General features: G+C 36.6%; 2 protein-coding genes across 5 annotated transcripts; one reads left to right on the top strand and one right to left on the bottom strand.

Moving 5' to 3' along the window:
- Positions 1–371: 371 nt before the first annotated feature.
- On the bottom strand, positions 372–58,979 carry NDC80 (NDC80 kinetochore complex component). 2 transcript variants are annotated; one of them, XM_057525980.1, is made up of 17 exons: positions 58,832–58,979; positions 57,400–57,509; positions 55,923–56,000; positions 52,555–52,678; positions 52,278–52,450; positions 51,484–51,586; positions 35,253–35,342; positions 32,987–33,080; positions 31,402–31,508; positions 30,501–30,645; positions 27,886–28,091; positions 24,842–24,994; positions 21,869–21,958; positions 14,512–14,604; positions 13,858–13,988; positions 12,946–13,048; positions 372–810 (listed from the first exon to the last, which is right to left on the bottom strand). In XM_057525980.1, exons 2-17 carry the CDS (start codon positions 57,498–57,500, stop codon positions 673–675), a joined length of 1,929 nt encoding a protein of 642 aa, XP_057381963.1. In that variant the 5' UTR covers positions 57,501–57,509; positions 58,832–58,979; the 3' UTR covers positions 372–672. The 2 variants fall into 2 exon arrangements, with proteins under 2 accessions (XP_057381963.1, XP_057381964.1); XM_057525981.1 differs by lacking the exon at positions 58,832–58,979 and adding an exon at positions 58,662–58,821.
- A 54-nt stretch (positions 58,980–59,033) lies between these two features.
- On the top strand, positions 59,034–91,781 carry METTL4 (methyltransferase 4, N6-adenosine). 3 transcript variants are annotated; one of them, XM_007191597.2, is made up of 9 exons: positions 59,034–59,099; positions 59,833–60,226; positions 61,713–61,775; positions 70,862–71,231; positions 73,377–73,446; positions 77,359–77,533; positions 79,921–80,027; positions 80,414–80,505; positions 86,274–91,781. In XM_007191597.2, the coding sequence occupies exons 2-9, from the start codon at positions 59,840–59,842 to the stop codon at positions 86,417–86,419; spliced, it is 1,410 nt and encodes a 469-aa protein (XP_007191659.1). In that variant the 5' UTR covers positions 59,034–59,099; positions 59,833–59,839; the 3' UTR covers positions 86,420–91,781. The 3 variants fall into 3 exon arrangements, with proteins under 3 accessions (XP_007191659.1, XP_007191658.1, XP_057382469.1); XM_007191596.2 differs by lacking the exon at positions 59,034–59,099 and adding an exon at positions 59,117–59,380; XM_057526486.1 differs by lacking the exon at positions 59,034–59,099 and adding an exon at positions 59,416–59,568.
- Positions 91,782–121,896: the final 30,115 nt, after the last annotated feature.

Below are 121,896 nucleotides of genomic sequence, written 5' to 3'. Positions count from 1 at the left end.
TTCTTCTACGTACTTCAGAGTAAAGATGGCATGAAGCCAGAAAGAACTTTAGCTTCTTAGCTCCGGATAAGGAGTGGGTCTCTGTGTCCAAAGTGATTAGGAAAGCTTTTTAGTCAGTCAGTGCCAACCTCTGTATGGTTTATCCCAGGGATTGGCAAACTTTCTGTAAAGGGCCAGATAGTACACATTTTTGGCTTTTCAGGCCACATGATCTGTCACACATACTTAACCCTGCTCTTGTAATGGGAAAGCAGTCATAGATGATATGTAAGTGAATGGGTGTGATTAGATTTGGCCCACAGTTAGTTTGCTGACTCCTGGTTTAATTCAAAATACCTATTTTTCTAACCATCTCAAGTTAGGCAGAGAGATCATGGGAAAAACACACTTTATTGATGTAAGTTTATTAACTCCAAGTACATAATATAATTGGTCTTTCATATCTAAAGATAACAATCCAACCAGTTATCATAATTTCAGGTTATACATACCTTAAGTTAATGAACTAGATTTATAAAAGATATAAAAATATTTCACGGGCTTGGGAAGATGTGGTCATGAGACTTCATTGTAAGGAGGGATAAAGGATATGCTAGAGATTTTTCAAACCTACAAAGGACATTTCAAAATTTACACTGTTAATAAAGTTCTCGCTTAATCAACATTTTATCTTCATTCATCAGAAGCCTTAAGTAGAGACGCTTTCTTCTTATACTTGTCTCCAATCTCTCTAATATTGTCCAAGAGATCTTCAGACGTGTATTCTTCATACTCTCTATCAGCTTTAGCAATCTGCTCCTCAAGATGTTTCTAGTGGAAACAATTAACAATTGTTAATGTAAAAACATTAATTTCTTTTAAAGTGTTTAATTGTGAAATCTACAAATAAGAGCATAACATTTGTAAGAACAGGAATAAAAAGAATACTCTTGCATCCACCTGGCAGGCTCCTTTTGTGCCCCTTCCTAATCTTATACCCTCTTTTCTCCCAGACACAACCATTCTCCTGCAAGGTACTTTTCTTTATACTTTTACTACACACACACAGATTAAATATATAAACGATATACTAGTTTAGTGGTACCTGGTTTTAACCTTCATGTTTATTGAATGATATTAAATGGAATGTGTTATGACTTGGTTTTTTTTCCACAGAATTTTGAGATTCATTCATGTTAATGCATATAGCTATAGTTTATTCATATACTGCTATATAATATTCTGTTGAATGAATATACCAACATTTACTTATCCATTTTACTGTTAATGAATTTTTGTTTGTTCCCAGGTGTGGTAGGCTGACTCCTCAAAGGTGCCCATGTCCTGATCACCAGAACCTGTGAATATGCTATCTTACATGGTAAATGGAACTTTGAAGATGTGACTGAGTAAAGGATTTTGAAAAAGGAGATTATTCTGCATTATCCTGGTGGGTCCAATGTACAACGGTCTTTGTAAGAGGGAGTCGGCAGTGTGGGAGTCAGAGAGAGAAGACATAAGGATAAAAGAGAGCTCAGAAAGGACAGACGATGCTGTGTTGCTGGCTTTGAAGACGGAGGAAGAGGCTGTAACCCAAGGACTGCAGGTGACCTCTGGAAGGTGGAAAAGGCAAGGAACTGGATTCCTCCCTCTAGAAGGAGTGCAGCCCGGAGGGACCATTTTAGACTTCTGACCTCCAGAAATGTAATCACTCAAATCATTTTCTGGTCTGTGGTTCAGATGAACAATACTTGTTAAAAAAGGATCCATGAAAGGTTATAGAGCCACTAAGTGATTGAACTAGGAAGAAGTGGGTAGAACCTAGGTTTTCTGATGTAGTATTTATTCCAGGATGCTTTTCTTAGTTCTTACCACTAAGCAGAGAAAAGTACTGGCAAGCAAGCAGCAGTTCATGTCATTCAGGAGAGATGAGGGGATATAAGATCACATGTTCTGTTTTCAAATAAATGAAAGCCTATTAATGTGATATTATGAACTTTTTTTCCCCTTAAACAATTCACGCCTGGGACTACATTATCTCCTAATAAATTACCAAGGAATTTTAGATTTAGCAATTTATTTTAGTTTTTGGGCTCTGTACAGCAGGTTGGAGGAATAGTTTAATTGTTAAACTTTCAAGCTATGTGAAAGGTGGAGCTAAGGTAAACTTCATGTTTCTGAAATACTTTTTTCTGTGTTTATATAAAATTAACAGAAAGGAATGTTAAAAAGAAACAACCGGGACTTCCCTGGTGGTGCAGTGGTTAAGAATCCGCCTGCCAATGCAGGGGACACAGGTTCATTCCCTGGTCTGGGAAGATCCCACGTGCTGCGGAGCAACTAAGCCTGTGCACCATGAATACTGAGCCTGTGCTCTGCAACAAGAGAAGCCACCGCAACGAGAAGCCTGCGCCCCACAATGAAGAGTAGCCCCCGCTCGCCACAACTAGAGAAAGCCCACACAGCAATGAAGACCCAACACAGCCAAAAATAAATAAATCAATAAATAAAAAGTCCATAAATATATTAAAAAAAACATAAAAAAAACAAACAAACAACAGGCTCTAAATGGAGTCACTTGAGCTAAGCCTATGTCATTAAAAGGGACTTAATACCTAACCTAATTACAGTTCCAACCTTCCCCAGGAACATAATCTTTACTGGTCCTTTTGGAATTTCCTGGTCAGCATCAGTGAGGTAATCTGCCTAATAAAAACCTTGTATCCCATAAAGGGAGGTGACCTTGCCACCTTGCCTGAAATAATCCTTTTTAAATTTATGACTTCTTTGTCCCCCGTCACCCCCTACCCTGCCTTTAAAAACCTTTTCTTTTCTGTAGCTCCTTGGAGCTCCTTTCTATTTGCTAGATAGGATGCTGCCCGAAACATGAATCACTGAATAGAGTCTATTTGATCTTCAGATTTACTCAGTTGAATTTTTCTAACAGTTTTTGTTGCAGCAACGGGATCCAAAGTGAACTTCTGATAGGGTCTCAGGGACAATGAGAAATGCAGGTGTGGTACCCATGAAGCCTTTGGTTCACTGTCTTTCTCACTGTTTCTGAGGGCCATGGGTAAGTTCCTCTCAGTTCTGAACTCTGCTCTCTTTGTGTCAAGGCTCCAGATATAATTGGCTTTCCACACGTTTCCTATTTGACTGGAAACTCCAGCCCTTGATTCTACCCCAAGAATCTGTTCACGTGGGAACTGTTAGTGGCAGTTCCAAGTTCCCGTTTATGTGGAGCCCCTGTCTGCAATCCCATTTGTTGAGGTTTGCTGGCTCAATCCTTTTCCCACCCCCCAGGTGACACACTGGAAACTGTCAGTGTTACCAGCTGGAGTAGGACACGGTCCAACTTAAGAACCAACTGGGTCTGGAATTGGACTGGGTCTGATTTAGGTGGACTGGGTCCAGTGTGAGGCCTCAGATGAATTAAATTTTGTTTTAAGTAAAGGCTATTACTTATAATGGTGATCTTGGAAGAACTGCCCCCCCAAAAAACCCCTACAAAAACAAATAAAAAACCCAAACAAAATACCCCTCAAAACTTAAACTAACAAACAAAGAAAAAACCAAATAAATAGAAATAAAAATAAGATCCTTAAAATCAAGAGTTAAGTACACTACCTTCAGGCATACCTGCTTATGGTCTCAGAAGCTATAAATATCTACAAAGATGGCCAAAATTTTACTAAAGACAACCTGGAATTTTGTGTCTTGAGGACTTGGCTTGGTAACCATCAGATTGCGAGCCCCAAAATATGGCCTGCCTGACAGAAATGTGGGCTGAACTGCATTTGTGGCCAGGGCCCTACCAAACTGCCACCAGCCCTCAGGGAAAGTACAGTGGCCATCATGAGGAAAGTTCCAATTAGATAGATAATTTAAGAAGGGCACTTAAAAAGTATGCAAAAGCCTCCAAAAAGCTTCAAAATTGCAAAATAGTTCATTGAAAGATTTGTTACAAAAGGCTAATGAAAAAGACACAAGAGGCACCTAAAACAAAAGACTAGAAGACTGACATAACTCCTGCTGCTGCCCTTTATCCTCCTTTATTTGAGTATTCATTTAGTAATCCTCTCTCCTTCTACTCTGAAGAGACTTACAAAACCATACACAAGTCTGCCAAGTGAATGGCCCTACAGATGCAACCACGTCTGCCTTCAAGAGAGGGCCCCCATATGGGGTCCTCCCAGAGCTGACAGAAGTCAGGGATTTTTCTGGTAAACTGCTACATTATTTCCTTGAACAGCCAAGGGAAATGAAAATACTTTAAAACCCCACTCGGAGTCTGCAGATGAGATCCTGGGAAAATCGTCAGAAGCTTCCTAAGGGTAAGAATTCTTACTATAGTCAGATCTCCTGGACCTCTGTCTGTAGTACCCAGCAGAGAGAGGAATATAAAATATCTTTTGCACCATTTTTGGGAATGCCTCTTAATTACAAAATTAATATACAGAAATCTACTGCATTTCTATACACTAATAATGAACTATCAGAAAAAGAAATTTGGGAAACAATCCCATTTACCATTGCATCAAAAAGAATAAAATAGCTAGGGATAAACCTACCTAAGGAGGTAAGAGACCTATACTCAGAAAACTATTAGACACTGATGAAAGAAACTGAAGATGACACAAATAGTTGGAAAGATATACCATTTTCTTGGATTAGAAGAATATTGTTAAAATGACCATATTACCCAAGGCAATCTACAGATTCAACGCAATCCCTATTAGAATACCAATGGCATTTTTCATAGAACTAGAATAATTTAAAAATTTGTATAGAAACACAAAAGACCTCAAATAGCCAAAAAAAATCTTGAGAAAGAACAGAGCTGTAAGTATCATGTTCCCTGATATCAGATTACACTACAAAGATACAGTAATCAAAACAGTATGGTACTAGCACGAGAACAGACACATAGATCAATGGAACAGATAGAGAGCCCAGAAATAAACCCATGTACTTATGGTCAATTAATCTATGACAAAGGAAGTAAGAATATAGACTGGAGAAAAGATGGTCTCTTCATTAAGTGGTGCTGGGAAAACTGGGCAGCTACATGTAAAAGAATGATATTAGAACATTTTAACACCATATATTCAATACAAAAATAAACTCAAAATGGGATTAAAGACCTAAATGGATGACTGGAAACCATAAAACTCTTAGAAGAAAACATAACCAGTACACTCTTTGACATTGGTCTTAGTAATATTTTTTTGGATCTGTCTTCTCAGGCAAGGAAAACAAAAGTAAAAATAAACAAATGGGGCCCAATTAAACTTAAAAGATTTTGCACAGCAAAGGAAACCATTAACAAAACAAAAAGACAACCTACTGAATGGGAGAAAATATTTCCAAATGATGTGGCCAATAAGGGGTTAATACCCAACACAGATAAACAGCTCATACAACTCAACATTCAAAAAAAAAAAACAAACCTGATTTAAAATGGGCAGAAGACTGGGATAGACATATTTCCAAAGAAGACATGCAGATGGCCAACAGGCACATGAAAAGATCCTCAATGTCATTAATTATCAGATAAATGCAAATCAAAACCAGAATGAGATATCATCTCACACCTGTCAGAATGGCTATCATCAAAAGGACCACAAATAACAAATGTTGGTGAGGATGTGGAGAAAAGAGAACCCTTGAACACTGTTGGTGAGAATGAAAATTGGTACAGCTACTGTGGAAACAGTATGGAGGTTCCTCAAAAAACTAAAACTAAAACTACCCTGCAATGCAGCAATTCCATTACTGGGTATATATGTGAAGAAAACAAAAACACTGATTTGAAAAGATACATGCAACCCAATTTTTGTAGCAGCATTATCTAAAATAGCCAAGATATGCACACAACCTAAGTGTCCATCAACAGATGAATGGATAAAAAAGACATCTACACACACACACACACACACACAACAGAATACTACTCACTCATAAAAAGAAATGAAATTTTGCCATTTGCAACAACATGGATGGACTTGGATGGTATTATGCTTAGTGAAATGTCAGACAGAAAAAGACAAATACTGTATGATACCACTTATATGTGGAACCTGAAAAATAAAACAAACTGGTGAATCTAACAAAAAAAGAAACAGACTCACAGATATAGAGAACAAACTACTGGTTACCAGTGGGGAGAGGGGCAAGATGGGGTAGGGGATTTAGAGGTACATACTACTATATATAAATTAAATACGCTGCAAGGATATATTATACAGTACAGGGAATACAGCCAATATTTTATAATAACTATAAGTGGAGTACAACCTTTAAAAATTGTGAATCACTATGTTGTACACCTGAAACATATTCAACTATACGTCAATTAAAAAAAGAAAAAGAAAAACCTTGTTAAAGAATTTATCAGTGGATCCTTTGATGTCATTTAAGTTGCAACCCAATTCCTTGAGGAATTGAGAGCAACTGTCCTAATCATACAAATCTTTGCAAAAGTAGAAATGCAGCTCTAGGGGCAGTTCAAAGTTCACCTGTTCGTTTTTACCAATTCCCTAACCTCCCCTATTTATCTTAAAAGGCTTGTTAGTTGCATTCTTTCCTTGTGCCTTTGAGACGTAAATGTTAAAATACAAAGTTCAGGGAGGTAATTCTTTTTTAATTAAAAAATAAAAAAAAATTTTTTTTGGCCACGCTGCGCAGCATGAGGGATTTTAGTTCCTGGACCAGGGATGGAACCCGTGCCCCCTGCACTGGAAGCAAGGGGTACTAACCATTGGACTGCCAGGGAATTCCCAGAGAGGTAATTCTTGTCATTAAACAAACAAACAAACAAACAAGGGGGAAAGGTCATTTCAAACATGGGCAAATGAGAAATCTTAACGTATGGAAGTTATGAGGTCTCTGTGTCTGTATGTTCATGTGTGTCTATATATGTGCAATAGATGCGTGGTGTTTCCTACCTTCAGATGGTATTACCAAAAATAATTTGTAAAAGAGCTGTATTTAATTGGCCTAAAGAAAATTAAGCCCTTATATGAGTTATATATTCATAAAATTCCTAAAAATTATAAAAACTAACCCAAATGCTTTTCATAATCTTTATGATCTAAATAGTCTTTAGTAAATAAAAGCTAGTTTAAATTTGTTGGTTTAATTAAAAGAGGCATGTCTTTGGAGTTATCAGCATTAAGTATAAAACTTTTTTCCTACCTGGGTTTACCAATCAAATAAGTTCATGTTATCTCTGTTACAAAATTTGTTAGCCAGAGAAACAATTTAGGATGATGACTGACATTGTCTAATGACGCTTTTACTTTTTTATTTTTTATTTATTATTCTGGCTGTGCCGCGTGGCATGCGGGATCTTAGTTCCCTGACCAGGGATCCAACCCATGCCCCTGCAGTGGAAGCTCGGAGTCTTAATCACTGGACCGCCAGGGAAGTCCCCTCTAATGACGTTTTTGGATGAAATTTTTAAATAGTTTCCCCAAATCTTTTTGGTAACCTGAAATTTTAAAATTTTGCTTAGTTAAGTTAAATGATGAATTAAGTTAAGCTTATTGAATATTCAGATCATTTCCAAATAGGATGAAATACTGGAACATTAATTACTGAACATAGTTTTATCTACTGTTGGCTTCATCTTGTAAGCAGATAAAGTAGGGGGTCCACAGAGAAAGAAAATCAGGCATAGCTTTCTTGACATAAGAGAAATCATTTTTGGCCTAAATCATTTTGTGATCTAAGCCTGGCCACAATGCTTACCCTTGAACAGGTCTCAGTAATTAATGATCTTAAGGGAACAAAAGAATGCAGGAACAAATTGTTATCAGACAAGAGAAATAACAATAGCAAAGGTATTTTATCTGTTGTAAAGACTTCCAGTTCTGTTTCAATGTGGAACATTAGCCTGAAGTGCTCAACCTCCAGATCAACTGGAACCTAAGGGACGATGATGTTGACCTTTTCTGACACTTGTGGCTTGAAGCCAGTAAAGCCTGGACTCTGTGGACTGCCCAAGCCCCTTCATGAATATGTATGTACCCTTACCTTAAAACTTCCCTGATTTTGCTGTTTGGGGAGACACTGCTTTGGGAAAGATCCCTGGTGTTCTCCTTACTTGTTGCAAGTAATCATAAATCCTTCCTTCCCCCAGTCTTGGGCTTGGCTGTGTCTTTTGGCTCAACACCCACCAAGAGGCAAACCCAATTTTGAGGTAACACTTTTACAGAAAAACTAAAGATATTTGGGTCTACTGGTAAACATGTCCAGTGCCACACACAGACAAATTTACTATGAGAAAATATGCATTTTTATAAATTATAAAAAGCATTTATAAATTTTCCAAGCCACAGAATACCAGTTTAAGAGTCCACAATTGCTTACTTCTTAGTTTCCAGCAGCAATTAAGGTTTTTAAGGATTAAAAATTCTAATACGTATGTAATTAAAGTTACTAGAAATAAAAAGATAGCCGTAGAAGGTTTATAGAAAAGGAATCTTGTGAAAGGAATTTATGCATGATCAAACTGGGAAAGACTGAACGAATTTATTATAAGGATTTAAAAAATAAGCTTTAAAATCAGTAGTGTACTTATGTAAAATTAAAACTTAAATTTCTGCGGCTTCCCTGGTGGTGCAGTGGTTAAGAGTCCACCTGCCAATGCAGGGGACATGGGTTCAAGCCTTGGTCCAGGAAGATCCCATATGCCGTGGAGCAACTAAGCCCATGTACCACAACTACTGAGCCTGCATGCCACAACTACTGAAGCCCATGCGCCTAGAGCCTGTGCTCTGCAACAAGAGAAGCCACCGCGATGAGAAGCCCACGCGCCACAACGAAGAGTAGCCCCTGCTCACTGCAACCAGAGAAAGCCCGTGCACAGCAGCGAAGACCCAACACAGCCAAAAATAAAATAAATAAATTAAAAAAAACAACAACAAAAAACCCCTTAAATTTCTTTCATCTGTTAAAAGAACAAAAATTTCTTGGACTATAGGTCTGCTTCTAGTAAGTGATTCAAAGGTTTTTCTTGATCTTTTAAGCAATCTGCCAAGAAAAGAAAGATTTTGTGTCTTGTCAAAATAATTTCCTGTGTTTCATGTTTTTTAAATCAGTTCTTTGATTACTTAAGAAAACTGAGTCTTCCTTATTAAAACAGCTATGGTTTTGTTTGTTTGTTTGTTTTGGCAACTATTTAACTTTCTGCATTTGCCTTCTAAGACTCTGTCACTATGGTTAGATAAATAACTTAAGTATTGTTTCACAGTGACCTATCTGCCCAAGTATTTAAAAACCTTTTGATAAGGAAATTTCCTTGTCAATTCCATTATAATAAACTCTTATTAAATCTTTAACAATGGGCATTTAAAAAAAAGTCTCTGTCATTTCAGACAGTTATTGTTTTCCTCAGATGCTTTTGTAAAAGTGTTCCTACAAAAGTGCTTCATCTTCAAGAAGATTCATGGAAAGGACTTTTGAGAAGTATAGGTTTATGATAACTTTAAGATCATAAAAATGAACTGTGTAAGAATTTCCAGAATTAATGGAAATACAGGATTTAAGCAGAACAAGAATTAATGACATGGGACTGATTGAACCGAGGAGGATGATTAAAATTTTTATGACTTTTTGTTTTAAAACATTGCTGGTTTCTTAATTTTTTTGTTTTTCCAGATTTAAAGAAACCTTTTCTCTTAAGCCATTTATGACTTACAGCAGTTGGTAAAGTATACCTTTGTAAACTAAGATGAAACATTTACTTTTTCTCCCTACCTGAACACTCCAGAATTCAGAAACTCTTAAATATTCTTTTCATGGCAATATAATTAAGTTATTTGCATAAGTTCAATATGAATCTGTTCTTCTTGTAACAGGATACGACTGGAAACATTGGCTATATTACCAAGGCTTTAACTGGATTGTCATATTTGACAGAGATGCACATAGACTCAGATGGGACGAGACAGTTTTAAGGAATTAAGTTTGACTTTATGGAGCCAATAAACGCCCTTGAAAACTTGACCTGGTACCTTGCTTACAAGGTTCCAGCAAAGCAGTCTTGAAAAGAACTTACATGGTCAATCACTATTCTTGCTGCACTTCTGTAAATAACCAAGCCAAATTTAATGCAGACAAATTAGTTTTACTGTGATTACCCATGGAAAAAATAAACAGGGATAATTGTAGAGAGAAAAGTTATACCTGCACCTTTGTGGATATTAGATTCCAGTCCTGTTAATTGTCTTTGAGGTTTTGTCACATATCTGTAAATTGGACTGGATCCTAAATTCTTCTAGCTCCTCAAATATCTGGCTACAACCCTCCAAACTAACATTTCCAAATTTCTCCTACATTTCTAATTTAGAATCAGTAATAACAAAGACTGCCTTGAATTTCCTTGGACGAGAATTATAACAGATCCTCTTCACTACCCAGATGGCAGCCAAATTTCAGGGACGTGAATCTCAGATATACATCTCACAGCTGAAGAAGGCTCCACCTGACATCTGGTCCTATATAAACGCTGGAGACCTCCAAATCAAATTGATAGGAAGAGAAGCAGCTGACACTGAGGTAGAATGCTTCCTCCCAAGATGCTGGATCAAGATTCATGCTTTAACTAAACATGAAACCCTTTCTTCTCTTTCTTTCCTTTATTCTGGCATTGGCCTGAAAAGATAACGCCATTATCCGTATCTCCCAGGTCACTGCTCAGGGGGGTAACATTTCAAACTGCTGGATTGGGCATTAAAAAAAACACTCTGATAGGTTCATGATGCAAGAGATCCTTGGTCTGTTTCTTCATTTCTGGTTAACAGCCCCAAACTTGGGGAATTTGGCGCCCAGGCTCTATACAAAGTGACACAAGGCGAGGGTAACCAGAATAAAGCTGCCTGTGTGTTCTACAGATCCTTAAAATTTTACTGGTCTCAATGGTTGTCACATTTCCAGTACTGAGCCACAGATTGAAATGGGAATTACCAGGAGGGATTCATGACTCTGGATCTGATTCCTTTGAGAGAACCCTACCTTCCCTGGGTAGGAGTAACTGCAATTGAGGCTATGATCAGGAATCTCTCGCTAACTCTTGAAAGCATTATGGAATTTGCCGCTAAAGCAACAGCTGCCCAACAAAAATCCTTAGACTCTTTGGCTGAAGTTGTTCTTGATAACAGGATAGTCCTTGATTATATTTTAGCTGAGCCAGGAACTGTTTGTGCTGTGGCCAACGCCACCTGCTACATCTGGATTACCACTTCCGCGGAAGTTGAAACTCAGTTAACATAAGATCACTGAGCAAGCCACTTGGCTTGAAAGGGCGACTCCTTCAGTGGGGTCTTTCTTTGACTTATTTGGTTTCGATTGGTTTGGGTTTTGGGGACTATGGCTCCAAAGTGCACTTCAAACACTGGTGGTTATCTTGCTTATTATAATCACAATGGTCTCCCCAGTGCGTTGCATTCTCTTAAAAGCTTTAAATGCATGTTTGCAGCTGCTAACCAACAAGCAGATGATTTCCCTAAGACTGGAAAATCAGTAAAGAAGCAAAGAGAATGACCAAATCAAGAATTGTGAACTTGGAGCTGGGATCTGTGAATATTACATGGATTAAGCAAGAACATCATGACCTATGAATACCACACAAAGCATCAACAAAAACTGCAAGCAATAGTTGAGAGTGGTGCTAACGCCTTATATTTTGATCACGTCTCTCAGACAAGCTGAGAGTGTGATCAAAAGGGGGACACTGTTAAAAAGAAACAACAGGCCCAAAATGGAGTCACTCATGCTAAGTCCATGTCACCAAACTAGGACTCGATACCTAACCTAATTGTAGTTTCAACCTACCCCAGGACTGTAATCTTAACTGGTCCTTCTGGAATTTCCTGGCCAGCACCAGTGAGGTAATCTGTCTAATAGAATCTTTGTCCCACAAAGGGAGGTGACCTTGCCACCTTGCCTGAAATAATCCTTTTTAAATTTATGTCTTCTTTGTCCCACTCCCCCTCTGCCTTTAAAAATCTTTTCCTTTCTGTACTCCTTGGAGCTCCTTTCTATTTGCTAGATGGGTTGCTGCCCGACACATGAATCACTGAATAAAGTCAATTTGATCTTCAAATTTATTCACTTGAATTTTGCTTTGTAACAGGAAAAATATTTGTTATTAACACATGCTCTTTCATCTTAACCATAATTAAATCTTAAACGTACTAATATGTTTTCAGTAATGTAGAATATGGCTTGGCACAACATCATTATATACTGTTGATGTAATAAGTACCATTGTATGTTGTTTATGCAAATAAAACAGATTATTTTTTATTAAGGGCTGGGCTTGTACCTTAAGCAACAAGAAGAGTAACTTAATAAAGTGACAGAGTTGCACAACCCTCACCACAATCTTTGTGCCCATCTGCCCTTATTCCCACCCCAGCTCCTGGCAACCACAAATCTACTTTCCACCTCTGTGGGTTTGCCTTTTCGGAACATTTTATATTAGTTAGTCATAAATATGTAGAGACTTTCACATCTTTCACTGAGCATAATGTTTTTGACGTTTGTTCATGTTGTAGCATGCGTAAGTGCTTCTTTCCTTTTATTGCTGAATCATATTCCAATATATGGGTATATCATTCACCAGTTAATAAATATTTGGGTTGTTTCCACTTTTTGGCTATTATGAATAATGTTGCTATGAACATTTGTCTACAAGTCTTTGTATGGACATATATTTTCATTCCTTTTGGTGGGTAGATACCTAGGAGTGGAACTGCTGGGTTGTAGAGTAAACCTATGTAAAACAGATCACTTTACAGAATGCACACTACTATACAAAATTCTTCTGATAAATTTTTACTAGATCATATTTTCCATAGAAATAAAATTTATCATTTAATTTCTGTAGAAACAAAACAGAAATACATAAAAGTTTTAAAAAGCTTTCTTAGAATGTAGGAAAGACCTTCACACACTTACCTCTACAGACCCTACGTGTGTAGCAACCATCTCTAAAAGACGCTGCAAGTTATTTCCCACTTTTCGTCTTTCTTCAGTTGTGGTCTGCACAACTAGTTGGCATCTGTAGGATAAAAACTCTTGTTTGAATTGTCTAGGACAAAAGCTAATATATCAGTTCTAGCTAGCTCACTTCTTTTTATATTCAATAAAACCAGGCTGTGACTGGTATAGGTGCTGCTTGCCCTGTGTATCATTCACAAAGGTCCAGTTCACAATCATTAAAACAGAAATAAAAACATTTTCAAAGATCTCATGCAGGCAACAGCACAAAACAGCACCAAAACCTCATGCTTTAATATACAAAGCTTGGGAGCAAATTGTTTCCCTCAGTCTCTAAAAGGATTGTAAACTTAATCAGGGGCAAGACCTTAAATACATATGAATGAGGAAATAGGAGTCTTAGGCATTCAGATTTAAATTAAAAACAAAGACTATATGCCAAAGATACCTTCAACAGAGTTTTCTGTCCCTAGGCTACAAATAAGGTAACAAAGAGGTGTGATTTTAAGGATTATACTTCCAACCTCAAAGAAAGATTATTTTGTAGTTTTTTTGAGGGCCCCTTAACACTTAAAAAAAAAGTGTATTTTAATATAAATTAATATAGAGCCTATGGGTTAACTATTCAGTCCTCTTCTGACTGAAAAGATAATAGGGGGGCAATAGCTATAACGGTAGCAGAATGTATTTATCTAGGGAAAGTATCTCAAGGGTCTCAAGCTGTTCTGCTTAAGTTCTACTCATCACTCCCTCTCCCCCAAATAGCTCTATAATATAAATTAAAGCAAATAAACTTAGGCCTAGTTTTATATAAATGTTAAGTAATTAAACTGAAAATAAACATTACAAATCTTGGCAAGATGAACTTACTCCCGCTGAATAGCATCTAACTCATTCATAGCTTCACTGAGGCCCTCGTTAACTGCACTCTCCAGCAGGTGCTTGTGTTTCTCCAAGGACTCCAGCTCATTGGCACATTTTTTGTCCTCTTCCTCAGCTTCCTTTCAGGATAAAGTCATGGTTAAGTTTTTTCAGTATTCACATTCTATACACTCCGGGAGGATTTAAAAAAATTTATGTAAAGCATTTAAAAAAATCAGGTTGCACCATCATTTGTATTCGCAGGATGCTTACTGCTTTACATGTAAGAGACTTTTAAAATGGTCTTTTGGAAATTTTATACTATAAACATAAATGTGACCTTTTCAATAGGCCTATACAGAATTCATTTAGCAGTAATTTCAAGTCTGTACTACAGGAAATATACTGAGTCACAAATGCAAGTATAAAATATTAATGGAATACTGAACATGTTCTATGGTAAAATAGCTGAATTCCAGAAAAAAGTCCTTTAGAAAACCAAAATAAAATAACTCCTTAAAACAAACTTTGGATGAGAAGATTAAACTAAAGACAAGTTACAGGATATAGCTTAAAAATTTCAGTTTGATGTCAGAATAGATGCCTAGTCCGTCAACCATGACATGGCTTTGGATAATGTAAACCAACTGGCAAAGTTCTTACCTTAACTTTTTGTTGGTGAAGATCATCCAGCTTTTGAACTTCTTCTTTCAGAGTTCGTACACTTCTCCTGCTTTCGGTGATCATTGTATTTAACTTGAGGAATAAAACTTTGGTTGAGAAATCATAACTACACATCAAAAAAATTTTAATAAGTTATAAAACTTTTATGTTATCAATCAACTAACTGATCCACGTTATTTCTTCTAGTTCTCATGGACTCTTACCTTTTATTTGTCCTATAAATTTATTATTTCCCAAAGAGAAGTTAATTTCAAGAAGACATGTTTTTTAATACATAATATTTAAATGCAGAGTGGTATAGTAGGGCATTAGTTAGGAATAAAAATTCTGGCCTAATTCTCACTAAAATAAAGATACCAATATCTGTTTTTCCACTAGTAGCTGTGGGAGTACTTTTTAAGATCTCATATATATTATACAAGTATTACATATAATTAATATTTTTATATTAACTTAATAAATATAAATTGTTTTGCTCTCTAGTTTTGAAGTCTCTATTTATATTTTATCTACTTGAGTTAGTTATCTAGCTTTCACTTGTGTGTTCACTTTCTGGGATGTTAAAGAGAACTATTTATATTGATTTTGTTTGATAATATTTGCTAATTGGTTATAGTCAATGCATTCTTCCAAAGAGTAATAAAGTAACTACATTTAATCTTGTTCAAGCTTGAGCTTTAAGATCTGCTGAAACCAAAACTGGGAAAAAAAAAAGTGCTTCTAAAAAAAAAAAGAAAAAAGTGTTTCTGAAGTTCATTTCCTGTTGACAAGTGCTGATACCAGTTGATATTGGTAATTAATAGAGAATGTTTTTCAGCTAGATCAAGATGATAATATTTCCAACAGGAAACAGAAAAAGGTGACATCTTTCTTTAAAAGGATGATTGTACACATACATAAATTAAAAAATAATATACGTTTTGGGAAAAATTTAGTGAAACTACTGTTATTTGGCAAAAGATAGGATGGTAAAATGACCAAACTTATTAAAGAAACCTGCACATAGTACTTTTTTTTTCCCTTTTCTTTTCTTGCATATAGTACTTCTCATTCAGTCATCCAAAGTCCTTTGTAAGGGACATTCCTTTCTTATTTACAAGAAGAGAAGAGTGGGCTGGAAAGAATGCTGTTTACTCAGGATCACACAATTAGCATATGCCCAGAACTCAAAACTAACTCCAAGGTCTTTTTCTATACCACTTGTCCTTCACATTTTAAAGACCAGAGCTACTGAAGCTATAAACTTTGCTTCCAGTCTAAAGATATGCTACTTCTGAAGTGAACAAACTTTCATTATACTCATCTGCAATAAGACCAATCAACACCCAAATAATCAGAACTTCCACTAGGCCCTCCTGGTTGATCAAATGTGTTTACTTTTATCTAAGCAGCTCTACTTTCCATGTCAGCTTTACTAAAGTTACATCAATTAACTGAATATTTTTTTTCCCCGACTACAAAAGTACACATTTCCACTGTGGTAAACAGGGGAAGCATTAAAGAAAATAACAATCACCAATAATTCTGCAATCCCTAAGACCTATTAAGATTTGGCTTCCTCCCTCCCTCCCTTCCTTCTTCCCTTCCTCTCCTTCCAAATTTCCTTCCCTCTTTCCCTCCCTCCCTTCTTTCTTAGCTCTCAAGTTGCTTATAAGCAAAGAAGATACCATTAATTAATTAGATGATTTTTTTCTTCTATAATTGAGATGACAGAAGCCACTAGACTGCCTCCAATCAACCAACCAACCAGCATAAGACCATTCCTTCTTCCTTCCAGTCAGTTTCAGGATGCAGGGCACACATTTTCTTCATGAAGAGAAGTAACCCCTCCAGCTCTTCTCTGGATCTCATGCCTTTTTATTTCTTCACAACCAGACTCAAATCCATCAATGCCTTTCGTTCCTAATTTTTTAAACTTTACCCTCTTTCCATGAACTCTCTCCCTCCTCGTTAAAACCAAACAAACCCCTCCCATAAACAAACAAACAAACAAACAAACTACACACAAAAAACCAAAAATCTTTCCCACACACCACTTTCCAGCTACTGTTCCATCTCCCTTCCTTAGATTCTAACATTTGCAATAGATGTGTAGTAGTCCCTGAAGAATTACCTTTTCGGATTATAGTATCTTCCTCTTTTACCATTCAAACTCCACCAGTAATATGCTTTCTGGCTCTTCTGGTTCACGAAGTTGCTCTTGCAAATGTCATGAGGAACATCTTTATGGCTAAAGCCAGCACGCACCTTTCAGACTTAATCTGAGTAACATTTTTAGTTACTGATCACTCCCTACTGAAACCTTCTTCCTTGGTTTCTAAGACCATGGAAACTCCTGGTTTCCTCTTTAAGTCTTGGGAGGCCCTTCTAATTATTTCTTACAGATTTCTCTTTCTCTGCTTGTACTCTGGATGTGGATGTTCTCCTAGTATTCTCACCTTGGCTGTATTCTCATTTGCTCACTTAGGAGTGCTCTCTCTCATTCTCACACCTGGGGAATCTCCTGGCTGTAATTACATGCATGCTAAAAATATCTGTCTTTATCTATATTATTTCCAAACCCCACTGCTTACTGGACATTCTCTACTTTGATGTCCCAGAGACCTGAAACAGCATATCCCAGCCTGAAATTCTCTGTTCTACAACCTTCTTTGTATTCTTTATCAAGGTTTTAGGACATCACCACTGACAAAGAATCTCTCTTTGACCAAACTACTCAGGATCTTCTGAACTCTCTTCTCAGTTAGGTTGACTTTCGGGCTTTCATGTTTGTCTCTGTATTATCCAATTTTAAGCAAGAATCCTGCTGAGTCACTTTAACCAGAATCTCCCATCCCGAATAACTGATCAGGTTCCTCATCCTCTACCACGCCCCAGGTGATGGCTGATCACCTTGGCCCGCCTTCAGCAAGAAACCTGTTAGGTTGGTTTAGCCAGAATCCCCCCTTACCCTGATATTTCCTCTCAGTAATTTTCCATCCACCGATCCCCACTCTGCTCCTTGGCTGTAAATTCCGACTTTTCTTTGCTGTATTTGGAATGAGCCTAGACTACTACAAAACCCCACTGTAATAGCCCCCCTTGAATAAAGGCTGCCTTACCACCACCACCAACTGTCATAAATAATTTTTCTTTAATACCATATACCAAAGCTGGACACCTGGACATTCTTAATTTCTCACTCTTCCTTAATCTTCACATCCAGTGGACCACTAAATTACGCTGTTTCTATTTTTTTTTTTGGCTGCGCTGTGCAGCTTGTGGGATTTTTAGTTCCCCAACCAGGGATCGAATCCCGGGCCCTCAGCAGTGAGAGTGAGTAGTCCTAACCACTGGACCACCAGGGAATTCGCTGTTGTTTCAATCTTTAAATCTCTTTTCTCCATCCTCACTGCAATAGCGTTGGTTTGAATCCTTATGGCTCAGGATACTGTTAGATCTCTTAATTGTGTGTCTCTAGTCTCATGTACCCCTAACCTGTTCTTCAAAATGTCAACACTGTGAGCTTACTAAGATACACAGCTTTTATTCTCTTGCTTAAAAACCTTCAATGGTCCCTGCTACCTATAGAATAAAAATTCAACCAGTAAGCAAGAACAAGTAAGTCTCTTCAGAATTAGGTTTTTGTTTCTCCAGGCTTCTCCTCTATCCTATTGATACTTAAACTCATGGTAATTCTTTTTTTTTTTTCATGGTAATTCTTTAACATGCCATACTCTTTGGTCTCTGGGCCTTCAGCAGCAGGGATGTGTGTGTATCCTTTCACGTATCCACTGGCCAACTCCTTCTGGTTATTCATCTCTCAGCTCACCTACCACTTCCTTCAGAAAGAACCTTGTGCTTATCTTTGGTGTATTATAAGAATCCACAGCATGCTGTATTTACACTCCAAAAGTATTATGATGAAAGTGATTGTTTTCATGTCCACCTTTCCACACAAAATAAGAATTCACAAAGGCAGATATTATATCACCAACACTGATTACAGTACAGGCATGTATAGCAGACTCTTAAAAAAGTTTGCTAAACAAATTTCAATTGCTAATATTTAATTTAAACTTTACACTTTATTCATAAGTATGATTGGTTTAATTTTCTTCTTTTGTGATAATCTTTGTTAGGTTGCGGTATGAGGGTTACACTAGCCTTGTAAATTACCTCCGTATTTATAGTGTATCCATTTCTCATTTTCTTTTTTCCTGCTTTTTCATGAATGGTTTTGGCAATTATTTTAAAGTACTTATCAGATTGATTAGTTTTGTTATTTTAATCTATTAATTTCTGTTTAACCTTTACTATTTCAAATGCTATTTTACCTTATGCCATCTTAACTTGGTTAAACTACTTGTCAAATTAAAAAAATAGTTTTAGTTTTTAGTCTCAAGCATATGACGTCACTGATCACTCCCTTTTTTTCCAGTTTTATTGAGATATAATTGATGTATAACATTGCATAGGTTTAAGATGTACAGCAAGATGATTTGATATATGTATATACTGGGAAATATTTACCACAAAGAGATTAGTTAGGATCACTCCTTTCTTGAAAAGTCTTCCCTACTTTGCCTTTTATAGCATATCCTCTTCTGATTATTCTTCAACTATTCTGTCTACTTCTTCTAAGTGCTTTTCCTACAATTTCCTTCTTTGGCCAATCCTTTGCCATTTTCTTCTACAATTCTCCCTAAGAAATATCACCCACATCCCTGGCTTCAACAATCACATATATACTAGAGACCCTAAAATCTGTACTTTCAGACCCAATATCTCTTTTATGTTCTGAATCCATTACTTCAACTTCCTTTTGGTTTTCTGCGGCCAATGGACAGCAAGCTCATCTCCCAAGCTGTCCCGGCTACTCCCAGCACTAGGTTTTCCTCCTCTAGGTTGCCCACCCCAGAAAAATGGAAGTCACTGTTGATCCTTCTTTCTCTCCTAGCTTTCATTTTTTTTTTTAAAAAACTTTTTGGCCTGGCTGCACGGCATATGGGATGTTAGTTCCCTAACCAGGGATTGAACTTGCGCCCCTTGCAGTGGAAGCGCAGAGTCTTAACCGCTGGACCGCCAGGGAAGTCCCCTCTCCTAGCTTTCATTCGGCTACGAAATGCTTGGGTCCTATCTCCTTAACATTTCTTAAACCTGTCCCCTTCTTCATTTTCTACTCTAATACTATGGTTTAACCTCTTAATTTCAGTTCCCCTCTACGAAGTCATTTTTTTTCTATGCCCAAAGGAGTTTTACAAAAAAAAATGCAACTCTGATTAGCATAATTGCATATATTGGTCTTCGTCTCCAAATGGGCTTTATATTTCATATAAACTTTAGTTATATTTATCTTTGGAACATTAATATGGAGCCTAGCCTATTGTAGGCATTTCATAATCGCCTTCCCACCCTGCCCAAATTTTCCTGCCTATAGCCTTTAAAAAGTTTCAAGTCAGGGACTTCCCTGGTGGCGCAGTGTTTAAGAATCCACCTGTTGGAGCTTCCCTGGTGGCGCAGTGGTTAAGAATCCACCTGCCAATGCAAGGGCCACGGTTTTGAGCCCCGGTCCAGGAAGATCCCACATGCCGCGGAGCAACTAAGCCCATGTGCCACAACTACTGAGCCCATGTGCCACAACTACCGAAGCCCATTCACCTAGAGCCTGTGCTCCGCAACAAGAGAAGCCACCGCAATGAGAAGCCCGCACACTGCAACTAAGAGTAGCCCCCACTCGCCACAACTAGAGAAAGCCCGCATGCAGCAACGAAGACCCAACGCAGCCAAAAATAATTTAAAAATACATTAAAAAAAAAAAAAAAAGAAAAGAGGAAGCCATACAAGGCTAAATTACTTTAAAAAAAGAATCCACCTGCCAATGCAGGGGACACGGGTTCGATCCCTGGATCCCTGGTCTGGGAAGATACCATATGCCGTGGAGCAACTAAGCCTGTGTGCCACAACTACTGAGCCCGTGCTCTAGAGCCCATGAGTCACAACTACTGAGCCCACGTGCCACAACTACTGAAGCCCATGCACCTAGAGCCCATGTGCCACAACTACTGAGCCCACGCGCCTAGAGCCTGTGCTCCTCAACAAGAGAAGCCACCTCAATGAGAAGCCCGCGCTCCACAACGAAGAGTAGCCCCTGCTCGCCACAACTAGAGAAAGCCCGCGCGTAGCAACGAAGACCCAATGCAGCCAAAAAATAAAAAAATCAATAAAAAATAAAAAAGTTTCAAGTCAGTTGAAAATATGTTTCAGTCAAGAGGTTCCTATTGCTTGAAATTCATGCCTTTTTCAGAGTCTTCAGGTTTATTGCCCATTCTAACCAGAGAGAAATTGAACTGAAGCAGGCTAAAGGAAGACTTTACCTCAAATAACCATCACCCCTGGGGAACACCTGTTAAAGCAGTCCGAATTCCTATCTTCTTTCCATACTGTGATGTTACAAAATGCACTGATTTGTAGAAACCCCAAATTATAGTAACAGTAGTATCATGAAACTCTTCACTTATCTAACAACATTTTCTTTTTGTGGGAGGTGTGAAAAAATTCTTTCTAATACAAAATTATTTTAAAAGTTATCTGTGAAACGCATAGATTTTATTTCCAGATGAGAGAAAATAAACGTTTCTATTCTCAAAAAAGACAGGATTTCTTTTATATCTTGAAATCTGTTAGCCAGAACACAATAGTTCTCGAAAAGTTGAATTAGCTAGGGGTTTCCTTTAACTGTTTGGTGTTATACAAATAATACCTTTTGTTTGCATTTGAGAAGATTTTTTTAACTTTTCTTAATCAACTATAACAATGTTTATCTAAAGGTTATTGAATATAATAGTATTCTTTCTCAGGTATATTGGTGATATTATGTTGCAAGAATCTCGGAAGCAGGAATTTTCTGAAACTACTTTTGGAAATAGACTTTTATAGGCATTTAAAGTTGAATCTCCCTGAATTCTATGGTCCTGAAAAATATGATAAATGGAAGTCTCTTAATGTATCATAGTTAGTTAGCTTCTAAGCGCAAATGATAACATACTTACTTTTAAGGTAGCCTCCTCAATTCCCTTTTACTATAAAAAGGAATATTACTAAATTATCTTAAGTTAAAGGAGGCAATTCTCTGTTAGAAAAAAAGCGAGCTTTACTCAGTTTCATATCACTTCATCATCAATGATATGTGAAGCTTAGAATGTTTAAGTAACTTAAAAAGTTACTTCAAGTGTTTCTAGGTCAAGGGTATACCTGACTCTCATTTTTCATTATATTTTATTAAAAATTCATTCCTCAGCAATCAGAAAACACAAAATGTTATGTTTGTTTATAATGACTCTGTTTCATTACTTACTTGTTCTAAAGTATCCTCTAACCCCATCTTCTTATTTAGAGCTTTATTAATTTCTTCTTCAGTTTGGTTCAAGAGTTCTTTGAGCGGTACCTATAAAATACATAGGAATGTGGGTTACATATGACATATGTAATTACAAAATTTCTCTCATGAGGCATCTTTTGGAGAAAAAAAGTGAAGCCATGGTATCTTTAATCTAATACACCATCAGTAAGAAAATAAAACAAAAAAATTTTTAATGCAATTTCTATAACTATAGAATGTAACTTGCTTTTGGTTTTGAATAATTGCAAAATTCTAGATTTGCTTCTCTACTCTGGAAATTCACTGCCATTATTTAAACACTCTATAAGTACACAGTTTAATTCAAGTACACTTGAAAACAACTTATATGTAGGTTTTATTTTTATGCTATGCTCTCTAGATGCATCATTTTTCTTTTAATCCTTTTCAATTATTTAGTCTTACAATTATCTGCTTATATTTCTTCTTTATTTTTACGTATTTATTCTTTTGGCCGCGCCACATGGCATGCGGGATCTTAGTTCCCTGGATTGAACCTGTGCCCCCTGCAGTGGAAGTATGGAGTCTTAACCACTGGACTGCCAGGTAAGTCCCTCTTCTTTATTTTTTTGCTCCTCATTCTAACTCTGTTGTAATAGCAGAAGACTTGAAACATGGCAAATGTCCATCAGCAAGGACCGGTTGAATAAGCCACACAATGTAGGACTGAGGCTACAAAAGGAACGAGGAAGATCTCGACACTGTCAGGGAGAGGGAAATTCCCCCTCTACCCTTCTTGAGTTCTTGTGGCAGGACTTATAACAAAACTGAGAGAAAAGGGACTCTTACCACTTTCCCTTCCACCAGATCCTGCAGTCAGAGACCCTGGAGGCTGACATGGCAAGAAATCTTACTTTCTGCCTGCTTTGGCAGATGTCCCAGGATCTCTCAGTGGCAGCAGTTTTCCAGCTGGTGATTTCTCCAGGCTCGCTTGCCAAAACTGCCTGGGAGAGGGAAACTTCCCCCTCCCCAACAACATACTACTATGAGAGATCTGGGGTGGGTTGATCCGTGAATAATGCAAGGTGGGTGTCCAGATATAACTCAGGGACAGCCAGATGGAAGAGATGCATAGGGCAAGGTATGTAGGAAGAGGTGCAGCGCTTCTATGCTCTCTGGGCATGCCACTCTCCCTGCATCTCCACATGTACACCAACAAGCTCTTATCTGCCTGCATTTCTTATATTTATCCTCTATTCTACTGATTTTGTTTGAACACAGTACTTCATTCCTTCCCCTTTTTTTTTATTGAGATGAAACTCACATTTTATAATGGTTAAACTGAAATAATTAAGTTAAAATATTAATTTAACATAAAATTAACTCTTTTAAAGTGCACAACTCAGTGGCATTTAGTACATTCACAATGTACTCCCATTCTAGAACAATTTCATCACTCCAAAAGAAAACCCTGTACATTACTATGTTTTCAGTAGGTCTTTTGAAGTCACTGCTGAGTTTTAATTTTGGCTGTTCTTTTTTGAAAGATGCAATTGCCTCTTCAATCTCTTTAAGAACTTTTCTCCAAATACTACTTATAACAGTTGAGACTGCATCTTCTTGATCCTATTTCTATTTTTATTGTCCTATTATTATGTAAAACTATTTCCAGGGAGCAAAAAAAAACACATTTCCCTCTTTTCTGAGCATATGCATTCTTTTTGAACCAGGTAATCTTTTTTACAGCAATTTAATTCAGGAAATTGTTTTCTTGAACTAGCATGAAAAACTACTCAAAATAGAGGTGAGTAAACTCTATCTGCCTGCCTGCCTATCTATCTACCTACCTAGCTATTGCTTGAGAAACAATACAGTAAAAGATTAAATGTTTACTGGATGCATTTTTTCTATTAAAAATGAGTTTAGCTTTATTTAATCAAAGTCTGTCCACCAACGAACTGTAATCTGGGAAAGTAGGAACTGTATCTTTCTAGGTATTTTTTTTTTTGGCCACGCTGCACAGCTTGTGGGATCTTAGTTCCCTGACCAGGGACTGAACCTGGGCCCAGCAATAAAAGTGCCAAGTCCTAACCACTAGACTGCCAGCAAATTCCTCTTTCTGGGTATTTTATCTCCAGCATCTAGCGGGTATGGAATGTAGTATGTAATCAATAAATAATTTATGGGATAAATGAGTGATTCTAAGGGGAAAAAAATGTATGGCTTTAGACTTTGATTGGCATGCTTCTATTAAAAACTATTTTGAAAACTGACATATTTTGGGGGGCCACTAAAATACTAAAATCTGTGAATAACTGAGAAGTTGAAATTAAAATTTTTCTTCCCCAAATTACACCTTTGACCATATTTGAAAATTATGTGCAGTTTTCTCATTATTGACTCTCGGTGTTACTTAGTGCTCTATTATATCTCATGCCTTCATGTGTGTCCCTGTGCCTGAAACTTTTCCACAGACCACCCTCATAAACATCTCATCTTTGAAGATTTCATTCCAGGTTCACCAACTCTGTGGGGACTTTTCTCTCAATTCTGAGAACTGATCTTGTTACCATACCTTGTAAAGGCTTCTAATAAAGCACGTATATAGCATTTATTTTTATGTCTTTCTCCCCTGAGGGGACTAGAAGCAACTTGACAGCAAGTATCAGGTCATTTTTGTCTTTATAATCCTGGCATCTACTTTATATGTAATCATATCTTTTATTGGATAGTTGAATAGGTAAAGTATGTAGAGAGGAAGACAAGGCTTTATAATTTGGAGAGTAAGGTACAATAGAGAGCAGATGTCTACTACCAAGAGGAAAGAAGATAAAAAGTTTCAGTGCTGTATTTCTATGTTCAGTCCTGAGTTATGGACATGCTAAAGTTTAAACTCTTACTTATAAATATTATGAGCCAGACATCAACCATATCATTTAAAAACCTTGAGAAGTACTCACGATTACGTACATAAACTTGAGCTCTGTATTTGACAAGGCAGTTGGCACCAGCTTCAGGATTAAACTTAATTTCAAAGTCATAACCTTTGGAATTTTCAGCACCCTTAGGGATAAGTTTTAATTTTCTGGCCAACTTATGATACTCTGCTAATTGCGTTTCAATCTGTAAGAAGAGAACACAAAAACAAACATTAAAAAAACCCAGAGCCCCATTCCACATGGTTTACAATTGGCATTTTTTGGCAGTTTTACACAAAATTATGTGTTTTTTAGTAGTTTATAATTTAGTATTTTTATAGTAGTTTATAATTTATTTTTTTAGTAGTTTATAATTTAGTATTTTTAGTAGTAAGAATGGCAGTTTTAAAATATAAAGAATGAAAGATTTTTTTCACATTAAATTGTAGGATAGTTTTAACACCATAATTAATTAGTAAGTAATATACTACTGTTCCTCCATTTATCTGACAAAGAGTTTGGAATAAAAGTTCATGTTCAGGTATTAATTAAAATTTACTTTTTAAAGTACCAGAGAAATTATGAAACGAAAACAAACTTAGTTTTGTCAATGTACAAAATATTTCATTTATCCAAAATTAGAGAAATGTAGTCACTTAAGTCTCAAAATATTATTTCAACTGTTTTAATAAAAATATTTTACTAATATGTTCCACGTTTCCTGGTCTCCTTCCCTTTGTTCAGGGCTCTGTTCAAATTACATCATCAGAAAGGCTTTCCCTCTAATATAACACCCCCAATTTCTCTACCCTCTTACTTTACTCCTCTTCATAGCACTTATTACTACCTGACATATATTATTTATTTATTCATCTCCATTACTTGAAAGTATGCTCCATGAAAGCAGTTGCATCCCCAACACCTAGAACAGTATTTGGCATACAGTACCTAGTTTTTGATTAAATAAATGAATTTGCAGAGTCTAGGCAATTTATTTTCATACTGCTTCCTCCATTTAATACATACTTAGTTTCTCATTGCTGTTATCCACCCATAAAATTGAATACTTTGAAAGAATGAAGTGGCAAAAGTACCTATTGGAATCCGATTAAATAATTTGCAATTTCCAAAAATTTATCAGCTCTCAAAAGCAATAGTACTTATATGTTAAATTTAAGATTCCTTACTAATAAATCAGGAAATCATTTCAACTACTATAGTAGCTCTCTAGGGACAACTAAAGTATGTAGGTCTATTTGTCTTTACAGTAAATGATCCCAGGGATAGTTTCTTCTCTTTTTCACTAGGATTTTATTTCTGTAATAAAACATCTTTCTCAAGCCCATGCACTTTATCACGCCTAACTGCAGGGAGAGCAAACATGTGGCACATTTCTCCTTCCCACAGCTAATCAGACAGAGAAAACTCATCACACTCTTTCCTGATGAGTCTAGATGCAGCCTCAATGTCTATCTCAACAAAGAGCTCCTGAAGGACACTACCAGTCAGAGGTGGCATGTGGAATAAAAATCAGTCTAGAAATAAAGGTAATGGGTGGAATGTTTATGTTGGCCTTTTGCATTCTGCTACCATTCTTTAATATCTCTCCTACTCAGTACCCTAAGGCTTTCTTCTCACTGTCCATGGCCCTACTCTTGCCCCTCATAGGCCACTGCTTACCCAGATAACTTTCTCCTTTCAGCCTGATCCTCCAAATCAAACATAGCATTCATACAGCTAGATTTAGCTAGTTAAACAGAGTTTGCTTAAGTCCAGAGACTCATAACTTCCCCTTTCCCACACAGTGCTTGAGAGAGAAGATATATTAATAACTGTTGAAGTGACATTTCAGGTTCCCAACCTAGTCTAACCACACTTTATTTTATAAATAAGGAAACTGAGGCTATGAGAAGTCAGAGGACACGCTGAGGTCACAGAAACATGTGGAGGCAAATCCAGGGCTAACACAGGTTTACCAAATTCTAGGTTCAAAGACTTGGGAACACCACCACAGCCTATTTCTTATAAATGTATATTTTTCTCCTTAATACATGGGGACAGAGATTACCAGGTCAGGAGTATGAGGGAGCACAGATGAAACTCCAATAGCATTACCTACAATTCAGCTTCTTATTTCTACCACCTTACTGCCACAGATCCTTATCTGACTGGTTTGCTCCCTTCTACCCATTTTTCACATTACCAAAAATGAGATCTTTCTGAAATGTGATCTTATCTGTTTAAAAATTTTAAAGGCTTCCTGGAGCTTTCAGGATAAAGTTCAAACTTCTAAACGTGAAAAGGATCTTCACCACTTGGTCTCTGCTTATCCTTGAGTCTCATCTTTTGCACATGCTCCCATCCCTTGCTATTAAGCTCCAGCCATACGAAAACCTTAGGGTACCAGAGTGCACCATGCTATTTTCTCCCTGAGCTTTCCCATAGACTTCTTTGTTTGCTGGCTCCCCTAGCCTTGCCATGTTAACTCTCCCTTAAACGTCCCAATTCAGTTCAGGTGTACATCTTCAAGGAAGCCTTTCTAAAATCTACCTCCATCCATCTCCCCACACCATGCACACCAAAATCTTGGTTAGGTGTACTATATGCTCCCTCAGTACACTGTGCAAACATCTATTGGAGGTCTGATCTCATGGTAGAAAAATATTTACTAGAATGGAAGTTTCTTAAGCTTCTATGTCTTTTTATCTCCCCTCTACACCCAGCATGGTAAGTGGCACACAGCAGATATTAAATAAATGTTTAAGTAGTGAGGAGGTAAATGAAGAAGTGACTCATATCCACTTCTGGAATAAAAGGCTTGGGATTTATGAGAATTATTTTCATGGCCTTAGAGACATTTTTGCTCACTTCTTGGTTCATTATTGGAAAATACAGGCTACCTTAAAAACGACAGAGAAATTGGGCTGTTACTGAATTGACATAAAGGGATGAGCGTGTTTTTAGTAAAATGTCAATGCTGAAAAATTTTACCTTTTTAGCCAATTTATTCTACCCACTCAGTTGTTCTTAACTGGGATAGACTTTTACAAACGTTAAGTTTGAATGAGGTGCCACTCTGGGAATGGTATGACATACCGCCTCTTTGCCTCGGGCATATTTCAGTTCCTCATTCCACAACTGCTGTTGTTCAGCCTCCAGGTCCTTGGTTAATTTATTAATAGTCTGCTGCAATTCATTTCTTTCATGATTTATTCTCTCAATGTCTGCAACTGAGTACTTCTGGTTATCAACAATATTCTGTAGTCGAGAATTCTCCTGTTTCATTGTTTCACATTCTAGTTCTGCATTGAAAAAGAAAAAATTTGTTAAGTTCCTTCAATTCCTACAAATAAAGTGATGCCGATATTTAATAGAGTTGACCCCCACACATAATGATTACAATTAAGAATTGTTAGACTTAACAGATAGTCTGCTGTTGTTCAGTTAAAATGCTTTTAATACTCTGACATGATTCTCTGCAAAAAGTCAGAAAACCCACAAGTTCTTCACAAACAAAAAATATTTAAATAAACATATATCAGTTTATTCTTATTTCACTGATATTTTCAGTGGTTTCATAAGATATTAAGCAACCATAGTGGTTAGGTTCTTGCTTTACCAAAATTTGTAATCATGAACGATGATATTGTACCAAGAGAAGATGGTGCATACAAACAGCAAATGATCATGAAAGGGGAAGAAAAGTTATCAAATTTAAAATATTTGGTGTTCTATAGAACAGTGATGCCAACATTTTATGACTCATAGCTTATAAAAAATATGACAGTATTTTTAAGCAGGCTGGGATAAATGGATGAGGATGCTCATGACCAAAGGGGTCATGGAAATCATCCTGAGGGCTGAGAGGATCAAATCTTGGCTTTGTTATAACTCAGTCGTATTGTAGTACTGTAGTTGGGAAGCTCCACACCTGAGCTCAAAATGAATTAAATGGTTGGTTTAAGTAAAACTTCATTTATTACAGGAATTGGCACAAAAAATCCACAATATGCAATATCTATAGAGTTATATATGTCTCATTCACACTCTTGGCCATGAATGACTTTAAATCATCAAGAAAGTTAAAAAAATTCAGAATAAAATATTTTAGGTTAACAGTTATCAAATTGCTGTCTCAAACTAAATCACTGTGCAATGGCAAATGACTGCTGAAGTATTTCTCTCTCTCCTACCCAGTTTGCAATTACTGGGAAAAAAGTCTCACAAGAAAAGTGGGAAGGATAAAAATTCTCTAGATTAAATACCAATAAGGAAGATAAATTATTAATATTATAAAGTATTGATTTAATTGCATTACAAACATTGCTATAATAAAAAATTAGTTTATGGCTCCTTGTCATCATGGAGAACAAACATTAGTGGTCAAGTTTAAACTAATTAAAGAGTTGGTTTACAGCAAAGCTAATATATGTAATCAGACTTATTTGGAAAAAAATAGAACAATTTAGCAAATACTCCAGATAATTATTGTTCTTGATTTTAGACAGATGATCAATATTCCATAGACTAAGAACTAAATCAAATATCCTAAGGACTATCTATATAAATCCTACATGACACAAACACAGCCTATAAAACCCTAAATGAATAAAAATGCAGTAGGCAGAGGCCTGGGAAAATAGTATAGTAGGTCCATATAGTTATTTATTAATTTTGTAAACTGCCAGCCAATGGCTCTGTGATGTGTAGATATCTTTCTTCGATCTCCTTCTGGCACCATAGAAGCATCCATCAATTCATGTGTCACGGTATTTTCAAGGTTTTATGATTAAGATCCATATGTGTTTATGAAAACAAGGTTAGAAGCATACCAGATATAAACATGCTTTTTTTAGTTGGGCTTTTATAGTACTAGCATCTTTCCATCTTATTTTCAATCAACTTAAGCTGTTGAGTAGCTTAGGAGCTGGTGATAGAGGATAAGGAAAATATAGCAGACTGAGGCCAGCAGAGATTTAAAAATCTGGCTTATTAATTACAAGGTGGAATAGAAGATATATTTATATTCAGGCAGCTTGTGTTCTTAGATAAGGTCCCTCTTGGCTTTAAAAAGCCAGGTGTCTGAAAACATGTTAGAAGGTGTAGTAGGTTGAATAATGACCACCCAAAGATAGGAAGTCCTAATCCCTGGAATTTGTAAACATTACCATATTTAGTAAAGGGGTCTTCACAGATATGATTAAGTATTTTGAGATGAGGAGATTACCCTGGATTATCGAGGTGGGCCCTAAATGCCATCATAAATGTCCTTAAAAGATAAAGGCAGAGAGAAATTAACATAGGCAGAAGAGAGAGAGACACACACACACAGAAGGCAATGTGAGGATGGAGGCAGAGACTGGAGTGACAGGGCCACAATCTCAGGAATGTCATCAGATACCAGAAGCTGGAAGAAGCAAGGAATGGATTCTCCCACAGAGTCCTGGGAGGAAGTGTGGCCCTGCCGTATTTCCAACCTCTAGCCTTCTGTGAGTGAATAAATTTCCATTGTTTTAAGCCACCAAGTTTGTGGTATTTCGTTACAGCAGCCTCAGAAAACTAATACATAAGTCACTAAAAACTTGGTTGCCTGATACATTACTATTAGAGGCAAAAAGATACAGATGACAAAGCTGTCTCTACATGTGATAAGTCCCACACAGGTCCCCATCCCAGTCTGAATGACCTCTTTCAGCATTAGCTGTGCTTACCTACTGTAGAAATTTCCTCATCGAGGCCATTCAATTTCTGGTCAAGAATGGCTGAATGGGACTCCAAATTGCTCATGTATGCCTGATATTTTTGAACATCTGCTTGTAAGGAAGCTTTCAGTTTTCTCAATGACTCTAGGCGATTCTTTAAAAGAAGAGAAAGTGCGATTAGTTATTCTCGTCAATAATGATGCCATACGTTACTTAAAAGTTAAAGCAGTATTATTTAAATTCATCTTAAGGAAAGGTAAATTAGTTTCCTTTTCACTTTTAGAGGGAGTCAAAAGAACTAAAACGGTAGCTTACTGTTATTACCTAATCAAGAAGATGTACGTACTTTTCGGAAGCCAGTTTGGGACAGAAAAAGTCCAGGGCCAGAATGAAAAAGAACAAACATTTAAAATCTGTTATTTTACAGAACAGTCTAGGGGCTTCCGTAATATAAAACACAAAATAAAATTAGATATCTGGATATTATCATTTAGCTTTTAGAAAGCCCTCTGGATACAATATATTATATAAACCCATTTATTACCATTCTCTTTCCACTAACTACAAAACTCAGGGCCTCTTGTAAGTAGTGCTCCCTAGAGGTATATAACATGCGGACCTTGTTCTAAAGATCTTTTTGGTCTTATGTAAATAGGTAAGACTCTTTCATCATATTCTGAACACTATTAGTCCAAGACTGATAGATCACAAGGGAAAACAAAACTCTAGGGATACCAAACACGTTTTCATTAGGAGTTCTGTTCTATGTAAAAAAAATTAATTTTTAACAAGCTTATTTTGTTAATGTATTTTTTAAAAAAATAGATAAAGAAACAGCTGGTGTTGTCCAAGGAGACCCAAGAGTATAAGTAAGTGTATAAGCCTGTTGAAGATAAGCATGTTTACTAACCGGTTCTTTTTCTCTTTCTTGTTCCAATCTTGCAATCTGTTCATTCAATGCTCTGTTTTTTGCTGCTAATGATTCCAGCTTGGAGGCATCTACATTAAATAAATCCTCTGGAGAAAAAAACCCAGAAACTTCATAAGGTCTCAAATCTGCCTAAAAAATTCTCCCCCAGGTTTTTACCATTGCTCTCTTCCTCACTTCCTCTAGTCTCTACTCAAAACATCCCACTGAAGGACATCCTACCGTCTGTAAAACTGCAACCCTTCCCTTCGGTCCACCGCACTCTCTACCTCCCTATCCTACTTCATTTTCCTCTGGAGCACTTATCACCATTGACTTATAGTTATTCATTTGATTATTGTCTCTAATAGCAGGTAAGCTCATAAAGGCAGAGATTTTTACCTCTTATCCATTACTGTATCCTCGGTGCCTACATGGTGGCTGGCATACAGTATGTATATAATAAATATTGTTTGAATAAATGAATATAATTTATATACTTAATTAATTATAACACAATATCAAAGCAAAAATGCTTTCAGTGTTGGATCACTATGAATTTTCCTCTTTAAAAAAAAGACAACATCATTTTCTTTGCTCCCTTTCTCATGTGGACAAGCTGAAATTGTCCCGCTTCTTCTTCTTTTTTAAAAAAAATATTTATTTACTTATTTATTTGGTTGCGCTGGGTCTTAGTTGCGGCTCATGGGCTCCTTAGTTGTGGCATGTGAACTCTTAGTTGCGGCATGCATGTGGGATCTAGTTCCCTGGCCAGGGATCGAACCCGGGCCCCCTGCATTGGGAGCACAGAGTCTTAACCACTGTGCCACCAGGGAAGTCCCTGTCCCGCTTATTCTTCAGGAAAGTATATCCCATGGAAACAAAAGAGAATGCTTTCACTTTTTGTGCTAATAGTGGCAGGGTGATCTCCTATTTTGATTGATTCCATAGTCTTTGGAGGATTGCTTTACACATCTTAAACTTATCTGTTTTACCTACCACTCTGGCATTTTATATACAAGACTATTACAAAAAAGGAACAACAATGTAAAATAATACTCTGGAATATTTTAAAGTAAGCCAGTAAATACCGAATGTCACTAGATTAGCTAAGTGGAAAAATAATTTCTTTCTTAGGAAATATCATGGCCCATTAACTATGTGACATAAATTTTGAAAGAGACCATAGATCTTTTGACTAACTGGTACTTTAATTTCTAAAATAATAAAGCAAGGATATCACAGGGATATCATCCCCCAAGAGGAATAACATTTGCTGATTATATTGTGTGCTCCGGGTAGCACATTTGACATTTATAAACATGGCCATCTAATCCTGCAAAACTTTGTTAGACAGGTTAAGTAGTTTGTTAATGTCACACAGCCAGTAAGGGGTCATGCCTCAGGTCTGACTCCAACACCAGTATTCTTTCTGCTTAACCTTTACTCCTCTCCACCAAAGAAACAGTTATGATAAAAATCAGGAGGCATCTAAACGCATTTACATTAGGCATAGTAAGATAGGCTATAACTCCTTGAGCGGAGTTAAATGACCCAAAGCAAGCACTCTAGGAATAAGAACACTTACTCAGCTTGGACTGCAACTCTGCATTCATCTCTTCAAAGCTGTCGGCACCAGTCATGAAACTCTCATAGCATTTTATGGTGTAGTCCAAAAACAACTGATTGGGTTAAGCAGATTTAAAAACAAAGCCATGATTCTCTATTTAGTTTATTTCACTTTTCTAAGTAGAAATTTAAATTTGAATTAAAAAAATAAAATTCAGGAACACTAAGTGGTTACATGAACTCCTGTACATGAGATACAAACCTAGGGAATATCATTAATTATGCTGCACAGATTTACTCAGTCTGCTACTTCTATAGTGAATAATAAGGATGAAAAGAATACTTCAATTTGGATAAAGGTGATACTTAGTAAATGGTAAAAAAAAACCCCATATCTTCAGAATTTTGAGAAGGTTAGACAAGGAAGCTTATTAATAAATATAATTTAACATAAAATGCAAACTTGAGCATCTTTAGGGATAATCTAATTAAAAATTTAAATGAATTGCTGATCATTTAAGTCTAATTAAACTGACAAGATCTAGTTGTGAAAACCAGAACATAATTAATAAAGGCTATAATTTACATTGTAACTTCACACTAAAACATGGTATGGTTAGTAGAGATCTAAACAGTAGACTATTAGTACTCTTAATATTTATCCAAGAGAAAATAATACTCTATTTTGCAATTCTGAGGTGTTTTGCTTACTGAAGATGGGTACTTTGTTAGGAGGCAAGGATGGCTGATCAGAATTTTCCACAGCCAGATGAAGTACACATCCCTCAAGATAAACCAATTCCCTTTGTGCTGATTCTCTGCTTACTAAACAATCTTCTTATTACTTGGTTGATACTGAAGGGGTGCCCTGAATAGGGAGTATGAGTATTTCTGTAACTGGAAAGATGTGTCACTGGTGGTAAATTAATACATTTTTATTCTTCTTCAGATGTGAATTTGGTAAGAGTGAACGTTTCCTTAAGTTTGGTCAATTTTGATTTTGCAGGTTAAAAAAAAAAATGAATTTCTAGATCTACAAAGCTGAGGCTCAGAATCTGATGAAGTTGGATACTTCGGTAACTCTTTTTAATTAAATTTAAAATTAATTTTTACTTTAAAATTAAAATTAAAAAATAAAAATAGCACTTTATAATTTCCCAAGTGCTTCTTTATATGTCGTCATCTGAAATAACAGCTAAAATAGCAAGAATAACTTTTACTGTTTTAACATTTAGGATGAATATCAATAAATTTAATATTTAGTCATTTAGTAGGTATTATAATTTTATTTGCGTGAGAACTGAGGCACAAATAAATCTAGTCTAGTACACATATTGCAACATGGAAAGAGAATTCTCTCAAGAGGATCAAAGGCTTTCTAGCTGCTTCTCCAGCAAGGATCACTAATGAAGTAGTAACAGGGTATGATATTCTTTGTTTGAAAAAAAAAAGGAACGCTACCATGCCAGTCAGTTGATACATCTTTCTATTTGAACTATTTCCCAGGTAGTAATAAAAGATGAAGCTGAGGTTATTTCCACTTTCTTTTTATGACAAATGCTCCAAAGAGTGAAGAACAGAGAATTTGTTTTTTTTTTAATCTTTAGGGACCTGCATAGTACCTGGTCTTGTATATATGCTAGGGGACATTAATGTTTAATCTCAATACTATAAATTTATTCCTTGGAGTTGGTGTTTGCTCCCTTTGGATATATAAATTTATGTATTTTAGGAAATAGGGTAGGGTTAGTTACATAGTTAAGGCTCCAATACAGGATGGTTTGGGAACCAATTTAGACCATCTATTTACTTTTATCTCAATCACTTTTGGAAGTGGCAACTCTTAAGTGCAATATGCCTAACTAAAAAGCCAAAACAAACAAAAAACCCACATGCCATCTAATTAAAGACCCAGTCTTTCAGGCTTTGTGTTGACAAAATACTATATTACAGTAATGATGCCAGTATTGATGCCTTCATTATAAAAGATAGGGGAGAAAGACAAATATTACATCTGTACATATAACAATAATGTTATGACGTAATTCTAATTGCATTGCTTTTTTAATTTACTTAAAATTTACAAATTTCTGTTCCTAGTTACTTTTAGGAAACTACAATGTGATTTCAAGAGTAATTCCATTGACTAATATTTCCAAAAATCAGTTTTAGCAGATCTTTCAGGAAGCAAAAAGACAAGTTCTACAAAAGAATATATCAATTTCAATAATAACACATTTAGTTAATATTAAGATAACTCTAATGTTTACAGTCATGTAAGGTACCTTATTATGCATAATTCCATCTTCAGTTTCTTCTCCCCAAGGCTGTCCATCATCAAATAAAGGTGAGCTTTCTTTCATGGCATTATGTAACTATTTAGTACACAAGCAAAATATTAAGTTGATTAAGTTTCTGAGGAAAACACATAGCTTTCATGTTTTGTCAAATTTTTTTCAGTCATTTTTAGGAGCACTCACATTACTGCCTGACAAAGTCTCATGAGAGGTTATTCTTTTAAACCTTAAAATATAATCCTTTTGATATTTTAGTAACTAAATCCCTTAGGATTAAAAAAGGATGGGCTCCATGTTTAGTTCTATTCTATAGCGAAAAATATGCTGATCTTTTTTATACAATTATTGAGAACATATATGCACATTTAAAACAATTTATTTTATTTATTTATTTATTTTTGGCTGTGTTGGGTCTTCGTTGCTGCGCACGGGCTTTCTCTAGTTGTGGCGAGCAGGGGCTACTCTTCGTTGAGGTGCACAGGTTTCTCATGGTGGTGGCTTCTCTTGTTGCGGAGCACGGGCTCTAGGCACGCGGGCTTCAGTAGTTGTGGCACGTGGGCTCAGTAGCTGTGGCTCGTGGGCTCTAGAGCACAGGCTCAGTAGCTGTGGTGCACGGGCTTAGCTGCTCTGTGGCATGTGGGATCTTCCCGGATCAGGGCTCAAACCTGTGTCCCCTGTGTTGGCAGGCGGATTCTTAACCACTGCACCACCAGAGAAGCCCTACACACGTTTTAATACAGTTCTGAGAATCCAGAACAGAACTGCCACAAAAGGTAAGCCAAAAGTAATTATTTCTCTTTTATATAAACTCAATTTTGGTGCGCAAATGTTATCCACTGACTCCTTCAGACTGTATAAGCATGCACTTTAGATTGAATTTTACAATATAAAATCTTCAGAAATACAAATATTTAACCTTGAAAGTGATAACAGATAATAAATTATAGCAAACATTCAGATGTTGTAATTAACAAGCTAAAAGGAAAATGCCTAAAGGTTTTTAAGGCACATAAATTGCATTTTGGAACACTTGTTTTTATAACTTGTTTTAGAAATATAACCTTTTAAAAATAAAAGAAAATTAGAAAATTTAAATGAAATTGCTATAAAATGTAAAGATATCAACGTATATCTAGTATAATGAAGACTAAACTCTAAAAAAATGGACTATGCATTAGGAGTGTGAAAGAAGAATGTGGTTTCTGTTGAAAATATTTCATTACATTTTCTTACCCTAGTATTCATATATAGATAGGATTGCTGAGTGGGGATACTGTCCTTAGTCTAGAGTAGCTTATCCTATCTGCTCCTTTCCTATTCCAAAGGCGCTCATAAGACCTTTTGTATATCTAGGGTGGATGCAGGCAAGCTCTATCAACTTATCCTTTACCTCTTCTTCCCTTGACAAGGCCTCAGGTGACAATCAGATTTAATTAAGTCTTAAAGACATGTAAGGCAGAGCCCAAGATGAAGAATCGAATCTCCTATCTTATCATCAGGGTAGATAAAGACAGAGTTTCTGTTGCCTTGTCAAAGGTCCTTGTGAAAAATCTTGCTACTCTGCAAGGTTCAAGGAGAGCCTTACAAGGGACAAACAGATCCCCAGGAACTATAGGAAAGACTCTTACTACAATAACTAGAAGTTCTTCTGTGCTGAGAAGATTTGGTTGAAAAAGTTTCAACCTGAAATTGGATAGAGATAACCAGAAATATGGACTTGAGTAATCTTTTTTTACCCAGAGGTGGCATTTACCAATAAAATACTACTCCTCCATATTATAAAAGGATATTATATTATAAGAAAAGAAAAGGACTCAGAGGGATCTGAGATGAGTAATGCCCTAGCCCACTTTGGTTATTAACCAAAAGGCTAATCACAGAGCTAGTGGAGCATATGCACCCACCTATTCATGCTCCTTGGTAGAGGGGAGACAAGGCAACTTTGGCAAAACTCCTATCACTCAAACACCGTAATAAGGATGTGCTTATAAGCTCTGCGCTAAGAGGCATAATGAGAGCGAGAGAAGAAATAAAACTTTACTTATAAAACATTGACAAACTGAATTCAGGAGTATAGCAAAGGAATAACCAACAATGAACAAACAGAGACTATTAGGGAACCAATATCCTATCATGTCATACCAACAGGTTAAGAGAAAAACAATCATCTCAATAGATCCTGTAAAAGCATATGATAAGGTTCAATGATTATTCTTGATAGAAATTAGAAAGAGGCAGATAAGCTTCAACATGAAAAACATTATCTTCTATCTGGAAACATCACAACTAAATGATAAAACAAAATAATTTTTGTTTGAAAACAGTGGTACCAACAGAAATCAATCAAGAACAGTAGTAATTAGGCAATTCAGTTAAGAGCAGACAACTACAGGCCAATATCCCTGATGAAAATATAGAGGTAAACATTTTCAATAAAATATTAGCAAACCAAATTCAGTAGCACTTTGAAAAGTCATTCAACATGATTAAGTGGGATTTATTGTGGGATGCAAGGATGGCTCAATGCATGCAAATCAATAAATGTGATACATCACATTAATAGAATAAAAAAACCAAAATCATACAATAACTCAACAGAGATAAAGTAATTGACAAAATTCAACATCACTTCATAATAAAAACTCTCAAACTGTGTATACAGGAAATGTACCTCTACATAATAAAGCCCATATATGACAAGCCCACAGCTAACATTATACTCAATGGTAAAGAACTGAAAGCTGTTGCTCTAAGATCAGGAAAAAGTTAAGGATGCCCACTGTTGCCACTTTTATCCAACATAGTACTGGAAATCCTAGCCAGAGCAATCAGGCAAGAAAAATAAAAGGCATCAGAATTGAAAAGGAATAAGTAGAATTATCTCTACTTGCAGATGACATGGTTTTATATATAGAAAATCCTAAAGCCCCCTCAAAAAAAACAAAAAAAAAAACCTGTTACATCTAATCAACAAATTCAGTAAATTTGCAGGATACAAAATTAAAATACAAAAATCAGTAGTGTTTCTATATACTAATGACAAATCATCTGAAAAAAGAAAAAAGGAAAATGATACCATTTACAATAGCATCAAAGCAATAAAGGAATAAGTTTAACCAAAGAGGTGAAAGATCTCTACACTGAAAAGTACAAGACACTGATGGAAGAAACTGAAGACACAAATAAATGGAAAGATATCCCGTGTTCATTGCTTGGAAGAACTAGTATTGTTAAAATGTCCATACTATGCAAAATCATCTATAGATCAATACAATGCCTATCAAGATTCCAATGGCATTTTTTAAGCTGACTAGAGAAAACAATTTAAAAATCTATATGGAACCACAGAAGACCACGAGTGGCCAAAGCAATCCTGAGAAAGAACAACAAAGTAGGAGGCATCACACTTCCTGAATTCAAGCTATATTATAAAGATATAGCAACCAAAACAGTTATGTTACTAGCATAAAAACAGACACATGGACCAACGGAACAGAATAGAGAGCCCAGAAATAAACCCATGTATATACACCAACGAATATTTGACAAGGGAGCCAAGAATACTCAATGGTGAAAAGACAGTCTCTTCAATAAATGGTGATGGGAAAACTGGATATTCACATGTAAAAAAGAATGAAGCCAGAATCACATGTGAAAAAGAATGAAGCCAGAACACTGTCTTACACCATTCAAAATAATTAACTTGAACTGGACTTGACTTAAATGTAAGACCCAAAACTATAAAACTCCTAGAAGAGGAGGTGTCAGTGCAGCCATTTCTCCCTAGGCACTCTGATCTGGAGTGCAAGGTGCGAGCCCTCTGCATGAAGCATCCTGTGAACAAGTGAAACTAGATGAAGCACAGAGGAAAAGAAAAAAAAAAAGCAAGCTGTTAACCCTCTGAAAAAAATGCCTCTGTGACCAGCCCATCCCATCGGGAAACTTGCAGAATCCTCTTAGATAGCCTCAACCACCAGAGGGCAGACAGCAGAAGCAAGAAGAACAATAATGCTGCAGCCTGTGGAACAAAAACCACATTCACAGAAAGATAGACAAGATGAAAAGGTAGAGGGCTATGTACCAGATGAAGGAACAAGATAAAACCCAAGAAAAACAACTAAATGAAGTGGAGATAGGCAACCTTCCAGATAAAGAATTCAGAATAATGATAGTCAAGATGATCAAGGACCTCGGAAGAAGAATGGAGGCAAAGATCGAGAAGATGCAAGCAATGTTTAACAAAGATCTAGAAGAATTAAAGAACAAACAAACAGAGATGAACAATACAATAACTGAAATTAAAACTACACTAGAATGAATCAATAGCAGAATAACTGAGGCAGAAGAACGGATAAGTGACCTGGAAGACAGAATGGTGAAATTCACTGCTGCAGAACAGAATAAACAAAAAAGAATGAAAAGAAATGAAGACAGCTTAAGAGACCTCTGGGACAACATTAAACAACATTCGCATTATAGGTGTCCCAGAAGGAGAAGAGAGAGAGAAAGGACCCAAGAAAATATGTGAAGAGATTATAGTCGAAAATTTCCCTAACATGGGAAAGGAAATAGCCACCCAAGTCCAGGAAGCACAGAGAGCCCCATAAAGGATAAACCAAGGAGAAACATTTGAGACACATAGTAATCAAATTGGCAAAAATTAAAGACAAAGAAAAATTATTGAAAGCAGCAAGGGAAAAACGACAAATAACATCCAAGGGAACTCCCATAAGGTTAACAGCTGATTTCTCAGCAGAAACTCTGCAAGCCAGAAGGGAGTGGCATGATATACTTAAAGTGATGAAAGGGAAGAACTTACAACCAAGATTACTCTACCCGGCAAGGATCTCATTCAGATTCGATGGAGAAATCAAAAGCTTTAGAGACAAGCAAAAGCTAAGAGAATTCAGCACCACCAAACCGGCTTTACAACAAACGCTAAAGGAACTTCTTTCTCTAGGCAGGAAACACAAGAGAAAGATAAGACTTACAAACACAAACCCAAAACAATTAAGAAAATGGTAATAGGAACATACATATCGATAATTACCTTAAACGTGAATGGATTAAATGCTCCAACCAAAAGACACAGGCTTGCTGAATGGATACAAAAACAAGACCCATATATATGCTGTCTACAAGAGACCCATTTCAGACCTAGGGACACACTCAGAAGGAAAGTGAGGGGATGGAAAAAGATATTCCATGCAAATGGAAATCAAAAGAAAGCTGGAGTATCAATACTCATATTAGTTAAAATAGACTTTAAAATAAAGAATGTTACAAGAGACAAGGAAGGACACTACAAAATGATCAAGGGATCAATCCAAGAAGAAGATATAACAATTATAAATATAAATGCACCCAACATAGGAGCACCTCAATACATAAGGCAACTGCTAGCAGCTATAAAAGAGGAAATCGACAGTAACACAATAATAGTGAGGGACTTTTAAAACCTCACTTACACCAATGGACAGATCATCCAAACAGAAAATTAATAAGGAAACACAAGCTTTAAATGACAAAATAGACAGATTTAATTGATATCTATGGGACATTCCATCCAAAAACAGCAGATTCCACATTCTTCTCAAGTGTGCACGGAACATTCTCCAGGATAGATCACATCTTGGGTCACAAATCAAACCTCAGTAAACTTGAGAAAACTGAAATCATATCAAGCATCATTTCTGACCACAATGCTATGAGATTAGAAATCAATTACAGGGGAAAAAACGTAAAAAACACAAACACATGGAGGCTAAACAATACGTTACAAAATAACCAAGAGATCACTGAAGAAATCAAAGAGGAAATCAAAAACTACCTAGAGACAAATGACAATGAAAACACGATGATCCAAAACCTATGGGATGCAGCAAAAGCAGTTCTAAGAGGGAAGTTTATAGCTATACAAGCCTACCTCAAGAAACAAGAAAAATCTCAAATAAACAATCTAACCTTACACCTAATGGAACTAGAGAAAGAACAAACAAAACTCAAAGTTAGCAGAAGGAAAGAAATCATAAAGATCAGAGGAGAAATAAATGAAATAGAAACAAAGAAAACGATAGCAAAGATCAATAAAACTAAAAGCTGGCTCTTTGAGAAGATAAACAAAATTGATAAACCATTAGCCAGACTCATCAAGAAAAAGACGGGGCTTCCCTGGTGGTGCAGTGGTTGAGAATCTGCCTGCTAATGCAGGGGACACAGGTTCAAGCCCTGGTCTGGGAAGATCCCACATGCCGCGGAGCTACTAGGCCCGTGAGCCACAACTACTGAGCCTGCGCGTTTGGAGCCTGTGCTCCGCAACAAGAGAGGCCGTGATAGTGAGAGGCCCGCGAACCGCGATGAAGAGTGGCCCCCGCTCGCCGCAACTGGAGAAAGCCCTCACACAGAAACGAAGACCCAACACAGCCAAAAATAAAATAAATAAATAAAAATTAAAAAAAAAAAAGAAAAAGAGGGAGAGGACTCAAACCAATACAATTAGAAATGAAAAAGGAGAAGTTACAACAGACACTGCAGAAATACAAAGCATCCTAAGAGACTACTACAATCAACTCTATGCCAATAAAATGGACAACCTGGAAGAAATGGACAAATTCTTAGAAAGGTATAACCTTCCAAGACTGAACCAGGAAGAAATAGAAAATATGAACAGACCAATCACAAGTAATGAAATTGAAACTATGATTAAAAATCTTCCAACAAACGAAAGTCCAGGACCAGATGGCTTCACAGGTGAATTCTATCAAACATTTAGAGAAGAGCTAACACCCATCCTTCTCAAACTCTTCCCAAAAATTGCAGAGGAAGGAACACTCCCAAACTCATTCTACGAGGCCACCATCATCCTGATACCAAAATCAGACAAAGACACTACAAAAAAAGAAAATTACAGACCAATATCACTGATGAATATAGATGCAAAAATCCTCAACAAAATACTAGCAAACAGAATCCAACAACACATTAAAAGGATCATACACCATGATCAAGTGGAATTTATCCCAGGGATGCAAGGATTCTTCAATATATGCAAATCAATCAATGTGATATACCATATTAACAAATTGAAGAATAAAAACCGTATGATCATCTCAATAGACGGAGAAAAAGCTTTGGACAAAATTCAACACCCATTTATGATAATAACTCTCCAGAAAGTGGGCATAGAGGGAACCTACCTCAACATAATTAAGGCCATATACAACAAACCCACAGCAAACATCATTCTCAATGGTGAAAAAGTGAAAGCATTTCCTCTAAGATCAGCAACAAGACAAGGATGTCCACTCTCACCACTATTATTCAACATAGTTCTGGAAGTTTTAGCCACAGCAATCAGAGAAGAAAAAGAAATAAAAGGAATCCAAATGGGAAAAGAAGAAGTAAAACTGTCACTGTTTGCAGATGATATGACACTATACATAGAGAATCCTAAAGATGCCACCAGAAAACTAGTAGAGCTAATCAATGAATCTGGTAAAGTTTTAGGATACAAAATTAATGCACAGAAATATCTTGCATTCCTACACACTAATGATGAAAAACCTGAAAGAGAAATTAAGGAAACACTCCCATTTACCACTGCAACAAAAAGAATAAAATATCTAGGAATAAACCTACCTAGGGAGACAAAAGACCTATATGCAGAAAACTATAAGACACTGATGAAAGAAATTAAAGATGATACCAACAGATGGAGAGATATACCATGTTCTTGGATTGGAAGAATCAAAACTGTGAAAATGACTCTACTACCCAAAGCAATCTACAGATTCAATGCAGTCTCTGTCAAATTACCAATGGCATTTTTTACAGAACTAGAACAAAAAATCTTAAAATCTGTATGGAGACACAAAAGACCCCGAATAGCCAAAGCAGTCTTGAGGGAAAAAAACGGAGCTGGAGGAATCAGACTCCCTGACTTCAGACTATACTACAGAGCTACAGTAATCAAGACAATTAGGTACTGGAACAAAAACAGAAATATAGATCAATGGAACAGGACAGAAAGCCCAGAGAAAAACCCACACACCTATGGTCAACTAATCTATGACAAAGGAGGCAAGGATATACAATGGAGAAAAGACAGTCTCTTCAATAAGTGGTGCTGGGAAAACGGGACAGCTACATGTAAAAAAATGAAATTAGAACACTCCCTAACACCATACACAAAAATACACTCAAAATGGATTAGAGACCTAAATGTAAGGCCAGACACTATAAAACTGTTAGAGGAAAACATAGGAAGAACACTCTTTGACATAAATCATAGTAAGATCTTTTTTGATCCCCCTCCTAGAGTCATGGAAATAAAAACAAAAATAAACAAATGGTGGGCTTCCCTCGTGGCGCAGTGGTTGAGAATCTGCCTACCAATGCAGGGGACACGGGTTCGAGCCCTGGTCTGGGAAGATTCCACATGCTGCGGAGCAACTAGACCCGTGAGCCACAACTACTGAGCCTGCGCGTCTGGAGCTTGTGCTCCACAACAAGAGAGGCCACAACAGTGAGAGGCCCGTGCACAGCGATGAAGAGTGGCCCCCGCTCGCCGCAACTAGAGAAAGCCCTTGCACAGAAACGAAGACCCAACACAGCCAAAAATAAATATAAATAAATAAATAAATAAATAAGTTAAAATAAAATAAACAAATGGGACCTAATGAAACTTAAAAGCTTTTGCAAAGCAAAGGAAACTACAAACAAGACGAAAAGACAACCCTCAGAATGGGAGAAAATATTTGCAAACGAATCAATGGACAAAGGATTAAAATCCAAAATATATAAACAGCTCATGCAACTCAGTATTAAAATGAAAAAATGGGCAGAAGACCTAAATAGACATTTCTCCAAAGAAGACATACAGATGGCCAAGAAGCACATGAAAAGCTGCTCAACATCACTAATTATTAGAGAAATGCAAATCAAAACTACAATGAGGTATCATCTCACACCAGCTAGAATGGGCATCATCAGAAAATCTACAAACAACAAATGATGGAGAAAGTGTGGAGAAAAGGGAACCCTCTTGCACTGTTGGTGGGAATGTAAATTGATACAGCCACTATGGAGAACAGTATGGAGGTTCCTTAAAAAACTAAAGATAGAATTACCATATGACCCAGCAATTCCACTCCTGGGCATATACCCAGAGAAAACCATAATTCAAGAAGACACACGCACCCCAATGTTCATTGCAGCACTATTTACAATAGCCAGGTCATGGAAGCAACCTAAGTGCCCATCGACAGATGAATGAATAAAGAAGATGTGGTACATATATAGAATGGAATATTACTCGGCCATAAAAAGGAATGAAATTGGGTCATTTGTAGAGACGTGGATGAATCTAGAGACTGACACTGCAGAAATACAAAGGATCGTGAGAGATTACTACAAGCAACTGTATACCAATAAAATGGACAAACTGGAAGAAATGGAAAAATTCTTAGAAAAGCACAACCTTCCGAGACTGAACCAGGAAGAAACAGAAAACATAAACAGACCAATCACAAGCACTGAAATTGAAACTGTGATTAAAAATCTTCCAACAAGCAAAAGCTCAGGACCAGACGGCTTCACAGGTGAATTCTGTCAAACATTTAGAGAAGAGCTAACACCTATCCTTCAAACTCTTCCAAAAGACAGCAGAGAGAGGAACACTCCCAAACTCCTTCTACGAGGCCACCATCATACTGATGCCAAAACCAGACAAAGATGTCACAAAAAAAGAAAACTACAGGCCAATATCATTGATGAACATAGATGCAAAAATCCTCAACAAAATACTAGCAAACAGAATCCAACAGCACATTAAAAGGGTCATACACCATGATCCAGTGGGGTTCATCCCAGGCACGTGAATATTCTTCAATATATGCAAATCAGTCAATGTGATAAACCATATTAACAAATTGAAGGATAAAAACCATATGATAATCTGAATAGATGCAGAAAATGCTTTTGACAAAATTTAACACCGATTTAAGATAAAAGCTCTCCAGAAAGTAGGCAGAGAGGAAACCTACCTCAACATAATAAAGGCCATATATGACAAACCCACAGCCAACATCGTTCTCAACGGTGAAAAACTGAAACCATTTCCTCTAAGATCAGTAACAAGACAAGGTTGCCCACTCACTACTATTATTCAACATAGTTTTGGAAGTTTTCGTCACGGCAATCAGAGAAGAAAAAGAAATAAAAGGAATCCAAATTGGGAAAGAAGAAGTAAAAATGTCACTGTTTACAGATGAATTGATACTCTACATACAGAATCCTAAAGATGCTAACAGAAAACTACTAGAGCTAATCAATAAATTTGGTAAAGTAGTAGGATACAAAATTAATGCACAGAAATCTCTTGCATTCCTATACACTAATGATGAAAAATCTGAAAAAGAAATTAAGGAAACACTCCCATTTACCATTGCAACCTAGGAATAAACCTACCTAAGGAGACAAAAGATCTGTATGTAGAAAACTATAGGACACTGATGAAAGAAATTAAAGATGATACAAACAGATGGAGAGATATACCATGTTCTTGGATTTGCAAAGCAATCTACAGATTCAATGCAATCCCTATGAAACTACCAATGGCATTTTTTACAGAACTAGAACAAAAAATTTCACAATTTGTATGGAAACATGAAAGACCTCGAATAGCCAAAGCAATCTTGAGAAAGAAAAATGGAGCTGGAGGAATCAGGCTCCCTTACTTCAGACTATACTACAAAGCTACAGTAATCAAGACAGTATGGTACTGGTACAAAAACAGAACTATAGGTCAATGGAATAGGATAGAAAGCCTAGACATAAACCCATGCACATATGGTCACCTTATCTTTGATAAAGGAGGCAAGAATATACAATGGAGAAAAGACAGCCTCTTCAATAAGTGGTGCTGGGAAAACTGGACAGCTACATGTAAAAGAAAGAATTTAGAACACTTTCTAACACCATACACAAAAATAAACTCAAAATGGATTAAAGACCTAAATGTAAGGCCAGACAGTATAAAACTCTTAGAGAAAAACATAGGCAGAACACTCTAAGACATAAATCACAGCAAGATCCTTTTTGACCCACCTCCCAGAGAAATGGAAATAAAAACAAAAATAAACAAATGGGACCTAATGAAACTTAAAAGCTTTTGCACAGCAAAGGAAACCATATACAAGATCAAAAGACAACCCTCATAAAGGGAGAAAATATTTGCAAACGAAGCAACTGACAAAGGATTAATCTCCAAGATATACAAGCAGCTCATGCAGCTCAATATCCAAAAACAAACAACCCAATCGAAAAATGGGCAGAAGAGCTAAATAGACATTTCTCCAAAGAAGATATACAGATTGCCAACAAACACATGAAAGGATGTTCAACATCACTAATCATGCGAGAAATGTAAATCAAAACTACAATGAGGTATCACCTCACAACGGCCAGAATGGCCATCATGAAAAAAATCTACAAACAATAAATGCTGGAAAGGGTGTGGAGAAAACCCTCTCGCACTGTTGGTGGGAACATAAATTGATCCATCCACTATGGAGAACAGTATGGAGGTTCCTTAAAAAACTAAAAATAGAACTACCGTATGATCCAGTAATCCCACTACTGGGCATATACCCTGAGAAAACGATAATTTAAAAGCAGACATGTACCACAGTGTTCATTGCAGCAGTATTTGCAATAGCCAGGACATGAAAGCAACGTAAGGGTCCATCAACAGATGAATGGATAAAGAAGATGTGGCACATACATACAATGAAATGTTACTCAGCCATAAAAAGAAATGAAATTGAACTATCTGTAGTGAGATGGACGGACTTAGAGTCTGTCATACAGAGTGACGTAAGTCAGAAAGAGAAAAATACTGTATGCTAACACATATATATGGAATCTAAAAAAAAAAAAAAAGATTCTGATGAACCTAGGGGCAGGACAGGAATAAAGACACAGACATAGAGAATGGACTTGAGGATACGGGGAGGGGGAAGGGTAAGCTGGGACGAAGTGAGAGAGTGGCATGGACATATATACACTACCAAATGTAAAGTAGATAGCTAGTGGGAAGCAGTTGCATAGCACAAGGAGATCAGGTTGGTGCTTTGATACCACCTAGAGGGGTGGGATAGGGAGGGTGGAGGGAGATGCAAGAGGGAGGGGATATGCAGATATATGTATACATATAGCTAATTCACTTTGTTATACAGCAGAAACTAACAAACCATTGTAAAGCAATTATATTCCAATAAAGATGTTAAAAACAAAACAAAACAAAACAAAGTCCTAGAAGAAAACATAGGCAGTAAGCTCCATGACAGTGGTCTTGGCAATGATTTTTTGGGATTTGAGACCAAAAGCAAAGGCAACAAAAGCAAAAATAAACACGTGGGACTATATCAAACTAAAAGGCTTCTGCACAGCAAAAAAATGATCAACAACATGAAAGGGTACCCTATGGAATGGGAAAAAATATTTGCAAAGTATTTATCTGATAAGGTGTCACTATCCAATATCCATAAAGAAGTCATACAACAGTAGCCGAGAAATAAATAATGAAATTTAAAAAATGGGCAAAGGACCTGAGTATACATTTTTACTAAGATACTCAAATGGACATCAGGTACTCAACATCACGAATCATTAGGGAAATGCAAATCAAAACCACAGTGAAAACCTCATGCCTTTGAGAATGGCTTACATGGAAAAGACAAGAGATAAATGCTGGTAAGAATGCGGAGAAAAGGGACCCCTTGTGCACTGTTAGTATAGTTGTACATTTGTACAACCACCACAGAAAACACTTGTTTCCATGGAGGTTCCTAAAGAAATTAAAACTAGAACTACCACATGATGCAACAATTCCACTCTAGGTATGTATCTGAAGGAAACAAAATCACTATGCTGAAGAGATTCCTGTACCCATATGTTCACTGCAGCATTATTTACAACATGGAAACAGCCTAAGCATCTACTGACAGATAAATGGATAAAGAAAATGTGGTATATATGTATATATATACACACATACACATAGGTACACACAATGGAATACTATTCAGCCATAAAAAGAAGGAAATCCTGCCATTTGTGACAACATGGATGGACCTTGAGGGCAGTACTCTAAATGAAATAAGTCAGACAGAGAAAGACAAATGTTACCTGATCTCACTTACAGGTGGAATTTTGAAAAAACAAGCCAACAAAAAGAGGTCATATTTGTGGTTACCAGAGGCAGGGGGTTAGGGAGTGGGAGAACTGGATAGAGGTCAAAAGGTACAAACTTATAGCTATAAGATGTAATATACAACATGTGTATATACAACATGTGTATATATACAACATGTGTATATACCAAACACTACTGTTTGGTATATTTGAAAGTTGCTAAGAGAGTAGATTCTAAAAGATCTCATCATGCGGAAAAAAACCATTTTTTTTCCTTTTTCTTTTTGGCATCTATATGAGATATGGATTTTAACTAAAGTTACTGTGGTAATCATTTGGCAATGTAAGTCAAGTCATTACACTGTACACCTTAAATTTACAGTTCTGTATGTCAATTATATCTCAACAAAATTAAAGGAAAAAAAAACCAAGGGGAAAAGATGGGTTATCCAATAAAAGGTATTGAGGTATATGAGTGAGCCATTTAAAAAATAAAATTTCCTTTTCTTTAATGTTAAAATAAATTGCAGATGGTTTAAGATTTAAACACAATACAAACAAGCCATAAAAATACTAGGGAAAAAAGCAAAAGCACTTTTTAAAAAACATGGGAGTAAAGGAGACCATCCTAAGTGTGGCTAATCACCTAGGATTCTGTTAAGTGGGAAAGAAAGCATAAGAAACCTATGAATGCTCTCTCATTGATTCTTACATTGCTATAGTGTTCAGCTGCACTACTTCAAGCAAATTAAGATAGGAAGGAGGGGATTTCAACCTATGCCTCCAAGTCTATGTAATGGACTTGGAGGCATCTCAAGAGGTCCCTCCCTGACAGAAGCCAAAGCAGGTACTCCATACAGAAGCTCCTGTATTACTGTGGAAATGCTATCTCCCAAAAACATAACAATGACCTAAGCTGTTTAGGCAAACAAGGGTAAGGTGTTCTAATGACAATAGGGGTATTTGGAGGGAAGAGCAGAGAGGTGGTTACCCAATGTCCACGTGTATCACTGAGGAGAGGCAAACTGAACGCATAAAAGTTATACATAAAGTTCAATAAAATTTAAGTTGTATTAATGGACTATGGTAGTGGATTTCTACTTCTCTCCTGAAAAGTGGTGGTGCTGAACGTACCAGTGTATCTCCTGGGTCAAAATCCATCCCCAATGCCTGCCTACATTTAGTTATGGGCTTGCTGACGGCCAAGAGAACGTCAGGGGACAGTATTAGTTCTAAGGATTCCAGCACTAAGTAGGACAGGAAACTCAGAAGCTATAGAAGGAAGAGACTGCATTAGACTAGGTAAAAATGTACATATTTACATTTGCAACCAATTAAAATACAGCACATAAATCAAAAGGATAATGACGGAAAAACATTTGCACCATATACATAAGAGCTTATTTACCCAATTCAACTCTTTTTGACATACAAAATGGCGATCTTGCAAATAAACAAGATAGAAAAGTCAAAAGACATGAATACGCAGTTATAATGTGTGAATATTCAAGTTTAAAAACAAAAATTGAGGGTTTCCCTGGTGGCGCAGTGGTTGAGAATCTGCCTGCCAATGCAGGGGACACGGGTTCGAGCCCTGGTCTGGGAAGATCCCACATGCCGCGGAGCGGCTGGGCCCGTGAGCCACAATTACTGAGCCTGCGCTCCGCAACAAGAGAGGCCGCGATAGTGAGAGGCCCGCGCTTCGCGATGAAGAGTGGCCCCCACTTGCCACAACTAGAGAAAGCCCTCGCACGGAAACGAAGACCCAACACAGCCCAAAATAAATAAATAAATAAATAAAAATTTAAAACAAACAAACAAAACAAAAACCAAAAATTGCAAACAAAAAAAATTATCTTTGCTTGTCATGTTGTCAATTATTAAAAACATCAATAAGCTTAATATGTAAGGGGTTCAATATTAAAGGCTTATAGTAATACCAGAAAGAAATAAAGAAATATAAAATAGGCCAAAAAAAGCACATATAAGCAAGTTATAAGAAATAGCAATGATAATAATAAATCATACAAAAACATAATCACTTTAATAATATATTAAAACAAGCTACATTTCCACCTCCCAAATGGATAAAGATTTTAAAACAATAATGCCTATCATGTGGGAAAATGGGTATTCTCAGACATTGTTGAGGACCTTTTAACTGGTGCAATTTTTCTGGAGGGAAATTTGTCAATATGTATCAAAAGTTGAAAAAATACACATAATTTGCATAGCAAAAATGCACCTTTAAAACTATATCCTAAGGAAATGTTTTAAGTTGTTGCCTCTGAGTTGTGGGATTATGAGTATACCAATTTCTGTGTACGCGTTTCTGTATTTTCCAGAACTTTCGCAATGAATATGGATTTTAAATAAAAAGGGGAAGAGGGCTTCCCTGGTGGTGCAGTGGTTGAGAATCCGCCTGCTAGTGCAGGGGACACGGGTTCGAGCCCTGGTCTGGGAGGATCCCGCATGCCGCGGAGCGACTGGGCCCGTGAGCCACAACTACTGAGCCTGCGCGTCTGGAGCCTGTGCTCCGCAGCAAGAGAGGCCGCGACAGTGAAAAGGCCCGTGCACTGCGATGAAGAGTGGCCCCCGCTCGCCGCAGCTAGGGAAAGCCCTCGCACAGAGGCGGGGATCCAGCACAGCCAAAAATAAATAAATAAATAAATAAATAAATTTAAAAAAAAAAGAAAAGAGGGAAGAAAACCAAATTAATGTTATCGGGGAAATTCCTACTGACTTATTTCACTGTGTTTTTTTTTTCTGTTTGTTTGTTTGTTTGTTTTTGAGCTGTAAAACCTCATGAAGACAAATGATCTCCTTGCCATTATATTTCCTTTCCTCACCTCTGGAATCATATATTAACATTTTGAAGAACTTAAAATCAAACATGCTTTGAAAACTGAAAACTGGTGCAGATTTTGAGATAATTGGTAAAAGCAAGATTGGGAGAGAAATAGAAATATCCTGAGGAAAAAAAAAATCTTTCCTATATATATAATTAAAATGAGAAATCAAATACCTTGATGCAGTCTATTAGCCAAACCAAGGCTGCCACAATGTGAGGCCACGTATGAGGGGCCCCCACTGTATACATGGAACTTTTCGATAATGCAAAAGGATACCTATGAAAAATCAGAAAACATAAGCCAGTATGTTAATTTTGTAAAAATAATGGCTAAATTAAGCAAGAAGTTACATTAAAAAAAATTCCACATATCAGTCTCGACTTGTTTAGAAGCAAGATACTTGTTGAGATTCTCTCCTTCGTCTTCATACCCTCAAATGGTTTTGTGTATTTTTTGTTTTTTTTCTCTGCAGATTACTTTGTACATATATCCCCTAAGCTGCAAAATCTGATTTACAACCAACATGCTGGACTTCTCTCCTGAAAGATTGTTCCCTCAAATCCAATGTACCCCAAATAAACCACATGTATGTATTTCTCCTCCTCAAATCCATTTCTCCCCCTGTGTTTATTCTACACAGGCTTTTCTGGACTTTCTTACTCCATTTTCACCAGGCCTTCAATCCTATCTTTTCTGTTTCTATAAAATCTGCAGTATCTAGCCTATTCTATCTATTCCTCATCACATCAGTAGCTGAGGGCTTTATGATCTATCATCTGTAGTTCAGTAATAATCTCCAAAAAGTTGTTTTTTTTGCATTTTCAATTTATCTTGCATATGTGGCCCATAGTGACCATCTTAAAATACATTATTTCTCTAACTCAAAATCTTTACACACTTATTGAGTTTCATTCTTTTCTGTGTTCCAACAATCTCTTCAGGCTAATGAGAAATATAACATACAAACCCAAGATCTTTAAAGATTCTTGGAACCTCTTCTTCAAACTTCGTGTCAGGAAGTTCATATGAAGGGCACAGGAAGCCATAAAGAAAAGTGAAGATCTTTAGGAAGTCTTTAACAGAAGGAGCTTGTAGAGATTTCATGGATACGCTATATGCATAACCGTTTTCTGAAAGAAACTACAATAATTTTTATTAAACATCAAACATTTTACAATAGGAAAATTATTGAAAAATACTTAAGAAAACACTCACAATTTCGAATATTTAAGATTATAAAATACCTCACAGAGCTGTCGAATACATTGCTGAATGAATGCTTTGTCATTAAGTGGTCTTGGGTCCTTGATTTTTTCAGAAGTGGAGAATATACCAAATTGACTATTCCGGGATCCAGGTCCACTAGTTCTGTAAACATATTTTTTAAAAGTCAGTCAAAATTATTTCCTTCTGTGGTCAAGCCTAAATTATTTCAAGGCAATTTTATATTTTAACATCAGCATCAAACATGAAAGTTCAATTCTTTGGTTTTTATTTAACTAAGATTTCTCTTACTCAAAGCAGAGAAAAAAAGAGCAAATAATGAAGATTAAAGTAGAAAATGAGGTGGGAAGAAAAATACACTTCTGGTGCTCTGCGTTGCTAACACATACATCATCCTCTAAAACTGTGCATTTTGAGTCCACTAGGTCTTCTGCACCAACTGTTCTCCAGGTCTACTCAATAACCCAGGTTCTTTCAACATCTTACTTGCCCCTCCATGATTGCTCCTTCACTTCCAACCCCTTTATTTGCCATTATTTATTGCGGGAAAATTTGAGATGTTGAAACAGATTGTGCTTTTTTTCATGAACGTTATTGTGTCGTGCAATATTATGTATCTGATTGTTATTTACCATAAATATATGTTGCTACTTTTTAGTCATTAATAGCTATAGCATATATGCTCCATCTTAAGCCCCTCCTCTCAAAACAAAACATCATTTGTTTAAATCTTTACAATGGTTTCTTTTGCTTCTCTTTGTGGCCCAATTTACCTAACCATTGTAGTTTATTAACTATCCTTGGGACAATAATTTTCCTTTTTGGACAGATGCCACAAAACTGAGTTACAATGAACACTGCTGTAATGTCTGAACTCTGTTCATCAAAACAATTTCTCCCTGCATGTTTGCTTGCTGCTTTCAAGTTCTCTCCTGACCAGGTTCTAAAAGTTCTTTAGCTTGGGCTCTCTGATGCCACTGCTCTGATTAACTAGCTAATTAGCTAATTCTTCCCCTGAGAATTTGTTATTTGAGATCCATTTTTCTACATACTGCTATTACTTAATCTTTAATATATTTTTTTTACTAGGAAAGAATACATGTATAGACTCAGCTCTTATTCTACACAAAACTGCACTAATAGATAGCTTTTTAAATTATAAAAAAATTTCCCAACCAATCAAAATACTGTATCATTCAACTTATAGTTTAAGAGAATAGGGTCTAGAACCAGAGTCTGGTTAAAAATTCTGTCTCTGTGACTAGTTGTATGACCTTGGGTAAACTATTTAACCTCTGAGCTTTAATTTCCTAATGTCTAAAATGAAGACAATAACAGTATCTACACATAGGGCAGTTCTGAGGATTGATTAAAAGAGATATAAAATAGCACTTTTCTGGCTTACAAAAATGCTCAGCAAAAGTTAGATTTTATAATCATTATCATCATTATCTCTGACATTCAGCTCTGAGATGAAAGTTACATTACAAAAAATGCCTTAAGATTTTTTATCAACTAGAATAAACACCAGAAACAGTTTAACTTGGGTTCATGACAAAGACTTTTCATAAGGTAACAAATATGTCATCTCTAAATATTTTCAAAATAATTAAATAAACATTTGTTTTAAAACAAAGTTATAGGGATTTCCCTGGCGGCGCAGTGGTTAAGAATCCGCCTGCCAATGCAGGGGACACGGGTTCGAGCCCTGGTCTGGGAAGATCCCACATGCCAAGTAGCAACTAAGCCCGTGCGCCACAACTACTGAGCCTGCGCTCTAGAGCCAGCGAGCCACAACTACTGAGCCCACGTGCCACAGCTACTGAAGCCCACATGCCTAGAGCCCGTGCTCCTCAACAAAGACAAGCCACCCCAATAAGAAGCCCACGCACTGCAACGAAGAATAGCCCCTGCTCGCTGCAACTAGAGAAACCCACTCACAGCACCAAAGACCCAATGCAGCCAAAAATAAATAAATAAAATAAACTTATATAAAAAACAAAACAAAACAAAACAAAGTTATATTTTGTTTTTGGTGAGATGAACAGTTTCTCTATTTTGGAGTTGGAAATTTCTTTAAAAAATTAACTTTATTGAGGTATAATTGCTTAGAATAAAATGCACCTGTTTAAAGCATACAATTTGATGAGGTTTGACAATATTTACACCTGTGTAATCTCTACCATGATCAAGATATTAAACATTTCCATCATCCCAAATCTTATCCCCCTTACCAGTCAATCCTTACCCTACCCCCAGCCTAGGCAACTACTGATCTACTCTAGACAGTGGTTCTCAAAGTGTGCCCTAGGGGATCGAGAAGTCAAAACTATTTTCACAATAAAATTAAGATTTTTTTCACACCTTTCATTCTCATTCTTTCATTGAGTGTACAGTAGAGTTTTCCAGAGGCTGGCTACATGATGTCAGATATTATAACAGACTGAATTCAGAAGCAGATATGAGAATTTAGCTATCTTCTATTAAGCCAGACATGAAAGAGATTTGCAAAAATATAAATGTCACTCTTCTTACTGAAATAGTTTTGTTTTTAAAAAATTAAAGCATGTTATTTATATTAACATGTAATGGGTTACTGTTATTTTATTTTACTTTATTTTTTAAATATTTACTTATTTAATTAATTTATTTGGCTGCTTTGGGTCTTAGTTGCGGCACGCAGGATCTTCGTTGAGGCATGTGGGATCTTTCGTTGCGACGTGCAGGCTCTTCATTGCAGTATGTAGGCTTCTCTCTAGTTGTGGCATGCGGGTTTTCCCTTCTCTAGTGGAGGTGCGCGAGCTCAGTGGTTGTGGCATGTGGGCATAGTTGCCCCGCTGCATGTAGGATCTTAGTTCCCCGACCAGGGATAGAACCCGTGTCCCCTGCATTGGAAGGTGGATTCTTTATCACTGGATCACAAGCGCAGTCCTGGGTTATTGTTATTTTAAACTGAATTAATGCATACTAATTTTTTTTTCTCAGTTTCATTTTCTAATGTAGTTAATATCAATAGATACAGCCCACAAGATAAAAGCTCTTTGGAGTCTTTAATATTTGAGTATAAAAAAATCTTTGGCTAAAATGTTGGACTAGATGATGGTTCCTAATTTTAAAATGCTATTCCATAGTATGTGAAAGCTATGTGTAGAATTTTCAACCAAGTATTCACTTGTAACAATGAAATAGTGGTCTAAATGTGCTGATATATCTCAGCATAACCTAAAGCAAATATAACCATTTTAACCATTTAAAACAGAGGAAAACTAGATTATAACTTTCTCTTGAAAGGGACCATGCCATCTAATTTTTTGTACTTTGACAGCATCTAGCTCAATGCATGGCTATAAGAATCCCTTCCATTAGAATTAATAAAAAATATCATTACCTTTTACCAAATACAGAGGCCTTTCTTTCAGATGTGGGTTTGTTTATATTCAATTTTCCAAAGGTTGATTTCTCTTTGCTTTAAGAAAAGGAGAAAAACAAACTCTTTAAATAAGTGGAAAAATATTAGTTCAAGAAGCTTTTGTAAATATATTGGAACCAACCCCTCTTCCTCATTACCTATAAGAATAATTCAAAATCATGAAAATTTTTAGCAGCAATCATAGCTACCAAAAAGAGGATAGGCTTACAACATAGTATGAGTTTTAACACTAAAATGTTAAGAAAAAAGGAGGAAAACCCCCCATATCTACATTGTAATTTTAATTATCCTAGAATATGTACATTTATGGATAACAACTTCAAAGGAAAAGAAATGACTTAAAAATAGATATTTTCAATCACAGAATGATAGCCACATTTAAAATTTTTTCTTTTGAGGCTCACTCTTTATTAGACTGCAGCTACACTTAAGAACATCCATTACATCAATTACAGACCAGAAACATTGACAAAGGCAGCCTTTTAGCTTTGAATGCAATTCAAGGCACAAATCTTTTGGAGTAGTAATGTGCAACAGTACAAAACATTTCTCTGATTTCAGAAGAAAAAAATGTACAAATATTTCAAATTTCTAAAAGTAGCAGAGGCTCATACTATGTAAACCCAAGTAACTTAAGGACAGTTAGCAAGTAACTTGTACCTTGGTAATAGAGGACTGACAGAACTCAACATGGTTACAAATAGTCTTCTCTTAATTGTAAGAAATTCATTCATAGGGAAAAATTAGTTTATGATTTTAAGTTCTTTTTTTTCCCTCATTTTATTTTTTATTAAAAAAATTAAAAAAGAATTGAAGTCCAGTTGATTTACAATGTTTCAGGTGTATAGCAAAGTGACTGAGAGGTATACACACACACACACACACACACACACACACACACATACACATACTTTTTCGGATTCTTTTCAATTACAGATCATTACAGGATATTGACTATAGTGATAGCAAGTTCTTTTGGGCACCTTTTTTTTTTCCAGTGAATCCTGAGGAAATAGTTTGGAGAAGTGGTGTTCTATAGGCTGCTACTAAACTGCAGCTAATTGTCAGGGCAAATAATACCTTTCATTGAGAACTGTGCTAGTTGGATACACCTCAGTAAATAGAAGTTACAGCAGAGAACCTGCTCAAACAAGCAGCTCTACAGTGAAGGAGGAAAATAAGAGTGAAAGAGTGCTGAAAAGGAATTAGCATTCCCTCAGGGATTGCCTAGCAAAAGACGTGGCTTTGGAGATTTAAGTATCAAATGAGATAAAACACAACACCTAGTAACATGCCCACTTTTAGCCTTCACTGACTCCAAATTAGGTACCACTGAGAACAGATAAGATTCATCACAGTATCGCTCATACTACATCTTTGTATTAACCTCCTTTACAGATTTCTTTGCCAAAGACAATAAGACATAGGTACTCACGTTTGAGGGGTATGGAGGCCTGGTTTATTTAAGTCCTGGGATCTTAATTCCTGCATAGAGAGGCGGCCAGCACCACCGGTGGAAAATGAACTGCGTTTCATGCTTATGACCTGCATTCACGAATTTGGTAATGAACAAGTCTTTCCAGACATAGATGGTACATTAAGCAACAACTATTATCTTTACCCTCAAACAAAAGGCAGCCAAGTTTCACTGTTTTTTCAAGATAATCTTTCCCGGGCTATCTTTGCTTGTTCATGTAAGGTGAAGTCCTCATTTGCAGGGAACATCTATCTATTTAACTCCATTTAAAAATATTCAACACACATAAACACTTACTAACTGCCTACCATGTACGAGGGAGTGTGCAAGCAATGCAAACAACACAAAGGTGAATAAGGTATGATTCCTACCTTCACAGGGTATTTATGGTAGTTAAACTCCTAAATCCTAACTCAGACCACATCACCACTGTTGGCTGTGCCTATTTCAATGGGAAGTCAGAGGCTACTGACAAGAACTACCTCTGATGTTTCCTTTTCTTTGGTCTTGGAACAGAGCTATTCAGTTTTCTTTTCCTAATGTCCATCTCTCCTGCTCTGTCCTTAACTTACTGTTTCCCATTTACATTATTCAATTACTGCCCCTCCTGCTTCAATCTCCCTTTCATCAAGGACAAATTATCTGGTCTACACACTGCTTCCATTTTCTCAGACCACATTCACATCTCATTCCCTTCCCATCTACTGAAACGGTTGCCTCCTGAGATACTCATGACTGACACATCTTTTGATCCTATCTTAACTCTGAGGCATTAGACACTATACACCTAGCCCTTCCAGGTCCTGCCCTGGTTTCCAAGAAAGTGGACATCTGTGGTTATCCTTTTACTTCTTGGGGCTCTCCTTTGTCTTTTAAACTGATTACACTCTTTCCTTCTTTGTTTGGCTATTTCTTCTTCGGTATACGCTTCTGATCTATTAAACTTTTCCACTCTCACCTATCTATCCACTCCCAATCTCCACTTAAAATGTACTCTTAAAATCTGAGGTTAAGACTTTAAGATGTACTCCTTACACGGCCACCAGGATGTTACACTAGTATCTCAAACGCACCACAGCAAACAGTTCTTCATCTCGTTCTTCCTCTCCCTGCTACCATCCATTCTTCCCCTTTTCCTCTCTCCATGTCCTCTTCACCCCATCAGCGTCACCTTGGCCTTCCCCTTCTCCCTTGGAAAATCACTGCCATAAGAAATTTACCGGACTCCGGGAAACTAGCGCCTCGCACAGATGGGGCCCGGGGGCCGGTTACAACAGCAAACACCAAAACGTCGCTCCTCAGGGCCCGTGAATCTAACTTGTTGGCGCCCTGGCGTTCTCCCTCTAGCCCAGTGCTGCCGGAACAAAATTAACCCAAAGTCATTAGTCACCTTTCTTCCAGCTTCCCGACACGACGCAGGGACCGAACTGCTGTAAACCGTGCTATTGCCCGCTAGACAGGACGTCAGCCGCCAAAACACAAACTCCTTCCTCCACCCGCCGGCGCCGTTCGAATTTTAAAATCTCCGGCGGCGCTGACGTCATCGCGCACGACATGCGCGCGCGTGCGCAACTCTCGCGCGCCGTTCGTCGCCGGAACTCTGCGTGTTGGTGAAGCGCTGCCGCCTCACGGCGGCGCTCGGGCGTCTCCCGGCAGCTGTAAGTGTCCTCTGCGAAGTCTGGTCCGTCCCTTAAATTTAGCTGTGAACACCCGAGCGCTTTATGTCCCTGAGTAGCGAGCAGAGCGCTCCAGGCAGCCCTGGAAACGTTTTTTCCGTACAGCAACATGGGGGCTCCAGTTGACTGTTAGAAAAGGAGATTTTTTTTTTTTCCTGTGCCCTGAAAGGAGTGTCTTTCAGGACCACTGTTTAGATGGGTGCTGTTTCATGAAGCAAGTCTGGGAAGGCGGCGTGCACTTTTCCGACAAGGGAGGCGGCGAGGTAGGAGATAGTGACGGCCGAGTGTGGGCGCAGTCGGCCCCAGGGTCGCGCTGCTGAGGCCGCCGCCAGGGTTCGGGCTCAGAGCTTGAGCGCTCTCTGGGGTTCCAGGTGCTCTAGCGGTGGCCTGCGGAAAGCTGGAGGATCTAGTGTGGAGCCGAGAATTAGGAGAGAAAAGTGACCTGAGAACAGTAGGTTACTTTGCTAAAATATGACATCCCTGCTTCCCTGCGTTTGAACTCAGAGGCACACACAGCCCCAAACTTGGAGAGTGGTGGGTGGCGGGAGGGGAGCTCAGAGCCGAAGTCTGGATACCAGGGTCTTGTAGCAATTGTGCCATCAACCAGTTGTAATTTTGGGCACGTCACCTTTCCTGTCTGAGTTTAGAACTTAATTTGCAAAGTTGGGTTTTACTTCTAGTGTCTAATTCTCAGAGGTGTTTGTTTGTTTTAAAGGAAGAGTATGTCTGTGGTGCGTGAGCTATCACCAGGATGGTTACTGGATCATCTTTCTTTCATTAACAAGATAAGTTATGAACTTCACCATCATCATGAGCCTTGTTGCAGTAAAAAAGAGCCTACTTCTGTTCATCTTGATACTCTTCACATGGATTCTGTGTCCTCTTTTGGAGCCTCTGCTACCTGTATTGCTTCTACCACTAAGCCAGAAAATGATGATGGAGGAAATTGTGAAATGTTCATACAAAAATATGTTTTTCGATCTGAACTGTTTGATGTCACCAAACCTTATATAACTTCTGCTATTCACAAAGAATGCCAACAAAGTAATGAAAAGGAAGATCTAGTAAATGATGTTAAGAAAGAAATCTCCATTTCTGTTAATGGAAAGGTAATAAATTTTAAGAAATTTAAATTTTTCTACAAAGAACACAAATTTATTATTCCAGCATCTCAAATATCTTGTGATTTACTAAGTATAAAGAATAGACAATAAAGCATAATAAGACTTTAGCATGTCCAGAGTGATTTTTAACTTTTTGCTAACATTCTGCCATTCTTAGAAGACCAAATTTGCGTATTTCAGAAGCAAAGTTGATTCAAAAGTGAATGCTCTGTAAATTAAACAAACAAAACTAAGTAACAAAAAAAGAAATCCTGTCTGCCTAGGTTTTCATATTAATTGCATGTTTTTACACCTATTTTTGCTCAAAAATATGTTTCTTTCTCTGTAAAATTCTAAAGCAGTATATAGCAGTATAAAGGGGGAATTTTAGAGATTTATCCTTTGGGGATAAGCTTGTATAATAAATTTGGAAGAAGGGTGATATTTTTGAAAAGTTTCTAGTGATAAAACTAGACAGCTACTATGGAAAATATATATTCTTAAAGTATATATTTTTGTATACACATTGGTGCAATCAAAAGTTTTGAGAGTGTCATATAGAGTCAAATTAATTATGCTTGAATACTTTTTATGTATTTGAAGAGCTCAGAGGTGATTATACAAAGTCCATTTCAGATAGATTATATTAACATTTTCTTTGTTAGAGATAGGAATTACATTCATTATTCACCCAATAAATGTTTGAGATCTTTCTGTGTGCTGTTGTACAAAGAGTGATGAAACAAGATAAATATAGCCTCTGCCTTTTTAGATCTTACAATTGAGTGGGGAAGAAAGATACTAAATAAGAAAGCATGTTGAGAATTAGAATAAGGAAAGTAATAGAGAGTCCATGTATTTATTCAGCCAATGAGCTTTTGTTGTTAGCCGGCTAGGAGTTTGCCACCATGTAGGCACTGAGATTTCAGCAATGAAAAGTACAAAGTCCCTGCTCTATATTGCAGTCTTACATGTTCTTTGCTATGGAGTTGTTAGATGTAGAACAGTGTTAATATATCTTACTTATACCTAATCCTCAGATTACACATAAAGATCTATTAAAAGTACATTGCAATTTTTTTTTGTTGTAGAAGTGAAGAAAGTTCAGAATAATTATACCATATATCAACTGATAGATGACACTGGTGACTCTTATACAGTGTCACAGTTTCCTTGTGTTCTATGGATGTCAGTGCCATTTTATGTCGTACTAGTTCTTACTAATAGTAGATAACGCCTACGTGGCCTTTTATCACCCATTAAGTTTGTAGTAATAGTAATAATAATAATTATTATTATCTGGGAAATCTTACCTCCTTAGTCCATACTCTTTGCACTTATTTCGACCTCAGTAGTTAATTATTACCTCTTAAAGAATGAGATACACAATATGGAAAATGCGAAAAAGAAAAAAGAATTACTAATATATTTCAAAATATCATTATTTTGATGGATGGCCACATAATTTTTTTCCCTGTAATTTACTCTTTAGAAGCGTAAGAGATGTGTTGATTTCAATCAAGGTGAATTGGATGCTATGGAATACCATACAAAGGTACGGGGTAAAATATTCATTGATGACTTTAGAAGGTTAATGTGAACTAGTATAAATAAATGGACAACGTAAATAAGGATGTTCTTAAAAATCAAGCAGTCATTTTTAAAAAATTATGATTTATTTATTTATATTTATTTTTGGCTGCATTGGGTCTTAATTGCTGCTGCCGGGCTTTCTCTAGTTGTGGCGAGCGGGAGCTACTCTTCATTATGGTGCACAGGCTTCTCATTGTGGTGGCTTCTCTTGTTGTGGAGCCACGGGTTCTAGGCGTGCGGGCTTCAGTAGTTGTGGCTCGCAGGCTCAGTAGTTGTGGCTCGTGGGCTCAGTAGTTGTGGCTTGCGGGCTCAGTAGTTGTGGCTCACGGGCTCTAGAGCACTGGCTCAGTAGTTGTGGCGCACAGGCTTAGTTGCTCTGCAGCATACGGGATCTTCCCGGACCAGGGCTTGAACCCGTGTCCCCTGCATTGGCAGGCGAATTCTTAAGCATTGCACCACCAGGGAAGTCCCTCAAGCAATCATTTTTTTTTTTTTTTTTTTTTTTTAGAAATTCACGTTCTTTTTATTTATTTATTTATTTATTTATTTATGGCTGTGTTGGGTCTTCGTTTCTGTGCGAGGGCCCTCCCCAGTTGCGGCAAGTGGGGACCACTCCTCTTTGCGGTGCGCGGGCCTCCCACCATCGCGGCCTCCCCCGTTGCGGAGCACAGGCTCCAGACGCGCAGGCTCAGTAATTGTGGCTCACGGGCCCAGCCGCTCCGCGGCATGTGGGATCTTCCCAGACCAGGGCCCGAACCCGTGTCCCCCGCATTGGCAGGCAGACTCTCAACCACTGCGCCACCAGGGAAGCCCCTCAAGCAATCATTTTGATCAAGGTTAGAATTTAACAGTGGAGTGATTTATCATTACTTTTATTGTAATGAACAATTTAAACCAATTTTTATTAAAACCTCATATACTTCTCATTTACATATTTAACATAAGTAAACTTATGCTATATTGGTTAAATCCAGAAAATTTCTGAGTTATAAAAGCCTATTGTCAGTAGGTAAAACAACTTAAGATAGTGGCAGAAGAAAGTGAATAATATGAAGGATGTATTTCTAGAACTTAGAGGTTATGAGATCTGGGAGTTAAAGAAATGAGAGGAAACAGAGGGTACAAATTGTTTTAGATCTCATTGTCTTTCCTACTTATATTTACTTAATCTTTAATTGCTGACGTTTAGGTATAATATGCACATGTCATTTTCTATATTTATGTGTGCTATCTGCAGGATAAATTTCAACAAGTCAAATTTCTGGGTCAGAGGGTTTGAACATTTTGATAAATACTGCCAAATTGCTGCTATGGAGATTGTATCATCTTATTAGCACACTAGAAATGTATAATTTTGCCTGTTTTCCCACATCCTCACCATTACAGTATATTATCATTTTGATGTTTGCCAATCTAATAGTTGAAAAATAGTATTTTAGTATGGCTTTAATTTGCATTTCTTATTATGAATGTAGTTAAGTGTTGTATGTTTAAAATTCTTTTGTATTTCTTTATGTGAACTGTTTGTTTCCTTTGCATACTTAAAAAAATTGGATTGCTCTTTTTCTTACTGATTTATAGGAGCTCTTTATATGCTAGGGAAATTAGGTCTTTGTCTATCATGTAAATTACAAGCATATTTTTCCCAGTTTGTTATTTTAATTTTAATTATGATTTTTTTGGTTTTGGTTTTGCCATGCAGACAATATTATATTTTCATTCAGTTGAATTTATTCATGTTTTTCTTTTATGACTTCTGAATTTTGGAATCATAATTAGAGAAGTATTCCTTCTTCAAGGTTTTAAAATAATTTCCTGTGTTTTATTCTAGAACATTTATGATTTTATTTCAAATTTATATCTTGATCCATTTAGACTTTATCCTGGTATACAGTGTGAAGTATGGATCCAATTGACTACCTATATGTCCTACCATTATTCATGCAGTTTTCCCCTCCTTATATGAGATGCTTGATATACTAAATTCACATAAGTATTTGAGTTTATTTCTGGACTTTAAGTCTTACTTGTTTGTCTCACTATTTATTTGCCAATCTGTTTTGAGATTTTATAATGTGAATATGTTTTAATATCTTATCTGGTAGTAGTTATTCCCCACCCTCCACCCCCCACCCCCTACCCTGGGCCATCTTCTCATTGCTACTTTTTACAGAATTTTCCTGGGCTTTCTGTTTATTTTCCCATATGAATTTTAGGATCAATTTTGGTGTCTGGTTAGAAAAAACAACCTATTGGAATTTTTATGGCAATCAAATTTATAAACATTTACTATTAGCATCTTTAGATGTTGTGATCCTACTCCAAAACATAAATGTGTCTTTTCATTTGTTTAAGTTTCTATAAAATTTTCTTTATATAGATCTTGCATTAATTAAAAAAAATTGAATGTCTTGATTTTTCAGGTAATAATTATAACTCTTGCAAATATTAATAGTTTTACTTACACCTCTCTAATTATTGTATCTCTAATTTATTTATCTTCTCTAATTGTATAGGCTGGAAAATATGATACAATATTAAGTTACATTTGTGAGACTACCTATCCTTGTCCCTGACTTTGTAGGAGATGATTTCCTCTCCACTGGGTTTTGGGCTGAGTTGGAAATAGCATGTTAAAGAAGTTACCATGTATTCTTATTTATTGAGTGTTATTATCAAATGTAGTTACTGCATTTTATCAAATGTTTTTTAAGCATCTATGGAGATTGAATGGATGATTTTTCTCCTAATATTTTCCTTTGATTTTTAATCATATGTAACCACCTTACATTTGTAGTATATATTCCAAATGACCATGATGTATTATTTTTTAAATGTTCTGCTGGATTTTGTTTGCTAATATTTTATTTGGGACAGTTGTGAGATTGGTCTGATGTATTTAATTTTTTTGTTTTATATATATAATTATATACAGATGTTTACATATTTCAGTGTTGGAAGTTGGAAGTGTTTCTTTTTTTCTCCCCAATTCTCTGGAGTAATCTGTTCTTTAAAAGTTTGGTAGAGCTCCCCTTTGCATTCATCTCAGTATGTTGCTTTTTTGTGGGGATGCTTCTTTGACAGTTTTTCCTTTTTCCTCTTTGGAAATCAATTTTAGATTTAAAAAAATTCTTTTGTAGTCAATTTTGGTAAATTATGTTATCTTAGAATATTATCCATTTCATCTAATTTTTCAAATTTGTTTATGCATAGTCTATTTGTGGTTATTTTGCCTTCACTATTTATGTTGTATATTTACTCCCTTTTCCTTGATAGATTAGCTAATGGTTTGCCTAATTTATTAGTTGTTTTTGAAATTATTTACCTTAAAAATGTCTAACTTATTTCTGCTTTAATCCATTTTAATTTATTCCTTCTGTTTTTTTCTTTTTTTGACTGTTTGAGTTGTCTTAGTTCATTTTTTTTCTTCTTTTTTTTTTTTGGATGGAAGTATTCAATGTTATGATTTTTTTTTCTCAGGGCACTGCAGTATACCGTAGGTTCTGATATGTTGTGCTGTAATTGTCATGATGTGAAATTTCATTGAAATATCATGGTTTTCTAGAGATTTGCTTAAGAGTTGTTTGTAATAGAGTTTTAAATTTCCATGTTGGAATGGTATTTTTGGTTTGATGGTTAATGTTATATTTATCTCCATAAAAAAATGCCAAATTGCTTTCCAAAGTAGTTGTACTGTTTTGCATTTCCCACCAGCAAAGTATGAGAGCTCTGTTTGCTTCATATCCTCACTAGCATTGATATCATCAGAGTTTTGATTTTAGGAATTCTTTTAAATGTGTAGTGGTATTTTATTGAGGTTTTAACTTGCATTTCCTTAATGACTAATAATGTTGAGAATCTTTTCATTTGCTATACATCCGTATACATCCATCTGCTACACATTCTTTGTTGAAGTTTTCATAGGATCAGTGTTTTTTCATCCTTGAATATTTGAAGTAATTCACCAGTGAAATTATCTAGGCCTGGAGTTTCCTTTTGGGGAAGGTTTTTAGGAACAATATAAGGTTCTTTAATAGATAACAGGGATTTTCAGATTTTCTGCTTTTGCTTATGTCAATTTTGGCAAGTTGTATTTTCTAAGAAATTTGTCTGTTTCATCCAACTTGTCAAATTTATTGGCATGAAGTTGTTCATAGTATTCTCTTATCATGCTTTTAATATCCGTAGGATTTGTGATGATAAGTGATACCCCTTTTCATTCCTGATGTTGGTGATTTGTATTCTTTCCTTTTCTTGCTAGGGGCTTGTTATTTTGTTGTTGTTTTTTCAAAGAACCAGCTTTTTTTTTTTTTTTTACTGTGGCAAAATATACGTAAAATAAAATTTACCACTTTAACCAGTTTTAGGTGTACAATTCAGTTGTACTGAGTACATTCATGTTGTTTTGTAACCGTCACCATTATTTATCTCCTGAATGATTTTTTTTTTCCCCCAACAGGGAAGTGCCTATTTATCTATTTTTTTGTTAATGGACATTTGGGATGTTTCCACTTTTTAGCTATTGTGAATAATGCTGCTATGAACATGAGTGTACAAATACCAGTTCTAGTCCCTGCTTTCAATTTTTTGGGGAATATACCCAGAAGTGGAATTATTGTATCATATGATAATTCTAATTTTTTGAGGAACTGCCTTATTGTCTTCCACAGTGGTTGTACCATTTTACATTCCCACCAGCAATGCATAAGGGTTTCTAGTTTCTCCATATCCATGTCAGCACTTATTTTCTGTTTTTGTTTTTTTAACAGCCATCCTAATGGGTGTGAGTGGTGTTTCACTGTGGTTTTGATTTGCATTTTTCTGATGATTTATGATGTTGAGCATATTTTTATGTGCTGTTGGCCGTTTGTATGTCTTTTTTGGAGAAATGTCTATTCATGTCCCTATTCATGTCCTTCGCTCATTTTTAAATTGGGTTTTTGTTGTTGTTATTGAGTTTTAGGAGTTTTGTTCTTTTTTTTGGCCATGCTGCATGGCTTTTGGGATCTTAGTTCCCTGACCAGGGATCGAACCTGCACCCTTGGCAGCGAAAGCCTGGAGTCCTAACCACTGGACCGCCAGGGAATTCCTAGGAGTTCTTTTATATTCTGGATATCAATCCCTTATCAGACACATGAATTGATGTCAAGTATATTCAAAGAACCAGCTTTTAACTTAGTTAATTTTCTTTACTGTCTATCTATTTTCTATTTTGTTGATATTTGTTCTCTATTATTTTCTTCCTTTTGGTTTACTTTGCTCTTTTTCTACGTTCTTGAAGTGGAAGGTTTTGTCAGTGAATTTAGATTTTTTTTAATATAAGCACTTAAAGCTATAAGTTTGCCTTGAATCGTTGCTTTAGTTGCATTCCACATATTTTGATATTTTGTATTTTCACTTTCATTCACTTCAAAATATTTTCTAATTTCCTCTGTGATTTTATCTTTGACCTATATGAATTATTTAGAAGTCTGCTGTTTCATTCCCAGATATTTGGGGTTTATCTTGATATCTTCTTGTTATTGATTTCTAACTTAAATCCGTTGGGGTATAAGAATATACTCTGATGATTTCAATCCTTTTAAATTTATTGAGCCTTGCTTTATAGTCCAGCATATGAATTATCTTTGTGACTGTATTGTGTGCTATTTTTAATGTATTTTTGAATATGTATTCTATAGTTGTTGGATGCAGTGTTCTATGAATATCAGGTTAAGTTGGTAGTGTTGTTCAGAACTTCTTCGTCTTTAGAGATTTTTGGTTTAATTGGTCTATCAATTGCTGGGTAGATTTTTCTTAGGTGAGTTTAGAATGATGTTTTTAGACTAAGGCTGATTATTCCTTTTTACTGACACAAAATCTGTTATCTACCCAATAACCCTGTCAAGAACTGGGATGAACTGTCTGAGATTTTACTCTATTTGGAAGCTAACAAGTTAGCAAGTTTAGATCTCAGATTTTATTAAAGTAGATTTAGACCTAAGATTTTATTAAAATAAGGAGTTTATTGCTCCCTGCATAGCAGGAAGCATATGCTTTTTGTTCACAGACTTCCCTTGTACTCCATGGGAACGATGCCAGGGAGCCTCGGTGTATGCTCTGCATGCAGTAGATTTGGTTCATAGGTAAAGAACCCCAAGGTTAGGGAACCCCAGTTTTTTAAAATGGGTTGCAAACAAACCTGTCCAACTTTTTGTCCCAGAGTCAGCCTTTATTAACCTGGACAGCAAACAGATCTGCCTTCTGGCTTGGAGGGAGACATGATCTCCGTCTTCCATGCTGTATGAATATCCTTGTGTTGGAGGAACTGATTGAGAGGATATGACCACTGGTTGACCTGGACACTTGGAGGCTCCTCACCCCTCCTTTGTCTTTGGACTGTACACTCTGCCCACCGTTCCCACAGTGGGAGCTGTTTTCAAGGACATAGCCTTGAGAGAGTAGGCTGTTGTTGAGATGATCTGGACTGTGTATGTGACTGAACCCAGTTAAGAACTCTATATAAGCTTTTAGGATTCTGGGTGACAGGTACAGAGATCTACTTGTCTTGCAGCCTCCCAAGACAAGCCTCGTTTTTAAGTTCTCTTGTTGTTAAACCTGCCATCCTCCCATCTAGAGTGGTCTGCCTCTTTTCTTTGGTCTCTCCTTGCCCTCTGTGTACGGGGGCCAGTTTCAGATTTCACCTGGGAAGCTCTTGAGGTTACAGACCAACACCTTGAAAATTTATTCTGGAACAAAAGCTATCAGTGCCTCTGCTCACACAGAGAGACCCATGGTGAAATGTCCTCCAATTGCCCTATGAATCATGATGTTTTCTGGTCTGAGTGTTGGAAACAGGTACTATTCTTGGCCCTGTGAGAGCTCAAGACACTGTTTCTTTTAGTCCTCATGGGTGGTTCTTTGCTTGGCCTTGGATAGTTCCCCCACACACTTGGAGTGATCAGTATTTAGGGGAATTTCTCCAGTGTGACTACCTGCAGATCTACAGAGTTCTCTCTGTACAGCTCTTTCCTCTCTGATACTCTCCTGTGTACTCTGTCTTGGCCTCCCCATATTCTCAGCTCTGTCTCCTCAACTCTGGATTTCTTCTAGACTCTGCCCAGATTCTTCCTGTGGCTTGGAAAATCTCCAGGCAGTTAGCTGGGGCAGTCATATGATTTCTTTCACTCTCCTTTGTTGCCTGATGCCCAGTGTCGTGAAAGCTGTTGTCCCTGTTACTCCATCTTGGTTGGAAGTGGAAGTCTCTGGCTGCTTTGAGCGTTTTCAGCAATTTAATTGTGATGTTCCTTAATGTAGTTTTCTCCTCCTCGTCTTCCTCCTCCTCCTCGTCTTCCTCTTCCTCCTCCATTTGTTGATCTTCTTGGATCTGTGAATACACAGTCTTCAGCAAATTTAGAAATTTTTGGCTGTTATCTCCTCAAATATTTTTTCTGTCGCCTTCATTTTGGGCGCTTTTATTTCGTTGTTTTCAAGTGCATTAACCTTTTCTTCTTCAGTGTCTAATCTGCTGTAATTCCAGTGTAGTGTATTTTTCACTTGTGCATTGTAGTTTTTAATCTCTAGACACTCAATTTGGTCTTTTCTTATAGTTTCCCTATCTCTTCTTAACAGGTTCATTTTTTCTTTACATTTTTGAACATATGAATATGGTTATAATGAGTGCCTTAATATCCGTTTCTACTTTTTTTCCCTAATCTTTAAAAATGGGCTGCACAAGCCCTGTGTGAACTCTGGGGATTTCTCCCTCTGATCATTTTATCTGGTTCTTTCCCTGACCTTGGGTATTTCATCACATACATGTGCTGATCACTACTCAGCTGGAGACTTGACCCTCTGCAGCTCTCAAGAGCTCTCTGTCCGTGCAGCTCTCTCCTCTCTGGTATCCTGCCCTACAAACTCTAGCTGCCTTGGCCTTTCCAGACTCCCAGCTCTATCTCCTTAACTCAGAGAGACTATTGGACTCTGAATGGGTCTCTTTCCTGTACTGCTACCTAGAAACTTTCTCAAGGCAGTAAGCTGGAGCAACTGGTTTCTCCTTTTTTAGGGACTACTGTTCTACACTGCTTGACATCCATCCAAGGTCTGAAAACCGTTTTTTAAAAATAATTTTTTAAAAGTAATTTCAGATTAAAGGTACTCCATCTTGTCCAGAAGCAGAACTTGGCTTTTAATTTTATAATTATTTTGTTTGTATTATTGAAAACCTTTGTTTATATATATTCGTTTTATAGAGTTAAGTTTTTTCTTTTTTTCTTTTTTTTTTTTTTTACAGTTCAAGCTATATTTTATAAAATCAAAGGTATATTTATTTTAAAATTAAATTACTAGGGGGACTTCCCTGGTGGTCCAGTGTCTAAGACTCCACGCTCCCAATGCGGGGGGCCTGGGTTCAATCCCTGGTCAGGCAACTAGATCCCACATGCTGCAAACTAAAGATCTCACATGCTGCAATGAAGATCCTGCGTGCTGCAACTAAGACCCGGTGCAGCCAAATAAGTAAATAAATAAATAAATAAATATGTAAAAAATTAAGTTACTAGAAAAATTTAAGATTAAATGTGATTTAAACTGAATTCTTTTTTTTTTTTTGGCCACACTGTGCAGCTTGCGGGATCTTAGTTCCTCGACCAGGGATTGAACCCGTGCCCTTGGCAGTGAAAGCGTGGAGACCTAACCACTGGACTGCCAGGGAATTCCCTTAATTCTTTTTATAAATTAGAAATTCCACTTTCTTTTAGAAATATTATCAAATTTATCTTATAAAGTTTTAAGGATACATTTTCTACGTATTCAATATATTGTTTGGTTAGTTAATTTTCAGTGAGTTTATGAGATTTGTTTCATTCCACAGTTAAGAAATAGCATTTCAAAGGTATATTCACACTTTCTAACTTTTTTTGTAGTATAAAGTTATTTTCCTGTAAGCATTAAGAATGTTGATTTTAATCCAAGAGTTGAAGTATTCAAAGCGTAGTAGGAACTTTATTATTTAGAAAATTGTTTTAATGTCAGTGACCTTTTAATGTACTTAAAAAAATTCTCTTACAGATCAGGGGGCTGATTTTGGATGGATCTTCACAGTTAATCCAAGAAGGTCTCAAAAGTGGCTTTCTTCATCCACTTTATGAAAAACGGGACAAGTATAGTGAGCCTATTATCTTACCACTGGATACCTGCAATTTGTCAGAATTATGTGAAATGGCAAAGCATTTGCCTTCTCTGAATGAAATGGAACTTCAGACATTACAATTGATGGAAGATGATATATCTGTTACAGAGCAGTATTTATTTTCACGGATTGTTGATAACAACTCTAGCTTTACAAAAATGATTACTTTAATGGGACAGAAATACCTGCTGCCACCAAGAAGCAGTTTTCTTTTGTCTGACATTTCTTGTATACACCCGCTTCTGAACTGTAAGTAATTATTATGTTTATTATTAGAAAAAGATAATTTTTTTGTGGCCTCAGAAGTCAAGAACAAGTCTGAATGTTGAATGAGTACCAGCATTTTGTGATAGGGTAAACACTTAATTTTCTCAGTGTATTTTTTCTTTTAAATTCAATTTTAAAGTGCTGATTTCTGTCTTAAAAATTAAAAAAATTCTTATTACAAACAAAGGGTCAAAAACTTAACTAGTCCCCAAGAGAGTAAACATATTTACTGTTCTGTACTTATGAATTCAGGGTACAGTTGGGGGTGACCAAATAACTTTATTTAGCTTTTATTCATAGCAAAGTAGAAACACTTCATATATGAATGTTAATTCCCAAACCATTCCTAGCCTTTTAGGTTACATTTTAAGCTACTGTTCAAGTTTATTGTCTAAAGTTTCTCAAAATATTTTCCTATATAAAGTTAAAAATTTAGATATTTAAGTCCAGAGTCATATACACCTGAATTTGAATTTAGATTCTGAAGCTTAACTATGAGTCTTTAGGCACTTCACAAAACTGAGCCTCAGTTTCCTAGTCTGTAAAATGGATATGATAATACCTACTTCCAAGGGTAATTTTGGGGATTAGATGAGATAATCTGCATCATGAGCTTAGCTCAGTGATTTATATATTTCTAACAAATTATAACTATTATAATATTCTAAGGGATGATGTAGATGAGAGGTATATTGATCAAATTGAATTTAATCTGCTGTTTAATGTTATTTGGACATTTTTTAGCAAAATTTTACATTATTAACATAACATAGCTTATTAATGAAAAGCTTCTTTTAATTACTTTCAAACCGTCTTATAAATGATTGGTTATTCATGTCACAGTGTCATAAATTATTCAGGGTAAATGACAAGATAACAAATTAATGAGAAAATCATGCTATATTTGAACATTTTTTTCCCCATTCTTTTTGATCTTTGTTACTCTAATAGTTTAAAAACCATCACTTCCTTATTTTAATTTGCATTCTTTTGATCACTTATGAGATTGTACATTTACAAAAATATACCTCTGTTTATAAAAGGAAAAGGGACAGCTCTTCCTCACAGTAAAATTCCAATTAATAAATGTAGGTAGAATGATGTAACTAGAAAATTTCCATTTGGCACATATCATAGTATTTGGGTGTCAAAATAGTGGATGAAAAGATGAGATGCAGGATATTTGCACAGTCTTAAAATATCTCCCTGCAAAATACTTATTAATTACAAAGGTAAAACTGGAGAAACCTGGCTGACAGCATTTTAACCAAATGATCAAAGGTAGTATCACTAATAATGAGACATTTTGACACTGTGTTTCCTAATAATGTTGCTCTGATAAGGGCATGGTGGTACTCTTGCCAAAAATAAAGAACCTAAATTTAATCACGAGGAAATACCAAAGGGACATTCTATAAAATGACTAGCCAGTAGTCTTCAAAAGTATCAAGGTCATAAAAGACAAAGAAAGACTGAGGAACTTTTCCAGAGTGGAGGAAATTTAGGAGACGTGGCAACTGAATGCAATGTGTGATCCTGGTCCAGAGAAAAGGACACTAGTAGACAATTGGGGACATTTTGTTGTGGTCATTATATCAGTTAAAAGACAAGTTTTATTTCATGTAAAAAGTTGAAAAACAAAAGCAAAAAAACCACACCTACCCTATCTAGGCTTGAAAGGACCATGTTAATATGGCTACCAAGACTTATAGGACATTTATAAATCATTGATGTCTAGTTAAGGGAGCTGTAGTTATTTTTAGGAAGTCTCTGCAATAGGTGAAATTATGTTAAAATCCAAGAGGTACTAAATTATAAGGGGAATCTCTTAATTTTTTTAGATAAATTATTTGAATAAATGCCACAAATCCTTTTCTTGCATTCCAGTATATTTGTGTCTGTAGTGAATGCACTTCATTGTTGAAGAACATGTTTAGTTTTTTTTTTTTTCTTTTGGCCATGTGGCATGTGGGATCTTAGTTCCCCAACTAGGGATGGAACCCATACCCCCTTTAGTGGAAGTGCAGAGTCCCAACCACTGTACCGCCAGGGAAGTCTCAGAACATGTTTAGTTTTTAAAGTGATGCATATAGAAGATATTTTCTGAAATTGTCTCTTTGTTTTCAGGTAAGAAAACATATGATGTAATTGTGATAGATCCACCATGGCAGAACAAATCAGTTAAAAGAAGTAACAGGTAAGTATAAATAATTTATCTATTAGATATGCTTTCTCAAAGCTATGGTCCTTTGTACATTCTAGTTACATATGCTAAAAGCATTACTTTATGATAATAGATTGTCTGAAACTACTAAAACACTTTCGTTTCAAGATTTTAATTCCCTTAAGTAGGTAATTCTCTTGAACTAGAACTATATGTAGGTGTAGGTTAAGAATGTTAAAAGTAATATATTTATTAATGATTAAGGTTACTAACTGTCCAGTTCAGGGATGTTTCTATAACACCAAAAGGCAACATTTTTGCCTCCTTTGATATCAAATTCTAAAGTTTAGAAATATGTGCCAAAAAATAGTATTCCTTAATACTGCTATGAATGAATTGGTCTACTTCATTCTGAAATTTGTTTTTATTTATGCCACCATTTAGTTTATGTAACCTTTTAGAGTGATAAGTTCAATTAGTTAGTAAGATGACATTTCCTTTTAATAGCTTTTTAAAAAACTAAATTTTTCCCTCTAGTTCTAGTGAATGTCTTCAGTTGTATTTCCTCTCACTCTTTGATTTTCTAGACTGAACAGTTCCTATTACCTTGACTTAAACTTCATATGAAATTCCTTCTCCGCAATTATCTTGTTTTCTTATGCTTTTTGTTTATGAGCTGTAACAATAATTGGACTTTTTTCTCTTAAAGTTTCAAGGATCATACAAAGAATTCCTGTAGCTATTCTCTATATGTGTGTATTTGTGCATGTGTGTAGATATCTATGTATATATATAATTTTTTTCTGAACTGTTTGAGAATAAATTATTTAGGAAGAAGTAAGTTACTCTGGAGTATTTTATTCTGTATTTCTTGAAAACAAAGATATTAATATTTTCTTATATAATCATAATGTAATTATCAAAATAGGTAATTAATTTTCCTTTTTAATTTTCTATTTTTCTTTTATTAGTCATGTAGGGAGATACTGTGATATATGTAAATATCTTGTTACCAGTTTTTAGCATCTGTGGTAGGTAGAATACTATTGTCCCCCCGCCCCCACACCCACCTCCATGTCCTTGTCCTAATCCCTGGAACTTGTGAATATGTTAGGTTACATGGAAAAGGGGAATTAAAATTCCAAATGGAATTAAGGCTGCTAAGAAAAGGAGATTACTATGCATTATCTGGATAGGCCAGTCCTTAGCTTAGCTGTAGACAGGAGACCTAACTGAGGGTATTTCTCCCTTTTTTCTTTTCTGTTATTTTTTCTTCTCTTCTTTTCTTTCTCCCTCTTCTCCACCCTCCCCCCACCCAAGTCTTCTCTCTTTTTTCCTTTAAAAGTATATAGTATATAGAAAAACTAACCAAAAAAAAGAAAAGAAAAGAAAGTAAAAGTGTATAGTGTAAGCATATTTATAGGCTGATGGTAAGGAACTACTAGAGAGGTTGAAAATACAGAAGGAGGGGAGTAAATAGCATCACTAATAGACTAGAAGATGGGAATAAGAGAACACAGCTGGAGGGATATGCTTTAAATATATGAAGCCATGCTATCCTTTAAGAGGAAATGTATAGCAATGGGTAAGTGAAAGTGTATAACCAGGCGGGAGAGGGTTAGGTAGTTGAAGCAGTCTGATGGCTTTTTTTTTTTTAAATTGATACATGAGTTAACTTCATCTGCCAAGAGTGAGTTTGGGCAAGAGACTTGAAAAGAGATGAAGGTTTGTAGTAGTTGACCAAGGATAAGTAAAAGAATTGATGAGTAGTTTTGAGAACCTGAGAATGGACTTAATTGAGCCAATTCTTCAGTTTAGCATTTTTCTCCACCTGATTTTTTCCATATGAAAATTTCCATTGAATTGAATTGTGTTGAAATTGAATTGAATTTAAGATTGGAGGTTTGCAGGAGTTATGGGGTGAAGGAGTAAAGGGGAGATTGGAGTTAGGGGTGCTAGTGAGAAGGCAGTGAAGTGATTGGTGGTTGGTAGTATGTGAGGAAGAGGAGAAAGTGTGGGCAGGAAGAAACTGATAGACTCAGTAAAGTGGAGGAATGGGGCACTGACTGAATGCTTTGATAAAGTCAAAGAATTGGTGACGGAGAAGAGGTAATGGCCAATCATCAGAAAATCTAGAAACAATAAATGCTGGAGAGGGTGTGGAGAAAAGGGAACCCTCCTGCACTGTTGGTGGGAATGTAAATTGGTACAGCCACTATGGAGAAAAATATGGAGGTTCCTTAAAAAACTAAAAATAGAACTTCCATATGACCCAGCAATCTCACTACTGGGCATATACCCTGAGAAAACCCTAATTCAAAAAGATACATGTACCACAATGTTCACTGCAGCACTATTTACAATTGCCAGGACATGGAAGCAACTGAAATGTCCATCAACAGATGAATGGATAAAGAAGATATGGTACATATATACAATGGAATATTACTCAGCCATAAAAAGGAACAAAATTGAGTTATTTGTAATGAGGTGGATGGACCTAGAGTCTGTCATACAGAGTGAAGTAAGTCAGAAAGAGAAAAACAAATACCATATGCTAATGCATGTATATGGAATCTAGAAAAACGGTACTGATGAACCTAGTGGCAGGGCAGGAATAAAGACGCAGCATAGAGAACGGACTTGAGGACACGGGGGTGAGGGAAGGGGAAGCTGGGATGAAGTGAGAGAGTAGCATTGACATACACATACACTACCAAATGTAAAATAGATAGCTAGTGGGAAGCAGCCGCGTAGCACAGGGAGATCAGCTTGGTGCTTTGTGACGACCTAGAGGGGTGGGATAAGGAGGATGGGAGGGAGGCTCAAGAGGGAGGGGATATGGGGATATATGTATACATATAGCTGATTCACTTTGTTGTACAGCAGAAACTAACAGAACATTGTAAAGCAATTATACTCCAATAAAGATGTAAAAAAAAAAAAAAAAAAGTAATGGCCAGAGATCAGTGTATATGGTTTCAGAAATGGAGCAAGTGTGAGTGATGCCAAGGTCCAGGTTTTGGCCACTCAAATGGATTATTGAAGTGGGGTGAATGCAACTGTATTTATTTAGGGGAAGAATAGGTGAGTGTGTACATTATTTAGCTTGTGCTTTGAAATTGCCCAGGATACTGGCAAGATTTATGTTGGTGAGGTAGAAGGATCTCAGAACTTAAATCCTCTTTGAATATGGAGAGTGAGGATGTAATAGGTTCGATAAGGAACATTGGAGGCTAGATAGCGTACTTCTCAAAGAGAAGGGGATTTTACACAGAGGTAGATGACTGATAGCCTGGAACTGGCAATAGGGGAGCTAGGAGAATACTGACCTCACCTCTCTCTGTTGTGTGTGTTGGGTGCTGGAGAAAGGGCCACATTGGTTTGATGGGGTATTGTAGAGCAAGTAGTGTTTTAGCAAGAGAAACTAGACTTCATACTACTAATGACCAGGAGGTGCAAGACTGTAGAATTTCTTTTTGTAATGAAAGCATGAGAGTTTCAGAGAGCCCAGTAGAACTGATTGGGGAGGATGAAAGAAACAGGATGATAGATTGAAGATGTTGGTGGGATATTGAGACAGTAGTTTCAAGACTGTTAATGGGGTCCCTTTGTAATGTACAGATTATCAAACCATAATATTTGCTTAATTTTGAATGTTAGAAAAGCATATAGAAAATATTAGTAAAATTACTGAAATGTAATACATTTAGAAATGATAAGGAAATATGGCTTCATCATTTTAAATTAGTAAAAACTAAAAATATTATTTCTGACTTGCGTGTAATAATGTGTCCACTGGGTGTCAGTGTGGCTTCATATTTAGTTGCACAAATAAATATAGGAGCTTTGTGTTTGTGGAGTCAATGTTATACAGGTCTTCTCCCTGCTTATTTTTCTTTTTTGCAGCAAATTTTGCTGATATTTTTTTCTGTTTATTTTTAGATATAGTTATTTATCACCACTGCAAATAAAGCAGATACCTATCCCTAAGCTGGCTGCTCCAAACTGTCTTGTTGTTACTTGGGTGACGAATAGACAGAAGCACCTACGTTTTGTTAAGGAAGAGCTTTACCCTTCTTGGTCTGTGGAGATAGTTGCTGAATGGCACTGGGTAAAAGTAAGTTTAGAAGTTAACGTATTTGTTAACTTTATTTGTTAATAAGGTGTGACATACAAGTCACATAAAGGTAGCATCTACTTTTTAATGCGTAACATGTCACCGCTCTACTCCTTCAACATGGTCTAATTAAAATGTTTACTTTGCTGCTAAATACCTTTGTCTTCTTATTCTCAAGACTTTTTACCTATTTGTTCTGTATATTTTTGTAGTAGAATCCCAAACTGCTGGCCTTCAGAAATCACTCGGAGATATCAGGATGACATTTTAAAAAGCTCTGATGTCTGTAGTTTAAGAAACAACAAACAAAAACTTTGGGGGATTTGTCCATCACTAAACATAGAAATTGTCTTACTGTTCATCTTCTTCCTCTTTACTCATCCAAAATTTCAGCTGCCCTTTGTGACTTCTGTCCTTCTTTCTTTTTTCTTCTCCTTCCTCCCTCCCTCCCTTCCTTCCTTCCTTCTTTCTTTTTTTCTTATGTTTCTGGGAATGAGAGGGAGATACCAAAGAAACCTACCGTGGAAGAGTTGGGAAAATGCTAGAAGCAAGGACCTTTTATACTTTAAATCTTAACTTAGTTCCTCAGTGCCTGTTTTTGAAAGAAATGATTCCAACTCTTGTATTGGTTGAATGATCTTTAATATCTTTGCTTGGTATAAAAATACCAAAAAATACAAAAATATAAGGCATCAGTTCAGAGTGCATTGGACATCCTTTTAAAGATACATTGTCTACCAGGTGAATTCCACAAAAGCCCTCCTAAATTTTAAAAAGGTAAACCAGGTTATTATGGGTTGAATGTTTAACATTTATATAATATTTATATAACTGTATATTCATTTAGACACAGGTTCTATTTTTATGTGCTTTGTGTACTTTGTAGTGTACTGGAATATCTTCTAAAAGCTGTGTACATTATTTATTTGCACCTATTTTGTGAGACTTGGCAAACAAACACTTACAGTTGTGTCTTTGCTTTTACAGCTGTGCTTTGGGCTTAGCTTTGGTTGATTTGCTATAGGACCATAACAGGAATATAAAACTCCCTTCCACTCTGTCTATTATGGCAGTTCTTTTATAATCAGTGACTGGGGCCAAAGTCACAAAAAGGTTACCTTCTGAAATCAAAACCAGTAAAATGTTAATACATGAAAACTAACACTGTTCATTTCTGGTAGTAATCAGTTCTATGAGATGGTATGATATGACTATAGCTTAAAACAAAAATATGTTTTACGAAATACTTATTAGGTAATTGAACATATTGTTATATCAGAAGGAGTGATCTGCGTTGAGTATAAAGGATGTCCAAAGAATAAGAATTTGCCAGTGTTTATACAGTGCTGTGTGGAATAGATGCTGTTTCTCATGGGCCCTAGAGGTGATAAAAGGACTTTACTGATTTGGTTTTTTAGGTACCTCGACATAGGGTAAAGGTTTCCACAGAGAATAGATATGAATATTCTGATAGTGAAAATATTTTCTTCCATGCTTAATTAATGAATTGATATTATTATTATAAATTGTGTTTTGAGTTTGATTAGCTAAAGTGAGTCTTTGGGAGTCTGATCACTCCAGGATGAAATGATAAGATCGAATTTCTGGATTTATAATGCCAAGAAATTGGACCACGTATTATCTATCTCATCAATCCCTGAGCTTCTTTCATTATTAATTTTAGCTCTGACAGTATTTAATGACATTGTTTCCTATAAGTAAAGGAAAATACTTTATTGTAATCGACTTAGTCACATTGCCAGTAATAGGTAAATGTTATTTGAACAAATAAATGAATTAATGATGGCATGGTTTCCAATAATAAATTTTAATGAAAAATAGAGGTTTTTGTGTGCAAGATGATAAAATGATATTTAAAATTTTTTAGTCCTTCATAGCTGCCTTGTCCATTATGGTAGTCACTAGCAGTATGTAGCTCTTCAGCACTTGAAATGTGACTAGTCCAAATTGAGATGTGCTAAATGTAAAATATAAGTGTTTTGGATTTAAAAGACTTAGTATGAAAGAAAGAATATAACATACCTCAATAATTTTTTGAATTGATTACATATTGAAATGGTAATATTTTAGATATGTTAGGTTAAATTAAAAATAATTAAAAATTATTTAAAACTTAAAATACAATTAAAATTAATTTTGCCTCTTTCTTTTTGCTTTTTTAAATGTTGGTACTAGAAAATCTAAATTACATGTGTGGCTTAAATTTGTGGCCCACATTATATTTTTATTGGACTGCAGTAGCCTTGAGGTTTAATACTTCTTTTTCTTTGGTGGAAATTGTATAGTGGTAGGAAAAAAACCCCAATCCTTTTCCTGGATATTTACAGATGTATGGGTTGTTTTTGTTTTTGACTCCTTTTTATCAGATCACCAGTTCAGGAGAGTTTGTGTTCCCATTAGATTCTCCACACAAAAAGCCTTACGAAGGTCTTATACTGGGAAGAGTTCGAGAAAAAGCTGCTTTACCATTAAGGTAGGAAAGGTGATTTTTCAAAATTGTATAAATGTATTAATTTTAAGGCTTTTAAAAGTTATTAACACAGTGATCATTAGTTTTTGTTAATTTTTACATATTTGAAAATCTGGAAATGGCCGAGATGAGAAAAGTGTGAATGGTATGGCACATGAAAATTTATATTATCTTTTGCTTTATCTAATGTGTAAGAGTCATTATTGTAGAAAAGGAAACTATCTGAAATTTCTTAATACTTAGGTTGTTGATTTCCATTATTTCTATCCTTAAATTTATTATAAATTCAGATACTATTGGAAAGGTGAAAAAAAATCAAGGCAACTGTGGCTTATATGTAAAAAATTGTCCTTTAAAATATAATTTATGTTGTTGTTCTGTTTTAATAGGAATGCAGATGTAAAAGAGCTCCCCATTCCAGATCACAAGTTAATTGTCAGTGTGCCCTGTACGCTTCACTCACATAAGCCACCTCTTGCTGGTATGTTTTTGTAAAATAGTTACGACTTCTGTGAAATTGACAAAAGGGTTGAATGTATTGATGGTATTTGAATAGTCTGGAAATTTGGAAATTAAATCAGATATATGTTATTTTAATTAATATTCTAAAATCATATAGCAGAATTTATGAAATAGAGAATAGATTTTTTTTTTTTTTTGCTACAGAAAGCTTTATTGTTTCCAATTGGTCCGTAGCTTGGGAGAGGGCTCCAGGCAGTTACATAGCTGCCTAGTGGCAGCAGGGAGAGGCTCAGGCAGAGACCCTGAGACCAGGAGGTGGAGACAGGCCCTCAAGGGCCGCTGGGCTTGAAGGCTACTGGTCCTAAGTACTTGCCCAGCCCTGGCTGGGGGCTGGCCAGCCTGAGGAGGTTGGTCAGGTGGTCTTGAGTCTCACCTCCTCATCCAGGAGGTGGCTCCGCAGGAAGGCACAGAGATGGTCTGTATGGGCAGAACCCAGGGCATGCAAATCCAAAAGGGCCTGGTTCAGGTTCTTCTCCAGGCCCATGGCAGCTTCTGTGGCGTCCAGGGCTTTGCCCCACTCATCTTGGGGCGGCTTTGGCGTGTCCCGGAAGAGGGTGCTGCTGCCACGCTGGTTTTGCATCTTGGAGAGGTGCTGGGCCAACCCGCTGAAGGAGGCAGGGCCCTGGCCCTCCAGAGCCGTGTTGTGGCACTCGGAGCAGAAGCCCAGAGAGAGGTAGGTGTAGCAGGCCCGCGGATGCAGGTCCACCAGGCGGGTGACCACACCCTCCACTTGGGTGGAATAATTCTCACGAATCTGGGAGGTCATCGTGGGTGGCACTAAGGAGCTGACAGCAAAAGCGGTGTTGCCTGGTCCCGGAGGTCGCAACTGGAAAGGAGTCTGGAGGGTGGTTGGTGGTTGGAAAAGGGTCTGTTATGTTAAAACGCTGTTGAAGTGGAGACGGAGCCGCGTGACCACCCAGTGCACCCGTGCAGATTAGTCTTACATTACCTCAGCCTTTCCTCTTCGCCATTTTTTAGGTTCCCCTTACTAACCGGGTTGTTATCCCATCACTGCCCTCAGCAGAATGAAGACTGATGGTGCATGTAAGGCCTAGTTCTGCTAGGTGCTTTATTGTCCTGTCAGGGTTCTATCCCTTGCTGGCTCTAAAGCCAAGAGCGCAGAAAGCAGTCAGAGAGATGGTTAGAATTCCCTTGATAGTTGGTAGACACTCTCAGTTTTATGTTGAGGTAGTGTTGCTTTTCTGAACCATTGGAAAGGTAATTGCTGCAGCCTGCAATTCTTACTAGTCTTAATGCTTTAGTATAATGTCCATCATTTAATGAAACTAAGCAGCAAGGAATAATGGAAAGCTTTAGCTTTTCAGATTGACTAACATGAGTTTGAATCCTGGTTCTGCTGCTTGAGCAAGTTACTCTAATAATTTTCTAATAATTTTCCTCACCTCAAAGTCAACATTTGAAGGGCGAATAATGATATTTAATCTTTCAGAGTTGTGAGGATTGGTTATATTTGAAATTCTGTAGCATATAGTAGAAGATCAGTAAATGCTAAATTTTTCAAGTGAAAGAATTAAAAAAATAAGAATGTAATAGGGATAGAAATATGAGAGATACTGAATTTGACATTCAAAGTTTACTATTAAAATTTTTTCTTTAGAAATATATATTTTATTAATTTGGTGGTCCTGGCTTAAATAAACCAAAACTTTCAAGCTGCCACTCAGGAAGACTACAGGCTATCAGCTTATCACCTGATTTTGCAGGATGTGGGATAGTTCATGAGCTAGGATACATAGGAAGGTGAATTCAAATTCCATAGAGAATGTTTATTGGTAGCATTTAAGATTTCTGTTACCTTAAATTGCTTATACAGAGAGTCTTTAGTGTTAATTCATTTGAGAAATGTTCAGATGTCTACCTGTTGATCCATTCTTTGACTTAGAGGGATTCTCAGTGAATAATTGCCTGTAAACTTTGGACTGTTATAGATTCTTTAATGCATTAAACATTTGACTTAAATGAAAAGTGAAGCTGTACTGTTCTTTGAGAAAAAAATTATGTTTGCCACCAGTTATACTCATTGGAGGAAATCTAATTTGTATTCTTCTCATTTGAATTTTCTTTATCATTTGCTGAGTACCAAAGCTTAATTTAGGGTTTGTCTTTGGGCTTATTTTTTTACTTTTAAAAATCCAAGAGCCAGACCCAAAAAACCTTTCATTCCCAAATGATAGGTAAACTATTTCTTAATTCATTTTACATAGATTATGTTTAAAGAGTAGTCTTAAGATATAAGGTTTTATAAAATAGTGAATAAAATTAGTCTTTTATTAATACTAATAAAAATTAGTACATATTATGGCCTGTACTTATGAAGTGCAGTTCTGCTGTATTCCCAGTAGAGAGCAGCACAAACACATTTTTAGCATTGAGAGTATTTAAAAAGAAAAGTTAGATTTTGGGGGGGGAAAATTTTGTGTGACTCAATATATGTTATTCTTATGTTTTGGTTAAGTACTGGTAGACAAAAAGTATTTATAATCCTTTATTTTTGAGTTCATGTTACTGGATAGCAAGTGCCTGTATTTTGGATATAGAGCCACACAAAGCCATCAGAAAGCAACTTTCAGATTTCTGCAGTATATTTTACTCTGAAGTGAGAGAGTGGCATGGACATATATACACTACCAAATGTAAAATAGCTAGCTAGTGGGAAGCACCTGCATAGCACAGAGAGATCAGCTCAGTGCTTTGTGTCCACCTAGAGGGGTGGGATAGGGAGGGTGGGAGGGAGGTGCAAGAGGGAGGGGATATTAAGATATATGTATACATGTAGCTGATTCACTTTGTGATACAGCAGAAACTAACACAACGTTGTAAAGCAATTATACTCCAATAAAGATGTTAAAAAATAAATAAAAATAAATAGAATAGTATTCTACTCTGAATCATAACCCTAGGATTTGGGATAATACATGTTCTCTATATAATGCTTAGAACTTTTACATGTAAATGTTCTTAAACTGCTTTATGCCAATTCACAAAATGAAATGTTCTCTCTTTTGCTTCTAGAAACACCAAGTTTTTTTTTCTTTTAAAAAGTTTTAATTTGTTATTTCTACTGCAAAATGTAAAAAACACCAAATTGGAAGCATATTCTGTTTCAAAATGAGACATTTACTCTTTTTAAGTTTTGAAATTTCTTCCTATAGACTGAAACATAAGCCAACAATAGCTACGGCTTACAACCTAACATAAATGTATAATATTTTAAGTTTAAAAATTGAAGGTAGGAAAATCATGAAATAAAAGTATTTGAATTAACATTTTGTTTTTCATATTGTACCTTAGAGGAATTTCTTCTCCTTTTTGCTACTTTACTCGCAACAATTTGTACCTGAACAGTTAAATATAGTTTGATGAGATTCTATGCACTGACGTTTGAGCCACTTTTCCCCCAGCCATGCCCTTTTCTCCCAAGCAGAAGGGGAATGACGGGCTATGTATGAATTACTTCCTCTCCATTGGTTACAAGTATGTTCTACTAATGCCAGATGTTATATAATTATTTATATATATGTCATACTCGTATTTAAATTTATACATTTGAATTTGTTTTTTTAAAACTGAGATAATTGACATATAACATTGTATTAGTTTCAGGTGTACAACATAATGATTCAAGATATATATACATATTCACTGATCACAATAAGCCTATACATAGTTACAAAATTTTTTTCCTGTGATGAGAACTTTTAAGATCTTGCATTTTCTTTTAAACTGATATTTAAAATTAGTAAGAAAAAATATTTCCATTAATTTGCCTCTATTTCTTTTGCTTTGTTTTGAAATTAAACATATGTGGTTAACATTACAAAAACATTACTCCTTGATTTTCTGTGTTTCTCAACTAGAAAGGAAAAAAGCCATGCAGAAATGTGTTCCATTGATAAAGTAGAAGGTGATAAATGGGTTTAGGTTTTATGTATTTTTCCATTCCAAGTACCTGGCCATCTTTTTCTATTAGCTTGTGAACTCTTAGAAGACATGGATATCTATTTCTTTTGTTAAGTCCCATAGCACTTATAATGGGTGCTCAGAAATAGTAAACATTAAAAAAAAATTTATTTATTTATCTAGGCTGTGCCAGGTCTTAGTTGTGGCATGCAGGCTTCTTAGTTGCAGCATGCATGCAGGATCTAGTTCCCTGACCAGGGATCAAACCTGGGCTCCCTGCATTGGGAGCACAGAGTCTTACCCACTGGACCACCAGGGAAGTCCCTCAGAAATAGTAAACATTATTGACTGGCTGATTCCAGTTTAGACTCCAGTTTAAAATTCCAAAATAGAGTTGCTAACATCTTTGTACCAAAGAACTGAACAAGCAGAAACAAGAAAACAAAACCTTGCCTTCAGTATAACCTTAGACCACATTAAAAGTGAGTTGAGGCCAGTAAGGCATTGAATTCATGGGGCAAAAATGGAAAAGTGATACAGAAGTTTATTGTTCTAAGACTCTGGGGAAATTTTTCTCACTCAAGTTTAATAGCATTTAATTATATACTTATGAAAGGACTAGAAGTCTCATGTAAGCATCACCTAGAAGCTATCAAAGCCCAGATTTGAGTTTGGTGAGTTATAGACAATGAATACTTTAAATTCTTTGATTTTTGATAATCAGGACCAGTGCTTTCAGACAAACAATTATTTTGCTGTGAGAGCATCTGAAGAACATGAAATATACATTTTAAAATATATTATCTTTTACATCTAACCTATATCAAGTATTTCTAAGAAACCCTTATCATTGCTAAAGGGAATTTGATGGGTTTCTTCGAAGCTCAATCTTTTATAGCAATTAAGAACTATATTTTGCCAGTTCCAGTGACTTTTCATCCCTGGATCGTTATTTTCATACTCAGTTCCTGTCGTAGAATATACATATATCAAAAAAATATAGCTAAGCAGCAACGTGATCAAGGTTAAATTGATTTAAATATTTGTCATTCAAATGAGCATGTGCTTTAAAAAAAAGCTTCTACGGTATTCTCTTTTTTTCTGTTAGTGTAGATCACAGCTATCTAGCCAAGGTATAGATGAGATGTCATTTTCCTAACAATATAATTTTCAGTAGTTATGAGTACATTGAATAAGGAATACTTAACTGTGGAAATAATATGGTGAAATTTTAGGTAAAGAAAGATCTGTAATTTGGAAGTGAAGGAGTGTTCTCAGTATTACCAAGTTATAGCTGAGGAGGTAGAGTTATTTGTTAGATATATGTTGTGAATATTTCTCTGTGTTTCCAACTCTTACACTAAAGTATGTTTTTGCAGAGACTTATGTTTTATCTTAGTTTTTAAAGTGGGTTGTCTTTGTATTGTTCCTATAGACTTTTTCATGCATGGATTACATTTATTAAAAAATAAATTAAGTTAGTACTCAGGAGCTATGTCAGCATTATTGGAAGACAGAAAAGTCACTGGTGTGGGTGTTAAAATCCTCATTTCTTATCTACAAATGAAAACTGATAAATCAGGACTATTGAAAGTTCTGATGGTATTGTTCCCAATCTCAAGGGTGTTTATTTTAAATGACTTTCTAACTATAAATAGTAAAGCCTGTGATGAAATCCTTGAAATTAACTTGCCTTTTTTTTTTTTAAGGAAACATCCCTGCTTTTCTACTCTTTACTGCTAAAAGAAATTGATTCCTTCCTTAATAATAATTTTTGTGTTGTTTTCTCTTTTTTTTTCTGGACAGAGGTTCTAAAAGACTATATCAAGCCAGAGGGGGAATGTTTGGAATTGTTTGCTCGAAATTTACAGCCAGGTTGGACTAGTTGGGGCAATGAAGTCCTCAAATTTCAACATGTGGATTATTTTGTTGCCCTGGAGTCTAAAAGTTGACTATGTTCTTAAAATTGTGTTTTTCTTCAGTTTTTCCTCACTCCTTCTGCCTTCATTCTAATAGATTTTTCCTATTTATTACCAACCAATATGCTTAGAGATGTAAACAGGACTGGGTTTTTCAGCAAAATGATTAGAAGTGACTAGCTGTCATATAATTTTGAGATGAATTTTACTTCAGTTGCAATAGTATTTCACATCATTCTGGGCTCTACAAATAAAGAGGTAAGCAGTTAGAATGATGGCAAGACTTTGTTACTGAAAAAGTTTAGAAAGCATGCACTATGGACCTGAAGTCACAATTCTATGTATGGGTGTGTTTTGTTTGGCCCATATGGTGTTGTAAAAAAAATTGGAGCCATCATTCTAAAAAATCAGGAAATCTCACATAATAAGTCCATATTTCTTCCTTTCTTTAAACATCAGAAACTCTGGCTACACTGCGGCCTGTGTTCTTTCCTGGCATCAGTCTATGGGACCCAGTGGTAGCAGCTCATTTGGGAAGGGCCATGTACTCTCCAGTTTACCACAGTAACCTTTGTCCCATGCCACTCACTTATTGTCTACCTGACCCTTGTACAACCTGAATTTAGAACATCTAGTATACTGCTACATTCTGGAAAATGTATTCAAAGACCTGCTAAGTACTGCATCATTGTTCTGAGTTCATGAAACATTTTTTGGAGGGTTTTAAATTTCATTCAGGGTCACTTTTCAATGTCAGAAAGTAAACACTGCTTGGCTTAATTGATACTTATAGAACATTCCATCCAAAAGCAACAGAATACACATTCTTCTCAAGCACACATGGAACATTCTCCAGATAGATCACATGCTGGGCCACAAAGCAAACCTCGGTAAATTTAAGAAAATTGAAATCATATCAAGCATCTTTTCCAACCACACCACTATGAGATTAGAAATCAACTACAAGGAAAAAACTGTAGAAAACACAAACATGGGACTTCCCTGGTGGTGCAGTGGTTAAGAATCCGCCTGCCAGTGCAGGGGACATGGGTTCGAGCCCCAGTCCGGGAAGATCCCACATGCTGTGGAGCAACTAAGCCCATGTGCCACAACTACTGAGCCTGAATTCTAGAGCCCATGAGCTGCAACTACTGAGCCTGTGTGCCACAACTACTGAAGCCCGATCGCCTAGAGCCAGTGCTCCGCAACAAGAGAAGCCACCACAATGAGAAGCCTGTGCACTGCAACGAAGAGTAGCCCCTGCTCACTGCAACAAGAGAAAGCCTGCATGAAGCAACGAGGACCCAACACAGCCAAAAATAAATAAATAAATATTTGAAAATAAAAAAACCCACAAACGTGGAGGTTGAACAATGTTACTAAACAACCAATGGATCACCTAAGAGGAAATAAAAAAAATACTTAGAGACAAATGAAAACAAAAACACGACAATACAAAACCTTTGGGATACAGTAAAAGCAATTCTAAGAGGGAAGTTTATAGCAGTACAGTCTTACCTCAGGAAACGAAAACTCTCAACTAAACAACATAACCTTACACCTAAAGCAACTAGAGAAAAAAGAACAAACAAAACCCAAAGTTAGTAGAAGGAAAGAAAGAAAGATCAGAGCAGAAATAAATAGAGATGAACAAAACAATAGAAAAGATAAGTGAAACTAAAAGCTTGTTCTTTGAAAAGATAAACAAAATTGATAAACCTTTAGATTCATCAAGAAAAAGGAAAGGGCTCAAATCAATAAAATTAGAAGTGAAAAAGGAGAAGTTCCAACTGACACCACAGAAATACAAAGGAATCATGAGACTACTACAAGCAACTATATGCCAATGAAATGGGCAACCTGGAAGAAATGGACAAATTCTTAGAAAGGTACAATCTTTCAAGACTAACCCACCGAAGAACAGAACAATCACAGACCAATATGAACAGACCAATCACAAGTACTGAAATTGAAACTGTGATTAAAAAACTTCCAACAAACAAAAGCGCAGGACCAGATGAATTCTATCTATCACAGGTGAATTCTGTCAAACATTTAGAAAAGAGTTAACACTTATCCTGAAATTATTCCAAAAAATTACAGAGGCAGGAAAACTCCCAAACTCATTCTGTGAGGCCACCATCACCCTGATACCAAAACCAGACAAGGATACTACAAAAAAGAAAATTACAGGTCAATATCATTGATGAACATAGATACAAAAATCCTCAAGAAAATACTGGCAAACCTAATCCAACAATACGTTAAAGGGTTCATACGCCATGGTCAAGTGGGATTTATCCTAGGGATGCAAGGATTTTTCAATATCCTCAAATCAATTAGTGTGGTACACCACATCAACAAATTGCAGATAAAAACCACGTGATCATCTCAGTAGATGGAGAAAAAGCTTTGGACAAAATTCAACACCCATTTATGATAAAAACTCTCCAGAAAGTGGGCATAGAGGGAACCTACCTCAACATAATACAGGCCATATATGACAAACCCACAGCTAACATCATACTTAGTGGTGATAACCTGGCAGCATTTCCTCTAAGATCAGTGAGATCAGGCTGGCAGCATTTCCTTTAAGATCAGGAACAAGACAAGGATGTTCACTCTCACCACTTTTATTCAACATAGTTTTGGAAGTCCTAGCCATGGCAATCAGAGAAGAAAAAAAAAACAAAAAACAAAACAAATCCAAATTGGAAAAGAAGTGAAACTGTCACTGTTTGCAGAAAATCCTAAAGATGCTACCAGAAAACTACTAGAGTTCCTCCATGAATTTGGTAAGGTTGCAGGATACAAAATTAATACACAGAAATCTCTTGCATCTCTATACACTAACAATGAAAGATTGGAAAGAGAAATTAAGGAAACAATCCCATTTGCCATTTCATCAAAATAATAAAATACCTAGGAGACAAAAGGCCTGTACTCTGAAAACTATAAGATGCTGATGAAAGAAATGGAATATATGATACAAACAGATTTGTATATATACAAATGTATATATACAATGTTTGTATATGATACAAACAGATACAAACAGATGGAAAGATATACTGTGTTCTTGGATTGGAAAAATCAGTATTGTCAAAATGGCTATACTACCCGAGGCAACTACAGGTTCAATGCAATCCCTATCAAATTACCAATGGAATTTTTCATGGAACTAGAACAAAAATTTTAAAATTTGTATGGAAACACAAAAGACCCCTAATAGCCGAAGTAATTCCGAGAAAGAAAAATGGAGCTGGAGAAACCAGGCTCCCTGACTTCAAACTATACTACAAAGCTGGAGTAATCAAAACAGTATGGTGCTGGCACAAAAACAGAAATATAGATTAATGGAACAAGATAGAATGCCTAGAAATAAACCCATGCACCTATGGTCAATTGATCTACGACAAAGGAGGCAAGAATATACAATGGAGAAAAGACAGTCTCTTCAATAACTGGTGCTGGGAAAACAGCTACATGGAAAAGAATGAAATAAGAACATTCTCTAACACTATACACAAAAATAAACTCAAAATGGATTAAAGGCCTAAATGTAAGACCAGATACTATAAAACTCTTAGAGGAAAACATAGGCAGAACACTCTGACATAAATTATAGAAATATCTTTTTGTATCCACCTCCTAGAGTAATGAAAATAAAAACAAAAATACACAAATGGGGCCTAACTAAACTTAAAAGCTTTTTCACAGCAAAGGAAACCATAAAATGAAAAGACAACCCACAGAAAGGGAGAACATATTTGCAAACGAAGTGACCGACAAGGGATTAATCTCCAGAATATACAAACAGCTCATGCAGCTCAATATCAAAAAAACAAAAACAACCCAATCAAAAAATTGGCAGAAGATCTAAATAGACATTTCTCCAAAGAAGACATACAGATGGCCAAAAAACACATGAAAAGATGCCCAACTTTGCTAATTATTAGAGAAACGCAAATAAAAGCTACAATGAGGTATCACCTCACACCGGTCAGAATGGCCATCATCAAAAAGTCTACAAACAATAAATGCTGGAGAGGGTGTGGAGAAAAGGGAACCCTCCTATGCTGTTGGTGGGAATGTAAATTGGTACAACCACTACGGAGGACAGCGTGGAAGTTTCCTTAAAAAACTAAAAAAATTAATAGAACTACCATGTGATCCAGCAATCCCACTCCTGGGCATATATCTGGAGAAAACCGTAATTCAAAAAGATAACATGCACCCCAGTGTTCATTGCAGCAATGTTAACAATAGCCAAGACATGGAAGCAGCCTAAGTGTCCATCGACAGAGGAATGGATAAAGATGTGGTACATATATACAGTGGAATGTTCCTCAGCCATTAAAAAGAATGAGATAATGCCATTTGCAGCAACATGGATGGACCTAGAGATTATCACACTAACTGAAGTAAATTGGACAGAGAAAGACAAATATCATATGATATCACTTACATGTGGACTCTAAAAAGATGATACAAATGAACTTATTTACAAAACAGAAAGACTCATTGTTTTCAAAAACAAATTTATGGTTACCAAAGGAGAAAGGTGGGGGGAGGGATAAATTAGGAATTTGGGATTAAGAGATACACACTACTATATATAAAATAGATAATCAACAAGGACCTACTGTCTAGCACAGGGGACTATACTCAGTGTTCTGTAATAATCTATATTGGGAAAGAATCTGAAAAAGAGTGGATATATGTACATATATAACTGAACAACTTTGCTATACACCTGAAAGTAATACAGCATTGCAAATCAACTATACCCCAATATAAAATAAAAATTAAATTAGAAAATAAAAATAAAGAAAAAAAGAAAGTAACTACTGCTTATGATTGTGAAAAATTTTTTAATATTATTTCCAGATTTTCTACAAATAATTTGTTTACTAAATGAAATATTTTTACTGAAATGGTTCTTTGAAAAACATGCTGATTTATTATATATAAGCTTTAAAATTTTTTTGAGGTATACTATTCACATAATAAAATTCTCCAATTAGTGTCGAATTCAATGAGTTTTGAAAGCATACATATATATCTACCACCATAATCATGACATAGAACATTTCCTTCATCCCCCAAAATTGATGTGTCCCTTTACAGTCAATCCCATCCTCCCACCCTTGGCCCTTGGCAAATGATTTGTTTTGTATCATTAGTTTTGCTTTCTTAGAATTTCATATAAATGGAATCATAGAATATGTAATCTATTGTGTTTGGCCTTTCACTTAGCATTTTGAGAAAAGAGTTTATTTACAGATTTTCTACAAATATTTATCTACTAAGTAAAATGTTAGATTGAAGTGATTATCTGTCAAGTTTGCCAATTTGTTTACTGATTTTGCCAAATAAAATTGTTATTTTTGAAGTTTGTTCATTCTTTGAGTATGTGAATATCAGAGGCTTAACTTTGAGCCTTGCTTTAGTTGCTGCCTTTGCTCTATCCTCGCTGTAGGCTCTATCTACCTTGTCCTGTTCTAGTCATCCAAATTCTATGGCTCAAACTCACTCTTACCAGAAAACTGTAGGCCCCCAAATCTTACCTTTTCAGGCTTAGTACTCTAGAGACATATATTTAGCGAATTTGTGTTTTTAGCTTCAGTGAGACATTGGATTTTGTACTGATTGTGATTCAGAGGAGGATTATAATCACCTTCAATGGCTTTCCCTTCCTTGAAGATGCTGCTCAATTCACCTCATTTGACATATCATGTACCATTGGCTTACCACATGCTGGGAAGCACCACAGCGCTGTTGGCATAGTTTTCTGGTTATCAGAGTTCTTTTACTTCAATTATATCACTTTATTCTCAAAGCAGTCATATGAAGTTGTAGTTATAATGAGAGAACACGTTCATAGAGGCGAGCTGACATGGCTAATAAGTGAACCAAGACTTGAATTCTATTCTGTTTCCTAAATTAAAACACTTTATGTTGTACCATGTTTGCTAATGAACCTGAGATCTTAATAGGCTCATCAGCTACTAATCAGAGGATCCACTGTTTGGCCTGAAGCAAATTTAGAATGGTTCATATGTAGTCATCCAAACATACCTTTCTCAATATGTGATATCATCAGTCTTGGATTATTAACACAATATTTTTTGTTAGAGATTTTAGTGACATTAGTTGAACTGATAGCCTGAGTGCAACTCAGAATCACTCAGAATCAGATAACCTGCTAAACCCTTTGACATAAGCTGTTAGCACATTTACCATGCAATTGTATTTTCCTTAATCAGATTAGCCATTTTAAATTTACATTTTTAAGGAAGCCCTTCTGCAAGATACAGACTTGGACTTGAAGGTGGTTGTTCAAATTGTTAGAGAGATTAAGTAACGTAAGTACAGGTGCAAATTATTTAATGCACCATGGTTATCTGCTATCAGGGTATAGACCAACCCAAAACTCCATTGAGGGTCTTAATTAAATTCATGGCTCTATTTTTAAAAACTTTTTATTTATTTATTTATTTTTAGCTGTGTTGGGTCTTGTTTCTGCACGCGGGTTTTCTCTCTAGTTGCCACGAGCGGGGACTGCTGTTCGTTGCGGTGTGCAGGCTTCTCATTGCGGTGGCTTCTCTTTGTTGCGGAGCACAGGCTCTAGGCACGCGGGCTTCAGTAGTTGTGGCACACGGGCTCAGTAGTTGTGGCTTGCGGGCTCTAGAGCGCAGGCTCAGTAGTTGTGGCTCACGGGCTTAGTCGCTCTGTGGCATGTGGGATCTTCCTGGACCAGGGCTCGAACCCGTGTCCCCTGCATTGGCAGGCAGATTCCTAGCCATTGTGCCGCCAAGGAAATCCAAATTCATGGCTCCAGCTTGAAAGCAAGTCAGAATACCAGAATACCATGATAATTACACTAAATATTTTCCTCTAAATATTCCTAGGAGTTAACCTAGGTTTTCTAGGGCTTCTGTGAACTTGTTGGACTTTTTTAGTATCAGTCCAAATTCTTGGGACTATATAAAAACAAATAGATCTCCAGGAGTGGCGACCATGAGGAAAATTTTTTTTCACCAACTTTTTCTTATTAGACTTTGTACTAATTATCAGGTAACTGTGACACAACAATGGGATAACTTTGGATGACTAAGGCAAATGAATGGTCATTTGCAGTGTTAAAATCATTTTTGGTCAATATCTTTAAGGAAAAACATATGGTACTTAGCTTGATTTTTAGCTGCTTCTCCCAACATTGCCATATATGCCTTAAATGTTAGTCTAACTGGATATGTGCTATTACCTGAATTTAGGACTCTGCTTTTGCTCATGGACCTTCCTCTGTCAGGAAAAAACTAGGCTTTGGGATCAGCTGGACCTATGTATTGAATCTTTTTTTTTTTTTTTTTCCACACACACACACTGTATTTTATTTTTACAAGAGATAGATAGACTGACACCAAGCATTGTACATGGATGACCACAACAAAAGCAACAATGATTGCAATTACCAAACATGAAACACACTTATACTATGTCATAACATTGACATTCAGTCCAGTAATCCTCCACTGTAACAGCTCCTTTACTTTGCAGTGAAAATTGATTTGTATATTCTTTTCCTCTGAGTCCTTGTGGGATTTTTTTTTTTTTTTAATTCAGACAGAAAGTCACAAAAATTATACTCATCCTCATCAGTTCACTCAGTCCCATGTAATTAATTTCTTTTTTTTCATCTTGATCTTTTGTTAGCACTTTTATGAGTTCATCAGTTTTTCATTAGAGTTCTGAAAATGCTTATTCATTCAGTTCAGCAGTACAGTCAGTTACCAGAAACCTGTACTTGTCAGAGTCTTTTCCATGAATTTCTTGAAGATGAAACTCTTTTATAGGAACATATTTGCAAAATCATCAGAGTACACCCAGAACTGTCTGTAAATGACAAAAGACTTAAAAATGACCATGGTTAAAGATTTGATGAAAGTTCATAATAATGCAGTTGACAAGAAAATTAGTTATTTCTGAGATATACATTTTAAAGTAATAACTAGGATTATTACTTATAACATTATACCAGAACATATAAGATTTTTAGACGTTTCCTGTAATGTCTGAAACATTTATATTAACATATTTCCATACATATTTCCATACAAATACAAATATAAGATTTTTAGAAATTTCATGTAATGTCTGAAACATTTATATTAACATATTTCCATACATATTTCCATACAAATACAAATATAAGATTTTTAGAAATTTCATGTAATGTCTGAAACATTTATATTAACATATTTCCATACATATTTCCATACAAATACAAGATTTTTAGAAATTTCATGTAATGTCTGAAACATTTATATTAACATATTTCCATACATATTTCCATACAAATACAAATATAAGATTTTTAGAAATTTCATGTACTGTCTGAAACATTTATATTAACATATTTCCATACATATTTCCATACAAATACAAATATAAGATTTTTAGAAATTTCATGTAATGTCTGAAACATTTATATTAACATATTTCCATACAAATAACCCAATGAAAGTTTAGTATTAGTTGTTTTGTTTGTTTTTTTATACTGCAGGTTCTTATTAGGCATCAGTTTTATACACATCAGTGTATACATGTCAATCCCAATCGCCCAATTCAGCACATCACCATCCCCACCTCATCGCAGTTTTCCCCCCTTGGTGTCCATATGTCCATTCTCTACATCTGTGTCTCAACTTCTGCCCTGCAAACTGGCTCATCTGTACCATTTTTCTACGTTCCACATACATGCATTAACATACGATATTTGTTTTTCTCTTTCTGACTTACTTCACTCTGTATGACAGTCTCTAGATCCATCCACTTCTCAACAAATGACTCAGTTTCGTTCCTTTTTATGGCTGAATAATATTCCATCGTATATATGTACCACAACTTCTTTATCCATTCGTCTGTTGATGGGCATTTAGGTTGCTTCCATGACCTGGCTATTGTAAATAGTGCTGCAATGAACATTCGGGTGCACGTGTCTTTTTGAATTACGGTTTTCTCTGGGTATATGCCCAGTAGTGGGATTGCTGGGTCATATGGTAATTCTATTTTTAGTTTTTTAAGGAACCTCCATATTGTTCTCCATAGTGGCTGTATCAATTTACATTCCCACCAACAGTGCAAGAGGGTTCCCTTTTCTCCACACCCTCTCCAGCATTTGTTGTTTGTAGATTTTCTGATGATGCCCATTCTAACAGGAGTGAGGTGATACCTCATTGTAGTTTTGATTTGCATTTCTCTAATAATTAGTGATGTCGAGCATCTTTTCATGTGCTTCGTGGCCGTCTGTATGTCTTCTTTGGAGAAATGTCTATTTAGGTCTTCTGCCCATTTTTGGATTGGGGTGTTTGTTTCTTTGATATTGAGCTGAATGGGCTGTTTATATATTTTGGAGATTAATCCTTTGTCCGTTGATTCATTTGCAAATATTTTCTCCCATTCTGAGGGTTGTCTTTTCGTCTTGTTTATGGTTTCCTTTGCTGTGCAAAAGCTTTGAAGTTTCATTAGGTCCCACTTGTTTATTTTTGTTTTTATTTCCATTACTCTAGGAGGTGGATCGAAAAAGATCTTGCTGTGATTTATGTCAAAGAGTGTTCTTCCTATGTTTTCCTCTAAGAGTTTTATAGTGTCCAGTCTTATATTTAGGTCTCTAATCCATTTTGAGTTTATTTTTGTGTATGGTGTTAGGGAGTATTCTAATTTCATTCTTTTACATGTAGCTGTCCAGTTTTCCCAGCACCACTTATTGAAGAGACTGTCTTTTCTCCATTGTATATCTTTGCCTCCTTTGTCATAGATTAGTTGACCATAGGTGCGTGGGTTAATCTCTGGGCTTTCTATCTTGTTCCATTGATCTATGTTTCTGTTTTTGTGCCAGTACCATATTGTCTTGATTACTGTAGCTTTGTAGTATAGTCTGAAGTCAGGGGGTCTGATTCCTCCAGCTCCATTTTTTTGCCTCAAGACTGCTTTGGCTATTCGGGGTCTTTTGTGTCTCCATACAAATTTTAAGATGATTTGTTCTAGCTCCGTAAAAAATGCCATTGGTAATTTGATAGGGATTGCATTGAATCTGTAGATTGCTTTGGGTAGTATACTCATTTTCACAATGTTGATTCTTCCAATCCAAGAACATGGTATATCTCTCCATCTGTTGGTATCATCTTTAATTTCTTTCATCAGTGTCTTATAGTTTTCTGCATACAGGTCTTTTGTCTCCCTAGGTAGGTTTATTCCTAGGTATTTTATTCTTTTTGTTGCAATGGTAAATGGGAGTGTTTCCATAATTTCTCTTTCAGATTTTTCATCATTAGTGTATAGGAATGCAAGAGATTTCTGTGCATTAATTTTGTAACCTGCAACTTTACCATATTCATTAATTAGCTCTAGCAGTTTTCTGGTGGCAGTTTTAGGATTCTCTATGTATAGTATCATGTCATCCGCAAACAGTGACAGTTTTACTTCTTCTTTTCCAATTTGTATTCCTTTTATTTCTTTTTCTTCTCTGATTGCCGTGGCTAGGACTTCCAGAACTATGTTGAATAATAGTGGTGAGAGTGGACATCCTTGTCTCGTTCCTGATCTTAGAGGAAATGCTTTCAGTTTTTCACCATTGAGAATGATGTTTGCTGTGGGTTTGTCATATATGGCCTTTATTATGTTGAGGTAGGTTCCCTCTATGCCCACTTTCTGGAGAGTTTTTATCATAAATGGGTGTTGAATTTTGTCAAAAGCTTTTTCTGCATCTATTGAGATGATCATATGGTTTTTATTCTTCAATTTGTTAATATGGTGTATCACATTGATTGATTTGCGTATATTGAAGAATCCTTGCATCCCTGGGATAAATCCCACTTGATCGTGGTGTATGATCCTTTTAATGTGTTGTTGGATTCTGTTTGCTAGTATTTTGTTGAGGATTTTTGCATCTATATTCATCAGTGATATTGGTCTGTAATTTTCTTTTTTTGTAGTGTCTTTGTCTGGTTTTGGTATCAGGGTGATGGTGGCCTCATAGAATGAGTTTGGGAGAGTTCCTTCCTCTGCAATTTTTTGGAAGAGTTTGAGAAGGATGGGTGTTAGCTCTTCTCTAAATGTTTGATAGAATTCACCTGTGAAGCCATCTGGTCCTGGACTTTTGTTTGTTGGAAGATTTTTAATCACAGTTTCAATTTCATTACTTGTGATTGGTCTGTTGATATTTTCTATTTCTTCCTGGTTCAGTCTTGGAAGGTTATACCTTTCTAAGAATTTGTCCATTTCTTCCAGGTTGTCCATTTTATTGGCATAAAGTTGCTTGTAGTAGTCTCTTAGGATGTTTTGTATTTCTGCGGTGTCTGTTGTAACTTCTCCTTTTTCATTTCTGATTTTATTGATTTGAGTCCTCTCCCTCTTTTTCTTGATGAGTCTGGCTAATGGCTTATCAATTTTGTTTATCTTCTCAAAGAACCAACTTTTAGTTTTATTGATCTTTGCTATTGTTTTCTTTGTTTCTATTTCATTTATTTCTGCTCTGATCTTTATGATTTCTTTCCTTCTGCTAACTTTGGGTTTTGTTTGTTCTTCTTTCTCTAGTTTCTTTAGGTGTAAGGTTAGATTGTTTACTTGAGATTTTTCTTGTTTCTTTAGGTAGGCTTGTATAGCTATAAACTTCCCTCTTAGAACCGCTTTTGCTGCGTCCCATAGGTTTTGGGTCGTCGTGTTTTCATTGTCATTTGTCTCTAGGTATTTTTTTATTTCCTGTTTGATTTCTTCAGTGATCTCTTGGTTATTTAGTAACGTATTGTTTAGCCTCCATGTGTTTGTCTTTTTTACGTTTTTTTCCCTGTAATTCATTTCTAATCTCATAGCGTTGTGGTCAGAAAAGATGCTTGATATGATTTCAATTTTCTTAAATTTACTGAGGCTTGATTTGTGACCCAAGATGTGATCTATCCTGGAGAATGTTCCGTGTGCACTTGAGAAGAACGTGTAATCTGCCGTTTTTGGATGGAATGTCCTATATATATCAATTAAATCTATCTGGTCTATTGTGTCATTTAAAGCTTCTGTTTCCTTATTTATTTTCATTTTGGATGATCTGTCCATTGGTGTAAGTGAGGTGTTAAAGTCCCCCACTATTATTGTGTTACTGTTGATTTCCTCTTTTATAGCTGTTAGCAGTTGCCTTATGTATTGAGGTGCTCCTATGTTGGGTGCATATATATTTATAATTGTTATATCTTCTTCTTGGATTGATCCCTGGATCATTATGTAGTGTCCTTCCTTGTCTCTTGTAACATTCTTTATTTTAAAGTCTATTTTATCTGATATGAGTATAGCTACTCCAGCTTTCTTTTGATTTCCATTTGCATGGAATATCTTTTTCCATCCCCTCACTTTCAGTCTGTATGTGTCCCTAGGTCTGAAGTGGGTCTCTTGTAGACAGCATATATATGGGTCTTGTTTTTGTATCCATTCAGCCAGTCTATGTCTTTTGGTTGGGGCATTTAATCCATTCACGTTTAAGGTAATTATCGATATGTATGTTCCTATGACCATTTTCTTAATTGTTTTGGGTTTGTTTTTGTAGGTCCTTTTCTTCTCTTGTGTTTCCCACTTAGAGAAGTTCCTTTAGCATTTGTTGTAGAGCTGGTTTGGTGGTGCTGAATTCTCTTAGCTTTTGCTTGTCTGTAAAGCTTTTGATTTCTCCATCAAATCTAAATGAGATCCTTGCTGGGTAGAGTAATCTTGGTTGTAGGTTCTTCCCTTTCATCACTTTAAGTATTTCATGCCACTCCCTTCTGGCTTGCAGAGTTTCTGCTGAGAAATCAGCTGTTAACCTTATGGGGGTTCCCTTGTATGTTATTTGTTGTTTTTCCCTTGCTGCTTTCAATAATTTTTCTTTGTCTTTAATTTTTGCCACTTTGATTACTATGTGTCTCGGCGTGTTTCTCCTTGGGTTTATTCTGTATGGGACTCTCTGCGCTTCCTGGACTTGGGTGGCTATTTCCTTTCCCATGTTAGGGAAGTTTTCGATTATAATCTCTTCAAATATTTTCTCTGGTCCTTTCTCTCTCTCTTCTCCTTCTGGGACCCCTATAATGCGAATGTTGTTGCGTTTAATGTTGTCCCAGAGGTCTCTTAGGCTGTCTTCATTTCTTTTTATTCTTTTTTCTTTAGTCTGTTCCGCAGCAGTGAATTCCACCATTCTGTCTTCCAGGTCACTTATCCGTTCTTCTGCCTCAGTTATTCTGCTATTGATTCCTTCTAGTGTAGTTTTCATTTCAGTTATTGTATTGGTCATCTCTGTTTGTTTGTTCTTTAATTCTTCTAGGTCTTTGTTAATCATTTCTTGCATCTTCTCAATCTTTGCCTCCATTCTTATTCCGAGGTCCTGGATCATCTTCACTATCATTATTCTGAATTCTTTTTCTGGAAGGTTGCCTATCTCCACTTCATTTAGTTGTTTTTCTGGGGTTTTTTCTTGTTCCTTCATCTGGTACATAGCCCTCTGCCTTTTCATCTTCTCTGTCTTTCTGTAACTGTGGTTTTTGGTCCACAGGCTGCAGGATTATAGTTTTTCTTGCTTCTGTTGTCTGCCCTCTGGTGGTTGAGGCTATCTAAGAGGCTTGATGGGAGGCTCTGGTGGTGGGTAGAGCTGACTGTTGCTGTGGCGGTCAGAGCTCAGTAAAACCTTAATCCACTTGACTGTTGATGGGTGGGGCTGGGTTCCCTCCCTGTTGCTGTGGCGATCAGAGCCCAGTAAAACCTTAATCCACTTGACTGTTGATGGGTGGGTCTGGGTTCCCTCCCTGTTGGTTGTTTTGCCTGAGGCAACCCAACACTGGAGCCTACCCGTGCTCTTTGGTGGGGTTAATGGCAGACTCTGGGAGGGCTCACGCCAAGGAGAACTTCCCAGGACCTCTGCTGCCAGTGTCCTTATCCCCAGGGTGAAACAGAGCCACCACTCGCCTCTGCAGGAGACCCCCCAACACCAGCAGGTACGTCTGGTTCAGTCTCCCCCAGGGTCACTGCTCCTTCCCCTGGGTCCCGATGCACACATTACTTTGTGTGTGCCCTCCAAGAGTGGGGTCTCTGTTTCCCCCAGTCCTGTCACAGTCCTGCAATCAATTCCCACTAGACTTCAAAGTCTGATTCTCTAGGAATTCCTCCTCCCTTTGCCGGACCCCCAGGTTGGGAAGCCTGAGGTGGGGCTCAGAACCTTCACTCCAGTGGGTGGACTTCTGTGGTATAAGTGTTCGCCAGTCTGTGAGTCACCCACCCAGCAGTTATGGGATTTGATTTTACTCTGATTGCGCCCCTCCTACCGTCTCACTGTGGCTTCTCCTCTGTCCTTGGACGTGGGGTGTCCTCCTTGGTGAAGTCCAGGGTCTTCCTGTCAATGATTGTCCAGCAGCCAGTTGTGATTCTGGTGCTCTCGCAAGAGGGAGTGAGAGCACGTCCTTCTACTCCGCCATCTTGGTTAATCTCTCAATCTTTTTGCCATGAATATTCACATAGAAGAGTCTTCTGACTTCCCAAGTTTTCGTGAGAACTTTGAGGCTAGCCTGATATTTTCCCTCCTTTGTTGGTCATTGGTTTCTTCTGCCTCTGTATTGAATCTTAATATTTAGCTTCTGAGTGAATTTGAATAATTATTTAAACTATGTTTTCCTGTTTTGTTTCCTTTTTTGAGGTTAAGAGGCCTAATCTTTGGACCTTGTAGGATTATTATGAGGATGAAGTGAAATAACATATGTGAAGTGCCTAGCGTAGGGCCTGGTACCTAGAAGGTATTCAATATATATGCTTATTTCTCTTTATTCACAGTCTTCCTGGCAGCACCTCTTATTTTGTGATCCACCTTTTTTTGTCTCCTAAAGAAAAGCCTTTATTCTTGCTTTTAGAGCCACTTTTCACATACATGGATTATCTAGCTAGGTTTTTCCTCACATTTATCATGAAATCAGAAAGTGGTTTATTCTGTAGGTGGCTCCCTTTTTTTTTTTTAAACAATAGATTTTACATCTCTCTCAGTAGATTATGGGAGGTAGGACAATTTTTAATTTATGTTTCTCTTATCAGCATATCTAGAACTGCCAATATTTAATGAATGAATGAATGGACTCTTGGCCTTCAGGTATTTTTGAATTCAATGGAATAGACAAGACTCCTGCAAGAAACATGAGAGCTTAACAAACCACAGTATACAGTAAACACTAAGCTGGGGAACAGATGGAAAGTGATGCAGAAGTTTAGAGAAGCACATCACTTAGAGATCACTGAGCAATGTGAGAAATGGAGAACAGAAACCACATACTGGTTAAATTTTGGTTTATTTTCTAACTCTAGGTAGTGGCTGTAATGATGTTACTAGACAGTAGGCAGCTAAAATGTGCAAGTTCAGAAGAGTTACAAAGGAGGCATTTTGTTCTTTGTAGATTGTAAGCTTTAAAAATTCTTTTTATAGAAATACAGAAGATAGTGCACACAACTTATTTTTTAACTGGAGGCTAAATTAACAGGATTTTAAAAATCTGCTTCTCTGCATTTTCTACCTTTTGAATGAAAATGTTATTTGGACATCTTTTCTACAGTTGTCTAGGAGGCTTACTTTTAATATTTTTACAGCTGTATTGAGGTATAATGATATAAATTGCACATTTTATAACATACAGTTTTATGAGCTTTGACTTATGTGTACACTTGTGAATCCACCATCAGAAACAAGATAATAAACACAGTCATCATCTCCTAAGATTTTCTCATGCCCCTTATAATCCACCTTCCTTAACCACCCTTCCCCATCCTATCCCCAGGCAATCACTGATCTGTTTTCTGCATCATAGAGTTGTGTGCATTTTCTAGAATTGTACATAGATGAAATCATACAGCATGTACTCTTATTTATTTTTACCTAGCTTCCTTCACTCAGCGTCATTATTTTGAGAGTCTTCCATTTTTTGGTGTGTATCGATAATTCATTCTTTTTTATTACTGAGTTGTATTCAGTTGTATGGACATACCACGTGTTACCTATTCATGTACTAGTTTTCTATTGCTGCCATAACAAATTACCACAATCATAATGGCTTGAAACAACACCGATTATTAGCTTATAGTTTTGTAGGTCAGAAGTCTGAGCAGTCTCAGCTGGGTTCACTGCTCAGGATCTCAGAAGGCCAAAAACAAGGTGTTGGCTGGGCTCAGCTCTTATCTGGAAGCTCTAGGGGAAAATCCATTTTCTTTCTTTCTTTTTTTTTTTTTTTTTTTTTTAACTTTTGGCCACTCCGTGTGGTTTAGCAAGATCTCAGTTCCCCCACCAGGGATTGAACCCGGGCCATGGCAGTGAAAGCACTGAATCCTAACCACTAGACCACCAGGGAACTCCCAGGAAGGATCCATTTTGAAGGTCATTCAGTTTGATAGCAGAATTCAGTTCTGTTTCCTTGCTGGCTGTTGGCTAGGAGTCAAATCAACTGCTAGAGGCTGCTCTCTGGTCCTTGCCCATGATTCCCTCCATCTTCAAGGTCACAGTAGCACATTGAGTGCTTCTTACCCTTTGACTCTCTCTCACTTTGCCTTGTGCTGCCATCTAGAGAAAATTCTCTGCTTTTAAAGGGCTTTTGTGATTAGATTGGACCCACCTGGATAATCTCCCTTTTGTCGTATAATGTAACATAATCATGGGAGTGATAGTTCATCATGTCACAGGTTCCCACCAAACTCAAAGTGGAGGTTATACAAGTGCGAAGGTCATTGGGAGTCATTCTTAGAATTTTGCCTAATATGACCCAACCTCTGGCCCACAACGATCCATGCCTGTCCCACAAGTGAAATACATTCAACCTATCCTAAGGTTCGAAATGGTATCATTCCATCATATAAATTCTACTGGCTTAAAAGTCCCAAATCTCATCATCTAAATCTAAATCAGGTTAGAACAGGCTCTGGTGTAATCCGTTAAGTACAGCTCCTGGGCAGAATTCTCTCCGTCTGTGGACCTGTGGAACTAAAGAAAAAAGTGATCTGCCTCCAACACTCCCACAGTAGTTGGATGGGCATAGCATAAGAGTTACAGCTATTCCAGTTGAAAAATAGGGGAGGATGGAAAAAAATAACAATTTTCCTTGTCCAAAGCAGTTAAAAAATCCAGCCAGGTAAACTCCAGGCAGAGTTCTTTGATTAAAGCTTCAAGGCCTGGCAATAATGGGTGGTTCCGAGCTCTGCACTTTGGGTTCTTGGCTCCATCCTCTGAGCTCTGATTCTGCTCTCTAGGCTTTTGTTTTCATCTTTTGATTCATTCTTTTCTTTCTTTTTTTTAAAAAGTTGAAGTATAGTTGATGTACAGTAATATTATATAAGTTACAGGTGTACAACACAGTGATTCACAATTTTTAAAGGTTATACCACATTTATAGTTATTATAAAATATTGGCTATATTCCCCATGTTGTACAGTAGATCCTTGTAGCTTATTTTATACCGAATAGTTTGAATCATCCTTTTCTATGAAAGGTAGCATGTGTTTACAGCTGAATTATTTTATCAGCCTCCTCCTGTCAGTAGAATTTGGGGGACTTGACAGCCTTTTTTTTCACTTTATACTCTCTGCCGTTCAATCCACACTGGTATTGTGTCTGCTGATATAAAATTCTCAAAAACCTATGGATCTTGTTTGGAATTCAAGGGGATTCACTCCCATCAGACAAGAGCCAAATCCACAAATCTTTTAAAGATCTCTGTATTTTGGCTGAGGGGCAGTGCTCTTAAACTTTCTCAAGGCCCTCTTGATTGACTGAGAAGATCTGTTAGGAACACGCTTAATCACTTGGAAGGATCTTTTGTGTGGCTGAATACTCTGACCCTTGGATCTTTCCAGGGTTTTGGCAAAGGGTTGTATGGTTACATGCCCAGCCTGTTCTTAATGCCATGATTTCAGAAGCAATCTCTTACTTTTAGCATCTCTTTCCATCTGGATAGGCCGAGAATTTCCCAAATCAGCAAGTCCTGATTCCTTAGCAGTTCTTTCCTCAATTTATCTCCCCTTGTATTTTACTATAAGCAGCAAGAAGAAAACAGGGAACACCTTCAACACTTGGCTTGGAATCTCCTAAGTATTCAAGTTCATCACTTTTGAATTTTCCTTTCTCCTATATAACTGCAGGATATAATTTTGCTAAGTGTTCTGTCTCTACAACACAAGGATTTCCTTTCTTCTAGTTTCCAATTGCATGTTCCTCTGAGTTCCACTCAGTTCTTTCTGGGTCCTCACCAGCAGTATCTTTAAAGTCCATATTTCTACTAACAGTCTGTTCAAGATTTCCACCATGCTCCTCAAAATCTTCCAGTCTCTCTCTGCCCATTGCCCAATTTCAAAGTCACATTTTAGGTGTTTATCATCATGACACCCCACTTCCAGGTACCAAAATATGTATCAGTTTTCTATTGTTGTGTAATAAATTACCACACAGTAGTTTAAAACAACACTATTTTTTTTTAAAATTAATTTCACAAATCTGTAGGTAAGAATTCCAGGCAGGCTAAACTGGATTCTTTGCATAGAGTCTCAGGAGGCCAAAGCAAGGAATTGTTGGTCAATCTGGACTCTTATTTGGGGGCTCTAGGGAATAGACTGCTTCCAAGCTCATTCAGATTGTTGACAAAATTCAGTTCCATGTGGTTGTAGGACTGAGGTCTCTGTTTCCTTGCTGGCTGATAGCAGAGGTGGCTCTCAGCTCCTAGAGGCTGTACCCCCTCCATCTTCAGAGCCAGCAACAGTGTGTCAAATCCTTCCTGTGTTTCCAGTCTCACTGACTTCACCTTCTGCCATCAGCCAGAGAAAACACTCAGCTTTTAAAGGGTTTTGTGATTAATTGGTTCACCTGGATAATCTCCATTTTGCCACATAATCATATTCATAGGTTCAGCTCATAATCAGAGAAGAGAGTATATTAGGATGTGGGTTATTGGGGGTCATTCTTAGAATTTTCCTACTATAATTCTTCTGTTGGTGGACATTTGTGTTGTTTTTAGTCTGGGGCTATTGTAAATAAAGTTTATATGAACATTCCTGTGTGAGTTTTTGTATAGAGGTAAAGGTCAATGTTCATTTTTTCCCAAATGTATAACCAGTTAATTACAGCACTAATTGCTGATAAATCTTTCTTTTCCACTATTGAGTTGCCTTGGCATCTTTGTTGAAAACAATTGACAAAGATATATGTGTCTATTTCTGGATTCTCAGTTTTGTTCCATTGAATTATGTCTTCATTTATGTCAGTTCCACACTATCATGATTACTGTAGGCTTGAAATCAAATAAGATCAGTTCACAACCTTTATTCTTCTTTCTTACTTTTGGTCATCACTTAAGAGATATTATCTTTGTATGTAAATTTACATTTAAAAATTAGTGAAATCAAACAGTTAAGAATGTTTGGCCATTTATATTTCTTTCATGGATCATCAGTAGTTCCTTCTGATTATCCATTTTTCTGATGAGGCATTCATATTTTAAAATTAATTTTTCTAAGGTTTATATTATAGAAATTTCAAATACATGCAAAATAGAGACAATGATATAATTAATCTCTGTGTATCCATCATCCAACTTCAGTAATTATCAACCTATGGCCAGTTTTGATTAATTCATACCCCTGCCCACTCCTACCTGGGTTGTTAAAAAGAAAATCTCAGACATCATATTATTCCTCCTGTGGTATCCTCATTTTACACATGAACAAAGTGAGATTCAGAGAGTTTAAATGATTTGGCCAAGGTCACATGGCTAATAAGTGGCAAAACTGGGACCTGAACCCCAGTCTGTTTCACTCCAAAATCAATCAATCTTTCCTCCCTCCCTCCTTCCCTCCCTCCCTCCCTCTCTCTCTCCCTTCCTTTCTTTCTTTCTTTCTTTCTTTCTTTCTTTCTTTCTTTCTTTCTTTCTTTCTTTCTTTCTTCTTTCTATTTTTAAACCACTTCATTGAGGTATGAGTAACATGTACAAAGCTGTACATATTTAATGAATACAACTTGATGAGTTTGGGGATAAGCATATACCCATTAAACCATCACTACCATCAAGGCCATAAACATGTCCATCACCTTCGCAAAGTTTTCTCCCACTTCTATTATTGTTATTATTTTGTGTGTGCCTTTGTGTGTGTATTAAGAACACCTAAGATCTACCTACTTAGCAAATTTTAAGTATACAATACAGTATTGTTAGCTCTAGGCACTATGCTGTGTAGCAGATCTCAAGAACTTACTTATCTTGCACAACTGAAATTTTGTGCCCTTTGACCATCACCTTCCCATTTCCCCCTCCCTTTTCTGGTAATTGCCAGTCTACTCTCTGCTTCTATGAGTTTGATTATTTTAGATTTCACATATAAGTAAGATCATACAGTATTTATCTTTCTGTCTGGCTTATTTCACCTAGCATGATGTTGTTTTGGCTACTCTAGGTACTTTGAATTACCGTATAAATTTTAGAATCAGGATAACAGTTTCTAGAAAAATACCTACTGGGTTTTGGCTGGAGATAAGTTGAAGCTATTAATCAATCTGGAGGCACTTGCCAATATTTCTTTGTGCAGGTGGGGCCCTTCCCCCACCTTCTGCAGTGCCCCTGCATTCTTGGGCATGGTTGAGAAAGCTGAAATTATGCCTCCATGTGGCTCCCTCCCTCACTCCTTCACATCCCACATCCTGGACACCAGTAGGTGTGCTGCCAAGATGCTTCACATGTCCTCTTCTCACCTCCATACTTCTGCCTGCCATTAATTCTTCTACCCCAGGAAAGGAAAATGGAAAGGGAAAATGGGAAAAGATGGGAAGATGGCAAAGGAAGGGGATCTGGGAAAGGAAACAAGACTGAAATTTCTGAAACCAAGTAAAGAAAATGTTTAAACAAGCAGTTGGTAATCAACTGCATCAGTGATGCATACGTTTGGAATAACATGAATGCGCACCAGATTGGTCATCTTAACACAGGTGATTTTAATGGAGTAGCAGGATAAAAGTCTAACTGGAGTGAATTAAAGAGATAACGGAGGGGGGGAAGATGGTGAGAATTAATATAAATCATTCTGTTAAGGAATTTTGTTATATAGAATGAGCAGAAAAATGGGCAGTAACTGGAAGCAGCTTTTAATTTAAATGTCTTACTATTTCATTACAAAAAAACATTGTTGTTCCCAGGACTTACAGGAATGAGTATTTCTTCTAGCTGGGTTTAGGTCATCTGGGGATAGTATAATCTTGTCCAGTAGAGCGCTATACTTTTTTTAAACTAACTTTAAAAAAATTTTTAATTTATTTATGTATTTTTTATTATTATTATTTTTGGGGGCAGTGTGGCATGTGGGATCCCAGTTCCCCGACCAGGGATCAAATCCATGCCCCCTGCGTTGGGAGTGTGGCGTCTCAACCACTGGACTGCCAGGGAAGTCCCTAGAGTGCTATACTTGAAAGAATCAGCACTTACATTTTCACAGAGAATATAGGAAGAACTGTATTAAGAATCAGAAGAACTGGACTGAAGCTGACACAACTTGTTATTGATCCTGGTAAAATCTACTGACATCTCTGGCCTCACCAGTTCACCTCATGTGGTGGTTTTGAGTATCAAAATGAGACTATGTATGTGAAGATATACTGTCTACTTAAACAATAATTTGTTTTTTGCTGTATCCTTAGTGCCTAGAACAGTGGTGGCACCTGGTAGGTGTTCAATAAATATTTGTTGAACAAATAAATGAATATATTTTATTGTATGTTATTTGTACATTACAGTGAATAAAGCACTGCTGCATATTAAATGATTAATGGAAATTAACACAAATCTCTTAATTTCAAGTGAGATACTCTTGCCATTACTAAAAATTGCATTGCTAAATTTACTTTGCTAGAAAAGCAATGTACCATTGCTATTATTATCTTCATAAGAGTGAATTGGTCAATGTAAGTGTTGCACTAAATAGTCTGAATATTTTCTCAATGTATTCACTAAATATTTTCCAGATATGGAAAAGTTGATGCTTTTATTGATTAAAAAGAACCATTCCATAAATTGTGCATTTTTTCCTTATATTTCCTTGAGATAGACCAGCTTAGGGATTATTATATGGACTATGTAGTTGAGAAGATTAGCATTTGGAGAAGTTAAGTCATTGACCATAGCTTATGGAGCTAACAAGTAATGAAGCCTGAATTACAGACTTTCAATCCTTTGATTACTTCACTTTCAGCTACATCATCAAACTTATCTTGAAAGGAAGGGGCATCTAATGGTAGAAGTGAAAGGAGATGCACTAAACATTTTAGGGACGAATTTGCTTTGAAACGACACAACTGAGATTATCTTAGCCTAAAACAGAAGTAACCTATTTCAACATGAACAAGTATGAATGCCATTTTGTCCTCCTAAGTACTGTTCAACTGTCTTCCTGCCATGAGAATATTTTATGTTGATAAAGAAGGCTAGTTTAAAAATAAGAGATACACTACCTACATAATTATTTCTAGGTCTCACAACAATCCTGAAAGGCAGCTATTGTTATTGCTGTTTTACAGATGATGAAAGGGAGATCCAAGGTCTCACAGCTAGTAAATGGCAGAACTAGGACTCAAGGCCAATTAGGCAAGTTTATAAACCCTTTAATGTCCACTGTGCACAGGCATTCCCACCAGGCGTTATGCCAGCTGCTCTAAGTAATGCCAGAATATGCTGCTTTTAGCACAAATGTTTCTTCTTTCTGGTTCAAATATGGAAATTAATCAGCATGTACTCATTTTTTCTGGTCTCTAGAGTGAGATGGTATATGCTGTCATTGAAATGCCAACCTACAGATACCATAAACTTAGAATGTTGAGAAATATGGTGTATTTCTTGAGACCAATGAGAGCTGGAAGTATCATCTGTCCTGATGAAAGAGACAGGTGGATAAAATGATTCAGTTAGTTTTCTTTTAAGCTACAGTAAAAAACATTATTTAAGGATCAATAAAATGACAACTCTGAATATCCAGAATATACCTCTAATTGCATTACATGAAATTTCCAAAATGTAGCTTTCATTATAAAGTTTTATCTTATCTCTATGACATCTGTAAGTAATTTTCAACTTTATTCATTTTCTCATTCTCTGTACTTGAGCTGTTGCATTTTGTATTGATAGTTGCTTATTATTGTTCCTCATTTTGCATTTTGTATTGATACTTGCTTATTATTCTTCCTCATTTGCCATATAATCTGAATGGCTTTTTTTTTTGAGTGCCTTAGATTGATGGAAACATTAAAGACAAATTTCAATTATGCAATACAGTATTATCAACTACAGTCACCATGTATACATTAGATCCTCAGACCTTATTTATTTTATAGCTGAAAATTTGTATCCTTTACCAGACTTTCCCTATTTTCCTCACCCCCCTCAATCCCCAGACCCTGGCCATCACTGTTCTGTTTTGTTTCTATAAGTTGACTTTTTTTTTTTTTTTAAAAGGTTCTACATATAAGTGATACCATGCAGTGTTTGTCTTTCTCTGATATATATATCACATATGTTATATATATAACATTTTCTTTATCCATTCATTTGTCAGTGGACATTTAGGTTGTTTCTGTACCTTGGCCATTGTGAATAATGCTACAATGAACATGGGAATACAGATGTTTCTTCAAGATAGTGATTTCACTTCCTTTGTATATATACCTAGAGTGGGGTTGCTGGATCATATGGTAGTTCTAGTTTTAATTTCTAGAGGAAACTCCATGCTGTTGTCCATAGTGGTTGTACCAGTTTACATTCCCACCAACAGTGCACAAGGGTTCCTTTTTATCCATATCCTTGCCAGCATTTGTTATCTTTTAGCTTTTTGGTAATAACCATCATAACAGGTGTGAGGTGATACCTCGCTGTGGGCTTTTTTTTTTTGGCTGCGCCACGTGGCTTACAGGATCTTAGTTCCCCAACCAGGGATGGAACCTGGGGTCCTGACAGTGAAAGCCCGGAATCCTGATCACTGGACCGCCACAGGGTTCTCTCATTGTGGTTTTTTTTTTTTTTTTTAAATAAAGTTATTTATTTTTGGCTGTGTTGGGTCTTCGTTTCTGTGTGAGGGCTTTCTCTAGTTGTGGGGAGCGGGGGCCACTCTTCATCGCGGTGCGCGGGCCTTTCACTGTCGCTGCCTCTCTTGTTGCGGAGCACAGGCTCCAGACGCGCAGGCTCAGTAGTTGTGGCTCACGGGCCTAGTTGCTCCGCGGCATGTGGGATCTTCCCAGACCAGGACTCGAACCCGTGTCCCCTGCATTGGCAGGCAGATTCTCAACCACTGCGCCACCAGGGAAGCCCCTCATTGTGGTTTTGATTTGCATTTCCCTGATGATTAGTGATGTTGAGCATCTTTTCATATACCTGTGCCCATTTGTAGGTCTTCTTTGGAAGAAGGAAAATTCAGGTTCTTTGCCTGTTTTTAAATTTGGTTGCTTTTCGGCTCTTGAATTGTATGAGTTCCTTGTATATTTTGGTTATTAAACCCTTATTAGACATGTGGTTTGCAAGTATTTTCTCCCATTCCATAGGTTGCCTTTTCTTTTTTTTTTGATATTAGATGGATATTTTATTTTAAGTTTATTTTTTAAATTGGAATATAATTGCTTTGCAATATTGTGTTAGAACAATACAAGGTGAATCAGCTATATGTATACATATATCCCCTCCCTCTTGAGCCTCCTTCCCACTGCCCCCCCCCCCCCCGCCCCCACCAATCCACCCGTCTAGGTCATCACAGAGCACTAGCGGAGCTCCCTGTGCTATACAGCAGCTTCCCACTAGCTATCTATTTTACACATGGTAGTGTATATATGTCAATGCTACTCTCTCAATTCTTCCCACCCTCCCCTTCTCCCCGTGTCCACAAGTCCATTGTCTACGTCTGCGTCTGTTTTCCTGCCTTGCAAGTAGGTTCATCAGTTCCGTTTTTCTAGAGTCCATATATTTGCGTTAATATACGATATTTGTTTTTCTTTTTCTGACTTACTTCACTAGCCTTTTCATTTTGTTGATGGTTTCCTTTGCTGTGCAGAAGTTCTTTAGTTTAATGTAGTCCCTCTGTTTATTTTTGCTTTTGTTGCCTTTGCTTTTGGTGTCAAGTTAAAAAAAATCATTGCCAAGACCATTGTCAAGGAGGTTACCCCCTCTGTTTTCTTCTAGGAGTTTTATTGTTTTAGGTCTTACATTCAAGTCTTTGATCCATTTTGAGTTGATTTTTGTGTATGGTGTAAGATAGAGGTCCACTTTCATTCTTTTGCATGTGGCTTTCTAGTTTTCCCAACAACATTTATTAGACTGTATTTTCCCATTGTATATTCTTTGGTTTTTTGTCATAAATTAATTAACCGTGTATGTATGAGTTTATTTCTGGGCTCTCTATTCTGTTCTGTTTATTTGTCTGTTTTTGTGCCAATACCATACTGTTTTGATTACTCTAGCTTCGAAATAATATACTTTGAAATCAGGAAATCAGCTTTGTTCTTCCTTCTCAAGATTACTTTGGCTATTCAGAGTCTTTTGTGGTTCCATATACATTTTAAGATTGTACTTCTATTTCTGTGAAAAAAGCCATTGGAATTTTGATAGGGATTTCAGTGAATCTGTAGATTGCTTTAGGTAATATGGACTATTTAACAGTATTAATTCTTCTAATCCATTAGCATGGGATATCTTTCCATTTGTGTATTCTTAAATTTCTTTCATCAATGTCTTATAGTTTTCAGCATACAAAATTTTTACCTTCTTAGTGAAATTTATTCCTAAGTATTTTATTCTTCTTGATGCTATTATAAATGGGACTGTTTTCTTAATTTTCCTTTCCAATAGTTTGTTATTATTGTATAAAAATGCAAATGATCTTTGTGTGTTGATTGTGTATCCTGCAACTCTACTGAATTCGTTTATTAGTTCTAACAGTTTTTTTTGATGGAGTCTTTATGGGTATATATATAATCTTATAACCACTAAGGTGCATAGGAAATCTGCCCTACATACTTTAATAAGAACATTACCTAGAATGGGCATGTCCATATTGTAATATCAGATCATAATTCTGACTGGTTTTTTAAAAAAATAAATTTATTTATTTATTTGTTTTTATTTTTGGCTGTGTTGGGTCTTCGTTGCTGCGTATGGGCTTTCTCTAGTTGAGGCAAGTGGGGGCTACTCTTCGTTGCAGTGCCTGGGCTTCTCATTGTCGTGGCTTCACTTGTTGCAGAGCATGGGCTGTAGAGCGCAGGCTCAGTAGTTGTGGCGCATGGGCTTAGTTGCTCCGCGGCATGGCATGTGAGATCTTCCCGGACCAGGGATCGAACCTGTGTCCCCTGCATTGGCAGGCAGATTCTTAACCACTGTGCCACCAGGGAAGCCCCTGACTGTGTTTTAAAAAAAAGTATTAAATAATGGCTATTTCCTTGTTTAGTAAGAAAGGTAACTGTGATATTTGTTAAGAGTTCCAGCAAGAAAAGCAAAGGTGCTAAGCTTTATGTTTACCTTTAAGTAATACTTAGTAATGTCAGGAAATGAGGACTTGTTGTAAAATTCCCAGGTCCCCTTCTTTCTGTCTTTAATATCATTTTTATCTTAGAGTCCTTCTTTTTCATTTTAAGATGCTCTTGATGCTTAAAGAACTAATTTATCTTTTACTATGCTCCCAAAGAATTTCTGAAGCAATTTGACTTATCTTGGGACCAGGCCCAACATTAAACTGAAATCTTTTTAATGGTAATATTATTATTATTATTATTTTTTAACATCTTTATTGGAGTACAATTGCTTTAAAATGGTAATATTATTTTCTCAAATGTTTTATGGTCCTTTGGAGTATTGTCAAAAAGGTGTGTAACCTTCGAATAAATCTTACTCTAGGAATTTCCTCTTAAATTATAAAAAACCAACTCTACTTTGTGGATTGATTTTGTGGAGAATGCTTAATAATAAAGTATCAATATAGAGTTCCTAGATTCCTCACCTAACCCTATTAAAAAAAACTTGACAATGTTATTCCCATTTTTTATGTGCTTCATATGAAAATTATATTTAGGAAAGATATTAGCATTGAGTTGAACAATCATTTTTCCCATATATAAACTTTCTCCTTGAACATGACTGACTCTGTGTTCCATTGTGACAGGATAAATTCCAACGTTTATGTATGACGTACAATTGAATTCTTAGCTAAATAGAAGAAAGTGGGGAGTGAAATGTGCATCTTGCCCTATTCTTCTTTGAAAGGGATTATAATACTGAATTGAGGTGATTAGCATCTCTTGGTGGCATTTGTGACACACGAATCAAGTGCTGTTTTGTTTAGGCGTGCTGAGATATTGTCGACACCATTCCTTTTCAATAGAACTTTCTGCAGCAGTGGCACTGGAACTGTTCTATATCTGTGCTGTCAACAGAGTAGTCATGTGGAGCCCTCGAGTGCTTGAAATATGGCTAGTAGACTGAGGAACTGGAATTTTCATTTTAATTAATTAAAATTTAAATTTAAGTAACCACATGTGACTAATGGTTACTTTATCAACTCAGACTCTCAATTTGATTTTTTTCATAAGTAGTATTTTGTAAACAACAACAAAAAAAAGGAATTTGAGTTACCAAAAAAATATGTTAAGTGTGCACAGCTTCTCTCTGTCTCTGTGTAGTGGATTCTGTTAAGCTGTTTTTGGAGAGGAGGCAGTATAGTATCATGGGATGGGAAGACCTGTGTTCTGAACTGGCTATGCCATTAAGCAGCTTGGACAAATTATCTCCCTGGACTGTTACTTACTTATAAAATGAGGGGTCTTTTGTATTTCAAATTTATGTTTAACAATGGAAACATATCTTTCTCAAAAGAAAGATAGAGGTGAAAGTTAAGGGTGGGATGAGAAGGGGCAGCAGAGTCCTGTGCATTAAACTATCCCTTTATCTCTCAGTAATTCCCAAGCTCCTCCACTACAGTACAGAACCCATTTCACAAAGCACTCGAGTCGATGAAATCCAGGGTTCCTTTCAGCTCTGATAAAGTATGGTTTCAGTAGGATTACATGTGGAGTTTTCTTTCTATTGATATCATCTTGGTAGCAATTATTCTCCAAAGGCCAATCTTTACATGTATTTTGACCCAATTCAGCTCATTAAAGTTGAGTTTGAGAGGTACTCAGGCCATTCGATGGGGAGAGGTTTGTGTTCTCTTAGCTCACCAAAAATGAAGCTAAAAATAAGAGCTTAATAGACATAGCAGATATGGGCAGGTCCAAATAAAATTTGCATGCAAATTAAAAAAAAAACACTTAAATTTCCTCCATTGGGAATGGTTTTTATCATTTTGACAATTTCAGGACTGAGTTTCATAAAAGAAAACATGATTGAAGTGGTTAAATTGATAATGTAGAGACTTACTCTTTACTCTGTGTGGGCTCAAGGAACCACGCTTGCTTGTCCCTGCCTTCTAGGGAAAAGTAACTGAGAAATTTAATGGAGTCCTCAGGTGCATACAGCTAGACTGTGGGGTGGAAATTGGCATAAAGGGGAAAGTTTCAGAGGGGAGTATAAGGAGGTTAAAAGTGCTTTTTTCTGCATGATTTTTTGGGGGAGTGGGCATCTATTTTGGATCTCTTCCTCTCCCTTTTCCTTCCTTTCCTTTTCATTGCCGTTCTTTTCTCTCCAATATGATGGTAAGAAGGGCCCAGGTCTACCTCCCCTTTCACTTTCATCCTTTGAAAGCCTAGCAGGCACTAGGGTAAAGTACAGAGGATGAGTGGAGAGTACAATTCTAGCCTTGGAAGGAGTCTTTGCATTACTCATGGTCTGTCCAAGCTCACCTGGGTAGGAGAGGTCTCAGGGGCTTAGGACCAGGAACATGCTCCCAAGGATCTCTGATGAGGTTAGGCAGTCAGTGGAGGAATCAGGAATTTGAGAGATTTTGTCAACCTTTCCATTTGTTAAGACTAAGAAATATAGTATTTTTGTTATTACATCACACTATGATTTTAAACATATTGATGGGAAGGATGGTTCATTGTCTCCAAGGGTACAGTGTTCTATAGTAAGTTCAGCTCTGAAAGCTTTTAATTAAAAAAATATATTTTTCCTTTCTTGGCATTCTTGAAATTTAGCAAGTGAACGAACGTAAAGAAAGGAAAATGAGAAAAAAAGCTTAGGTTAAAAAAATGTCAAGCATTTTGATTATGCTTGTATACAACATATCTCAAGGTTGTTCTCTTCTATTAAATACAATGAGACAGCTGAGCCTGTACGATTTTCTCCTTCCTCTTGACTATTCCTTTTTGGATCTTTAGTTCTTCTCACAGTGCTTTATTACATGGTAGGAACTCAATAAGTATATGTTTAATGCTGGATTGGAGATGTTGGCATTAAAGTTGAAGGTGAATGGAGGGAAGAGAGAGCTTTGACAGAGTGAGCAGAAATTTTACTTGCCAAATATAATACATTAATGTGTCTCTATAACTTTACAGTTTACCAAGGACTGCTACCTACAGGGTCTTATTTTTCCTCACAACAATCCTATAGGATATCGGTATTCCTCTTTTACTTATGCGGCACAGAGAGGTTAAGTGACTTGTTACACCTACAGGCAGAGTTAGGTCTCAAACCCAGTTCTCCTTTCTCCTCAAATGGAAGAGAGAAAGTTTTCCAGAAGGAGGGGATTAGCAGAGGTTTCGGAGCTGCAGAAATATTAAGGAAAATATAATTTTTCAATAACCTTTATGGCTTTCCTGAGAAAAGACATTTCAGTGGGACAGAAAGATTGGAAGACCTAAGGATGGGCAGATTCCTGTAAGAGTGGACGCTCTTACTTTCTTCATGGGGGAAAATCCTTTCCAAGTAAAATTGTTTTCTTACGTGTTTACTAACTGGGGAAAGTTAATGATTTGAATAACTCCACAAGCTGTTCTATAATATTAGCTCAATTGTAAATGTATAGTTTACAAACAATTTAATGTTGCTAAAGTAAGTGACTTACAATAGTAGGGGAGTATTAGTCAATTTGTTTTGTACTTATAAGTAGTTATTAAAAAAAAAAAAAAAAAGAAGTAGTTATTTTCTGAAATATTTAAAGGCTACAAATCTGTACCCCATTTCTCTAAGGTATTCATAAACATTTGCTAAAAGACATATATTGGTAAGAATTGTTATTATGCAAAATATACTTTACGATTTTACTGAATTTCTTATGTCACCATTCAAATTTTTCATGTCATTTTTTTTAATGTTTCATAGTTTATTGCTGAAATATCTGTGGAACTTAATATTTTACAAAACTTTCTTCTATAAATGTCAAGACATTTCTGTGTAAAATTATACAACTGCTGCTGTTTTGATAGTCATGTACCACCCACTTCCCACTACTACCCCGTATCTAAATATAGCAGAGTATGCATTCACCTGATGGAGGTGAAGTGTCCATAAGGAAATGAATATCCAGAACTTGTGCCCACCTCAGTGAAACCTAGAAGATTTCATGTATTGATATACTTTATTTTTATAATATTCTAAGTATCCTACTTGTAATTTTGATTGTTAGAATTTTCTTTAAGTCCTTAATCTGTGACATAATAGTTTTGCTCATACCCAAGAAAAAGGGCCTAAAAAATGACATGAGAATACTTTAGATGTTTTCTCTTGACTTTTTTCAGTACATCTTGAAAAAGTGGGAGATATGATGATAGAGTGCTTGGCACTTGGGTCAACAATGTAATTAATTTATTAGTTCAAATATTTATTATATACCTACTTATCAGGGACTGTGCTGGGGTTATGGTATGGAACAATCAGACCCAGTCCTTGGCCTCCTGGGCTTACAGTTTATAAGTGCCAGATTTATAGAGTATAGAATAGAAGCAAATTGATTGAAAAATTATGTGTAAAGATAAAAGTAGAACAGGAGTCCTGTGAGTTTGAGTGTGAGGACAGAGCATCGCCTTGATGTCATTTTACTCTGCTTCCCTAAAAGGTCACCAGAATTCTGGTTACTTCCATTGTGATATGGGCCTCACCCTCACCTGGCAACTCAGTCTACTAGCAGCTATAATTTGCTAAAGCATAAAACTTTTTTTTTTTTTAAACCATTGTTCAATTCAGAGCCCAGATCAGATCAATCCTCTGTAGGTTAGAGATTTCTGCCTTTAGTAAAGGCAACACACAATACTCTTCTGTCTCAGCGCAGTAACTTGTGATGCATCCCAGTCAGAACGATGACTAGTTAATCTCACTTTGCCTCTCAGCTCTGTCATCTTTTATGTCCCTGAAATGTCAGCCCCTTTAGGCCTGTGCCCTTTCCAGTGTGGTTATTCCAGCCTGGCTCTGTGCTGCAACTCTTTCCTCTCAAACTATCCCTTCACTGCTCTCTTTGTCAGCTTTTCCACTTGCCATTTGGACCTCCTACATGCTGGATCATCCAGATTAACAGGGCTGCCTATCATGGAAAAGGATTCCATAGTTTCAAAACTGAGTTTATTGAAGTTCAGCATATTAATTATCATAATCAGTCAGATGTAATTTTACTGCTGTGGGAGTGAAGCTGAATCCAAGATGCGAGAGTCCAAGGTGTAGAGACAAAGTGATTTTATATGGATTGGAAGAACCTCAGGACAGTTTCCTCCATGAGACCTGATGCCTGTGAAATAACTTTTCCTTCTCATGGGAAGCAGATGGGAGACTAGAGTGTGACCATGCCTTCTGTGTGTAGGTGAGGTGACCCTTATCTTTGTGCCCTTCCCAGAGATGGGCTATGTAATCATCACAAGAAATCATGGAAGTTCTACTCATCTGCTAAAAACCCTTCAGTTAGCAGTCATGGTTGTTTGCCTTATGTATGTTTCTTTTGGTAGCCCATGTAAGGTGAAGGAAAATTATAACTAGATATGCAGTTGGAATTGTAATTTCTTGCCTGAGTGAAACAATTAATGGGATGGGAGCATTGTCCTCTCCCTACTTCTCCCTCCATCTTCTGCCCTGCCTTGATAAGACAGTAGACACACCCATGGAAGCTTAACTGTCAAGGTCAAGGACCATCCCTCTGTCACTCGACCAAGAAGCTCATTGCCAAGGGAGTTTCACCATCTCTAAAACCCAGGAATGTCTACCTGGTTGTGGAATCTTACCTTCAGGCAGAGGGTAGGAACTGTGCAGGCTGCAGTACTACAAGACTCTGCATTTAATAAGAAATAGAGACTAAAATCTTTTGCCAAGTTTTGTCTCATATAATTTCTTTCTTATGGGGATCAAAACAACCAACACATGGTCTTGACCAGAGAAGGGAGATATTCCTAATTTTGGAAAGCCCAGGACACCTTGACATTTTCTTATGTACTCTTTCAGTTTGCCTTTTAATTTTAGCTATGGTATATTCTGACATAGAAATATTTTAATTTTCATTTTGTTATATCACTTTTCTCCTTTGAACTTTTGCTTTTATGTCTAGAAACTCTGTAACACTTCTAATATTACAATTTAGGGGTCTTAAGAGAGCCAGGGACTTTAGCATAGTACAGCCTTCATTCTGCCTCTGAAAGTACTTGTTACCCTTACCATTAGAGTTGCTTGGTTGCAAACAACAGAAACCAACTTCGGTTAACTTAAGAAGAAAAGGAATTCATTGCAAAGATATCCAGTAATGGGAAGGATTGAGAACCAGTCTCAGAAAATGGGCATGTATGCAGATAGGGTGGTGGGTCCCTGGAGGAAATGAATCAGACATAACTTTCTTGACAAGAAAAGCCATTTTAGGCCTAAGCCATTTTGTGATCTAAGCCTGGCCATAGTGCTTGCCCTTGCAGAAGAATAAGTCTCAGTAGTTAATGATTTTAAGGGAACAAATCAATGTAAGAACAAACAGCCATTACCAGGCCAGGGAAATAACTTAACCATATTGGAGACAATAAATCAGTTGTAAAGACTTCCAGTTCTCTTTAAAAGGTGAAGATTAGCCTGAAGCATATTCTTGAGCTTTTTTTGTAGGATCTAAACCTCCTCTTGCACTCAACCACCAGACTAATTGGAACCTAAGGAATGATGATGTTGACCTTTGCTAACCCTCGTGACTTCAGTCAACTAGAGCCTGGACTCTGTCAACCTTTGCCCCAATACTATGCTGAATTCTACTCTGCTCAAGCCCCTTCCTGGATATGCATGTACCCTTAGCTTAAAATTTCCCCAGTTTTGCTGTTTGGGGAGACACTACTTTGGGAAATATCCCTGATGTTCTCCTTACTTGCTGCAAGTGATAAATCCTTCCTTCTCCCACTCTTTGTCTTGGTTGTGTCTTTTGGCTCTGCACCCACCAAGAGGCAAACCCAGTTTTCAGGTAACAGGCAGGAGCCAAGGGAAACTGGGCATCTACAGCTGGAATCTCAGGCACTGGGTCAGTTTGTTTAGGGGCCTGCCACTGGGTCACACCCTCCATCACTGTTACCACTGGACTCTCAGCCATCCATACTCTCAAGCTAATAATAAAATATATGTGGAAATTAATATTTTAGAGTTAAAAAATACCAAGACATTTTATGTTTACAGTTATACCAGCTGTTGTTTTTCAAATTGTCATACCTCTCCATTCCCCGCCACCCCTCTCACCCAAATTGTCAGATTAGAGCAGGCAACAGAATACATTCACATGATAGAAAATGGTACCTTTAGGCATGAAGTGAATATTGGAAATCGTTTTCTACCCTATTGATGCTTAGGGGATATCATATGTTAGAATACTTAATGTTTACAATATGCCTCACATCCTACTTGTTATTTAAACTGCTATCTGTGTCTCCCTGATTTCAGACTATATACAAAGCCACAGTCATCAAAACAGTACGGTACTGGCACAAAAATAGACACATAGATCAATGGAACAGAATGTAAACTGTTATAGCCACTGTGGAAAACAGTATGGAGGTTTCTTAAAAAACAAAAAATAGAACTACCCTAGGACTCAGCAATTCCACTCTTGGGTGTATATCTGAAAAAAACAAAAACACTAATTCAGAAAGACACATGCACCCCAGTGTTCATAGCAACATTATTTACAATTGCCAAGATATGGAAACAACCTAAGTATCTATCAACAGATGAATGGATAAAGAAAGATGCGGTATATATATATATATATATATATATATATATATATATATATACACACACATACATACATATATATACTACTCAGGCATTTTGCCATTTGCATCAAAATGAATGGACTTGGAGGGCATTATGCTAAGTGAAATAAGTCAGACAGAGAAAGACAAATACTGTGATGATATCACTTATATGTGGAACCTGAAAAATACAACAAATTAGTGAATATAATGAAAAAGAAGCATACTCATAGATATAGAGAACAAATTAGTGTTTACCAGTGGGGAGGAGGGAAGGGGCAATATAGGGTAGGGGATTAAGATGTACAAACTATTAGATATAAAATAAGCTACAAGGATGTATTGTACAACATGGGGAATATAGCCAATATTTTATAATAACTATAAATGGAGTATAACCTTTTAAAAAAAGTTAGGACTTTCCTAAACAAAATAAAACAAAACAAAAAAAACCCCACCACCAACAAAAAACCCCTGCTACCTGTGCCGTGAAGAATTTCTCAGGTTGGCTGCACACTTACGTGACCACCTCCAGGGGGAGTGTGGGCCATGGAATTGGCTGAACCTGGGTCACTAACCCTCTTTTCAGGGGCCGGGGGAAGGAGAGACTGCTCCTTCTTTGGCTTCTTTTCTTTTTTCCTCCCAAGGCCAAGCCCTGGTTTGGATACTGGAGAGCCAAAAAGAAAGAAATCTAAACTAGATCACCTGGCTTTCCACCAGAGTTCCCACTCCCTTAGCATCTTGGCCAAGTGACCACACTCCTCTTCAGTGCTACAAACCACAGATCTGGGAAGGGGTGAGGCGGGGTCAGTATCCATTTGTCCTCACTAACCACTTCAAAAATCTTTGTTTCTCCTCTCACGCTAGACCTCCTTTGGGGCTCATGCCATGAGGTAGAATACCTTTTACACCATTCTGGTTGGGATTACATACTAAACCCCCCTCAACTCCATATTTATTAAAAATATATGGCTCCCCATCTGCTCACTGCTCTTAGTTCTGCCTTTGTCCTGAGAAGTGACTTTAATGTAGTTATGCACTAATTATCTAACACAATTGACTTCACAATTAAAGTTGATCTTTCAGCTGAATGTATAGTATGAATTGATCTCCATTTTGATCCTATAGATAACTCTAATTTAATATGTTAAACTGAATTTATAATCTACTCCTTCCAAATCTACCTCTATTCCTGAATTCTCTTAGTGAATAGCATCACTTTCTTCCAAGTTTCCCAAGCTAGAAATCACTGAGTCATTCTGTATCCTCTCCCTTTCTGAATACTCCATATACAATTTAGTTTGATGTTGATATCACCTCCTTAAAATCTCTTGAGTCCATTTCC

The sequence above is a fragment of the Balaenoptera acutorostrata genome, chromosome 13, assembly GCF_949987535.1.
Source record: "Balaenoptera acutorostrata chromosome 13, mBalAcu1.1, whole genome shotgun sequence".
In the NCBI taxonomy this organism is placed as follows: domain Eukaryota; kingdom Metazoa; phylum Chordata; class Mammalia; order Artiodactyla; family Balaenopteridae; genus Balaenoptera; species Balaenoptera acutorostrata.
Note: the sequence above shows the minus strand (reverse complement) of the source record. Positions and strands in the feature narration are given on the sequence as shown.

Excerpts from the sequence above, each read along its gene's own strand:
- METTL4 (XM_007191597.2), top strand. The coding sequence starts at position 59,840 with ATGTCTGTGGTGCGTGAGCTATCACCAGGATGGTTACTGGATCATCTT. Across the intron at positions 77,534-79,920 it reads CTGAATGGCACTGGGTAAAA|ATCACCAGTTCAGGAGAGTT; the intron begins GTAAGTTTAGAA and ends CCTTTTTATCAG. Across the intron at positions 80,028-80,413 it reads AAAGCTGCTTTACCATTAAG|GAATGCAGATGTAAAAGAGC; the intron begins GTAGGAAAGGTG and ends CTGTTTTAATAG.
- NDC80 (XM_057525980.1), bottom strand. The coding sequence starts at position 57,500 with ATGAAACGCAGTTCATTTTCCACCGGTGGTGCTGGCCGCCTCTCTATG. Across the intron at positions 35,343-51,483 it reads GGCTAATAGACTGCATCAAG|TTACATAATGCCATGAAAGA; the intron begins GTATTTGATTTC and ends TGTACTAAATAG. Across the intron at positions 14,605-21,868 it reads TAGAGGATACTTTAGAACAA|TTAAATACAATGATCACCGA; the intron begins GTAAGTAATGAA and ends TTATTCCTCAAG.